Source organism: Meleagris gallopavo, chromosome 2 (genome assembly GCF_905368555.1).
Source record: "Meleagris gallopavo chromosome 2, MGAL_WU_HG_1.1, whole genome shotgun sequence".
NCBI lineage: Eukaryota > Metazoa > Chordata > Aves > Galliformes > Phasianidae > Meleagris > Meleagris gallopavo.
In genome coordinates this window covers 77524621-77668799 of record NC_139405.1, presented here as the reverse complement: position 1 = coordinate 77668799, position 144179 = coordinate 77524621, and the positions used below count along the sequence as shown (strand labels likewise).

The 144179-nt window shown below is 39.6% G+C and overlaps 2 protein-coding genes and 1 long non-coding RNA gene across 6 annotated transcripts; 1 reads left to right on the top strand and 2 right to left on the bottom strand.

Moving 5' to 3' along the window:
• Positions 1 to 34369: 34369 nt before the first annotated feature.
• TENT5A (terminal nucleotidyltransferase 5A) lies at positions 34370 to 41344 on the bottom strand. Of its 2 annotated transcripts, none has more exons than XM_085217737.1 (3): positions 41213 to 41344; positions 40084 to 40568; positions 34370 to 39227 (listed from the first exon to the last, which is right to left on the bottom strand). In XM_085217737.1, exons 2-3 carry the CDS (start codon positions 40504 to 40506, stop codon positions 38448 to 38450), a joined length of 1203 nt encoding a protein of 400 aa, XP_085073863.1. In that variant the 5' UTR covers positions 40507 to 40568; positions 41213 to 41344; the 3' UTR covers positions 34370 to 38447. The 2 variants fall into 2 exon arrangements, with proteins under 2 accessions (XP_085073863.1, XP_085073862.1); XM_085217736.1 differs by lacking the exon at positions 41213 to 41344 and adding an exon at positions 40726 to 40861.
• Positions 41345 to 82602: 41258 nt separating this feature from the next.
• LOC104909905 (uncharacterized) lies at positions 82603 to 92345 on the top strand. Its single transcript, XR_792673.4, has 3 exons — positions 82603 to 82736; positions 90178 to 90221; positions 90660 to 92345. It is a non-coding gene; the product is annotated as an uncharacterized LOC104909905 (long non-coding RNA).
• Positions 92346 to 93456: 1111 nt separating this feature from the next.
• LOC104909904 (uncharacterized) lies at positions 93457 to 143556 on the bottom strand. Of its 3 annotated transcripts, none has more exons than XR_014881503.1 (4): positions 142681 to 143556; positions 112538 to 112626; positions 95348 to 95541; positions 93457 to 94115 (listed from the first exon to the last, which is right to left on the bottom strand). XR_014881503.1 is itself a non-coding variant. In XM_085217733.1 (4 exons), the coding sequence occupies exons 1-4, from the start codon at positions 142911 to 142913 to the stop codon at positions 94084 to 94086; spliced, it is 387 nt and encodes a 128-aa protein (XP_085073859.1). In that variant the 5' UTR covers positions 142914 to 143430; the 3' UTR covers positions 93457 to 94083. The 3 variants fall into 3 exon arrangements, 2 of the variants coding, with proteins under 2 accessions (XP_085073859.1, XP_085073861.1); XM_085217733.1 differs by having other exon boundaries at positions 95348 to 95380; positions 142681 to 143430; XM_085217735.1 differs by lacking the exon at positions 95348 to 95541 and having other exon boundaries at positions 142681 to 143373.
• Positions 143557 to 144179: the final 623 nt, after the last annotated feature.

The following is a 144179-nucleotide window of genomic DNA, read 5'->3' as shown; positions in this document are numbered from 1 at the left end:
TACAGGTTGTGCACCAGCCAGACTATGTAGGAGCTCTACAAGTACCAGTGTTTATAATGCCTGAATCACAGGCTAAAATAAGCCTCAAGGAAGGAAGCTACAAATGCTTTATGGTAAATACCCCACATACACATTTGAAGGAGGAAAAAAAAAAAAAAAAAAAAAAAGAAAAAGGAAAAAAGAAAGCCTGCTCATCTAAGCTGAACAACAAGTTGGCACCAGTATGATCCTTGAAGTAGGGCCATTTGTTCCACAACAGGAAAATGCCTCAAGGACAAACCTTTCCTGACTTCAAAGTCAAAGGAGGTAGCTATACTCTGCTTTCTGATACTTATTCTTCAGCATGCAAGAGTTGCTGAAAATCAGTATTTTGTTCTGATCTTCACATCTGCTCTATGTGGATTATTTATTATTATTATGGTACTAAGGGACAGGGTTTAGTAGGAAATACTGGTGGTAGGTGTATGGTTGGACTAGATGATCTTGGAGGATTTTTCTAACTTGGTGTGTCAATAATTTTTTTCCGCATCTGCTGTATTGCATGATCTGAAAACATATAGGTCCACAGAGCAGCTTAGGCTCACCCAGCTACATCAACCCTGTTTTTAAGAAGTTGAATACTAAATTCTCAAAGGGAAAAAATAAATCACATCATAATCTACAAGAGCCCCCACGGTCTGCGGAAGTTGTTCCTACTGACAGTATGAATTCAGGAATTCAACTCTGCATGTCCTTAAGTCCACAGCTTTGTGATCCACAACTCACAGTTCTCCCCTCAGAGTTCCATGGGCTTCTCTGAGCTACTGTCCATTAAAAAAAAAGAAGGAAAAGAAGGAAAAGAAGGAAAAGAAGGAAAAGAAGGAAAAGAAGGAAAAGAAGGAAAAGAAGGAAAAGAAGGAAAAGAAGGAAAAGAAGGAAAAGAAGGAAAAGAAGGAAAAGAAGGAAAAGAAGGAAAAGAAGGAAAAGAAGGAAAAGAAGGAAAAGAAGGAAAAGAAGGAAAAGAAGGAAAAGAAGGAAAAGAAGGAAAAGAAGGAAAAGAAGGAAAAGAAGGAAAAGAAGGAAAAGAAGGAAAAGAAGGAAAAGAAGGAAAAGAAGGAAAAGAAGGAAAAGAAGGAAAAGAAGGAAAAGAAGGAAAAGAAGGAAAAGAAGGAAAAGAAGGAAAAGAAGGAAAAGAAGGAAAAGAAGGAAAAGAAGGAAAAGAAGGAAAAGAAGAAAGAAAAAAAGTATATGTTTCACAATTGTTCCTGTCACCATTACTCTAATAAATCAGCGCACGGAACCACATGTCCTCCTAAAACCTACGAAGCTATTTACAAATTACAAACTATTCATATCCTCCAATAGTAACAAAAATGAAAAGGGACAATAAAACAGATGATGGAAAGCAGAGAAGTGCAGAGCTCTTTTCTGCCACACATTACTCTTATACCCAGCTGAAGGCAAGGTATAGTGCTGTCTTAGGGCTGGAAATCCTCTGGGCAGGTTTTGTCTCTGTCATACTATATCCACTGGTAGAGATCATCTTCCCAGCAGAGAAGTCACATTGTTCATGCCCCAGCAGACTCTAAGAATAAATTAATAGTCCTTTAGCAAACACTACAAGGATAACATAGTTTCAGTGCAAAGGCAGGCAGACTAATGTGACAGACTGTAAGCATGATAATTATCCTCTTAAAAGGAGAATGCCCCATTATTTGATTGTCTTGGTGGGGAAATCCATCTCCAATTTCATGCTATGAAGCAAGCACACTCTGTGTATTCTCAAAGAAAGAGAAGGGAATACAGAAAAGTATATCTAAGAAACCTAGGGTTCAAAAACATTAGGAAAAAAAAAAAAAAGGAACATAAAGCATTCTCTTCTACTCTATGCAATATAATCCTTCACTAATACAATTTGTATGACTTGTAGGCACTTTTTAAAGTTTCATGAACTGACATACTGTTCTGACATTGACACATGTCAGGTCACATTGTTAGGCTCTCATATAGAGGGCTAAAATCTAGTCATATTTGTCAAGCTGCATACAAAACAATTCCATTGCCATGAAGTAATTCAGGCATGAATTGGAAAAGGCACAGAATTAGTCTGCACTTAAAAGCTTGTCTCAAGGATGTTCACAAAGACGTCACAGCTTCGCTGTATTTCCAATAGGTCACAGAGTTCTGTTCTTGCTAGAGGAACAGTCACTTTTGTTTGACAAGTGTTTTTTTTTTTTATAGTAAAGGAATATTTTTAAATTCCAACTACTGCTTCTAAAAATCTATTCCTTTTCCTAACTGAAGTGTGCAAAGGCAGAAGAACACTGCATTACATTTTAAAAATGAAAAATACATTGGCTGAAGATCCTGGAAAAGAGGAAAGTAAAAAGATAAGTGAAGAAACATAAGAGATTTTAAGAATGCATAATTTACCTAATTATAGCAAAAACTTTGTAAATAAAATAAAAAAAACTATTCACATAAATTTCTAAATGGTATCTTAACCCCTTTGTCTTTTTTTCCTCACTGTGATAGACTTTTTGTAGGTCCCACAATACCATAAGTATGTTCCATCCCAGACTGCCTACCATGCAAGCAGTATGCTCAGAAATTAATTCAATTTCTTTTCTTACCCATAGAACATCACTACTTGAGTCATATCCCTGGGCTCCTACCTACATTCTCCAAATGTAAAGATTGCTACAACATAGTCAGAAACTAAGTGATCCGTGCATGCTGCTGACAAGCTGGTGCAGACTGTAGGGAATACGCGACTCAGCCTGTATGTCTTGACTCAATGATTTTGTCTGTGCAGGCTTGCTAGCCTAGAGCTCTTACATAGATATTTTATTGTCTCAGTGAGCAAAAACAAACATGGAGAAAACTGCAGACTTCCTAAAGAACAAAAACAGTTTCATTACTTGCATCTTCCACCTTAGGAAGCCAGAAAAGCCTGTAAATTCCTTGAGCAAATCTTTTGCGTAAGAGAATGTGGAAGCTCATTTGTTTTTTTAGGTGGATAAAAATCCTTTCCTTAAAAAAAAAAAAAAAACAAATTTCTGTTGTAAAATCAAACTTTATTAAATCAAAATTCCACTGCAAACACAGACAGAATAAGATGTGCCTTAGACAGAATCTGCCTTCTACTGGGAACAGCGACTACCAGAATCATTGTACCATGTCTTCACATGGTCACTTCAATGAAAGCTAAACCAACAGCTTTATGGGGAATTTCAGAGAAGTAATATGCCTGTGATATCCCTGTGAGCACAGGGCTCTGAAAAACAGTTGTCAGAGTTAGCAAGAATTGGGCATCATAGATGGCTGTAGCACTATTGGTCCTCCTTTCCTGAGTACTACATACCTGATCCATCTGCCTCCAGCATATCAAATAGTTGGCCTGAACCCTCTTCAAAGACTTCTGCTGAGCACATTCAATGTGGGTTTTGCTTTGAGTTATTTTAAGTTTAACCTACAGTTTCAAGGTTAAAGATGTTGCAACCACTGAAAAAGAAACGTCATTTCTCAACTACTAGATCAAAACAGATATGAGAAGGAAAGATCTGTGGTTTGAAAAGGAACAGATGTCACCCTAGATGCAAGCCTTGAATAGCAAAAATGTATTGAACTCCAGCTTGTGCTAGCATCAACCAAAGAGAAGTTATAGAAGAACAGGAAACATGCATAGAAATTCAGGAGAATACTGTCAAATTGCATTTGCTATAACATCCCTTCCATTCCAGGGTAGCATGCAGCTCTATGAAGAAACATAAGTTCTTCTGCATACAGTGTAAAGTCGCACAAAGCCTCAGGACACCTAATCTCTGAAAATCAAACCAATTTTTAGGTATCAAAGTCTGAATATGTTGATTTCATCCAATCAGATATTTGGCATTACTTGAATGTGGCAGATAATAAGTATATATTTTTTCCACTGTTTCAAGATTAATTCTCTAGGAATTATATGCTCTTCATCTCCTCAATCCTGAAAGCATAGATAATATGCCATGGTACTGGCAGGATTCCTAAATGGGCTCCTTTACTCATTTCAGTCTTTACTAAAATTGACATTTACAGGCAAAACTCCTTTCCAAGGATTCATGACTTCAAGTTTGGTGAGTGAAGAGATCAAGAAATCCATGAATAAAACAAATCCCCTAAGATCTTGCCAAATATACTATGGGGTTCCCTTAAGGCTTACCTGTGAAAAAGAGAATCATTTATTTTTCCTCACCAAGAGCCAAAACAACAGAAAGAATAACTCTGGAAATTCTAAAAACAGATGACAAAGAAGCAGTCAAAAAAAAAAAAAAAAAAAAAAAAAAAACTTGTTTGAAGTTTGCATTACCAATGATAGTTCCAGCATATAAACCAAACTGATATTTAAATTGCTTCACTGAATTCATCTCAGTGCATGTTTCTTGATAAAATAAATAAATAAATAAATTGTGTCACAGAATTTAGGGTTAAGTAAAAAAATAACAAGTAACTGCATATCCAGACTCTAAGAAAAAGTTGGGATTAATAATAAAAATGAAGAAATAAAAGAGTGCCAAATATAGGAAGAATTAGTCCTTAGTATCAAAACACATTCTTGGTACATGTTATTATTAAATTTGTATCTCTGTAAATGAACATTAAGGAACACATTATGACATCTCTACCTACAAATTCTGACATGCAGAAAAGTAATTCTAAAGTACCATTTGTAGTATTTGTATAAATTTGGATGGATTATTACCATCTTTTTAAGCATACAATATATAAATTTTTTAATTTGCTTCAGTAATAATTAATAAAGTGACAATAGGGAAAGATCTCTGTAGGACCTTAAACCAACTTCAGTAGAATTTGCCCGAGGTTTTTAATAACGTTTGAAGTTCTGTCAAATTTAATAACGGAAATGGTTTAGTATTTAATTTTGTGGGTTCTCTTTACTTCAAAATAAGAAGTTTTATTGACTTATTAATAATACGCTCTTAGTTATGTTTTTGGAAAGGCAATTAAAATAGCATAAAAAATGGTGTTTATTACTCATTTGCCCCAACTGAACAAAGTCTCTCTTTACACCAAAACCTGCAAGCAGAATTGAGTTTGGCAGCATAGTTCCAGATATTAGGTTCAACATTTGATAAGAAAACACTCTATAAACATACATTTTATTTAGACTCATGCATGCAAGTATACAAAATGCCTGAAAGAAATTACAGGCAGGAATATTTAAAAAATAAAAAGACAAATAAGCACAAAGTATATATTTTTAATATGAATTATTTCAAACTTCCATGGGATTTTAAGTTTAATTCCTTCTTAGCAGCAGTCCCAGCCCTGGCTAACTGAATAAACACTGTCCTTTTACCACGATATGCCCCAGTGTGAACATTTCCTTGAAAAGCCCCAGCCTCAGATCTCACCTGCTGCAGGCTGATGTCTGCTCACATATGATGCCACTGGGGGTAGGGTTCTTACCTCCAGTACTAAAGTTTGGCTTCTGGATAATGCACAATGGGAAGTGGGAAGGATGAGAACTCCTGGTTTCTAAGTACACCAAGTGGAATTACTAATTGCATAGGGTCCCAATTTCTTTTCCAAATGGAATTAACTTTTCATTTTTCCTTTCTGCCTGTCTTTGACCAATTGTTACTAAGAGACTCTTCACAGCCTAATAGAGTACATTTTGCATTCACTGGTCTCAAAGGAATAAAACCCATCATGTTTTTTGGTTTGTTTGTTTTGTTTTTTCCCGTTCCTATTCCCCAGCTATATGAACAGATGATCCGAAAAGAGTGCTGAGAGTTTTGTACCCTCTACTAAAATCTGCCCTTGATCACATCAGTGGGATATGACCATAACTATCACTGTCTCCTCCGCCATTATAAATGAATAATAGCACTGCAGTCACAGTGACAGTGCTCAAACAAGCCACAGCATCACAGCAGTAGGACACAGACATATAGCCTGACACATCCCATAAATCAACCTGATCCACCTTCCACTTGCTATATTGCTTCCAGAAATAGATTTGAAATTAGCTTTACAATTTTAATTGGCCAAAATCCAGAAGTGATCAAGAAGAAGGAGCTTTCTTTCAGGCAAACCATGTATGAGAGCGAAGCATGATGACCAGCAGATCTTGTAGGAATCTAAATGTGGGCTCACTCATACGCCACATTTATCTTGCCTGCCATAGCATCAAAGTTCAAAAGAACAATAAACAGCTCAGATCTCCCACTGGATAGATGCCAACACTTGGCTTTCTCAACAGTCTGAAATATGTGGAGTCTCATTTCAGTATTGGAAGGTCTAATTAAGGTACCTACTATGCAACAGCACAGTATGATTGCAGTCAAAACAAAAAAAAGTATCACTCTATCAGGTTTTTACCAGATCTTCCCTGTCAAATATTTCTAAGTGAACAAAAGCAACATAAATAAATATTCCTCTGAAGGAAAGCACTCTAATCTAGTGAACAGGAGACACAGAAAAAGGCAAGGATTGCAGCACAACACAGTGATCCACAACCCATTCTGTGAACATCAAGAACTTCGCATTGCCAGCCTGCTCCACTGAAAATGCTTTTTTCCAGAACAGCTGTTTGTATCTTTACAAGAGGTCAAATAGAAAAGCTGTAGTATTATTTCAATATTATTATTATTTATTTTAAATAATAAAAGCACACTACAACTTTCAGGAGACTCGTTTATGTATTTGCCCATCCAGGATCAAGAAAAAAGTATGATCCTTGCAGAAACAGATACAATGCTTGATGCTACTCAGCACCTGTGTAAGAATTGCATTTCAAACTTTTCCTGTTTCATTTCTTCTCTGGTGCAGATTTTATTTTCTCATATGTTTAACAGACAGTTTAGGTGATTTTTGCAAGGTATTTAATCCTAATCATTGATGATGGAGGAAGGTAGCAAATGGCAAGCAAACCTTGCCATTTGTGAAATATATGGACAATGAGCTGGTCTCCACAATGCTGAGATATTAGATAGGGAAAAGATACAGGCAGTACTAAGGGGAATAAACAACATGTATTGTCTATTCCAGCATCTAAAACAGTCCCCCTTCTGTGGCACGAATGCAACCTTTCCAGTTTCTTTCACCCAACCCTCACAGAGTCACTACCAAGTCGAAACTTCTCATGCACTTTACATATCAGATTTTAGGACATTAATACTCCATCAAGATAGGGAATGAAAAAGTCAGCATAGGAATCAATGCATTATTACTCAGGGTGACTCAATTAAGACAACATGGTTATGTTAAGTGACTATTTTAAGATACTATGATTCAATTTGATTTGAATTGCTTCTTGTTGAACTTGTAACCCTTCCTTACTCCACCCTCTCCCTCTTGGGTCTTCTTCTACTGAAGTCATTTGGATTCCTGCCACAGTGTATACAGATACAGCATGCAAGAAACAGTGTAGAAAGCAACACAGGTTGTGTGATGGAAGAATCTGGCACTGTTTTCAAGAAGAAATATAATAATTATCGATTTGGCATTTGAGTTTCTAGTACACTTTTTCTCCGTCTTCTCAGATCTTGGATCAAATACAAAACAGCAAAGATAAGCTTGATTCAAATAGTATTGTTCATAGAACCATAACTTTTACTCGAAGGAGTGTCTCAGGTCCAGAATATTAGATATGCCAGACTCAGAAATGAAGTTCACTAGCATACGTGAAAAGCAGTTTATTTTTATCCATTCAGGGTTAATCATCTCTTAGCCTGTGTCATATTAGTAATCGTTTCTTTTCAAATACTCTCATAAATTTTATTTAAACATAACAGAAATCAGGGGCAGGAGCACCACAGGATCTCAGAATTGAATTATGTGGATTCAACTTCTGCATCTAATAATAATTAATTTTAAGGCAGACATCCCATTCCTTATCTTCCTAGTAATATTTTCTATTAATATTCAAGGAAAGCAGGGAAGGAAATAGAAAGACAATTGCATAAAGTTAAATCCTTACTCATATCTGTAGTTCATGGTTTTTCTCACCTTCGATTTCCAATAGCTTAAGAAATATCAAGGAATTAAAATGCACATAGATGTGACAATGATTCTTCCCAGGAGCAATATCCAGAATATCCAGAGGAGAATAAAAATCGTACATAAAATGATGCATGTGTGGACAAAGAAAAATGAGAATTTCCCAGCCTCATCACCAGCTCACATGTAAAATGTAGAGAGAGATATTCCATACGTAGGATTGTTTAACCATTAGAAGTTTAATACGGAGTAGAAAGGAAAGTGTGGTGCAAAGGTGTATTCTGCAGTTTCCCCAGTGAAATTATATTGATGTAAAATGAATACGAACATTTCTTTAGACACTTGCTACCCCACTCCTCAGAGAGGGAGGTCTGGCTTGAAATAGGCCATTTTACATACCAATTTCTTTTTATTTTTTAAGTGGACAAGACTGACTCAGGTTTTCCTGTCTCATTAGCCACACCTCACTTACTTGGCAAATATAAATAACATTATTTTTAGAAAGACAGAAAGAAATCAGGAAAAGCAATTATAAAGTCTGATAACTTTAAATGACAGCATACAATTCAAACAGCTAAACAGCACCGAGTCATACACCAAGTACAAACAGAGTAGCAAAGATCTTTGTCTTTAGTGCAACATGATTGATTTAGAGAAAGCCAGTGAGATCAAAGACACCCGCACGAGTAAAAATTACAGACTGAGAACATACATGAGTACCTACAGGAAGAAGGGATGTTGCAGAAGAACATGTTATGGAAAAGCGTGCACTATGGAGCACTTATAGCCTCACTTTGCCTAGCGTAGTTCCAGATCCCCTTGTAACTTGCCAGTTACATTAAAAGCTTGAAATGATATCTACTTGGACCTCTGCAAAGCTTCTAGACATCATAAACTTATCCCTGTCTCAAAATATGCATGAAGTGAAAACTTAATAGCAGATCATTCTTTTTTATACTCAGATGTCCCAGCAGGATCACTTCCTTTTAGCTCTTCAGCAATTCCATTTAGCTATAACTTTATGTCTTCCACATCCAAGAAGGATGGTTCGGGTCATTTGTTCTGATTTCCTGAATAACATAAGTCTATCATACCAGTTCACTTGGGAACTGAACTGCATGTGCTGAATTCTTCTCCAGGACAAATCTTCCAGACTCATAAGACCCCCATTAAGTAAGGCATCTCTGGATTGTGCATTCATGTTCTGCAAATACAATTCATCTAATATTGTTACTAAACTGTCTTAGAAAACCAGGCCTTAGTTTACAGACCTTTATCCCAGCACCCCTGCACTGTGAGAGGATTCAATCAGCACCTTGTACTATACAAAAAGTGAAAATCCTGTGTCCATAACCAGCACTCTGGTTTAAAAGAAGAACTATGTAAAAGAAAAACAAACACCCAAAGCCACTGATACAGCCTCCAGTATATCCTATCTGGACTCAATGTGTGCTTTTCACCACCAGAATCAGTGACTATAAGAATCCAAAGTTTTCATTTGGACATATTTCTTCTTCCTGTTGACACACAAAATGCCACATTTGGCTGCAGTTGCTATACACACATACTTGTAAAAAAAAAAAAAAAAAAAAAAAAAAAAAAAAGTAAGTCCTGAGACTTCATTTTTTTCAGTGCAGCAACTAAAAATTTGAATTGCAGAATTAGCACTAAGAATCAGGAAAAAACTTATCTCTCCCACTGGAAACTGCAAGAAACAGTACATCATTATCACAGATGTTATTACTACTTAGCAAGTAATGGATGGTAAACATTTTACTTAATAGAATCCGCTTTTTTTTTCCCTCAATATTTCAGATTATCTCCTTCACCTGCTTAGGCCTAAAGCTACTAGAATGATATTTTTCAGACCTAAAATCAATGGAACTGGGTTTTGACGTAATGGGTAGGGCTGGGATTGAGGAACACCTGTACATCTTTGAACTGTTCCAAGTCAGTCTGCAGGACTGCCTAGCTTATTTGATGTACCACGAAAGCTACAAATCTAGTTCATTCTTTCAGAGAGCTGCTGACTTCAAGGCCATAGATGTTCTCAGCTGTATTGCTTTTATTTTTCATCAAACAGGAACATTTTCCTATTATAGTTTTGTCTGCTTCAACACAATATAGGGCCTCATCCTTGGAAGTACTGATTAATCTCTGCAATGAGAGAGACTAATTGTAAAGGAATAATTAACTCTTTTGGCATAGTAGAACTAGAAATTTTGACTGCAGTCTCTCAGGTCTTTTACCAGGCAGATACTCCATATTGAAAATTGAGCTGCATAATCCTTTCTGGCACAACTGAGCATGGATACTCATTCAGCCACATACCCTGCTGCCAAAGTCTCATCAAGCATTCAGTCTAGCAAACAAGAGCTATCAATTACTTCATTGACAATCTGGCTCAGATACTAATTAAAGAAATTTAAGAACACTAACTGGAGTCTAAGAAAAACTTTTTTCTCATTTTTTAGCTTCTTGTCCATCAGAAGTGGATAGTTTTCCCACTATATTCACAGTTTTCTAATCACTTATCTATACATTTCAAAAAGATTTTCCAGCGGTTTTGTATTTCTTGAAATACCTTAGCTAAAAATCATAAAAATTCTGATTGCTTAAAAATCATTTTCCCCATAGCTTGGAATAGCAATCACAACAGAACATTACAGTTTGTCTTCCTTATTCACCTTGAACTACTATCTCCCATCAACCTGAAGGAAAATCAGAACTTCCCTCCACACCTACATAAACTTTTACAACAACTCTTCTTTAACTAACTTAAGAAACTCATTCTCCTCATTTCTGCCTATTTATCAGGAAGTATAATGACAGGACAGCAGGGTCTCATCCAACCTAAACCATTCTGTGATGTCACAAAACATTTGTAGTTCCTTTTACCTAGGTGAAAGACATGATCAGTTTATAGTGCCCAGCAGTTAACACACCTTTAGCACTACAGGCTAAAGAAAGCTTGTTAATACACGTTTTCAGAGATGAAGATAATTACATACTAAATTCTCTAAGTACACGTAGAGATATTAAGTTCTCTAAATCAACAGAAAACAGACAGAGGCACATATTATAGGACTCTATTGTAAAAAGACTCACAGAAGTAATCCACAAAGACCGAGGAAGTAGATGGAGAGGAAGATAAGAGCAGTGAGGGCAGCCAGCTGTCAGAGGTGGAGGTAAAAAACTACAATTAGCTATTTGAGGCTTCATCAGGTGATGCCACCAAATTTAAAGGGCTAGCACTAGAAAATCCATGCTCAAGAACTGTTTCTGTAAGATAATATTTTTACAGTCAAGCTAGTATGAACTAAAAGCAGTAAGGAAATTGTGAGAAGGCAGAACTGTATCTGCATGTCATTTAATACAGTATAAATGTTGGTGATAATTCACAGGAAGTACAAATGCAGAAAGGAGACACAGCAGCAGATTCCATATGTTGCTTTGGTTATGAATATTCCTTTTAAGATCTTATTGGTTTCCATTGGTTTTGTTATGTTTATGCTTAAGATACTTCCAAATGTAGGACAAGCACTTGATATCCCTCGCCATTTTTCTATTAATGAGAAGGATGGATTTGTCCCATCTGACATAGTTCTTATCATCAGAAATGACTGAAGATATGGTAAGTGGGCAGTTACAAAAGGCTTGACAGCACCCTGGAGTGCAGTTGCACCACTAGAAGGATTTCTAGCATTCTTCCTGGGTGTAATTCTCTCTGGCCCTCAATAATCTCTGTTCTACTCATGGATGGCAGAAACAAACTAGCAAACACTTTTACCAGCAGAGCCAGCCATGATGAAGCTTGGAGAGGTGCTACAGTCAGAAAAAACTTGATGCTGCCTTTAGTTACCACTACAATATCTTCCAGATCTATACTGGTAAAACAACTGTGCTGAACTGCTGGGTTCATGAGAGTTTTTGTAAAAGAGAGGCACATTTTCTGAAGTAGGCATAGGATGCTGATTGTTACAATTCTTTTGCCTTTGTTTGTGAGTGCAAAGACTGTAATTATTTGCAATTACAAGAATCCAGAAGAAAAAAATATATTTGGCCTGGACCTGTTCTGTCACTGAACATGTTCTAGGTATCCAGCTAAGGCAGCCTAATGCAGCAAAAAAGACTATTGGCCTTATGTTCTAATTTAAAGTTCTCACATATCTTCTATGCAGTCATTAAAGCACCTTTTTCATTTTTTAAATCAGGTAGAAAATCATGATCTTCACTCCAGTGTAAAGGATGAAATATCAGAAATATCAGCATCTGCCTAAGTAATTTTTAATGAATTGAATCCTTTGTCCAACAATAAATAAAGTTGTCCCTTTGGCACAGTAATACAATCTAATGTTTTATTTCTGGCTTCATTTCAAAAGCTGTCTCTGCATTTGAGATCATAACCCTTAATGTTCAATTCTCCTTTTTAAAAATAAACTTTACACATAATCTTAATTTCTTTCCTAATTTCCGCCTGGGGGAAGATTTCTTACTGTAAAAGACTTGGAGCTAAACTGAGAAATCCTTGCCAATCTGTAGTTTCATTTGCTTTTATCTTGCAGGAATGTAAATGGTGTATTTCTTGTCACGGTTTGTTGTACACACTCTCTGAGATGCTCTATCTACTGGTTCTACTCTCACACATTTATTTTTCATCATCTGGACCATGCCAGACTTACACTGTGTTAGGATTTCAGGAAAGTGCAAGAACAACACTGGTGTTGTAACCTTCCTCTAAAGAATACCTAGCATGCATCCTTGGTTTATACTGGTTTTAAATCTAGGAAGCTTGGGCTCCCTTTTTTGTTGCATAACAATTCAATAAGTACTTATGAATGTATATTTCATGCACTAAATTACACCAGTCATAAATAGCTTTACAAAATACAGTGTAATTTAAGCCCGTCCATTCTCATGAACCTTTTTAATTTGTCACATCACAGTCATTGACAAATGCCTTTGTCTTCTTGTCTTCTTTTCATGATATGCAGCTATTTCTGGTTTTGTTCACCCGCTGCCAGACTCTGATCTCAGTAACTTTGGTGCAATTCCAGTGTAACTCCAGAGTGGCCCCCAGTGTCTGGATGGAAGTCTGATAGTCTGGTTTGATCCAGATAAAACAGTAGGAATGCTTGCTGGCAGAAGGAAACATTTTTGGGGATTTGACAAGGACCACGAGCAGACTTCAGTCTGAGTACAAACATGCATATCCATCTGTTGTCAAGACAATGCATTGTCTCAGGGCCTGTTGGGTTTGGCTGCAATGGACCTACTGTCCATCCCTGGCCTGGGCTTGCAGGCTCCATTCTCAGCATCCTGCACTCCAGCTTCCATTCCCACTGCTGTCTGCTGGAGTGGGACTACTGCCAGCCCCAGAACTCTATGCAAGGACTCTCTAGACCAGCTTCTTCCTCTTTGGCACAGGCCTTGCCATGCCCTTGGGCTATCAGCCCTTTTGGACAGGGCTCTGCTGAGCTCCAAGAGGTGGACTGTGCTCGATAGAGGGACTTTTCCAGGATGCTGCAAAGCATCAGGATAGGTACATATCCTCCCATTTGAGCTGTTTAATTATTTCAGTTGCATCCATGATTCGTGCATTTAGTGTAATGAATCATAGCATGACAAACATTAAACCTGTACAGTAAACCTGTACGTTAACATCAAGCTGTATCTTTGTGAGCCATCTGACTCACTGATGGCAGCTTCCCATCAGAGGCTATTGAGGCCAAAAGATATAAAACCAGTTGCATCTGACAATGCACTTTGTTCTTTATAGAAGGAACTACTTCTGGAGAAGACTGTCTCAAGTACTTTTCTATGAAAAACTGGGATTTTTAACAAAAACTAGTGGATTGCGCCTTCATCTGAGACGATGTTTATTGAAAAAATAATGAAAATCTGTTATGTTCAGTCCTGTCTTTTCAACCTCATACAGTTCTTCTACAGCAAACTTTTATGGCACCTAAAATACCAGTGATGTTTTTCCTAGTTGACCCCTCCACAGGCATATTTGTCATGAATATTATGGCCTTTCCTCCTCTGACATTTTCCTTGCTAAATTGTTTGTGTTCCATAGAAGACTTTCAAAACTCCTCACTTACCTGCTGAGACTTACTCCTACTCAAACACTGAATCAGTCTAACAAAGAAGCATGCATAGCCTGCAATACTTGCTTGGGGCTGGGCTGTTACATTGTGAGCCTGACTGGGATAAGTTGATGGCCGTCCAATTCAACTTGAAGTGGATGTCACTAGTAATACTGGTGTTTATCATCTGCTTTGATTTCCCAGTGCCCAGTAACATGAATTTCATTTTTGTTCTCCACATACTGGATGGCTTGGATGCTGGTTATGTCTTCCACAGAAACTGAAGTCCTCACAGACTAAAATAAAATGACTTGCCATCATGATGCTGTGACAGCCCCTTAGCTTTGCGATTTACCCCACTTCTTTGAGCTGTAATACCTTGTATCTACTCACTTTCATGGCAAATATTGCTTACAGGAGAGGCAAAAGCAAGACACAGGCTGCTATTTATTCCTTACAAGTGAGATACTGTTTAGCTGATTTTACTTCAGTAGGAGATACATGTGAAGACTTCTGTTATACTTGTCCCTGAATTGTGCTTTCACAGCACTTGGGAAAAGAGATGGGTACTTTAAAAAATGCCTGTACTAGTCACAAATCCACAAAGTAAATGACACACAGATGGGCATACAGAGCAGTACACCCACCTTGCCCTGCATGGCTCCCCCGTGTCTTCTCCCACAGCTTGGACTGACAGAGCCAGCTTGTTTCCACAGGCATAAATACCCCTCAGACACCCATGAGAGTCTGACAAGGGCTGAGTCAAGCGTGTAGGGGGAAGACAGATAACATACCCACACAGCTAATCTGGCAGTCCAACTCCTGATCTACACTGTTCTGATTATTTCCTGCCAGGATCAAATGCTCTGCATTCATTAAAACTTCCTCTTTTTTTTCTGTCCCAGTTCAGGAAATCATCTCTAATTATACAAACATTAATACATGTACTCAGGTATCATTAGAGCTGCCTAAGTAGGGCTGAAGGTGGTTATGGTTGTACTCAAGCAGTTCTATGGAGGTGTTGTGATGATGTGTAATAGCTAGGTACATAAATTCAGCCTGAAGGTGGGGAGAGCAAGGTATCATAAGAATTGAAACTAGACTTTTATTCCAGCAAACAAAGAAGTTCAAATTCACTCAAAAAGGAAAGTAAAATGAAATTTAAAAATCTGCAGCATAGCAAAAGAGGAACCATCTGTGTGAAGCAGAAATTAAGATTCTGCACAACGTGAATCATCGCTCGTGTAAGCGAGTACTACTTACTTAAGGCTTATAGCATGTCAGGATAAACATTTGTAAAATTTCAGTGGCATATATTTATCTCAATCTATTTCAACTACCTCGAAGTCCAATACCCAGCCTCAGCATGCAGCACAGCTGCATGCTGCACAGCAAGGCAGAAACCTCCAGGAGAAGTCCTGAACTGGAACATGGATTTCTACCTGTGGTTACTGTACTTGTAGTTGGAACACATTTCCGGTTATAATACACTCTCCTGATACCTGCATACATTCAGAATGTCTTACCCAATGTGCAGTTTATTACTGATCATTTAATTCCCATAAAAGACAAGCAAACTCAATTCCTTTCCAGTATAACACCTGCACTATTTCAACCTAGCTCTACATTCATGTGGAATCAAGCAGAATCCTTTTCTCCTTTGCTTTCTGCCCTAAATTAGATAAATATTAGCATGAGAGAAGGCAGATTATTGTTAAATAGTCTGCTGCTTTGCCACTGAACTGAGTAATGAGGGTAGCCTTGCCTGAAGGCTGACTTTGTACACTTTAATCAAGAATAGAGGTCGATGGTGAAAAAATTGAAGTTCCTATTTTTTCCAAAGCATGTTATTTATCTTATAATTTAGTGAAGACTAACACAGTGCTTTATCTTTGCATGTAATTTGTCATAAAAAGGCCAAATTTCCCCTAGGATTTGGGTGACTGAAGACTGTCAGAGCCTCAGGTGATTTTTCAAACTATCTAACACTTTTGAAAACATTACCAAATATATTCAGGCTTGTAGATGTCCTTTCAAAATCAGGCCCAAGCTGTTAATGCCTAAAAACAAAGTCAGAGATGGTTAGTCACAGAATACCAAATCAGCAAAGAAGAAAATGTAGAATGAACAAATGAAAGGAAGGAACAGAAAAGCAGGGCTGAAGCCAAAATAGTAACCAACAAATGTGCATAAAGGAGAAAGGAAATCAAATTTATCCCTTTGTCAGACAAAATCACAAACTTGCTGTCATTCCCTGTAATTACCTCCATCGATCCAGCCCTTCCTGTTTGCTTCCAGCCAGAGAACCAGAGATCCTGTGCCATCTTCTAACACTGCTCTCAGGGGCAAAGTGACAAGAAACTGCTGTGTCTGACTATCCTGGGCTCTTATGTAGGTGTCTGCAAGGATGAGTCACATCTTCATCATCATTATTTAGTGTACATTTTTTGAGCCACTCTGGTCAGGATGGCCAGGGCCAAAATTGCAGCTTAACGCTCATTGTAGATATGTTGCAGCTAATTTGAAGAAGTAATGCAGACTTCAAGAAGATAACTGAAAATGTTAGGAGGTGGCACAGTGCATGCTAATGCTTGAAGGACTTGGTCTTTTCCTCCCGGACTCATCTTGCTGCAGTGACAGTGAGTTGTACAATGATGCGCTGTGGGTAAAAGCAAGGCATTAATAATCACAGTTTTCACTCTGAAATCCAACTTGCCCCTCTGAAGTCACCTAGGGAACCCCCATTAAATCTCACAGCTGGCAAGAGCAGACCTTCAGCAAAACAAGTAACATATGTCATCTGCTCATGTTCCTATTCTCTGTGGACATGTAGGACAAGAAACGAAGCATGAAGCACAGTGGAATCCATTGGGAAGGCAGCATAACTGGAAGGGAGGCTGCATGTCTACATTTTAATTCTTACTTCCAAACCAGGAGTAAACTTACTCTGGGATCCCTTGCAAAGACTATGTGATGCAGAAGAAGTCAAGAAAGTCTGCAAAAGCAATTTGGACATATTGACACAAAGAAGGAACAGTGTGCAAAAAGCTATGAAAAAAAAGTGTTTGCACATCACTGAGATGGATTTTGTCAAACAATTTTCCCTAGCAGAGCCATGCTTTCAAGATAGATAGTGACAAGAGTTCAGTTCCTGAGCAGGTCTGCATGAAAATTAAAACCAAAGGTTTGCTGGTATGTTACATACAACTCTCTATATCAGGTAGATGCATATTTGGATTCACTCACCCATATCTTTTTTTGACACCTAGACATTTCTTCCAGGTAGAGAGGACTGTGTTTTCCTAGATATTACTTTTAGTCTGCACAAACCACTGCAGTTATCATAAAGTGCTGTATACCCAGGATATCTTGAACCTACATCACTGTTGGTCTGCAAAAGATCTGAAAATCAACTTCATATCTGTATTCTTCCCACACCCGCTGAAACATTTCAAATTCACATTTCACACAAAGGCAGGTCTCTGAACTCCCTTCTTCCGACATGTCATTACACCAGAGTTCCAGGAATTTGATTCTATTTGTAATTCTCTAGTTATCGAGGAAGAAGGAATTGTATTCAGTTACATATGGAACACAGAAAATACTGAAATTTAGTGAAGAGAAGCTTTATTACTTTTTCTCTCTCACTCTTTTCTGATCTACTTAGCAGCACTTAGAAATACAGTGATCTAATATTTATTTGATATATGTTTTATAATTAAGCAGAATCATAAACTTCAAAAATCATGGAATTTCTATAGAAGATCTAGTTATCAATTCAGTTGAGTTGTATGTTTGCATGTAATGTATGGCTACATTAACCTCAGCCTGTTTGAGCTACCTCAGTTATCTAAACTGGCACATGTCCCTTTCATTAATAGACACAAAAAACGCTGTAAGTGAACACATGTTATCAAAGAAATCCAAATGCCTTTCTGCCTCTGTCACTCTAAAAATTTTATACCCAGCCAGGGACCTTGTAAACCCTGGGAATAACCAAATTCTTGTTTCAAAAAGATTAGTACTCAAAAATTAAAAAGAATAAAATAAAATGGTACTAGTAAGACTAAAAGTTAAAGCTTAAATTATTTGTGAAGATAGAAAATCTTTGTCAAGATAGTTTTTAGCCAAATAAATACTTGTACACGTCAAAAGACATTTTGATTGGTTAGCAATCTCTCTCATTCAGTATGAGGGCTTGGATGAAGTTTAAATGCCTGCTAGTGTCGTTGACTCCCATGAACACTGAGGGTGTTGAGGAGTGGCAATAAGCTGTCCAGAGAAACTGTGGATGCCCCATCCCTGGAAATGTGCAAGGACATGTTGGATGGGATTTTGAACGTAGCCAAGTGGGATGTGTCTCTGCCCATTGCAGGGGATTGGAAACAGATGATCTTTAACTTTCCTTTCAATTCAGGTCATTCTATGATTCTGTGATGATTCCGTGACTTATGCAATACTGTGATGCATGACTGAGAGATCCTCTCAGCTCTGCAGGACTAACTGTGGGAACCAAATAGGGCTTTATTGGAGACTTGGAACTTGAGATCATCCTGCAATCATTTTTTCTTAAAATAGAAACTAACCTATGTGACCTGGAAGAAAGCCCTTTTAACCAGTGTTTTTAAGAGGCCAAGCAGAAAAAAAACATCAGAAAAGGAGAGTCAGCAGCATTTTAATCTTGAGTATGAGAGAGCTCCAGGCACAGAATACGAATACAAAACACTTTGCAGTGAGGAATGAATGTGCAAACGTTTGTCCTCATCCACTACCTTCCTGGGGCAGACAATGCCAATAAAGTGGAGGCACAGTAATCTTTTAAATTTGAGCTTGCCATAGCTCCCAGCCTTTCCCTCATCTTATGCTGTTCAGCACCTATGAAGACCTGCTGCTTTCCAGACTCCACATTCCCTATGTAGGCCAAGAGGGCCAAGCCTGATCTTTGTACCACCAAGCTGTGAATAAAAGCCTCTGTCTTGAGTTTCATTGGATCCTCTACTTCCAACTCACAATTTCACCTCAAAAAGCTGTGGGTGGAAGGAAGTAAGACAACAAACGGTTTTTCCCCCATGAAACTTTGCTGTTGGTTAAGTGTATTATGAGCTTTTTTTTCCACACCTCACCAAAGCCAGTTCATAGGCTTTACAGCAAGCTAAGTGAGAAGCTATTAGAGAAGGTATCAGAAGCAGAGTCACTAACCATGATATTGCCAGAAATTTCAAGTGAGTTTATTGGATCATGGGTCTTGCTGTTTTGAAGGCTTCTGAAGGAAAAAGAATTAGTAATGTCGTATATGTCCAGATATGAGAGCACAATTAAATATTGCTTAAACAAAACCTTCTCCGGGCCTTAAGTTTCACACTCAGTGAACTTCTTAAGAGCTCACCTAAAGACATGATTTCTGAAATATCTGTAGAACATGTACCATTTTATATATGTATTTCTCAGTCAGACTCTCCAACATGTTGCCTGAGCTGGCTAATATGGGGGATACATTTTGCTAATCTTCCAGGGACAAATTTGATAGTTCTGGTGCTGTTTGGACTTCCACGTCACAACCACCGGTAAGGGCTTTGCTGCACAGAGCTGTACTGCTAACTTGGATTCATGGAAAACTCTTATGAAATGGAGCATCACCTGTATTGCATCTCCAGAAGTTCTGCATAAACAGAAACAGTCTCTCTCTTAGTCTTCTTCCAATACATTGATGACTTTTTTGTGCGTGTGTAACCAGATCTGTGTGAAATGATGGGTAGTAGCAGCCTGGAGAAATGGGGGGAAAAACAGCTTTTATTCTTTTGCATAAAATGTCAAAACATGGATCAGACTGGCTGAACATCCAGAAATTCTTTCCATCCCAACCGTGGATTTGCCAGCCGTTCTAGGATGTCTTTTTTAAAAAATGAAGACAACTTACGAAATTGTCTAGCTTGAGTAAAGACAGATATTGTTTCCAATAGGAGGGGTGAGTTTATTTTGGAGTTTTAAATTATCTGTTTTTAATGTCTTATATTCAGAGATTGCTTTTCATTCCAAAATAGTCAAAGATGCTTTATATCATACAAAAAAGTCCCTAAAAAATGTCTTCTTTGTTTGTTTAAATGAGACATTATCATATTCTTAACATTTAATATAATCCTTTTGGTGTTCAATAGATCTTGTCCAAGTTGCTGATCATGTAAAATTCCAAAATATTTTAAAAGAAACAAGAAACAGTGCAAGAATTAATAAACAAAATACGACTGCCCAGCTTTATGGGAAACCAAAGTGCCCATTTGGGTACTCTTTTTCTTGTGTAGAAAAAATGAAGGGGAAAAAATGAGGGGGAAAAAAGTTGATTATCCTTACCAAGAACAACTGGTAGAATTGCAGTGTTCATCATAAATGGTTCTTCAGTGACAAAACTGAGAGTGAGAAAAATAGTGTAGAATTTTATCAAAGATTTACCAAACCAACCTTCTTCAGGATTTCTTTTGTTGTTGCCGTAATCATTAAAAACTGGTAATTATGATTACTTACTTGATGTTGTGTGTAGCAGCTACAGAAAGTTACAACAGAATTCCATCAGGAGTTTTCTGTGATATTTTTGTACCTGTAGTCAGCAAAACTTCAGGAATAAACAGGAGAGCATTAGGATGCTGTGTATGCTTTGCAAATACGAAGCTTGAGCAGTTAGAAACATTGCCAACAAGAATAAAAACTGCTGTGTATACACACACACACACACACACACACACACGCTGCACATACATGCTATGCTGAATGCGCAAAAAATATTTGCCATCTGGAGAAGTCGTAGATGGAAAGTGTTTGTGTGCTGAAATGGCCATAAAATAGGAAATCTGACATTATTTTTCTTACCTTTGGCAGTAGAGTTTGTCAGTGCGTCTTTTGTTGAGAATGTTTTAGTGTCGAGAAGAAACCCTACCTTTGAGGCCCTCAACTTCATAAAGTTTTTTTGCCTTTCAGAGGCAGGCAGTGCACGTCCGAGAGCAGCCATTCTTTTGGATACAAACAAATAGACAGTTGTGACCCAGAGCAAAGCGCAGTCCTCCGGAGCAATCTACCAAAGCCCCATACTAATCCTCCTGGATAAATCAAGCCTGTCCTCTATCTTCAGCATACTGGTAAACAGGAGGAAACATCTTCCACTTCTTTGCCAGCCCAGCCAGGGCCTTTGGGCAAGGGCAGACAGTTCAGCTGGATTACTGCTATGGGACTGGAGTAGTTGGAGAATGAGCAATCCTCATGAAGGAAGTGCAGGAGACAACAAATGTCACAAATCTAGTGCTTTTAGAGTCTCCAGAGTAGGAAAATGCCTAATACAAATTTAGAGTACTTATTTTTGTTAGGTTACTTGTTGCAGGTCTATAACTACCTTCTTCCGTAACAGGAAAGGTAATGCATGTAGATGTAGATAGTATACAGTGTATCATATAGTGCATTATTTTATGTTATTCGCTGAATCCTCAGCTGCAATTTGGGGCCTGAGGATAGTAAGTCATCCATGTGAATGAAGCAGTAGGTGCTTTTATTCTATTCCTCCCAAGGAAACAAACAAGGTGACTTCTTCAACAAGACTCTTTTCTCTCAGAAGACAGATTTACAGAGGAAAGGTTTACCTCAAATGACCTTAGACTAAAGATGTAACCCACTACCTGCTGCCCATCAGCTTTGTAGCAGCAGATTTCTATGAGTAACCAAGCCCACATCCAGATGCTGACACCTATAGGGAATGATGCCAGGTCATTACAGGACCCATTTTGTGCATAGACTGTCTAACCTGAGTGCTTGAAATAAGCTCACATTTCTAAGATTTACTATTACCAGTTGTTCCATAGGAAAGATGATATTTCAACTAGCAATTTTCAATTGCAAATAATGTATTACAGCTGGAAAAATATACATACTGAAATTCACAAAATTCCCGTGAAAACAAGAGAGGAAGTCTTCTCCTAATTTGAAATTGTATGTGGAAAAGACATTAGATATTGTCATAATCTGAATTGAAGCCCGATATCTTTACCCTGTGATTAATGTGGAAAAAACAGTGACTAACGGGTAAAAATAATGTCTATACGAGCAGTCTTCAGCTTTTTATTTCAACTTTTCAGATTGTGGAACTTCAGGTACCTAAGTGGAGCACATCTGGAAAATGCAGCCTAGAAATGCTGTTGTTTAAAGAGAATATCCTAGGGAAACATATAAAGTCTGCTTTCTCTTCCCCCCCTCCCCCCCCCCATCTTTCTTCCTAGCAGGATTGCAAGGCTAGTGAGATTATAAAGAAACTGAGCATAGCGAGTATAAATCCTAGATAAAGATCCACATTTTGAGATGACAAGTCCAATCCAAACCTGCTCAACTCAGTCTAAGAGGCAGGTGATGGTCAAATGTCTCACTCAATGAAGAGAAGAAAGAAAGTCCACGGATTCATATACTGCTCTGACTGTACTTCCTAACAAGTCTCAGAAGAAATGCAAGACAGTCTGATCTCATGTAAGGGAGTACGTGCTCTGTACGGCATGAGCATCGCAAATAGGACCTGGAGTCCAGCTAGCAATCCATCACTCAAAACTAATTGACTTCAACAGGTTTGGGGCACATATTTGAATCCTGTGGACAACTCAATAGTGGTGAAATTAAATGCATGCTTCTCTGGGGTCTAGAAGAACACAAAAATATTTTGGCAACAAACAGAAACTGTGAAGAAAATACACTGAGATCTGGATTGCAAGGCTTCTTGCAAACCTTTTTTTTTTTCCTCCTCTCACAATAGAAACTGTGGGCATTTTGGAGAGACTAAAATTGCTGAGAGTCTGCAAATAATTGTGCCCTGGAACACTGGAGGCCAAACACTAATGGAGAAGAAGTGGAAGAAGCCAAAGGCACTGTGCTTTTGCCATAAATTTTTAATTGCTCCAACTACAAAACGAGAAACAAACCCAGGTCCTGATGAGACCAATGGTAAATCATTGGACTTGGCTCCACAGATCTACTTTTGTCACCATTAACTTCTCTCCGCTTTCCAGAAAAGGGCATTCCTTTTAGCAATATTCTAATTCCTCATCGACACACTACTGTTACTTATCATATCAAGACAATTCTACAGTCATGTATGGTTCAGTTTACAGCATCAAATATTGGCCTCAGTGTTATTTTCAGTTTTGCGTTTATCTTTTATTTCACTGCTTATACTTACACCTTAGTTTGTTTTTCACACTTTTCTTTGTGACATGACACACTGCCATTTTCAGATGTATCACACTTTCCACTAGGCTAACAGGATGAGACAGACTGGGAACATGACCATCTCAGGTAAAATACAAACCTACACTCATAAACACAAGCAATGGAAAGTGGATGCTAAAAGAGAGCCTCCATCAAGCCTTTTGGAAAAAGAACAAGACTATGGATGCCACACAGTCAAAAACAGCTCTCAAAATTAGATTCACATTAATAAAAACCTGGCTATTGCTTAAACCTGTTTTCTACTCCCACTGCTAAAGCCAATGTCATTTGCAGAATGCTTCCAGATCTTGCAAAGAGCTGGGGTGAGATGTTCTTGCTCTGTCAGGTCACAGAACTCTGCATTCTGTTGCTATGTTTGTTTTTTAAATAGATAATTGGTTATTAATTGTTGGAGTCAAAGGCTGTAAGGCTACAGATGAGATGTATATTGTACATGTCAGGAGAAGTGAACTACAGATGAGATGTATATTGTACATGTCAGGAGAAGTGAACTACTTCAATAGAGAAGTGAACTGCTCCAATAAACTTGAGCTTAAAACTCTGCTTGAACATCTAGGAGGAGGCAAACCAAATTCATTGAGTGACCAGGCTCTGTCAGCACTGCTAGGAGTTCAAGCAGAAGTCTTTCTCCTCCTATCAGATATCCTAATCCCTCACTTGCACCCATCCTCAGCACACATCATTTCCAATTAGATTTGGATACAAAAGGCTAATCTATCAGCTTTGGATAGCAGAGGGTCTCCTCTCATGTGGTCCAAGTGGATAGATGTGACACATTTGCTTTGCAGCTGCCTGACCAACCAGGGAGGGCAGAGGACTCTGGGGGCGATGAGCTAATGCAAACCAACTTTCTTCCACCCCACTCGAAGAGCTTGCTACAGGAAAATATGCTATATATTTGTTTGCTTTGGCTACAAGTGCACAATAAGGAACATTTTATGGACAGCTGATCCTGCCTTTGGGCAAAGGGATAATGCAGAGTATGCTCGTGGGCTCTTCCCACCCATTTCTTCTGATATAGGGATTGTGCTGACTGGTAGTATTAAAAGCAATGACACACATCTCTCATCCCCAGAAACAGCTTGAAAAGCCTTTCATCACTTCATCTACTCCCCATCCCAACATGCTACAGCAGGTTTGGATATTTACAGTAATAGGTTTGGGCTCTGTCTAAGGAGGATCTGAGCTGCCTGGATGCTGCACCAGCTACTCATAGAAGTACCAGGAGAGGATCTGGTTTTCATGGGCTTTGCTTGGTCAGCAGCACTGCACAAGAAGGGTCCATATTAACTTTCCTGACAACATTTCAGTTTTCTCAGGATACATTATGGAGGAAGAGAGGAGCTTAGGAAAGAGAAAGAGGAGGTGAACCTGGAGGAAGGCATCAGAGCAATGTTGTACAGCAGACAATACCTGTGAATAGAGGGCTCTGTGACATGATGGGCTTTTGCTGGGAAACTGAAGCTCTCCACGTGGTCTTCGTGACAGCAGGGCTCTGACGACAGTCACCGTTTTGAGGGTAATTGCCAAAAATCAGACATCTGAAAAGAAATTTGGGAAGTGCCCACTGGGGAAAGAAATCCGCATGCCTTTCATGAAAAGCTAATACATTTTGCAGGAAAACACTGAAAATGTAGGAATGGCTGTGTAAATCAACTTTCGCCTAAAGCATCGGTGCGAGATTATTCATGTGGTTTTCCTATTTGTGTGATTTTTTTTTTCCTTATAAATAGATACTAAAGTGCTTATTTATGAAAGGTAGACTGGAAAAAAAATCAATTTGATACATAAAATTAATTTTTGGTGCCAAAATGCTTGGACTTCATTTACAAGGAGAAAAGTACTTTTCAAGCAGCCGTCTTACTGAAAAAAAAAAAAAAAAAAAAAAAAAAAAAAAGCCACTAGAGATTAAGGAGGAAATAAATAGGATTAGTAATATGAAGAGTAAATAGTGAGACAGTTTGGGCCATAATAGATTAATAAGGAATATAAACTTGCTCTTGCTTTGCCCGAAACAAATGAGCCCAACTGTACTCAATGCGTATTAAGGTATATGGAAAGTAATAGAATAGTAAGGAAACTTTCCAAGAGTTTTCACTCATAGCCCTCCTCTTTGGACCTTCCCCCTCAGAGTCCTAGATGTCCAGATAACCTGCTGAATCTGCAGATTTTTGTGACGAGTGGGGGAAGTTTCTGCAGACAGCTTCGTCGGCACGTTTCCTTCCTTTGAGCATGAAACAATCAGTGAAGATTTGCCAACTGAATTGCCAGTGTATAGGCATTCACTAAACTGTCTTCAGAATCACAAAATTTAAAACAGTGAATTAAAGCTTAAAATGCATTATCCAGTTTTTATGTGCATACAGCCACAAGCACATGCACATACACAAACATGTACGCTCTCAAGCAAACCAGAAAAATTTGCTATTCAAAACAAATTTACCACACAGCTTCAGATAAATATTTGGACGTTGAAATGTCAAAATACTCAATAGAACTATCATTGTGGAAAACACATTTTTTATTTCTACATTTGCTACATATATGAAAAAAAAGTTGAAGTACATTTAAAATACTTAGCTCTACTTCAGATAGTTTATTCTATCTCAAACAAAACTTAAACAAAATCAGCAGTGTAATTATCATTAAATCCTCTGTTTCAGTACTGTATTTCCCCATCACTGACTCCCCCTTTTCATTTTCAAGTGTGTCCATTCAAACCAGTTCCTTTCCCCAGCAACTTTTACTAATTTTGTCCAGAACCTAAATAGGTTTTCCTGGCTGAGCTCTAGACTTACTCATCTCTACCACCCACACTGTTGGCACGGGCCAGCTTCAATCAGGGGAACTCAGGGGCATCTAAGAACCTAGGCTCTGCAGCATTGCAGACCACCTCTGCTTCCCTTGGTCACTGTCTTTTCCTGCATCCTAGGGGACATTCCAATTCCTTTGAAGACCCTAGGTGGGTGTCAAAGGAAGAGTTTAGGTGTTCAGGTTGCTCTAGTCACTTAATCTGAAAGCAGGTGGAGCTCCTGCCTGGACAATACAAGACCAGAAAAATGAGGCCAGCTACTGGAGTGTAGTGTGAGCCAGGCATGAAGGAGTGGAGTTTTGAAGGAGAAAAAGGGCCTACTTCAGAAATTGAGGGACTGCTGAAAAAATGAGCAGCCAGATGGATGCCTGCCCCTGGGACTATGCCTGACACAATCTAAGATATGGCTGCAGAACTGAAAACAAGAAGATAAAGCTACAGGGCATCCCATGTATCTGCAAGAACATAGACCAAAGAGGAGATGTGATGCAACCTTTGATTCTCTCTGTCTCTGACCTTCTTCTTAGAACACATCCTAGTTTCCCTTTAGTACAGGTTTTGGAACTTCAAAGACCATCACAAATTTCTGTTATGTTTGTTATAATAAAAGAGCCCAGGCAGGCTAACTAAAATCCCTGGCCATCTTAGGTCTCATCAACAGCAGCATACAAAATCCCATACTCCCATCAAGTAACAACCAGTTTCTTCCTAAAGATCCACTGAAATTCAGCTCCCCTTTGTAAGCAAAAGGTTGGCATAACCCAGCTCTATTGTAAATAAGGTTTCATAATTCATTTTCCCCAGTGCATGTCTAGCATGTTAGTTGTGCAACACAGCTACTGAACAGGTCAAGGCCAGCCACATGGTCTCCCTTTGCCTGGACATACTCACTCAAGGCACTGCTTGCCAGTGTCCTGCTAAGGCTGTTGCCACCAAGGATGGATTCTGGCCACACAGCATGGGGGTCTCAGGGGAAAATAACCAATCAAGCTGCACTCTGTACTACAGTCATTCTGCAGACCAAAAGGGACAGGATGGACAACATCCCCAAGCCTGCACATTTTTTACTCTCGTCTGTCCACACACACACACACAAACACACACACACACACACACACACACACACACACAGGGAGAAATGATGTTGATTCCATGCAATGAAGGAAAGAATGTGAACCAAACCCTATTTGTGTGCTTTGAGACAGTCAGTTCACACTCAGTGTGAGAAGGACACTGTGGTGAACTAGCCATGTCAGTGACTAACAAAGCAGTTGCTTCCCAGAAAATTAGTGGTTAAAAATTTTGGTTAGATTTGCCAGTTTTTGTTTTTACTATGTTTAGAAGAAATTTAGATCTAAAATCATTGGTGCAAACTAAATATATACAATCCCAGCCTTCATAAATGTGAATATTTCTGTCTACTGCATAATCGAAGTAAGCAACTTCTGAAATACTTTTCAAAAAGGTTATCATTCTTTCCTGGCATGTTATTTAAACTATACCTACCAAATGGACACATTTAGAAATACATACATCTTTCAGAAAGTAAAGTTCTTATTCGAATATGTTCCTATATATTTTGCCAAGCTCTCAAGGAAAAATATCCACTAATGTTTATCACATCAGAGACATAAGCAAAACTTTTGCCAGTGCTCTTACTACATTATACGTTATTTGGGATAGAGAAAGGGAATTTTATCTCACAGAAGTAACTCATATTAACTAGCAATCATACTGTGAAGACGTGCAGCTTGCATGAAGATTGCTGCAGGCCAGAGACCTTCCTGCTAGCAAGATGCCTCATGGGGGATGCAGAATGGGGTATTCCAACCCTAATTCTGACTTTCCTGCCCTTTGTGGGTCTGAATCACATATGGACTTACCCAGTTTCTGATGGGTGATTTACAGCAAAGTCGTAAACCCTGAGAATAGGCAAAGAAGATGGAAACATAGACTGCCCAGTAACCACAGCACATGGCTCTTGTGGGCACCACTACAGTCACAGGCCTACAGCTGAGTTTCAAATTATTCTATTGAATTACAGAGAGAGCTGTAATTAGGCTCCCCTCCCCTCAACCTCATTATATACAGTGGTTTGCTGCCATTAAACCCATTTTCTGACAACTTTTGTCTATAAACTGCTTAGTATATCAAGATTTTTTTTCAGAATGTTGCAATTTGATATATTAAGGAGGCAATACAATTTGAGTAAAACTGTGTGTCCCAGGATAATGATTTCCTGCTGTCAGTTCAGGGCTGAGGATCTCCAGATTTGTGTCAGTATACATTTTGGGGATTCACTTGCCAACTAGTGGAGGCAGCCCTGCAACACGGAGTTAATCTTTACTTGTTAAGAAAATCCCTGAGCTTGATGCATTTTTCTGGTAGATAGCCTAAAATAATAATAACAATTTGGTGATACCTTCATAGAAACAAAAAAGCATTAAATCCTGCCAGGAGACCCACTCACTTTTTGGAAGCTCAGCTTCAAGGGGTGCAATGTACCAGCTCCCTTTCTTCAACGTGTTTGTAACTCATGGCTCTGGAGTCATACAATACTGCTACACATTACTCAACAGTTGTTTCATTTTACTTCCTGAAGCAATTGCCATTCAATAGTTGGGAAAAAAATGTATCTGTTTCAGCACCGACCATATGGAAACAAGACTGATTTCAGATCTCAGTTATACAGATACACTGCATCAAGAACACAGCTTTTGAAGAGAGAAAATTATTTCAGCCATGAACAAAGGCAAGCTGAGACTTTAATACAATATTCTTAACAAGTGAACAAACATACAGAAATCAATATTCCATGAAAATTGATTCTTTTGAAAACATTTTTTGTTATGTCCCATTTTTTAGAGAATCAAGAGCTTACTTTAAGCAAACAAGTTGACTTACGGTGAGAAACGTAAAGAAAAAGACAGAGCACGTTGAAATCCCCATATGGAGAAGCTCTAAGGAAAGGGATTTGCACACGGCTGTTTGCACAGTGCCTCATACAATGGGTCCTAACCTGGTTATGCTCTTTAGCTACTATTGCAGTGCAAACATTCAACAACAAAGAAGTAGCAAGTAGTGCTAGGGTCAAGAGCAGCTACCGAATCTGCATTGTGTGCATGCCTCTACGAGTGCTGGGGCGGATGCTGCAAACTCATCCACAGCAAAACTCTCCTGCTGGTCCCAGCAGCTTTAGCTCAGGAGCCTGTTACACCAGCCAGAATTCCATCATATCATTCCCATCGTTCCTGGATGTTCTTATTGCTGTGGGAAGGCATTTCTGAGAGGACAGAGGATTGCCACCCAATAAGAAAGACTCAGAGCTTGAAAAGCAAGCTTTTGGCAGTACAGAATATATCTGCTGGACACCTTTCTACTTCTTACACAAAGTATCGTCTGATCACAGAGGATCTGTTTGAAACAACACATATGTATTGGTCAGTAATGTGTATCGTAACTAACTGAAATACAAGTATTACATCAGGAGACCTGCAGCAGTCATGACTACTCCAAAATCACTAGAAAATAAGTATGTCCTGATCAGTGTTAAGCCTCTCCAATACTGTGGGAGCACATGCCAGAAAGACTGTCAGTAGTTCCTCATCAGTACCCAAAGCCCTTTTTCCTCTCTTCATAGGAGAACAAGCCATTGCTGGAGTGGCCAACAGCCCAGTCCTGCTAAATCTCCACTGCATAATGAGTTGTCTTTATACAAATGACAGCAACAACACAATCCGAGGCAGATGCTGCATTCTTCATTCAGATATAAAATACAGATATTCTCCCTCAGCAAATGGGACAAGACAAGTGACATCTCTAAGACCCTGGAGACAAAAATGAGGCTGTCTCAATTTTGCATGAAATTTGACAAGTTTCAACTTCATGGGATTTCTATGATTTTTGAATAAATTTAAGCAGTGTGAAAGAAATGAAAACACATGTTGGCTGCAAGAAAGCAGATGCTACTCCCCAAGTTCCCGGTACACAGGACAAATGTCTCTGCAAATCCCCACAAGGGACTGCGACTTTGGCTCACACAGACACAGAATGAATCTGGCAGATGAGAAAACCCAGTCTTGAATAATTGACATCATTGGTGGCAGAGGGCTGGGAAGAAATGAAAAGCATGTTGGAAAGCTAAAAAAAAAAAAAAAAAATGTGCAATTCAATTTTACAGTTCCATAAAAAAGGCAAGAGAGCATTTCACAGCTGGCAAGAAGTAAGCCCAAGCTCTTAAGTTTCACTTCCACCACTGGCTGACATTTATAGTATTATTTATAAACAGCCTTTATGAAAATCAGTCAAGTCGTAGTTCACATCACTATCACAAAGCAGAGCATTATTATGTACTCACTGTTTTCTATATGAAAAAGCACAGGGTGAACAGGATGAAATGTATATGCTTCTCTAGTGTGTACTTCAACCCAAAGCCCAGTGTTTGCTTTGCAGAGTATGAACAACCTTCTACAACCCAGAGAGAATTTTAATGCTGAGTAAGGAATTTACTTTCTTCTAGTTTGGATATTGATATTTTTAATAAGTACCTTGCAGCATACTTTTTTCCTCATTAATCATAATTGTTGATCTGCTAAAGCTTTAATTCATCTGTTACCCTGCATTTCTTCAGATGACTGAGGAACTGCTTGTACAAGCCTGTATGCATAACTCCCTGCATTATGAGGAACTAAGTTGAAAACTTCATCTCAAATATATCTGAATATCATTTTGTAGGATACCCAGGAACTCTACTTATAGTGATACGTTACACACCTGTTACTGAATCTCAGCTAACAAACCATCTAGCATGGACATTATGTCAGTGGCTTTAATATTCCAGGCAGCAGCTGAACTATTGCTAGGTTGAAGAGCATGCACTGCTGGCCCCTCCACTTCTGGTGCAACAATCAGGATGAAAAGACAACATAGAAACGCAAAGAACAGCAACATAGAAGGGAGAACAAGAGAAAATACTCCAGAAAAAAAGGTTAAAAACAAACAAACAAACAAACCTGTGTTTCTACCTTTTTTTTTCCTCAGAATTTGAATTGAATTAAGAACAGTTGGAATTACAGAAAGATTACCTTGAAATTACTTTTCCACGTCAGAAAGCACAGGAACGCCATGGATGCCCTGGATTGAGGGAAAGACTCAGTCAAGAGAATTACAGTGAAAAAGAAGTGCCATGTGGTCACTGCAGATACAGGAGTGCTCTTAAAGTACTCCTTTGCTAATGAAGGTAAATGAGAAAAGAGTGTTGCAGAGCTATATACATCTCCATCAAGAACCTCTGACTTCCTGTTGCAGGCCCCTCCCATCATCTTTGTTCAAATGGCAGGAGGATAATTAGACGTACACACCAGAATCAATAAGCTAGATGTCTCCAAAACATAATTATATAAAGCAACTACCTTTGCTTTAATTTGACTTTGGAAAGGACTCAGTTCTACATCTTGTGTGGGAGAAGCTGAAGAGAGGTAGGCCTGTGTAGGTTTAGACATTGAGGCTTCTATTTTTTAAAGCTCTGGTCATTCTGTATTTTTCCATGCTTAGGAAGACAAACTTAATAGTCAGGAGAACAGTTCATCCAAAAGAGTTGTCAATCTCCAAATCCAAAAGAAGGGTGAGCATGTTTAGTCCTACTACCCTCTTGACAAGAAGAGATTTATGTCTGTCAAGCTGTTATGAGAATCTAAGGGAACTTCTAATCCTGAAGAATAACTGTTGTGTGCACAATATTTAAGTGTGTATTTGGGATGAAGTTTTTCAACCAAAACAACAAAAAAGGAAGATTTTCTGACGTGAACTTGCATTGCCTATCCTGATGGAATAGCCCAGCATGAAATGGTGGAACTGCACATCCACAAAACAATCATTCTGAGTAGCCAAAGGCTATACTGGAGATGAGTCTGTTCCTCATGTTTTAGTAGGCCATTGAAGAGTTAGCATTTCCTCTCTAAAAGTGCAGATTTTGATTTTGTCCTCCTGTTCCATATGTAAGGATTAAGGTCCCTCACACAGAGCTGCTTCTAACATGCTTCTATGGAAGTTTAAGGTTTTCCTACAAATTACACTAGCCATAATCACAGAAGGCAGAATGGATTGGGTTCAAATGGTCCTCTGGTCCACCTGCTCCAACCCCTGCTCAAAAGGGACACCTAGACCAGGCTGCCCAGGAATATGTTGAGTCAGTTTTTGAAGATCTCCAAGGAGGGATACTACTATCTCATTGCAACGGCTCACAGCTATAGACAGTCTCTATCTAAGAGCATGTAGCCATTTGCATTGAATTTTACTAAAAATAAATAATATAAAGGGAGGAAGTTGTGGTAGTTTCAGGAAGATATGACTGGATGTACACAAACACTTGAGAACAAAGTTTATGCGACTGTGCTACAACAATCTCAGCAGAGGTTTCATGGGGGTTTCCCAAGAGCAGGTTTATAGTACTGAACTCAGTATTATCTACTTATTGCCTTTCAGGGATTCCACATATATTTACTAGAGAATGCAGGGTTGATTTAGACTATGCTCATCTTCTTTCCTGGGCAAAGAGTTCCTGGGGATTTTTCTTTTTTAAAAGCAATAAAATAAAAATGTGCTGCTGCAGCCAAAAAAACCTTGCAGACTGCTGCTTATCTTTCAAAGTGACAGCTTCTCTGATTATGTTCATTTTAGCAGAGCACAAAGATTTGAGCCATTTCTCAGCTCCTAATTTAATCTATTAACGTGGTCTCCCTTTGATGTGGCATGTCAGGTGATTAAGGGTCTTACACTCTCATTCTGATTTCCCCCTTCTGCAGTTCCCAGTGCTCCTCCCTCCTTAAAAAAATCCAACTTACTAAAGCACAGCATTCAGCTGGCTCTGTCTCCATCATATATCATATTCCTCCTCTGTTTGGGAAAGGGGGAGTCTCCACATTCCCAATACTCAATTGGCATTCATGTCCACTCCCCCTCACAAAAAAAAAAAAAAAAAAAAAGCCATGGAGAAACTCCAAAGGTAAGAGCATCCATTCAGGCTTAGGTTTTGAGAGACAAATGTCAAAAGACATTTGAATTTAGATGGTTTCCAGTCCTCCAATTTCCATTTGTGTCTTCAGGCATTGCAGGTACCTCTGCCAGACTGCTTAAAATACTTCAGAACTGAGCAAGCTAGCATGAGGAAGCACTGGGCCACGTCCTCCTGCCTTTCCTGGCAGCATCATGGAAGGACAGGGTGGTAGGGATGCCGAGCGCGTCCTCCTCCGGCTGCATCGCTCAGCCTCAGCCGGCTGGTTTCTCAAAGGAGACACTGTGCAAGTGCCCAGTGCTGGGTGAGGGGGCTGCTCCTGTGCCCCGACAAACGAGCAGTCTAGCAGCTTGTTTATTTGTTTGTTTTTCTGGGGAATACAGGTTCACTCATCATTACAATAAGCACATTGATGCAAGCACTTAGCCGGTGCTAAGTCTTCCAAGCCCAGAGCCCTGAATGAATGAGGCCAGTAAAAACTGCATACTGCAGAGTCTTAGTTGATGTTTTTCAAATCAGTGCCAGACTGAGGCACCCTGGTTTAAAAAGTGTTGCCGTGAGCATTGTAAATTAATATTTTATATTCCCTTGAAGTGCCTTTGGAGGAAATTAGCCTTCATTACAGAAGCATCTCCCCTGTAAACACAGCAAATACCTCTGCTGACAAGGACAGCACTGTAGGGCAGGCAAGGAGAGCAAACATTAAGTCTGGGGAAGAATTGGACTGATTCAGCAGCTGTATCCAGCGGGTAGGCGAATCCCTGCTCCCAAGCTGCAGTGTTCAGCCTTCTGCTACAAAAGGGCCCATATTTCTATTCTGGGAGCAGCACCCCTAGCTCTACAGGGCTGCCGAAACACCAAGGACCTTTGTGTGGCTGCCAGCCGGGTGCTTCACCATCCTGAACTACCAGGCACCACTAGGAAATTTTGGTCACACTGTCTAAACCACGAAGACAGCAGGAGTATTGCATGGCTTCAGAGCTTTGACACAGCCTGACAAGCACTACACTGGTTTTGGCACTGGTGGGGAGGTTTCTCCACAGCTCACTAAGCCCATCGGAATTGAGCAAAGCTTCTCAAAATGGACTGTGCTCCAGTCAGAAAGCAGCCCAACGCTGCTCTTCCCAGCAAAGTGCTGTTCTCGTCCTTTTTTGATGGAAGCAAGTTGGTATTCACCAGGAGCAAGCCAGAGCTATTTCAGACACGGAAGACAGAAGACACAAATCAATAGAAAAAAATAACTTCTTTTTATTTACAAAAAAAAAAAATCCAAATATTGGATGCTGTAAACAAAATTCACAATCTGTTCCCTCTAGAGTCTGTTTCCCATCAGCTCTTTTTCTTTCTCTGACAACGCCTATAGTCAAAATGTTCCAAAAGAGCAATCCAAGGAGCAGTTTGCTGCAACAGGATGCCTTGCAGAAGGCAACAGTTGTATGGAAATCTGAGGGAAAGCAAATCTGCACAGACTCCTACAGACTGCAGGAGCCTGCAGTGCTTCAGCCAAGCTGTCTTGAAATTTGCAGGCTTTTTTTTTTTTTTTTTAAACTATTTATTTTGTTAGCAAACCATTATTACAACAGCAAAACAGTACACTGATTTTCTTTCTCGCAAGGGAAACTCTCTGCATAAAGAAAACTATACAAAAGAATATATTCAAATAGGAGCTGAATATGCAATTACAGTTTTTCCTTTTCTGTGCAGTTTTATCTAACACACTTCATTTTCTCAATTAAAAAAAAAAAAAAAAAAAGCTTTTTTTGAACTGGTAGGAGCTTCTGACACAATGCAAACCAAGCACTAAGTAAGAGGTGTTTCAAAGATTTGTATGAAGGCCTTTGTGCAAGACAAAGCAAAAATATTTTAAGTGCAATAAAACTATAAAAATATCATCTTTTTGGTCTTCTAACTGCCCTTCTATTTTTGGAAGAAGTGTTCTTGCACTGGGGAGACAGCTACATCTAAGAAAAAAAAAATCCAATTTCAAAGCTCTCGATTGTTTCGCGATAGCTCTACTGAACCAAGTTTAGCTCCCTCTTGGTTAGCAATAAATTCAGTTGCAGCACAAACAGTTTTACTGTAATCAGGTCAATGTTTTTAATCAGTTCAGCTCTTTAAAAGGGGCACTGTCTCTTGCAGCAAGTTGTAGCCTTGCAGCTGATTGGATGAGAGAAATGAAGTCTACAAAGCAAGAATGCGGTTGCTAACTTTAAAGGTATCAGTGTAACGAAGGGTGGGAGGGGGGGAAGCAGTTTTAAAGAGTCAGACTTTATGGAGAGGAAGGTGTGCAAACCGCAGGAATAAACCAGCTTTGAAAAGGGGTTCTTATTTAATTCTTGGCCTGAGCTCACGCCTTCTTCCCACCTCTAACACCAGGCACCTTTTAAACTCCCATCACAGTTACAACAAAGCTCCACCAGTTCCACCACTTGCTCACTAACATATGCAAAACAGATCCAGAATACCTATATAATATATATAAAAACATATTATATATGTATCAAAATGCAAACGCTGAAAGGTGCAGTTTAGCTCAGAGCCCTGCTGCATGCACTATAAGGTAACTAGCTGCTGTCAATCATAAAAATACAATAAAATTTGAGCGGAGAGGAAGTCAAAACTTTCTTCTAAGCAATGGAAAAAGGGTCCTTTGATGGAAAAATACATTGTGTCATGTACTATCAGCATTCTGTGGTTGTGGCACCGCTATAGATTCTCAGCCCCCTCAGAAGAGCGGATGACTCATTTATTTGCTGCAAATAGTTGCGGCGAGAGAAGACATACCACATTACCAGCTGATCCTATTTCCCCAGCCTTCCCCGTGCTTCCGCTAGGAACCTTCCCTGAGCTGCCGGCAGTGCAATGCTTTGGCCAGCACCTTCCAGCTCTGCCAGCCAAAACGGGCCCCGGCCTGTAACACGGGCCCTGCTCTGGCCTCAGAGAGGAGGAAGGCCTCAGGGGGGAGGAAGGGTTGGCGGGGACAAGGTCTCCGAGCAAACACAGCGAAGGGCAATGAAACAGATTGTACATTTCCTGAAGAATTCACAGGGAAGGTGCTTCTGTAAACAAATCAGGTTCCCGCTAGATTGCCTTCAGAGTTAAAAGTACAAAGCGCGACAAAAATAGATGTACCTTAGTAGCTCCGTAGGGAAAACACAGCCGGGACACGAGCTCTGTTCTCTTTAGCTCCTGCCTCCACAAACACAAGACCATGCAAAGATGCACGGTTTCCTCTCAAAACCCTGAATTCCCTTTTTCTTTTTTTTCTCCCCTCAGTAAAAAATAGCAAAATATCAGAGTCAAGTGACATTTAGTTATCGGGGTTTCAAAGCCCAACAAAAATCTAACACCTTCAAGGATGGCACTGAAGTGAAAACAACAGCAGAGGTTTCATTTTCCCCATGCTGGTCTTTTGGGAGAGGAAATGAAAGTGAATAGGTATTGTTCCAATGTAAAGTGATTCCATTTAAATAAAGTACAGTACTGAACTTGTAAATGCAGTGTGACAACCAGATCAAAGATGTTTAATATTTGCATAAAAATATATATATATAATATATATATATATATATAAAATATAATTTTAAGCAATCGTGCAACTCTTAAAAAGGGTTCATTTCACATTTACTAAATTCTAGTGGTCCTGGAATGCATCACGCATTCTATTAAAATACTCCTTTAAATATTAACAATTAGTGTTCAAATCTCCAACTAATACAATATCCTTTAGCTGTCAGGGGGTTTAAATAAACCTATCTTTGATCCACGTTCCACTGAATTACACATAATGGAGGTATGCAGTCACAACATTAGTGGGTTAAATGTCAAAATGGCATTACAGTACAAAATAGTTTAAAAAAAAAAAAACAGCTAGTCATATGTTTCTCTGTTTGTGGAATTATTATGGCTCACAAGCAATCCACTGAATTACTGTAATCCTTGTTCTTGCAACCAAAGACATTATCCGAATCCCACCTTAATCCTGACTGGTTCATTTACTCCAAATTTCTCAGGTGTGGGTTAAAAAATTCACTGCAAAGTGCCCACTGTCCTATGACATCCTGTTGCAAACTGGAAAACACATAGTACTTTATTTAAACATTCCTTAATTGCTACATTTTCCTAGACCACATTAATATATATTGTGTGTGTATATATATAGATATACACATATAACATGTACATATATACACACACAAACATATATACACACATACACACACGTACCTAGGATAATAGCACACCGACATAACATTTACTCTACACAAGTATTTGCCAAGAAAAAAAATAGGGCATTTCCTCCACCACTTATTCACAAGCTTATGGTTGTTTTGCTTTTTAATCCTTGTGTCCCTGATAAAACAAAATGCATGGTTAAATCACAAAACTAGATTTTTCTCACTTCAAATTTTATGAAGGCATCAGGCACTTTTGATTACTATTGGTGTGTACAAATATAGCAACTTCTTTTTTTTGTTTTATATATATATTTATATTTATATATATATACTCTACTGTGTCTTCTTTGCTCAGATAACTTATTTGTGAAATCTTTGGTCCTTGAGCATACTTAGTTTGCCATAGCTGTTCTCCCTGCATTCTCACATTTTAAAAATGGGAGGCACGCACACACAGCTGGAAATAATGGACTTTGCCATCATACGTGTTTCCGTTTTTCTAACTGTACCAATCTACTACTGTTCATTTGGAGCAAGCTGTTTCTGATAAAGCATTCTCTATTCAAGCAAGCTATACATTCTACACTGTCAATCCATAGACGGCACTTGCTGCAAGCCCCAAATGCAGTAATTCCAATATACATTTTAATTCAGCTTATCTCTGCTTTATGCCTCTACTTTTAATTCCTGAATATATATATAATTGTTTTTTGAGTTTTTTTTTTTGTTGGTTTTTTTGTTTCTTTCATATTCTCCCTTTTGCAGATCCCATTCTAGAGTAAGAATAAAAACAAAAGAAATAAGGCTTTCCCATCTTCTCTATGCCAAAGCTATGGGAGCAGATACTGCCAACCCATATTGTCATCAAGCATTCCTCCCTCACTTATCTCAGGGGAAGCTGGTTGCTTTTAATGACAGGCCTCTTGTGCTCTGGGTAGGATCCAATTATTTTGGGGTTCTTTCTAGATCATGCTCCCATTGTTTATTAGAAGAACCACAAGCTTTCACCAAGCTTGAAACCAGAGCAGATCATCATTGCACGAAATACCCCATTTCAAAGGGGCGCATTGCCCCTTTCTACGCATTAGAAAAGGTTCTCCCCACCAGGTCTATAATTTTGATCCTTAATTACAGGGCAGCCAGGTAGAGTACGTGTGCTGCTGGCATGGGAACACCGTCTGCACCTGGGCAATATAGTAATTGCTGAAGTTGGCATCTGCTACGTATGGGGCTGGCTGGTAATAACAGGTGACATTGGCCACATTGGGGATGATATTCTGCTCGGCTAGGACCCGGATGGCCAGCATGGTGATCAGATTCAGCGTCTGTCTCCTCTCATGTCCCATCAGGCACACTGTGCTCTCGTTCACCACACCATGAAGGGTCATGAGATAGTCATACTTGCGGTCCTCTAATCCCACAAAGTGGTTCTGCAAGTAGGACTCCAGCTTTCTCTGCTGTTCTCCAATGTCTGAGAAGTCAATGAAAAACCTCGAGCACATGTATCTCTGCAGGGACTTAATCTCGGATTCAGAGGCAGCCCTAAAGCCCCTTACCAAAAGGTTGCAGTACTTCAGCAAACCGCCTCCTCTGATCTCTTCGGGGTTTCTGGTAGCAATGATCTTGTTGCAGAGGTGATCAAAAGCTTCTTGGAAATCCCCATAGACGCTCTCACCGATGATGGTCGGGTGAAATGTCTCAGTCATTGGATTCTCTGAGCATTCATAAAAAAGCAGCAGGGAGTCCAGCTTGATTTGGAAGGAATCAACGCTGAATTCAAACTGCCGCCTCAGAGAGTCCACGAACTTCAGCTCCACATTCTTGCCGCTGTTGTTGGACAAGGAGATGAGACTCCACCGGTCAGAATCATTGCATACTTTGACCATTTTCTGCACGTAAGCTTCCTACAAATGGAAAGAGAATATGAGCAAACCCCCTTGCAGCAGCCACTTCCCATCTCTACCCAGCCCTAGCAGTGCATGAAAGGAGCCTGCGGGTAGGGACCGGAGGGGACATGCAGCATGGGAGCACTGTCACCGCACAGGGATGACACAGGGATGTCCTGTTGGGGCTGTTGTGCATGAGAAGTCCTTGGCACCTCTGCTTCTTTCAAGCACTTCTAAATACATATGCATACAAACCTGAGGGTATGCATGCCAAACAGCTGTGCACTCGTACACAAAAGGTCACTGCTATTATATCTTTTTTTAAAAAACAGTTTCCACTTCCCTTCCCACCCTCTCAGCTCCCCCGAAATAATAATTAAAAAAACACAGCAAATGTTCCCTCAGCAAATGTTCCCTCTCTTCAACCCTATTCCTCCAGCGCAGCTTCCGAACTGCCCCTCTGAAAATCTCAAAGGCATTTGGCATGCAGCCTTAATGAACCGGAGCGGGCTGTCTATGCGGAGAGGAAACACCGCCGGGGCACTGAGACAGACAGCGACGTGAGCAGAGCCAGCGGCAGCCTCCTGCTCGCCTCCCACCACCTCGGGTTTGGCACAGCGGGCAACCGCACCACCGGGGCAGCCGGGCACACCGAGTGGGTCAATGCTCCTGGTAAACAACATGGATCTGAGGAAGGAGAGCCGAGGAGCACCAGCCAGGGCACCTTCCTGCAAGTTCAGCTTCCAAAAGTGGGGGTAATGTTCAGCAGTGGGTGTCGGGTGGGCACGGACGGGGTGCTCCGCACGCCCTGCTCGCAGCGGGCGCTACACCTGCGCGCTTCGCACGCTCAACGAGCAGCTTTGTATAGGCTTACCTTGAGGGTGAGCGGCGTGATCTTCTCTTTATTCACCCCCTCGGGCAAGAAATCCAAGAGGCAGTCCAAGACCACGTCCTTCACAGTCTGAAACTCGGCTTCCCCTTTGAGGTCGGCGCAGAAGATGAGGTCCAAGTCCTTGTAGCCCAGGCCGCTGTCTTGGTGCAGGACGTGGCTGGCGGCCGAGCCGTTGAGCCGCACGTCCCGCAGCCCGATGCCCTTCTCCTCCAGCCGGCTCCGCACCACTTTGACGATCTGCCGGGGCTGCATGGCCAGCGTGGGGAAGTTGCCGCGGCCGTGGATGGGGATGGTCTCGCTGAGGATGCGATCCAGCCGCTGCACTTGCTCCCAGCTCAGCACGTTGCAGTGCGCGCTCTCGCAGCCTCCCGCGTAACCCCCGCCGGCCTTCTCATCGTCCGCCATGGTGCGCGGCCTCCGCGGGCTGCCCAGCCCTGCTGCGACTCCTCGCTGCCCTTCCTCCGCGCCTGGCAAGAGAGGAAAAGCGAGCGGTCAGCGCCGGCAGCCCCCCCGCCCCCGAGGCGCCGGGAGCACGCACCCGCGGCTCCGGTTAAAAAGGGGAAAGAAAAAACAAAAATGAAATGAACGCGAGAGAAGCGGTACGGGCAGGGGAAAGAGCCCGACCTGCGGAGCCGCTGCTGCCCTCGCCCCCCGCCGGGGCTGAGGCCGCCCCGCGCTGTCGGTGAGGCCGCCCCGCGCCGCCCCGCTCGCTGCCGCCGTCTCCGGAGCTTTCGTAGTTCTGCCCGGGGAAGGTCCCCAGTAGTTTTTATACGGGGTTTCTCCGCTCTTCCGGGGCTCCGAGTCACGGCGCCCGCGTCCCGCCCCCTCTATCTGCATGGCCGGCCTCGCCGGTGCCCCCGGCACGCCCACCCCGTGCGCACCCACGGGCCGCCCCGCGGCTCGGCACGGCTCGGGCACGGCGCGGTTTGGCACCGCGCGGCGCAGCGCTGCGCAGCCGCCCTCCCAGCCGGCTCTGGCTGCTGGCCGAGGGGGGAGGCAACAAGTGTACCCCCTCAGCGGGGCAAGGTGCGCGCGGCTGCCAGGCATTCCCTTCTTATTATTAGATTCCCGATTTTTAACCCCCTTCACCGCCCCCGCGGCGTTCCCTTACGCTCCAGGCGCAGCCGGCTCCGTAGCAAAGCGCCGGAATGCGGCTCGGATCTGCGCGCTGCCCGACGCGATTTTCGGAGCCTTTGCAAGGAGGAGATCCCCCGGAGCTCTGTGACGGGGCAGCGCCGTGCGGGGGGAGAAGCTGCCTGCAAAGTGCGGTGATTGCGGAGGGGAGGGGAAATATTTAACACATACGTGTAATTTTAGAATGTTTTTTTTTTTTCCTAATGCTCAAATGTTCAATTTGAATAATGTTATTTGCCTGGTTTTCACCTGCTCCGGGCGCCCAAAGCGCACACGTTACTCGATCCCGCTGCGCGCAGCCTCCGGCGCTGCAGGGCCGCGACGCGCCCCAACACCTCATGCGCCCGCCGCGCAGCGCACGCGCAGGTTGCGCGGAGAGAAAGCGGCTGCGGAGTGAGGCGGGGGAAAGGGGGGGGGGGGGGGGGGGAGGGCGTGCGGGCGTTGCGTCATCGTTCGGGGCTTCGTGACGCGCGGCGCATGGGGCCAATGGGGGCGCCCCGCGCTGTGACGCGCTGCCGCCCCGAGCGGGCGCTCCGCCAACGTGGGGGGGGGGCAGGAGGGGGGCGGTGAAGATGGAGGTACGGCGACCCCCCTCAGCTTTAGCTCCTCTTATTTTAGATCTCCCCATCACACCCCGTGGGGATAGGGTTGGTGTGCGGCTGCCGTGCCCGCCTGGCAATATGCGTGCACCGAACAGGGCGAGCAGCCTCGGTGCCTCCCGCCCAAAAAAGCCCCGAGGGTACGCCCGGTGCCGCTGACCCCTGGTACAACGGGGAAGGCCCCGCCGACCGTCCGCCGCCGCCGCTCGCAGCCGCGTGACAATGGCGCCCCCTCCCGGGCGGCGAGCGCTGCAGGGGGCACGGCCGCGCAGAATGGCCTCGCTTCACGGCAGGGTTTGGGATGTTCTGGAAGTAAGGACTCGAAAAGTGCGAGTCGCAGCCCGCGATCTCCTTCAATCTCTTTCTGTCCCCACCCGGGGAACTGCGCGGGGCCATTGCTGTACTGGGGAGCCCTGTGCCTGCTGGAAAGTGAGAGGCCAGGAGAACAGTGCAGAGTTCTGTGCCAAGGCGGTTATTAAAAGAAAAAAAAAAAAAAAAAAGCAGGAAGCTTTTAAAATCGGGATGTGTACACATGAATGCAGCTGAAAGCAGGAGCGCTGTATCTCATATCCGCTGGCGGGGCCTGGCAGCCATTAAAATAAACATGCTCAGAGGGGCAGCGGCAGCCTGCTGGAGGCTTCTGGCTTCCCAACACCCCAAAGCCCTGGAGCCGTGGCCACCCTGGGCCCAAGTGCCCAAGAACAGCCTCGTATGGAGGGAACCATGGGGGCCACAGCACCGCCAGGCTGGTCAGGGCTCTGTACTTCTCCCAGGAGAACCATAGCGCACAGTGGCACCTGTGTTCATCTGTCAGAGTGAGCGCTGCCCTTGGCCACAGGCCAGCTGGCAGCGGCCGGAGAACTGACCCAGAAGGGATCTGAGCTGCCCCCTTATTCCAATTTAAACTAGGCCATCCCTGAGAGTCCGAGCAAGGACTGGCTAGTGTGAGGCAGCATTTAATTTGACTTCCCAGCATGTGGCAGTGAAACTTTAGCAGTAATAATTATAGCAACGCCACAGAGCATTAGATAGGCTTTTAAGATTTGATGCTATTTTATATGCATCTTATTTCTTTCCTCTTCTGTTTCAAGTTGTTACCGCTTGCAAACTTCAGAAGGAAGGTAGGCAGAAGCTCATTCTGGAGAATACCACTCTGGGGAAGGAATTGTAGGAGTAACACTTTTCAGTTCAGAAAGGTACATAGGATATTCATCATCGTGCTCTTTTATTTATATATATATATAAACTATGAATTATTTGCATCAATGTCAGATTCTTTTTACATCTCCTTCCCTAATTAATGGACACTAGATCGAGGCTGTATTTTCTTTATTAAGCTGCCTACATACCATGGATAAAGTGGAAACATATCTTTACCGGTGCAGACTGTACTTTAGGGTAGAGGAGTATTCTGTATTTGTTACTCTTATGTTCTACTCGAATGTGGAATTTGTATTAAGTCATTGAAAACTAGAAAGAAATGTAATTAGGGTGCATTATGTTGTGAGAAATAAAGAAATATTTGTATGAGTTTCAGAAATCATTCTAATTATGATTGATCCTGGTTATTCTTCAGCTAATAAAAGCATTAATTCAGCTCATGAATGTGCACTGTGCTTTTAATGACAAGTAAGTATTTTTTGAAGGAAAAGGTTTTGTTACTTTTAATTGCCAATGTGAGAAGAAATTCCTTGACAGCATTTGGGTGGGATTACTCATGCAGGCAGTTTGCAATGCCCAAGTCGTTAATGGGAAGGTAAGATGTGCAGCATGAACTCTGCCTTTCTGTAAGTCCACACCAAATTGCTCAGTTAATCCCTTCAACCCAGCAGCGTTCTCCTTCTTGCTCCAGAACAAAGGAAGATTAACAATACTGTGTTTCTGTGTGTGTGTGTGCTTGGCTGAAAGTCTTCAGTATGAGCACTGCTGCGCAGAACCAAACAGATTTTCCAGGTAAATTCTGCTGAACTGAAGAATTCTTTGTGTTTTCCTGATTGAACTCCATGCCAGTTGCCCATAACATCATCCTGGTTCCCTTTTGCCCACTATATGCTATCTACAACAGGAACATGCATTCTTTTGATGGAAAAAAAAAGCAAAAAACTGTTGACGCTTCATCTGTGTCTATCAGAGCTTCAACTCAGAAGCAGTGGCAGCAGGGCAGGAGATGGAAGCAGCTGCTTGGGGGCTTTGGTTTGGCACATCCAAGTTTTGCCTGTGGCTGGGATTGAGCATACCTATCCTGCACATTCCCCCACTTGATGGGTTTAAGTGGAAGGAACAGGGTTTGCAGTCCATGGCTGCTCTGTCAATGCAGCCAAGGTACAAATGGATGGACAGACAGTCAGGAAATTCATCCCTGAACAGCAGTGCCACTTCAGGCACAGAACTAGTGTTAATTCAGCCAGAGGTGTTTGCTTTTGTTAAGAACATGATAAACATCAGTCTCATCACTCTGTATTAAAAGTGGCAGCCTTCTGTACAGGAATGATTTGGCAGAAAGACATCCAGAACGAGTCAGAGAAGTCTAAAAACCTCCTTCAGAAGTTTAGAAGGAAGATGCAAGAAAATGTTATCCCTACAGTGTCACAAAAACTTCTGTAATATCATTTCAGATAGACCCCAGGGGCACTTAAAACATTAAAAATTGCTTTCTGCTTCCCAAAGGTAGAAAGATGGAGCTGGGCAGCAGTCACCTGCAAACTTAATTGTGTTGGCACCCAATTTCCTTGCTGGAATCAAGATTGTCCCTAACTGTCCTCCATCCAGCCAACATATGGATTTCTCAGCTCACCTCCAGATTTCTGGAGAGTTCAAACCACAGTGTCCTCCTCTTCTCTCCACATCCCTAAGGGAGGCAGCTTCCATCCCAATGCCTGCATAGCACAGGTGGGCAGCCAGCAGCATGCAGAGCTGCAGGGAGATGCCAAGAGGACATCAGCCACCAGGATGAGGAGTTCAGAGCAATCCTGACTTGGCTGGGAAGAGACTTTCCTTAGCAAAATGACTATTCATACCTTTGACAATAGAACAAGACATCATACTTTCAAAGTAAAATCTAAGACCTGGGCATCTATAATAGACATACCTGCAAGCCTTTCCAAACCGTTACTCATTCATCTGTTTCCCCAAAATTAGTCTAGGTAAAGCTTGAGCATGTGTGGGGGCAGAATTCAAAGGCTGGTTTGTTTTGATTTTAAAATTCTTTTCAAACACTGTAAAAAAGAATTTTCTAATACCTTAAGGTCCATGTATTTTATTGCCAACATTTATTTCCGTATGTGATACCTGTAAAAATTATTGCATCTTATAACAGAATGGCCTATAGTAAGAATTAGTACTGGAGTTAGCACTGACTATTGTATGCTCAACACTAAAGAAATGAAAATTAGAGATCTCTAGGAAATAATCTTTTCAAAGATAAATAGAATAAATTTTGTGCTTTGAAAGTACTGTAGTCCTATTAGTTTTGTTTTCCTCCTGCCAGTTTTTACTGGAAAGATGTTTTACTCATCCTGGGAAAAATGTCAACGTTTGGACTGAATGCTGTGTTGTTTTGAAAAGGTGCAGTTCAGAGCAGGCCAAATTAGCAGATTTTTCTGATGAGCCTGCCAGAAGCTTTTTGCAACTCTGCTGAGAAAGTGCATGTTAAACGGAATAGCAGTGTTCAATACATGCATTGTTGCAGCAGCTACAGGCCAAGTCGGAGTTCGGGGCACCAAGCCACTTATCTAACAGAAGTCTCCTCCTAAGGAGCTCATGGACTAAACAGAGCAATATCTTCTATCATAGTACCACCAGAATTTGCTCCCAGAGGAAGAATCGTTTGGGTCAGCTGTTGCTTGGAAATACTGGCCGTGGGGATCTGAATGTAATTGAGATGAGTTATCCAGGTGCACCTGTTCAGCTGGGAGCCAAGGATAAGCCTTTCTTCTCTTCAAGTGGCCGCATTTTTCATTACTATGGAAGAGCCTTGAAGGCATCAGTTCTCTGCCCACATGGGAAAGGCAAAGCCCGATGTTTCGTGACTCATGCATTCATGCAATCCCAGTTGCATATGACTGATAGGATTGTATGCTGATTTTACTTTTCTAGGTTTTGTTTATCCTACAATGCATTAAGCTCTTGTGGGAATACTCCAGTGGATTTCACCATTCTGTATTTTCTTCAAGAGATATAGAGAAAAATGTCATTTTCTTTTTAAACAAACTGTTCTGCATTTGGAGCAGTGAGATGCAACATGAAAACACAAAACATGAAGTAACAAAGATGAGGTTAGCATTTATTTCAGAAAGAATTGGTTTTGCATACTCAAAGCTATAATTTAGTTTTACCTGCTACAAAATAAAAGCTTTCTTACCAGATAGTTTCACTGTTTCTTGATGGAGTTTTATCAAGACTGAAAGGTGCCCAAGGTTTATAAATGTAGGAAACTCCTCCAGAAAATGTCTTCCATTACCTAGTTACCGTCACTTTTACAAATGCATATGATGTTTCTAGCTAGGAGGCATGCTTATTAAATAGAATGGGTTTGCTCACACTGATTTTCTTGGTGCACATTGAAATTATATATATTTCCGAGGAGGCAATTCTTGGCAGCTATCAAAAGGTGAGATACACATATTCAGTGTTCTTCCTGTTTAAACCTGCCAAATTTTCCAGGCAATATTCCATACCTTGCCCAATCTGACTGCTGCAGGTAGTGGCCTGCTGTAGAAAGGAGGAGCCAAAAATGGGCTTTTTACAGCTGCGCACACACCAACAACTAACACAAAACTGTTGTCACCAGATTTCATAGAATCACAGACTGGCCAGGATTGGAATGGACCTCAAGGATCATGAATCTCCAACCCCCCTGCCACTTGCAGAGCCACCGACCTCCCCATTTAATACTAGACCAGTTTAGAGTAGCTTCTGGTCATCTGGAGTGCTATGAATGCTCCAGACCTTTGGGCTGGAAGCAAAGAATCAGAGCGTCTTGAAGACAGATGGATGAAGCCCAGTATTTTAGGGCTGTGCAAGTAGGGGCACATTCTAAACACTGATCAGTAATGGACCAAAAGGATGTGAGAGTCCTGATCCAAGGAAGAAAGCAACTGGAAGTTACCACAATCTATTTGTGCATCCTAGGAGAGACAAAGAGGCTTTATAGTGGTTCCCTGTGTGCTACCATTTGCAAACCACAGATTGTGTCAAACACCCTAGCCAGAAATAACCTTCCTGTCGCCCATGGGATGCCACTGTGCTGTACCAGTGTGCCCTGCTAACCTACCTACCCAGATCCTAATGATGTCTTAGAATTTCCAAAGTTCCCATCAAGGCTGATGTTGGCAGGGACTTCTGAGACCATCTGGCCCAATCCCTGTCCAAGTAGGGATACCCAAAGCAGGATGCTCAGGCCCACATCCAGGTGGCTTTTGAAGATCTCTTAGGATAGAGGTTCCAGCTGGGTGGCCCCCCAGCATAATTGCAGGTTAGTCAGCAGGGATATGTTCTTTATCTGTTTTGTGTATTTCTAAGTGTCCAACCAAACTGTCACCCAAAAGCAAGAGGACACCCCATTTCTGTTTTGTTTCCTTCATCCTTTCTTTCTCCACCTCCTGACACAGATCGTTTCCAGCTGTCCACGTGCTGATGATAGCAGCTGCAGCAAGAACCTGGTTCAGCGCTGCTCTGCTCTCATAAACAGGAATGCAATGACGTACTTTAGCAAAGCATCCACCCACAGCACTCCTTTTTCTTTCATGGATCTCCTTTTCCTGCATGGGAAACCATGCTCCTCCACACCCTGTGCTTCTTTGGTGTGCTAGATTCAAGAACTGCCTGAGAAGAACATTTAGTCAAGAGTACAGAGGAAAGAAAATAGTCAATTTATCAATTATATCTAAAAGCAAAAGTAAGGCATTTTGTAATTTTTTTTTTCCAAGTAGAAAGGGAAATATATCAGATATGCCAAAAAATGGTAAGGCGTTTTTCCCCATGCATGATTTTTTTCTCCAGAAACAAGAAAATACTACAGATAAGTACCTGAAGTGGATTATTATGCATCACCGTGCCCAGCTTCCACTTCACAGGAGGGTCAGGGAGGAAATGGCTCAAGGTTGTGTTACCACTGCTCTTCCTGAGATCCTGTGGAATCCCAAGTGGAGCCAGCTGCATCAAGAGCCTCCATCTCACACAGCTGCAGGCTGCCACCGATTTCAGTGCCAGGCAATGCAGGGTCCTCAGGACTCCAGCCCCTGCTGAGCATCACCTCAGCATTCTTATTACTACGCTCCCCATCATCAGTACCATTTACTGCTGGGAGAGATAGGCAGCTGCACAGCAGCAACTGCAGCCCACTTTTTGTTCAGAGGGGCTACAAACCCTTGATGCTGAGGATGGTAAAGATGTTTCTCTGCAGAGCTATGCTGTGGAAGAGCTCAGAAATCAGCCACGCCTAAGAGGTATGATCCTTCCCAACTGGAAGGCACCAGAGCAGCTCCTGCCCCTGCTCTGGCAAAATTTGGAGCCCAGCTGCTAACTGCCCTTTCTCAGAGCAGCCTCAGCCACTCAGCTCTGCTGAGCTCAGCAGTAGCACAGCTGAGCTCTGAGCCATAAGCTGGCTTCGTGCATGGATAAAAATAGTAAGGCACAAATAACTTTTACACTGAAATAAGGGTAATCCTCACGTATCCATTCTTTTTCTCTGGGAAGCTCTCAGATATATAAAGGGGTAGAGACTAATGCAAAAATACTCTTTCAGCTACAGCACTACATGGCCATTTTAGTTCTCATTTATTCCTAGCCGGGCTTCTTGGGCATGGAAAGTTTCAGGTGGCCTCAGGCAAGGAACTCCCCAGAGAGTATTCTCAGCCCACCGTGGGATTGTAGGAAGGAGCCAAAGCAGGATGGGAGCCTTTATTTCCAACTCTAATGTTTGAACATTCCCCACCACAGTGGAAATCTTTAAGACAGCTCATCTGACATGATGCTGAGCCAAAATATGGAGAACAGTTTGTGAAATTTCATCCTTTTGAAACAGAGCCCCAAGCCTGCCTCCTACTCATACCCAAACCTAATCTTATCCTGAGCACACTCCCCTCTCCTCCTCTTGTCCTTCCCAGGCATTAAGCAACTTTGTTGTGCACATGCCCTTAGCATGTGAGAATACAGAGGTGTCAGCAGGCCTATGAGGTGACCTGGTAAATGACAGCAGAGCAAATAGTACACCAATATTACTAGTCCATTTCTTGTTCCTCTGCTGAGGACCAGTCTCTTTTCCAGATTAACTCCCAGAGGTTCTTATTTATCAGCACAACATTTGCTTCATTTGCCACTGATTTCCAAAGAACACTTTGCCCAGGAGACCCGAGTTTCAAAGAAAGATTTATATTTCCCATTCTAAATGCTGCTCTTATTCAGACTAGAATAACAGAGCAGGGGTTTGGCTCTGAATACATGGAACTTTAGGAAGAGCCAATGTGTGCTTGTGAACAGAAGGCTGAACAAACAGCACTTGATTGTTGCTGGAGTGGTATGCAGAAGTCCCCTGTTCAGGAGGATATTCCCCACTGGTCTCTTCCCCATCCTGGGGTATCCTCTAGGTAGGAGCCTTGTATCTCTGGCCTGCACACTGTGTGGTCTTATTATTAGAAAGCTCCCCATGTGAGGCACTGCTCCACCAGCCATCAAACATGGCAGTTCATTGCAAGGAACCAGCAGAGCATGATTCCGTCTGCTGATCACGTCACACTGTGTGTCCGCTTGAGGCAGATAACACATTTCTGTAATTTTAGGATGGGAAGAATCTGCTCCCTAATTTAAAGCACTTTACTGCTCTGTAAAATGGCACCTTGATGGCTGTCAAGTAGTACATGCCTTTCATTAGGAATGTGCTTGTTTTATACATAATTCCAGGGTTTGCCTTAGATTATGTCATCTGGATAAGTAAACTGGTCAAACTTTAAAGCAGCTGACTCCTGGCAGACAAAGTGGTTCTATTTTCTTATTAATTGATGCATGCAGCTTTTCATCACTCACTGCCTTAATCATCCTTGCTTTACTCTCATGATACCTTAGCATTTTATCACAAACTGCACTGCCCCTGGATGCACTCATGGACCAAAGAAGCAGAGGCACAGGCAGCCCCAACGCATCTCCACAGCTTCTCTGCACAATGGAGCCAGCTGCTGATTGCTTCTGTGCTCGCACACCAAGACACAAGATTATCCAGTGCCTGAAAGCACCACACCCAGCCAATGTCCCGATCTGGGGGTGAGCAGAACTGCTCTCTCCTAACAGCAAAAAGGAAGCAATAGACTGAAAAATAGACGGGAAATGATTTTGCCATTCTGCCTCTAACAAAATGTAATCCTGAGCTGATTTGTTTTTAAGAAGTTCTGGCTGTGCTCCAAAGGGCTGCAAGTCCCAGAGATGAGCTATCCATTTCCTCTAGTCTTTTTAACATGGCTGCAGCTGAACTTTTAAGCCAGATCATCCCAATTTACCAGGCATGAGATTATTGCTAGTGTGCAAAATGAGGTAGAGAATTAAAAATAGCCCTACTGGTAGCTGTGAAGTCACTTGATCTAAGGCTTAGTTAGAGGTTTATGTGTCATTTGCAAGTACGTGAGTTCCAAAATAGGCTGCTTGGTAAGTCTGTGCTGCAGGGAGCTGTGAAGCACAGATTTGACTTATTTGCTTTTCACAAGTCAGCTTAGGATATAGAGACATGGGGAAAAAAAAAAAAGGCAAAAAAAAAAGCAGATTTTAGAATGAATTAGCTAGGTGACTGAACTGCACATGATAAAAGCAAGTACTTGTAGATGCTCAGCTCAGCTCAAAGCAGTTCTGTGCATGTGTTCAATGCTCTCATACAGCGCAGCACAGCAATTGTGTGGCCCAAGAAGGCAGAAGTGATTAAATTCAACTTTGTAGAAATCATGCAAGCGAAATTAAAAATACCTAATGTTCTCCAGGTTTGTTTTTTGTGTGTGTTGGGGGGGAGAAGGGAGGTTGTGGTTGTTGGGTTGTGATGTTTTTTTGTTTTGTTTTGTTTTGTTTTGTTTTTTGTAAAATGCCTCCAGTCTTAGCTATTTTAGCTAGGGAATTAGTTGAGTAAGGAGAGATTCTAATCAGGCATCCAAAAGGATGAAGCAAAGTTCCAGGGTAAGCTAATACACATTCTTCCTTCCAAAACATATCATTTTAAATTAAAAAAAAAATGATTCGTTTCTCAAATTATTTTTTTTACTTTTTCCAGGCTGGATGTAATTCTTCCTTTTATCACTGGGCAAACACCATACATCTAAGTGCAGCTCATAATTCTTCTGAACCTACAAATGAAGACCAGCTTTGCTGCCCTGGACTGCAGGCCAGACAGTCTGCAGTCACATGACTGCAGAAGCTGCTCATACCTCCTAATCCCCTCTTGTTTGTTATCTCTTTTTTTGCATGAATGTGTTTTCATTCCCACAGAAAGAAGTGGGACTTTCAAGGCAAACAGTGCAAAAGGAAATTTACTTCACGTATCTCTTGCGCTGCTGAAAAGAAACTAATTCTGTGCACTTTAGAATACATTAGCAATTTATCACAAGGCATGAGTAGCTTAGTCCTTCTGAACAGCTGACTCTTTCATTCTTCTTGCTAGCTAACAACATCTTGTTTTGGTTGCTGAGATGCCTGAGTTTTTAAAGTAGAACTTCCTATTAATCCCCAGTAGTACCATTGGGGATTAATAGATGCCACCATTAAACACCCAGCAGGTTTTCTGCCGCTACACCTGAAGCATCCAGCATGGTTTAACTGTTTTAATACCACAAAGAGACACAAATCACAAGGAGTTGTGCTGGTTGATGGTACCTGACAGACAAATATGGCACAATGTCCTGAAGAAGAGCTTGATATTACATGAACACTTAGCATAGGTGATTCCATTTCTCATTTTTTAGTTTTCAAGGGCTCCACTCAGCCCTCAAGCTCCCCTTCTCTGAGCATCTTCCCAAGCTTCAGATCAAAAATGCAGAACAGGAGTCCTGCTGTGGGGTGACACGGGAGCTTGGGGGATCATTTCAGGTAGCTCAGCTGAAAATGCCTCCATTGTTTAGCAGCTTGCAGAGCAGCCAATCTCCTTCCCCCATGCCAATGGTACTCTATGAAATGTGTGCTTTTCATAGACGTAGGTCTGCAAATTTCTTCTGATATGTAAATATCTAGAAAAATGAAGCCATTTATAAACACCTCCCCTCCTTCCTCTTCTCCTTCCCTGCCCTGCTACCAAGATATGCCTTTTGGCAGGGTGAACCCTGCATGTCATAGGCTTAGTCCACATGGCTCCAGGGGTGGTGGGCAGTGAGAGCCAAAAGGAAAAATAAATAAATAAATAAATAAATAAATAAAGAGAGAAGCAGTTTTAAACTTAATGGTATATCTGTTGTTTTACAACTTGTCCAACATGGACCAGAAACCCCTAAGTACATTTCTGTTATCTGACTTTTGGTTATTGAGTACCCTACCTTTTATGTATTCACAAGCATTTTCCACAGGTGCTCAATTTCCATTATATTTAAGCCAACCCATTGGTTTCAAAACTTGACACCAAAGGACCTCTCCAGGGCTTCATAATTTGAGCAAGCTGTGCAATCACAGCAGCAGCTCTTTTGATAGAGGTTTGCTGTCTCATGATGAGTTTCAGTTTGGTTTGGGCACTGCTCATCTGCAGCAAAACAAGATTTTGGATGTAAACGCTGCACTGGCTTTGCCTCCCCCATGTGTAGTCACACCAAGTGGGGACGTGGATTTCTGTCAGGACTCTTGCACACCAAACACATTGCAGATGCAGGGGCTGCATCACTTCGAAACCTGGGGCTCATCTAGTGGAGGGACACCGAGGAAGAAGAGGGTGTTTGTGTGCCAGCCTTGTGCTCTGCTCTTTCACCTTTCTGCTTGACTTTTGCTTGACAGAGTTGGATGCAGGGTTGCCATTCATAACTGTAATCTGGTGCCAATCCTGTAAAAGCTTCCTTTTAACAGAGATAAGATAATGCAGTCTAACAGTTCTTTAACAAAATAGGATTAATTAGCAGGAAGCTGGCTGCTTAATTCACCATTGACCTGTAAAACCTAGTAAGAATGAGGTCACCGGACATAATAGAGCTATTTAGGAGTTTAGGGCAAACTCTAATAACAGAAATCATCTTCTAAAGCTCACTCTGATAGAATAAAATTTGGAGGTAAGGAAATATTGCTTATTAAGGACAGATCTAATCTTCAGAACAGTGCACTCTGTATACTCAAAAGTTTATTCCTTCCAAAACAAACAATTGCAACATCTAAGCATTCAGTTGGTGGACACCAGACTTTGACATTCAAACCCATCAAGTTTTTGTATCCTTTTCCCCTAAGTCTGTTATATAAAGCTCACTTTTTCTATGACCTTAATATCTCACAAGGTCTTCACATTATGAGAATCTTATTTCATGTTTCAACACACAAGAATCAGTACTTCTCAGTGCATATTCTGAGCAATAGTCGTGATCAAATGAAGTTTGTTTAAGGATCAGAAAAAATAAATAGTGTACATGTATTTCCATAGCTCCCCAATTTCCCTCCAGCTTCTACCTACTTTTCCACTTGCTTTTTCTGACAGCAACTGTTTGCAAATTACAGTTTCTTTTACTAATACACATGTTGATCTATAACATTTTTGCCAAAGCAGTGTTCCTGTTTTCACCCAAGAACTTCTTATTTCTTTCCCCTAAATTATGTCCCGTCTGTTCCCCACAATGTTGAAAGTCAAGCAGGGTTTTAGTTGATTAAAGCACACATCATCTTCCAAAGTGATAGGTTCAGAGACATTTACAGATCAGAAATGTCACCTGAAGCCATTCTCAGCAGACAAATGCATCTATTTCTGAGCGCTGTGGTCATGAAAAAAACCATGCACAAAATCCAAGCTACAAAACAGTCAAAAAAAGTATTGATTTTGATGTACCAAATCTATTAGTGCTTCTGCTTGCAAAGCAGGGGGATGAACAGTTCCCCTTAGCTACCCATATAGAAACAAAAAGACTTTCCTCTTTAATTTTTTTTTTTTTTCATTTATTATTCCCTCCATCTTCAAAGCCTTCATGTAGTAACTGGCTACTGTCCCACCTATGCTTGCCAAGGAAGCTTGAACATATTCCTTAAGATGGCCAAAAAGGTCATTATAGTTTGAAAGAAAACATTTCTTCTACCCAGGAGCTCGGCACACCATGTCCCTATTTTTCCAGCCTGCTGCCAATAAGGGGAAGTGAGATCTCTTTTCAAGCTCAATAACGAATAGTTTTGTGTGTCTACTACAAAAGATCAGGAAGCCAGGCCCGTTTTTTTATTTAACACGTGGAGCCAGATTCTCAGCTGGTATATGCTGAAATTGCTCTACTGATGCAAAGAAAAATATACTGATTAACATCAGCCAAATTTCTGCTTTACATATTATGTTTGCAAAGTAAATGGCATAAATCATGGAAATTGTACTTACTTTTTCCATTTTGAGATATTCTTCCTCAATATTCCCTGAGAAAACATTGTTGCCTTGTTAAGGTGCTAAGGATTCAATTAAAAAAAAAAAGAAAAAAAAGAAAAAAAAGAAAAAAAAAAGGTAGGGTCAAAATACATCCACAAAACTTCAAAACTTTTCTAATACTATTCATCTCTGTTACCTCTACAGTCACAGTGCCAAAGGGATGAATAGTTCCTCATTTCTTCTCCTGTCTACTATTGCTTTAATATGTCAAAATTGTACATAAATGTGGAGGGAGGAATGCATGCACACACACAGTGCACTCTGCATTGTGATACACACCTCTCTTTTTCTCTGACTTCCAGAGCTCAGGCTGCTGGAATTTCCATCAGCTGAGTATATCCAAGTGGCAAGATGATTCATCAGCAGCAAAGGAAAATGTCTAAACTTTGTCCGTTAGGGAAACTTAGGAGAGAGAAAACTTCACATATAGGAGGGAAAAAAAAAAAAAAAACACACCAAGGAAAACATTTGCTAAGTTTTATTGAACCTTATTGAACCATCATCTTTCAGCATATCAGTTTAGAAACTACATATCTGCAACTCACATATTCAGGAAATCTGCTTTCATGCAGTATTTAGGGATGTGGATGTAGCTTTGCAAAAACTAGTGTTATTTGGTGGTAAATTATTAATGCTTTGATTCATTATTTTTTTTCAAGTACACATAAAATCACTGCAACATTTGCAGTGAGTAAACAAGTACTCCCACGCTGTGAGAGAAGATAGGGATATGTTCAAGGTGATAGCACAGCTAGTTTACTTTGAAACTCAGATTAAATAAGTGTTTTCCCTGTTTAACAGATATCTGAGCTGGCAAAATGAGGGGAAGGGAAGGGGAGGGAAGGGAGGAGGGAGGGAAGGGAGGAGGGGAAGGGAAGGGAAGGGAAGGGAAGGGAAGGGAAGGGAAGGGAAGGGAAGGGAAGGGAAGGGAAGGGAAGGGAAGGGAAGGGAAGGGAAGGGAAGGGAAGGGAAGGGAAGGGAAGGGAAGGGAAGGGAAGGGAAGGGAAGGGAAGGGAAGGGAAGGGAAGGGAAGAGTTATACAACTGCCACAACAGGGCTGTTAAACTGCATCACCTAGTGGGAGATCTCCTGCTGGCCTCACCCTTGAACACATTTATTTGTGCTCAAACAGCTACACAGGCTCTCAATTGCATGGATCCATGACTACATGCAGCATGGAACCCAGCTTCTGTGGTGGTTTAAGCCCAGAGAAACATGTTTGAAGGTCACTGATCCAGATCATTCCCTTCTTTTTCATTCCTCTATCCAGGAGATACTATGTTTGTGGGCTCCAAGAGTTTATTTTGCACGTTTGTTCTTCCCCCTCTTTGCCCCATTCGATTCTTGTCCTCCTGCTGCTTCCTTATATCCTGAGCTCAGCAGCCTGGAGCTCACACTTATTTCAGAAGTGGTGCTACAGCCATCAGTTGAAAGCATTTTTTTTTTTTTTTTGTCCTGAGCCTTGAACATCTGTCAACAAACACTGTGGGGGAGTGCTTGTTACCGTAACAGGTTGTGTGGAAAAACACAATACTGCTGTTCTCTCCTCCCTGCAATCTTCCCCTGGTTTGATAAACCTGAACTGTCCTTCATCTAAGGCCTATAAAATGGGTAAGCAGGAATCTTTATCAAATCAAAATGAGAGGGAACATTTTAGGGAATAGGCCACTCAACTGATGGGATTGCATGCCAAAAAAACCCCTCTGTGTTGGCTAGGTTGAAGGGCAGAAATCCTAGCAGCAGGCTGCTGCTATCAAATCAACCAAGACATAACCTCATTTATTAGTCACCATATTACCACCAATGAGAAAATGAATGGAAATAGTAAAGAAAATCAAGTTTCCAAAGAAGTGGTCTTGACATAGCTATGTGATGATCCCTTGGGTGTGTGCTGCCAGACTGTGGGGTCAGTTCTTGCCCAATACCTTGTACGTGAGAGACTGCAGTGAGGAAAAACTGCCTTAAAACATCAGCTAATATGCAACAAGCTTGCTTTATTCTTTCATTTACTGGCCGTCTTTAATTAGAGATATGACGGGCAACAAGACAAAAAGCTGCACAAGTTATGGTAACCAGGAAAAAAACATATATATCAGACCTCACGGGTATGGATTTTAACTGTATTTTAAAAAATGTATTTTAACTGTGAAGTATTTGACTAAGAATAGTTTATTTAACCTCTAGGACCTTTCATGAAGGTGTTTTGCTGCAGTGAAGGAAAAGTAAACATTGTTACTTTATTGAAACCATTTATTCTACTCTTTCCTTAGGGTATAAGTGACCAATACTCTCCAGGCATCACTTCTTCCGCATGTACTCAGAGTTTGCACTTGTGCAGTATGTGTTTAGATTTGAGAAATTTCCCCAAAATCCAGAACCACTACAGCAGGTCCACAGAGTACTCTGTGCTTGCTTCTCTCCACTTACTGACATGATTCAAAACACACTGAAATCAGTGTGTGACTTTTCACCCACTCCACTAAGCTTTAGATCAGGATACTCACACCTCTGCCTGTGGCTCCCCTGTGAACCCAGCTGTAACCATACCCAAAAGTGGAAATTGATACAGGCGCTTGGAGCTTGCCTGGTGCTGCCTTAAAGCACTCATCTTTGTCACATTGATATTCAGCTCGTTCCACATGCTCTGTTTAGTGTAGACCTTGCCACTGCTGGGGCTTTTACCGATAAGCCTTTTCTGTCAGGAACAGTATTAACCTCAGGAGCTGGCTTTCTGAACTATACAACAGCATGATCAGAGGAGCACAACAGAAATAAAGACTGCTTCTCCTCAAGGGTGCAACAAGACTGGGGGCTATGAGGAAGCAGCAATGGAGAAAGAAAGAAGGATGGATAAAGGAAAAGGCAAAAATATTAATTCCCCTTCTTTCTTATTGCTTTCTCGACATCCTTTTCATAACTGGAATTCTGTTGTAGCAGTGAGCCCACTCACACTGTTGTGTGTCCCAGTACCAGAAAAATGCAAGCATGAGTAGATGATGTATTTGTTTTGTGATATTTGTTGTGCCATAAATATGAAGACATGTTATTGTGTTCCGGGACCAAAGCTGTTCATTTGCTGTTGCTGCCATATGAGGAAGAAAATGAAAACACTGGGGAAAATCCAGAGGAAACACATGATTCTATCAGCCATGTGCTGTGCATAGGCACTGTTTCCTCTCTTTCCTGAACCAGAAAACAGGATTGTAATTTCAGGTACCAACTCAGACCCACAGCCCTGCTGAAGGTAATGTGTTCACGCTGTGCTGGTGCTTTCTGGCCTGTGCCCAACATTGGTAGGAGCTTCTTCCACTAAGGTTGCTCAGCCCTACACAGAGGTTAGAGCCCCTTAGCAGCCATCTTCTGGGGCATGATGATGTTCACGTCACTGAGCAGCACAGAACTGGCAGCTCTTGTGCTGTTCCTGGCAGAGTGAGCAGAGCCCTTCTTTACGCCTGCCTTCTCAGCATTGCCTCCTCAGGCAGAGAAGAAAATATGGCCTGAATTTTTATTATTTTTCCCACAAAGCCTTAAATGACGGAAGGAATTTTAGAAAAAGTTAAATTTGAATGACTCTGAAGGTTTGACTGCCATATCCCATCTTCTTCTCATCCTCAGAAAGATGAGACATGAATTTTTATTTTGTATGCCAGTGCTAGTTTTAATTCAGCAAAAGTTCTTTGGCTGAGTGAAAAATGCAAAATCAGACAGTTTTCTGCATGAGAAAAAGCGAATCATTGCTGCCTTGATAGCTCATTTCGTTTATTAAAACTGCTGGGCCAAGATTTATTTTTAATGAACTCTGATCAGTCACAGCCAGTGATTTCACAATTCATGTTAGTACTGTAGGCATTTGTTGCACTACAAACAGCTCATTTGCTTATTTTCTTGAAGATTTTTTTTTCATCTGCATTGAAATTGGTCACACAGGCTTTTATGGGATTTTTCAAGCTAAGTATTTTTGTTCCCATGGCTAGAGGCCATATGTCAGAACCTTTTATTGTCACTAAAGAAAAAAAAAAAACCAAAAAAACAAACTTGCTTTTATTCTGCTAAAGCCTTTCATTTTTTTCCTTTTTTTCTTTCTCTCTTTTTTTTTTTTTAATGTTTACAATGCCTTGACTTCCTGTCTCACTAAATCATACTTCATCCTTCTACTTTTTCTAATATGCATATGTGTTTAAGCAAAAAAACATACTTTACAGATGGGGAAAGGTAACTAATGAATTAAACTGCATGCCAACAGAGACAGTTATAATGAAGGTTGTAGAACCACATGTCTGAGTTATATCTTAATTATATATTTATTAAAAAGGAACTGTGAAGTAGAAATCAAAGTGGTCTGTCTTGAACCAAAAAAACTAAAATTCCTTCAAAGCTTTTCACTGGAATTGGAGCTCTTGAGCTGGCTGTTAGAATGGCAAACTGTTGTATTGAAGAGTGCCAGCACAAAAATGAATCCTACTGCTCCGGCTTTTTTTTCATGTTTTTGGGTTGTTGGGTTTTTTTGTTTTGTTTTGGTGTGTTTTGTTTTTTTTTTTCCTTCATAAGAATGTTATAGTTTGCAAAAGCAGTGGATGGTTCATCAGGAAATGCACTTCAGGGCAATTACTCCATGCTTCAGGTGGTATAAGCAAAGCAATAATCAGATGTAAATAGGTGGACTATTGTGTATTTTGCTTAATGGTATGAGTAATCCCTTCCAAAATAATAAATAAATAAATAATATAGAGAAGTAATTGGCTTGGAGGGAGATGTACTGCAGTCATATCTTCGGCAGACTAATAAATTCTTCATCCCTCTCAGACTATGGAGTCTGGCAGAGGATTTTGTCAGATCTCTTAATCACAAAGTGAGGCAGAAGAGTCACACACTGGGTCTCAGGGCTGACACAAGGTCCTTGTCTGGCCAGCAACACTACAACTTGAGTGTAGCAGCCAAGTCCCTCACTTTTACCCTGTGTTCCCCAGGATTCAAGAGAACGAAACCACTCACTCTAGAGAGTGTGTGCTTTGGTTGTCTGAAACAGTTCTAAAGCAGCTGCTTGGCGATGACTGAAGAAAGAATGGAGAGATGGCTCCAGTCCAAGGGAGAGTCAAGCCACGCAGTGTTGGCACTAGTGGCCCACTTGGGGCCTACCTCCAGTGACAGCCCGTATCCCAACAGGAGTGGGCAACTGCAGGGCCCACTTGGCCTCACCTCCTCCATCAGACACAGAGGGCTTCTCAAAGGGACACCACTGCTTAAAGACATTAGTTATAATACAATACCTGTACAAGTCACTATTTCAAGAGGATGTTCCAGCTAAACCTTCCCTGCTTATTTTGCCTTGCCTCCTTCTATAATGGTGTAGCCTCATCTTACCTGAGAAACCATAATAATCAGATCATGCAATATCAACAACTGCTGTACCTTAATCATTCTCCACATCTTTACCCCTTATTTACTGCCTCAGTGTCCATGCTGAGGAAGTGTTAATCTGCCTGCAGGCAGTAAATATCAAGAGCAGCAATGGTATCTAACCATAGAAAAAAAAGGAACTGGACTGACACATGGGTTGTCCATCTGTTTGTCTGCTTGGAAGCTGGGTCTCTGCCACAGAATTTTAGCCAAGATGTGAATTTGGAGGATGCAGAAAGTTTAATCTCCTCTACCCGGAGTTCAATCAAGAACGTTTGCTTCCCTGTAGACTTCAGTAATAATAATGTTAAGTGGTTCTGTGAGATAATAAGTAATCAGCAATAATTTGAGTAAACTCTCAGGGAATGTAGCTGCAGCCCTGGCCTCTCTGTGAGGAGCCTGGCTTTAATGTAGCCTCAAGTAGAGATGTGTCCCCTCTGCATCTGAGAAGAACTAGAGAGACATTCAAAGTGGAGCAAAGTGATGCCACTGAGCTGTTCTTGAGATACATTCACCTTGTTGGTGGCCTTTGACAAAAGACAGTCTCCTATAAATGTGCTCAAATGGCTGTCCGGACCTCACCCATGTATCTGGCAGTTTTAGGCTGTGATGCAGGCTTTGAACTAGTTTACATTTATATAACACTACCTGAGCAGTTGTTTCCTACTACATTGTATTAGAAAGAAAATAAAATGTACAAAAAAAATTGAAATACTTAAAATCCCATGAAACACAAATATTTTCACAGCAGAAACTTATTAAATAACTAGATCCATCTATTTAAAACACTAATATTTGCTTTTACATATTAGAACCTAACACTTTATGGATCTGGGAAAAAAAAAGAAACAGTTCACAGCAAAATGTATGGCAATGCTTGTACCATGGAAAATAATGACAGAATTCTCAGAAAACAAATCAGACACTCCTCTGTTTTGCTTTCTTACACACTGGTGCATGAGGAGATCCTTTTATATGGGAATACCTGGATAAAACTCTGATTCATTCTTATTCTTCTCTTACATGAAACATAATTATCTGTCAGATATAGATTTTTTTTTTTTTCGCCTTTCATTTTCAAGCTGTTTCCTATTGACTCTTGAGGAAAAAATCCATTATTCTCTTAATTTCTGGAGTCTTTCAGAGACAAAGAGTTGTTTTTTAAAATATTAAAATAAACACTATAAATTTCAGCCTGAGGATTTTCTGTGGATGCCAAATCTACAGCTGTAGCCAGTGTGACCAGGGGTAAAAAAGATGACAACTGCTTCTGCTTAGTAGGATTCCAACACTGTCACTACATAAGCATTCCAACACAGCCAAGGGATATATGGCTAGAGTAAAAGTCACTGCTTTTTTAGGCACTTCTTTGCTCCAAGAATAGCCTGTTTAGTCTAACAGCGTAGAACAGTTGAGAAGGAGAAATAAAAGTTGCTTCATTTGAGACGCACATGCAGAACGTCATTGCCGAGTTAAGGGATAGCCCTCCTAAACCTCCTCTCACATGGGTAAGCTTCTTGTCATTTAAGTAATCTCATTAACCTCCAGTAAGATACAAATTCCAAGGCAGACAGAGAGCTTCCAGTGAGTTCCAGACTGTTTGTACCCATTCTCATTTTTGGGAAACAGAAGGAAATTATATGGTTTGTTCAGGGGAAGACAAGCCATCAGGTAGACAATAGCCTCTGCACTGGAAATTTGGACTTTGTTCTTGCTTCTCTTGAAGTTAATCATGACTGTGTTTGACCTGAACTAAGCCCTGCTTGGCTCATACATCTGACTCATGAGAAAGAGGTCAGAAATGAGGAAGCACCCTGTACTATGAGAACCTCATCAGTTTTGTGTTCCAGGGTTCATAGCTCTGCACTGACTGAACTAAATCTTCAGGATACAGACCGAGACTAAGTTGAAAACCCTAGTTCTCTCTCAAATGCTCAGCTTTAGTTGAGAACAGAAGAAGAGCTCATAAACTTTTCAACAAAACTCAGATGAATTTCAAATATATAACAAAACAATTTTGGATGGTTTGGAAAAGATTGATCTCAAATGTGAAAGTATTTTGTGTGAAACATGCAGATCTTTTTAAAATAGCGTAATAAATTCAGTACTAAAGTTGTTGAACAACTTAATACACCTCACTTCTTCCCCTCTTCAGATGAACTGTTTACATGGGACAATTAGCCCATGACTCGGCAAAGAAAATAAAACAAGAGTTCAAAACTCTTTTCGCCTTCCCCAATTTTTCAAAGCATTGCCTGTGAGTCTCATTAAAATCCATAGGAACTGACACAACTGTTTTAGTGCTCCCCATTGCTTTTTTGTCTTCACTTTTGCAGTTTGACTTGTTGCTCTATTATTTGCCTCTTACTATCACAAGTGACATTAATTAAGGCTGTAGGCTCTCCTTGCCAATTTTAACAAAAAAGAACATGTAGGCATTGAGTTCTCTTGCCTGATGGGGCAGACTTTCTCATTCAGAGCCAAGTTTCAGGCCACTGTGAAAATCCTAGCCAAAGAAGAGCAGTTTTGTAATGGAAATCTGAACACTTGGTGGTTTTTTTTTTACATATAGGATTATGATTATTTATTGTCCTACTCAGTTTTATTCTTAACTTTTATTTTTACAATGATCAGATAATTTGTGTAGGACTATAGGGCAACATACACTATTTATTTTTGGCTTAACATTAGAAACCACATAGTCAAAACTCCTACTGTTTCTTGGGACATTTTGTCAAGCAAGGACTCAGAAAAGAGTGTGAGGATCATCTTGAGGCACAGGGCTGAGCATTTTTCATAGTGTAAGTTGTATTCACTAACAGCTGGTTGAGAATGAGCTCACAAAGGGTTATCTTGTCAGAAGCTGCATACGCCAGTTTCCAAGGGAAAGGAAGTTCCAAGGTGGCATTTTTTGGTCAGAAAATGGAGAAAAAAACACCTGGACCAAGGCAATAGTTGGGTACCAGGAGCCCTGAATTTCAGTACTGGAGACATATGTTTCTGCTCCCCGCTGGGCAGAGAAGAGGTTTTGGTATGGAAGCAGCATGCCTTCAGTCCAAGCCTTAGGTGCTTCTTTGCAAAGCAGCAAAGAAAAAAATTAAATATATTAGGGAGCACCTGCTTTCCTCTTGCAATGACCTTTTTGATGCTCTTGAGGCATCACCTCTCCAGCATTTTCCCCTTGGCATAGCCTTGCGGTTTGTGACTGGGATCAGAGGGGCTGAATGTCTCACATCATTTTGTTTCCAAAAGTAGAAAACAGAACTATGACATAATTCAGCCTTAATGAAAGTTCACACACTTCAGTAAATGTACAAATATTTTGACTGTAATTGATATAATTTCTTTTGGAACTGATAGACAATTTCAGTATGCAGAACAGAAGAGCCCCTTCTCAAGTGATTTTTGCTGCCATTAATTAAACTCCCCTTTTTCCACTGTAAATATTAGACTAAACAATTCTAAAATGACAAATAGATTTTTCTGCCTGACAAATAATTTTAAAACAGCCGGAAAAATCTATGCAATGTAGTTGGTTGAGCAACATGGTAGTTTAGCTGCAAGGCTTCTGCATCGGTATTTAAGTATTTCGGGCAGGAGCAGTGCAATAGCTAGCCAAAGAGAGCCAGTTTCAGCAGAGCATGTATTGCTATAGCTGTATGTGTGGTATGTTAGCTAGACAGCAGGCCCAAGAGGCCTTTCTGAATATTTTTCTGACACTGATAGATAACAAATGCTGGGAACGTAAGGGACTGGCTCATCTCTGAAATAACACAACAGCCTCAAGCTGAAAAGTATTTCACCATTCCCAAATGAATTTCTACATTTCGTCACGCTATCTCCTAAGCTTGGTAGCACTCTGTCTGACCAAACAGTAATACAATAAAGCAATCTGCAGGAACAGCCTGTATCCGAACATACCTATCTCCCTTCCGCATGCACACATCCAGTGACACTGGGTGCAAACCTTGGGAATCGAAAGTGAGACCCGGCAGCCTCCTCCCCCCAAAACAGGGCAGCTCTGAGCAGTTTCACTTCTCACTTCCACTGGCCTGTGGAGCTGTCAGGAGTAGCTGCTCAACCTGGCCTCGCCTCGCCCTGCACGGAGACACTGACAGAGGACCTGTTCAGTGCAGCTGCTGGCATGTGCAAACACATAGCTGGCCATAAAATGCTGTTCTTTACTTAGGCTCCCTTTCAGCCACACAGAACTGTCCTTATCCTGGCCACACGCTGAACACAGATGCTGACATCCAAGCACAGAATTGCAATGTTACTTAGCTTTCAAAAATTCAGTGCAGGGCCTTCTCTGTAAGTCCTAATCCCTATTTTGAAACAACTCATCCTCTCTTTGTTCCTTTTCTTGTCCCACCTAAGCTAATTCTGCTTAAATATTTGTTTTATTGGTTTACATTGCACAACATCGATGATACATGGAAAGACTACTGTGTGAAATAAAACCAACAAAAATATTTTTGAAGCACAAATAAGAGCCTTCTCTATCTGCTAGGCTCTAGCAATCTAATTAGTGCAATTCACTGCATCTGCATACAGACACTTCAAAGCAACTTGTGAAGAAGTAGATTCCTCTCTCTTCAAAATATAATGACACAAGAAATTGAATTTAATGGAAATTACTGTGTAAAAAGAAAAGATTATACTCCATGAAGTGTACTCAGCAGTATTGTCACCACCACGTCATACTAGTTTAACTTTGTGGTTGGGTTGTGCTCCATCCCTAGCTGGAAACAGTGACAAACACAAAGATAAAGAACATTGGGGTGCTTCATCTTTTATTTACTTGCATTTTAATATAGACATAAATGTATAGTACCTGGACAGGCAAAATCCTGCAGCAGTCAAAGAATACTCAGAAAAGATCCAATTATATTGTATTGTCTTTGTGAGTGTGCAAAGCCCACTTGAAACAAAGGAATCTGAAAGCCAGGCAGCTTTGGGAGAAGCTGCATGCTCCTGGTTGTATGCAAGTCTGTTCAGGAACTAACAAGCTGCAGCTTCAAACCAGTGAAAAGATAATTGGGAAGTAGGAGTTCTACAGAAATTCAGCAGAAATTGCCACATCCCATTCTTATGGAGGAAAGGAAGAATCTTCTCAAAATTCTACAGGAAATTAAGGCCAGTAGTCTTAATTGTAATACTATAGATTAAGAAAGCAAATATAAATGCATTTTTCCACTTTCTGTTGGCAAAATATATAATCTATATATATATATAAATTATAAAATAACTTTCCTGTCTTCTGAGACCTGTAATTCCACAATAACTAATAAATGCTAACCAATGAACATCCATCCAGTAGGAAGAGAAAAGCCAAGACACCCCAGCTGCTGAAGGTCCCAGTTCAATCCCATTTCCCATGAGAAAGCACAGAAGGACATCTGGATATAAGGAAATCTGCCCTAGATTTCTAGAAATGACTAATGAAGATCTGGATGCAAAATTCCTTGTAGAGGGCCTTGAGGGCAACCTGTCCTTTCTGAAAGTAAACTTTTGCATGCCCCAAGCTGAATTTCAAACACCAGGCTGGTTCTTAATTGTAATGTAAACGTGGAACAACCACATGCACAGATGACTGCATATACATGCATGTGTTTGGAGACCCATCCTTAGAGGGAATTTGTAACTTGCTCATATGGATAAAAGTCATTTGGCCATATCGGATACTCATAAGAAGAAAACAGGGATTAAAATTTTGTGAACTACACAAATACCATCTGCTAATTCTGAAAAGCTACAGTATTGGCTAAAACAATTATTTGAGGATTAGAAGGATTAGCTGTTGAGATTTGGAGTAAACAGATTCCAAAAGCGATGTAACCACTTAGACCACTCTACTTCAACACACACTCATGTTGTGACTGCAAAATGTACACAGGGCACAAGAGATGGAAAATACATGCAGAGGCAGTAGGAGTTGATGTCTGGATGCTGAATTTCTTCTCTGTCAGGAAGCTGGTAACATGAGTAGGGGATATTCACCCTGTCATGCTTGATACATGCTTTTTTAGGTTCATATGGCAACTCTGGAAGACAACATGTCTGTGAATCTATGCTAGATATATAATCAGCCACAGCTACTTCAGCTAAACCTCAGTATCTATGGAACTTCAGGCTGGGCAGTAAGCAGGAGATGGCCCTGTCCTTTTGGGAAAAATAGCAGTTGGCTCATATGCAACAAGGAAGGACTGCCTCAGAGGTGACCATGTGTTTCATCTGGCCTTTGTGTCTGATCACATACTTGTGCCTTTTTGAAAAACAAATGCTAAATCCTGGGAATGAAAGTGCCTGCACACAGAAAGGGTCTCTTTCTTTGATATTACAAGATACTTGTTACAGAGAACAAATGCAGACAACTCTCAAAATATTTAGTGTATTTTTTTTGTTGTCGTTAGCTTTAGTCTTTCTGAAATTAGTAGTCTCATTGTTTTTGGCACAGGCCTGTTCTGCAGTATTGCATAGGCGAAAAATCTATCCAAGACCAAGTGGTCTTACAGGAGAAGATTTCCACTACAAAGAGCACGTACAACAAAGTACAGATTGCAGCTGCTCACATGCAAACATCTGAGCTCTGACAGGCATCCATTTTGAATAAAACACTTGCAAGCTGGCAGAAAGTAATTTAGTTTCTTTTCAGTGCTTTGTAGTAATTATGGAGAAGTTTCTTGGCTTTGGATTTGCTTTTAAAAGCCAGTTGGTCTCTGGTCTTTGCTACTGTCCAGTTAGATTATCTTCTATTGCATAAGAGTACATAAATATTAAAAAAAAAACCATGGTAATTCTTCTATTAACACGGGAGGGGAAAAAAAAAGCAACAGAAACCCTGGATGTATTAAGCACCTCTTTCATCAATCCACCCTCTTGACTTGGACCATGACCAATGAAATAATAAAATACATCAATCTTTTTCAAAAAACAATGTAACTCTTGCGATGTCTAGATGACTTCTGGGTTTTGAGGCTATTTATTACAGTTTCTGAAATATTAAAACAATGTTTATGTAAATGAAAATATTTACCTAGGTTACTGCTGTCAAGTACTCAGTGAGAAAAATTTTGCATTAATAGAGGACCTTGAGGAACAACAGCAACAGAAACAACTAGCAGCCATAGCAGTTGGGACAGGCATAAAGCACTACATAACTCTAAAAAAACAATAGTTTGGATTCTTCTGTAAGGGACCACATGTTGTTCCTAGTTACACAGCATTAATTCCTTGGATTATAATTTTCAACTACAGAAATTAAACTGTTTAAGTTTTATAGATGAGTAGCAGTACCATTTCACACCATCCATAATGAGTTTTAGAGAAAGTTGCTATTTGTCCTTTAAGACAGAGGTTAGGAACTTCTTTTAGCATTTCAGTGTATCAGAATTATCCAACACCACAAAAAATAATAGGTATCAGTTTACCTTCCATGGGCTACTATGACATTATAGGTCTGCAGGTCATATGAAATAAACTTGCTATTGTGCTCAAACCAAGGGATGAAGTTCTATTAGCCTTATAAAAGAATCTACCTAGATTGAAAGAATAAAGACAGTTAATTTAAGTTTTGCAAATAGATCAGCAAAAGCTTTTGAAAAGCAGTGTTGTTCAGAATTAAAACAGTCCTTATTCAATTTAATTTATTCCACTTCCAAGTGATCTATCAAGTGATAACAAAACAGAATTTGTTTCTATTTTGCAAAGCTTGAAGAGGACAACGTTTGCGATCATATTATAGGTAGATAGGGTTTTAACACTAGTGTCCACTTCTGGCACATAATCTGGCTGAAACAGCTGAAAGCTATGAAGAGAAAAAATGCACACTTATTTGTTTATCAGATTGAGCTAATAGAATTGGCATAAATCTTCTTGGAAAACGGTGATGTTCTAATTTATTCTTGACTGATTAACAGTGATAATTCAAAATAGTGGTGAAAGAGCTTCAGTAGCTCACATACAAGCAAGAGGAGAAAAGAAAGTATAGAGGCAACACAGTCACGCTCCCTCCTTCCAGCACAGAACTGCTCTCTGTGCGGCACTGGGCAAGGTTCTCTCCTTGTTTCCTGAAGGCAGGCTCCCACCTCTGTCAGGCAGCTGCCAACCCAAAGGCTGCATGTCCCCATTTGTGTGTATGGCTGCAGCAGTGGCCTGTACAGTCTTTGCCCTGACTACTCCATCCTCCTCAGCAACTTCTGCTGACACCATCATTTGTGTGGTTACCTAGTTGGGCCAGGTGGACTAAAAAATTCCGTATCCAAAAATAAATAAGTGTTTTGTTGATATCTTCAGTGTCTGCCCATGGTGCCTGGACTACTCTGCCTAAACAGACACAGAATTGCTGGGCCCAAAGCTGCAACAGGCCTGTCGAGACATGTATCATTACAAGGTGTTAGATCGTGGATGGTATCACTGCATCTAGTCAGATTATTAGATTGTAGGGAAAATAATGCTAAAGATCAGAAAATAGAATTTCCCTTTGCAGCCAGATGCAAAATGCACTTTTTTTTCCCTCCAAAAAGGTAACATTTTATATAATACATATGTATATGCAACTGTGTTTCCACACATATTGTAGAATCACCAGGGATGGAAAAGATCTCTAAAATAATCCAGTCCAACCATCCACCTATCACCAATATTTTCCCACTAAACAACATCCCTCAGTACAACACGTAAACGTTTCTTGAACATCTCCAGGGACAGCAACTTCACCACCTCCCTGGGCAGCCCATCTCAGTGCCTGATCATTCTGTGGGAGAAATATTTCCTAATGTCCAACCTGTCGCATGTTGAGGCCATTCCCTCTAGTACTACTGCTAGTTATATGGGTAGAAGAGGTAAACCCCCACCTCACCACAACCTCCCTATGCATGTACATTTGCCAATCTGTGCCTATGAATCCATTCATATGTGCCTGTGTATGCATACATAGAACGTGTGGATTAACACTCTTTCAGATATAGGCTAACATAGTAACCAAATTCAAAGTGGTGCCAGAATTTCATATGAGCATTGTTAGGAGAGTTTTTGCATTTCCATTTCTACTTATGATCAGGTTCTTCAACATCATAAACCATTTTCTCCCCTACAACAAGGGAGAATATACACAGTAAGAATTTCATAAGGGTGATGTAGCATGATGAGAAAGATGCCTAGAAGAAAATGAAAGTGTAAAGCTATTAAACATTCACTGCCAGGAGATGGACACTTGATTAAAATAGAGTTATGTTCAACTCTTTATATAAATTCCACTTTTCTGAGAAAATGCCAAATTTTGAAATAAAGCATTGAAACATAAAAGTTATTCAAATGAGAAATACAGGAAATTCAGCTACTTCAACATCTCATTGAGGAACAGACAGAAGGACATACGTCACTTGGTCCCTGTCCTGCTCCCTCACAAAGCTCTGGGCATAGCCTGAGAAAACTGATCAACCACCCAACCTTCTTCAGCCATAGTAGTATTATCACAATGATCAAATCATCAAAACCTTTCTGAAGTTTGGAACATTACAAGGAGTGTGGTGTGGAGCAGGAAGACCTTAAGGTCTGCAACAAAGGCTGAGGAGCTGCTCTGTCCATACCATTCTCAGCTCAGGATTCCATATCTGTCTTTCCATCCTCTCAGGAAGACATACCTTGACCCACATACTCTGTGCGTATTTCATGTATCGTTTGCATGAAAGCTATGCAGCAAGCAGGGCAACCTTAAAAGATACAACAAAGTGACTACACGATCTCAATGGGTCCATCGAGGGAGAGATTTTTGAGAGCCACCTTGCTGATGAATGGCTGAAACGTGTGGCCATACTTCAGCCACTCTTCACGTTTTTCTTGTCACTATTCTGTTTTGTTTTTTTTTTTTATCTCCTGCATTTATTTCACTTCAGTATTTCCTATCTTTCATGTTCCACTTGTGCAAACAAACAAGACATCATATTAACACTAAGTTATTTAGCAAAATTGTGGCCGTGGCAAAAAGGACCATTTTCAAAGAGTGCTGGCAGAAAAATAAACATGGAAGAAAACAAAGGAGGAACACTACCTTTTTTCTCTGAACTGCTGAACTTGTCTTTGATCTCACTGGAGATCATTTTCATCCCTAAGAGGCAATTAAACCTCAAATGCAGAATGAAGGGAATGACATCACAAGGTTTAACTAGAAACTGTGTATTTCACAAGAAAAAAGAATCATACAGTTCAAAGTAGGAAAAGTCTGATATTCTTCTCACACCATGGTAGTAAAGAGAAAATAATTTGTAAGGGAAGCAGTGCAAAGGAATGAGCAGGCCATCTCCAGCTCGTAACCGCTATTCGTTCTGTGCTTCTCCAACACGAGATCAAATGATTTGGTAACTGCCAAGAAAATTCTGGCTTGTGCATCACCAAGCAGGAAATTTCGGTAATGAAAACATAATCCTGCAATAAAAAATAATTACAAAAAAATCAGAAAAAAAATAAGAAAAAATGCCGCTCTCAGAAGGAATAAGGAATATATGGAACTGCAACACTTTCCTAGCACCTGTTAAACACTGCAGCAAAACCATGTAGCATATGATTTTTTCTCCTTAAGGCACCAATATATTTCAGGCCTTTTTTTTTTTTTTTTATAGACAGTGACTGTTATAATAATCCTTTTTTTTTTTTTTTTTTTTTTTTCTTTTCTTTTTTGATATAACTTTCTGGAAAAACAATTCACTTTGGGGACTAAAATTTTTTAAATCTGGTTCCAGCCCAGAGACATTTCTGGAAATTTGAGCAAGATGCTGTCAAGTCTTTCTGAATTATATGTAGATGTCTGTCAAAACATACATTTAAGTTTTTCTTATTTTCTTTTTTTCTCATTCACAACTTAAAAATAATTTTTTAACATAGTTCTCTTCTATGCCTATAGACTTTTTATGGAGAAACAAATCAGCTCTTCATAAGTGATCTGAAAACAGTTTTTTTATGTATAGCATTTTAGAAATATTCAAAGTTAACGATAGTCATGACTGCCATGTGCAGTTAGTAATTTTAGAAGATTTCTATGTCAGAAAATCCATTTTTCCAGAGGTTCATCAGTGCTGAGAGGCCACAGTGAAATATTTTTGTTCATGTATAAAACAAAGGGAGGTAAAATAAGCAGAAAAACCAGCATGTCACACCTCATTTTTAAAGTAAAAAATGCAAGACTATCACAAAGTCACTTTTCAAAAACAATGTCATGTTCAAATATTGAGGTTTTCAGGCTGTGTCAATACTGAAAAAATATTTTGCTGGTAACCTAGTCACAAAATAACATACAATTCATTGAAAGCAGGCTCTTGTCAATGTTAATAAAATTAAAGTTTTTTTAAGGGTTGTAAGATCTGGAGATCCTTTCCTTCTTCCTGCTGAACTGGAAATGTAAGTGGTTACGAGCACAGGATGTACACAGGCACAGAGACAGCCTTTTGTCAATAACTGCATCTGTGAGGTCGTAGAAAGCGGCAGAGGTGGCCTGGACAGCCCTCAGAGGTGTCCCATGGGGCCCCCAAACACCACTATTCACAGCAAAACGTGTCCCTGCTCTTAGTACAAATGCCTTGTGATTTTCAGCAACCACAAATAGTCAAGTCCTTAACTTTAAATTTTGTATCCGAGCAGGGACAGGTTCACCAAGATCAAAATGAAATACCAGAGGGGAGGAGAGGGCCATAGACATCTGAGAAAACTAGTCCTTACAGAAAGAAAGAGCTCAAATTCCCCATGGACAGTCTGGCTTTCTGTTTTGAATGCGATGCACTTAAATTGGTTGCCTGGTGTAGTCATATCTGCTATAATTGCAGTAGATTGCAATTGCAGAAACATCTTCTGCATATAAACCCTTTTATTATGGCATATAAACACAACATTTCCAGTAATTTAGGGGCAGCTAAAATCTCCCATTCCTTGGAAGCTGCCTCCCCTGTAGTAGTTCATGCAACATCAATGGAGCAATACAAGACAGTGAAGTACAGAAGTTAGGTTGATGTCACTATCTAAGAGCTCCTACTTCCATTTAAAAAACCCAGCTTGTTAAAATCCAAAAGAGAAATACATAGGAATGTGCTTAAAGTTCAATTAAAAAACACCCATAGTGTTTGTTTTCATCTTTCTTGTTGAACTGCAGCGTCATTCTGACAAACAGATTCTGTCTAGCCTGCTAAAGATTTGCAATATATAAAATTTTTCTTAGCATCCTTTGAAGCAATAACTTGTTTTTAAGAAAGAGTAGGTTCCTTTCCATGATACTCTTTCGTAACAACTTTAAAGGCACTGTGATTTATGGGAAAAGAGGCCCAGGGTGAGCAGCTTGAAGCCACCAAATCACAGTGATCTCACTGTCACTAACTTTTGCAATAATGAGTGTTTTTCAGGAAGAACCCTCTACTGGAATCATCTTTCATTATAAAGAGGTAAACTGCCAACTTTCATGGTTTTGGAAGGACCCTTGAGAGTCTGAAGTGAGTGCAGAAACCTCGAGGCAATTAAAAAGGGAAAAATTATGTTGATTCTCATGAAATCTTAAAGCTTAATGATTTCTTAGGATATGCTTCATGAGTTTTGGTCTCACACAGCTGGCAGGACCATACTCTTTCCCTAACTACAATGCGGCAGCTATTTCTCATTATTTAATTGCAATATTTTATGCTTCAATAAAGATTCAGCCCTTGAAGTTATACAATTATAAGAAGGATTTTTGGCTCCCCCTTCCCTCTCCTTAACACTGCAGACAAAATCTTGAAAACATAAAGCCTAGAAATTAGAATGTGAAGATAAAAAAGAGATAACGTACTATGTTTATTTAAAGAATCTCTCAATACTTATACCATATAGTCTTGTGGAGAGCCAGCTCATGGTTTTTTGACTCATGAGGTGAGTGCTGTTGCTAGTTAGCACTTAAAGGAGGAACTGAGTTGTTTTTCCTCTCACAGTGCCTTGAAAATGAAGGCACTGCTTGCCAAAAGTGCCACATATTGTTTATATTTTTATATCCCTTTATTATGTGTACTGCTATATTGCCAGGAAGCCTGCAGTAATCACAAGCCTATCCCACCAGCTACTGCACACAGCACAAGAGATCCTCTTCCCTAATGACCTTTTATGGCCTAACTGATAGACTGGGTGAATTTATTCAATTAACAGCATTTTTCTCCAATCGTTGTTGGTTGTGTGGAGACACTAACTACATTTCATCCAAGGACAGCCCAGGATGCTCATCTAGGAGCATGATTTCAGCCAGAAGGAAGTGGACACCTCATCCACCCCTAGAAGAAGCCCTAGGGGTGGCTGAGCACCAGTACGTGAGGAAGGCAGAGGGCCCAGCTGACTCCTGGGGCATGGCAGAACAACATTTACAGACACTCTATGTACTTCTTGGACACAATTACCATCCTCCAAGGGTTATGTACACACACAAACAGGGTAATCCAGAATGCAACCAAGATATGATGACGTCTGCTAGCTATTAATGTCATGCCTTAGCCTTTCTATAGCCAATAAGACACACCCACTAATTTTGATAGGGCAATTCATGACAGTACAAAGGTAGCATACATGTGGGTCCCAAGCGGAAAAGCCGTGCTTTTTCTTCTTCCCTCCCCATTTGGAATAAATAGCACTCCAGAAGTATAGATAACAAAAAATAAAAAATACGCCCATAAAATAGAAGACAAGAACCAGTGGTATAATACACTGTTTCCAGTCCTGCCCCAATCAGGTTTAGCAGCTGCCAGCCATTCACAGGTTTTTCAAAGCAGCTCCAGCCATGCAAAGATGAAGCACTGAAACCTGGAGAGCTGATAACACAGGAGCTGGTGGTAGGGGTTGTCATCTGCCCAGCCACGAGGTTATTTATTTATAGAAAAGCCTTTGAACCAGACCATTACAATTCAGTGTAGTAATAACAAGTTATAGTGAATTCAAAGAGTGGTAGGGTGTAGCACAGCCATGCATTATATACCCTGTTGTAAATGGTCTCTGAGGGAAAAGGCCTGTAATTTAGAGAGATTTCAATGGCAAAACCTGGGTCGTTGTAACAGATACTTTTTCTTAGTTATTTTTATGGAAAAGAGAAACTGGCCTGAAAATGTCAGGCAGTGCGTGTTTTCATTCAACCTTAATTAGCTATGAAACCTCCTGGAGCTCAATCTCCCTACACCAAATATTAGTTTTAAGATTAATTGTTCACACAGGAACTAAACTGCAAATTGCTGAATGTGAAGCTTCTTTCAGAGGACATTTCTGTTCCTTCTCAGGATTGTTTTCTCATGTGTTGTTGGCTCTTTCGAATGTCCTGTAATCTTTGGGAAGCAGAATTCAAGTAGAATCAAGGAAATTGCTTTTCTGGTGTGTTTGTTTGTTTTTAAATGTTATCCATGTATGTATCATTTTTAGGACTAATATTACAGCAGAACCTCAGAATTCTGTTCAGAGGTCCCTGCTGCAGCAGACTGCCTCAGTGTGAGCACTCAGCAGACATCATGACTCAGGACACAGACTATGGAGTACAGCACCCACCCCAGGTAGGTGCCCTGGTCAGGTTGAGAGCTACAGATAAACCAAACAGCTTCCTTCCTAACAACAACAACAAAACAATATGAGTAGGGAAGCAGAAGCTTAAACAGTGAAACCCAGGCTGCCTGGGAGTCAGTGGTCCAGCCCAGCTTTCTCAAGGTAGAGCATTTTCCCCATGGTATCTTCACCCAATCAAAGTGACATAGCATGTCCTCTCACTCAGCTAGAGCACAAGAAGGAAAGCCTGCTCTCATCTAGCCTCCTGTTTTGTCAGGCTGCTCCTTCAGAGCCAACCAACCACTATCTAAGCTCTTGGGTCCATGCATTCAGTGTAGACCAGTATGTTCTGCTTGGTCTTGGCAAGCTAAACTGCACTTCAGACTTCCGTCCAAATCAAACGTAGATATTCTCAATCTCAGTCCCTGTGCCTTCAGTTTACATTTCTCTTCAGCAGTTCATTTTCACTTCCTCTCTTCTCTGCACAGAAGCTTATTATCACAGGTAGTTTCCCTTCTTTAGTTTGGGGCTGTAAGTACAGATGTCTCCTCTTGTGTAGTCATCAAGTGGTACTGATGGCTGTTCACAATCTCTATTATGGGTAGGAGTCAGCGTATGGCTCCTAACAGCACCAGAAACACTAAAACAAAAAGCACTAAAACATTCTTTTACCAATATTAGAGTTAAAATGTGACAGAAACAACTAACCGAAGCCAAATCCAAATATCAGAAACCAAAATGTGCGAAAGTAAGATTTCATAAGATAATTGCGTGCTTCTAGGTTATAATTGCAAATAGGAAATTAAATATGAACATATGTAATCCAAAATTGTTTCCCTGTCACTAAATGAATTCTTTTCAAAAGAATTTAAGATCTCATTTCCATCTGCCTACTATTTATTGAAATTCTATCCAGAAATAAGGCCAAATTTTATCTCTGTGATCATTCTCAGTTCTCTTATCCAAATTTCCTGTTGATATAGAATACTCAGAACAGTGAATTGGAACCAGTTTGAGAAAAGCAGGATTGCTTTTTGCAGTTCATGGATTATGTTGATAGACTGAATAAATTAATAAAATAAAGGGAAGTATTGACAAAACCATCACTTTTATTTACACTTTTCTTTTTTACAAGAACTCTTTGTAGCCCTTATTCTCCAGCTTTCAACAGTCCTTTGACTCCCAAAACTAACATTCAAAATCAGAGTTTAGCATAACTTCGAGATTTTACCACCCAAACACCAAACTAATGAAAAAAAAATTCTGCCTTTAAAAAGTACAGAATAACCTGCTGGCATCTTTTGAAGATCTGTCAAGTCAAGCATTTCTCATGGAGTACTGATTACTTTAAAGATACAAATTTATTTAAAATAGTAGAACAACATTAAATATGTTACCTACCCATAACACCAGATAAAAGGAAAAGCATCACCAGTAAATATTAGATGTTTAGAGGAAATATGAGTGTAAGGCACATCCTATGGTAAGCCTGACACTCATTTACTGTAAATCACTTTTTCATTACTTTGTGAAGAAATCTAACCAAAATTGAATACAAACATTAAATGAGAATTCAACTTTCTATTATTGAAACCAAAAGCAAAACCAACAAAATAAACAGAATATAGGCAGCATTCAACAGCGCATTGTTTCAGATAATAAGCAGTAAGTGACAATTAACCACTCCTCTTACGATGCTTAGTTAAACCCCTGTGGTGTAGCATATTGGTTCTAGCATTCTCTTTTATAGCAAAAAGACTATTTAGATGTATTAACTGTATCAAAGCGATGAACCACTGATCCAATTTCACATTCACTAGCACCAATTAAATGAAAAACATGACAAAGCACTATGACAACTTACACTGCAGCATTAGGAGGTAAGAGAAAATGAGAGCTCAAAAATCACTGCCTATATGGGCTCCAATAGCAGAGCATGAGTTATAATGTGAATATGTGCTGTGAAATAAAGGCCAGAGTAGCTAGGTTTACTATGTTCCAGTGCTTAATTTGGTTTAGAGCATGCTTAAATTTTTTCAAGTTCTAAATTAATAACCTTACCATCATGCAGCAATGTCTGGGGTTTTTCTAACATTCACTTTAAAATCACAGGCCAGTCAATGCTCAGCATGAGTTAAAGATCTTTGCAAATGCACCCTCTGGCTGAATTTCACACACAGATCTCTGCTAAAGTCTCCAGAAGCTCAACAGTATGATTTAACACTACACCAAATATACTTTGCATATAGTTCTAGTAAAAATAACTCCATTTGCACAAACAACACATTTTTCCACCTAATCTCATGTTAATGTTGTTATTAAATAAGTGTATGAGGTGGATAGAAATAAATTGCTAGCAACCAGTACTCTTCACATCGTAATGCAAGTTATTAACAAGAAAACCTTAAAATACATTTATTTTCCTCCACGGCTTTCTGCAATAAAATCCAGAGGAAAAACACATGCAAAGTGACTTGATTTTGGCATAGCTAGATGTGGAGATTCTCTGTATGGAATTTTACTTAAAATTAAGTGATTAGCACAGTTGTTGTGTTTAAATAAATTTAATTGCTGCAGGTGCCACCTTGCTCAGAGATCCGCATCCTAGAGATAAACACTATTTAAAGTATTCATTTTACACTCTAGAAACTCAAAAACCTGTCAAAATAAGGCATGGTTCCTGGCCAAGATCATGACTGGAATCGACCCAAATATAAAAACAAGTGCAACTAAAACCATATAGCTATTTCCTGGATTTGTGGGTGAACGTGCCAGCCTTTGCCTTTTTTATGTTCCTAACAGTTAAGGGATTTTCCGTACTTCCTTGCCTATTCTCCCTTTTGCAGATGAAGCATACAAGGAGCACAAAGTGTCAACAGAAACAGCAGCCTCAGCCCTAGCATCAGGGCAAGATTGGCCTGTGTATGGGAGAACACTTTGAGCAGGATGATAAGGAAGCTTAATCATACCTAATCAGCTGCACTCACCTACCCCACCGCAGCACAGAAATCCCAGAGAACCAGGTGCTCCAAGGCAACCCAGAGCACGGAAGCTTGTGTCTGTGATTGAATCAGGAATTGAAACCTGCTGTGGCTCATTCCTCTTCATTATCTGCACGACTGGGTAGGTTGTAGACAGTTAATCTTTAACTTCTGAAGTTAGGTGTGATGAATCCAATCTGAAGTCATTACGAAACACCAAACAGACAGGCTGTACCTTCCAGTACTGGGCTGGTAAGAGTATAGCACGCTGGCAGCAACACTCACCAGGACAATCTAAGTTGGCCATTCAATTTAACATGAGGCCTCAACACAATCATCTTACTTTTTTCAGGATTTACAGTTTTTCTAAAGTTTTGACCCCATTCCGTAGATTTCTACAGGTCTCAGACTGTAGTGCTACATTGTTCTAGGTAGCATGCTCCCAACCATCACACCCACTCCATCTGTGCTTTCAATTCTGTATACGCTCAGTGAGTATATGAAAAATCACCCTTTTACTTTTCCTTAGGTCTAAAGACCAAAATTCACCAAAATCAAACACATAGCCTTCTAAGAATTCACTAGAGGCAATTCAATTTCCTTCAACCACTACAGTACCTGTTGCAATGACTTGTGCCTGAAAGTGAAAATATATTTTAAAAGATTAAATGTAATGTAGGCTTTACGTTATTCACAGATTGTAACAGGTAACAGCTGTTAATGGCCCTCACTTAAAATACCACGACTTACACAATGATTGACTTCATCCAGATTCAGATTCCAGATCTCGTTATGCCTGTGCCTGCAAGGCTGAAGAACATTTTCCTACTGAACATCTTTTGTAATGAGAGCATAAACACATATGTACCCACTAAGGTCAGATTTAATCTTATCATTTTACCCAGTTCTATAGACAGAAGTGGGAACCAAACACCATTATTGTCAATGCCTTTGACTTAAAATACTAAAACCACTAGTATTAAAAATATATATATCCAGTTTTGAGTATTTTTGAAAATACATTACTGTGGATACTTCACAAAAAATCCTGAGACGGCTTTAGAGGAAAGCAGAGAAAACACCTACCAGTTTGGGAAATCCAAACATCTTCTTGCCCAGAGCCACAGTGTTTTTAGATTATTCATTGCAGCTAATCTGATCTACAGTCAGCTAGATGTACATTACACCCGAGCACTCTGAATTTCCACTGTGCAAAGCCCAGCATTCACTGCTTCAACATACCTCTTCACTAATGCTCCCATTCCCACTAACACACATAGGCATAAAAAGGCACATAGTACAGAACACAACATTCTCTAAGTAGTGGTCTTTAACCCCGAAGTAACATTACAAGACTTAAATGCTGAGAGAGTTAGGGGACAGGGGAATGTTTTGTATTGTTATTTTTTTTAGAGCACACTTCTAAATCATATTCAAGTAGCAATGGAAAATCTTAAACTGATCTGTTAGCTAAGAAAATTCCAGACACTTCATTGAGAGGAGACTATAAAGACACTGTTAATTCTCCAGTGAGACCTGTTATTCTGCAACAAGTTGATTAGTCATCTGGCAGCTGCTCAGTTTAGTCTAATCATCCACAGAATGCAATGGGCAGAAGAGCCAAAACATATCTCCTGTGCATGGCAGTCTTTCAGGTCTGAAAGTTGTTTCCAGAAATAACAAGAAAAGAAAATAAAATTAGACTTTGTACCAACACTATGATGGAAATTTTGGGAAAAAAAAAAAAAGGAAAGAAAATAATATGGCTGAAGATTCACTGCCCACAATTTTTATTTCACCAAGTTTGGTCAATGTTCAACTTCCATGGGGCCCAGTGGGAAAATGGCTGCCACTGAGAAGTCAGTGCCTGAGTGTTTACCATCAGGACAGTTCTCTGCCAAGGCAATCCTGCCAAGAAAGTGGAAGTTAAACCCTACAACTGGAAGCTACAATAGAACAGTACAGCACAGTAGCTATATATGGAGAATCAGGCATGGGAATAGGGCATCCCAGTGCACTGCACATGCTTCACTGCTCTACTGAGAGTTAGAAATAGACTCTTATGCATGGGCATCTGTGAAGCAAGATTAAGTAGGAGAAAAATAATATTTTTGTCATGTTATCTTTCTCTCGAATGCATTAAAGCCTCTATTTCCAATTCAGGGACTAATTTAAAAATATATCTTTTTTTCCTATTATGCTTCATGAAGTCCATCCATAAATTTTCTGTAAGCATACTTGATGATTTTTATGTTATTTTATTATATCCAACTTGATTTCAGTATTTCAATTTCTTATATCTTAAAAAAATATATTGTAAAATGCCAAGTTGCATTAACAGGAAGAAATCCAATTAAATCTTATGTCTAACTTCCGGATTCAAAATATACTTGACACAGAAAATCATTTATTGGAAAAGAAAATATTTGGTCTATATCTTATTTAGTGGGAACCACTCAGAAACAGAACAACTTCAAAAATGAGACAATCCCTATAATTAAACAAAATACATCCAGGAAATTGTCTGATAAAATTTCCATTAAGATGATTATACCTGCTTAGTGCAATTTAGTCAAACAAAATTGCTGGTTCTTTGACACTTTTACAGCAAGATATGTGTGACCTTATTACTTTAGACTTTGAAAGAAATATATATAATACATGAACACATTATTGCATGTGCATGAAATAACTAATTGCATTGGTTTACCTGTCTAGCTACCTTATTTTACCGTCAGCATAGGTACAGATAGCCAAACATCACTTCTTTCACAGATCCTTGGAAGAATTAACATAATTTGTTCTGATGCTGACCCAAGATGATAAAAAGCAATTTGCTAACAAGTGAGTCTCATGACTGGCCAGGCCGAAGTGCAGTATGAGCAAGCACCATATGTCTGAAAATTCAGAGATGAAATTCCAAAGGGCAATAGACTGGTTTGCCAGAAAAGAGATGCAATTTGCTCATCAAACCAAGTTGGGCAAACCAAGCCTAATTCAGCAGGCTCCCCTCAGTAAACACAGTGACTTGGACACTCAAACCAGATCCTTTTCTGTGTTTGCATATCCTAAATCATTTACATAAACTTCAAAGGTAACCACATGGCAGCAAGTGACCCTATTGATGTTAGTGGCACTATATTCTGTAATAAAGTTACAACTTATGGAAATACGCATAATCTCTAGCTCCAGGAAAGGGAATGTAGTTTTGTTACATGTTAATAATGCATGTAGTACAAAGATGCCCTGACCATCCATTAGGGCTACGGGACTTCTTCCAATTCATCACACGAATGATTGTTCTTAGGGTAGTAGTACAGAACCTGTTTATGCCCAAAGACACAGTGAAAGAGTCATGGAATCATAGAATGGCCTGCATTGAAAAGGATCTTAAAGATGATCTAGTTTCAACACCCCTGCTATGTGCAGGGTCGCCAACCACTAGACCAGCCTACCCAGAGCCACATCCAGCCTGGCCTTGAATGTCTCCAGGGATCTGGCATCCACCACTTCCTTGGGTAACCTGTTCCAATGTGAGCAAAATATGTTTTAATCTGACCAAAAAATAGAATAAGACCAAAAGACTGAAGGACTGTCTCTAATACTCTGAATTATTTAGGATTTCTCACCCTCCATTTATTAACAATTTCTTTTTGAAAATTGGAATGAGGTGAAAAAAGAAGAAAACCAACCCAAAACAGTGACTGTAGAAAACATTTACTGCGGAAAAAAATCACTAAAGTTAGATATACTTATCTAAATGTATGGATATGATTCTGATAAACTAATATTTCCTCTATTACTACTCCCTCATAACTGTGAGAGGAATTTTAAATTACTATTAAAAAAATCTGTAAAAAGCCTTTTCACATGGAAAAATGCTGATAATGAATTGAATGTGCTCTCTCTGAGCACCTAAAGCATACTTCAAAATGCTGAAACTAGGATGTTCTCTGTAAGCAGCTGGTTGTTAGCTTATTGGTCTGGTTTTTCAAGCTAATGATCTGCAGGATTTTCTCACAGTTGGTTCAGTGTTTTTTTGTACTATTCAGTGTTGGGCATCAGGCATCGAGTTAAAAATAAATGCCAGATGTAATTATGTGTTCCTTGTTTCTCATGTACTCTTTGCCATCAAAGTGTATATTGCCATCATTCAAAGTGTGAGGAAGAGGTGCTGCTTACCCCTTATAGCCAACTCACAAACCCAGCCTCTAGATTTCAGGAACTTCAGGCCTCTCAGCTAAATGTTTTTAAATTCCTTTCCTTCTCTCCAGTATGGAGCTTCACTGACACTGAAACCTCTATAAAGATTTCAGCTTATTTCACTAGGCTTCCAGTCATACCCAAATTATTTTTACTATCAAAAAAGAAGAAATGTATAAGGAGGGTCTTAGCTACATAAGACAGCTCTGAAAACCAGCATGCTCCCACATTAACATCCTTGATTAATCCTAGCTATTCACTGTGCTGCAGTTCCATGCTTAGTACGTATTAGGGACCAGTACTGCAACCAGTAGTTCCTGTGCGAGAGCTGAAACATCAGGAGCAGACACGTATCCACCTTAGGAGCCCAGAAAGCCTCAGCAGCCTCTGAAACAAAACAAGGTCACAGCAGGAGCATAGCTGCACTGGAAGTAGCCTTATTCCATTGGCTGTTCCAGCTGAGCGCATGAATAAACTACAAATACCCTAGTATGACCCTACTTCTTGTAAGAACACTGAAGTGCAGTATATCATCACCATGTCTATGATTGAATCCTGCAGCTGCAGAGTGGGACAAGGCTGGGAAGTTTCTTTTAGCTTTTTTTTGGCTCTTCAGATTTGTGCTGAATGATAGGTATGAACCTACAGCCAACCCTGTCCCTTTGTGTCCCCAAGATATGCTTTTTGGGGGCAGGCACGTGCACATCCACAAGCCCAAACACAGCTGTCAAACATCTCCAGTCCCAATCTCACAGGAGACAGCTTGTAGGAACACCGTGGGGCTTACAAAGGATTTTCAGACCCAGAAACCAGTGTTATAAATATATATTTATGAAACACCAGAGCTATAATCAAATGTATACAAGTACTAGAAAGTACAACCTAAGAACTCAGTGAACTGAGACAACCGAGAGCTTAAAGCATCAGTAGAAAATTTCACTAGATGTTTACCAGTCAGAGATATTGATGAAATACTTGAATGACTCCTACAGCTAGCTTACGGAGTATATGAAGCTGCAGCAAGGCTTAATATTGTGCAGGAATGCCAACCCAATTCTTTCTACCAACCCTCTCTATGAAGAGGAGTGATAGGGCAGACCTCTTGAGAAAAGGAGACCTAACAAGTCCTTACCCATATTGCCATGGAGACACCCACACAAACAGAAGAACACCTCCTTCTTCCACAGTCTCCAGTCACTCCCGGCTCCAGGGCCATACAGTGAGAGACAGAGCACACCAGATGTTCAGGTAATACCCAAATTCAATCGCTACCCCTGTCCCGAAACTTCTTCTGAAGTTTAAATCACATCTGTGTGATCCAGCGTGCTCTTGTTATAACGCTCTCGTAAATTTTTATTTGTGCATGACCCTGCTCTTCTCCTTTCCAGCTGAGAATAACAGCAGGAATACTGAAATGCCATATGAAGAGTTCTTGGCTTTTTTCTTTTTTCATGTGAAATAGAAAATTCCAGACATCTCCTGAGTGAGCCTGTTTTTATAAGATTCTTAGCCCATTTTTGGAGAAGCAAGTAATAATTTTCTCAAGTAAACCATCAAGTATTTTGAGGGGCAGCCAGTTGTCCTTAACACCTAACATTCAAGTTCTCTTCCCCCTGTTTTTCCCTCTGAAATATTTTTGGGGTGGAACTATTCCAGCCTGCCTCAGCAGACGCCCTAACGCCTCCTCCATTTCTGTGTGCTATGGAAGAGCATCTGAACCAAGCACTGCGTTTCACTCTGATGGAAAAGTTATCAGGGAGATCAAAGAGTCAAGTAGGAGAAAGTCATAATCCTACATACTTGCTGGAGGGGGATGTGTAAGAAGTTATGCAAATAAATGAGAATTGTAGGAAAGCAGTGCTTTGTTAAATACCTTCAGTAAAATGACTTAATGTGTTTTATCGAGGATTAATGTTGTAAACAGGCTATAGATACTTCTCGTTATCTACAGCTCTGTTCTTGCAAAAGTGCAAGAATCTGCAGCATTACTTATCTGAAGATTCAGATGTGTCAGATGCCTCACGTTGGTTGGACTCTCACCCAGAAAAGAAGCACAGGTGTTCACTGCGACAATATTAAAATATTTTATGCACAAAATCTCTCCCTAGCAAGCTGCTATCAGCACTCTATGGTCTTTAAGAGGCTTTCTCGGGCTTGGCAACTCCTTTTTTAAACAGGCAGTTTATCTTCTGATAAGAAGCAGAAAGACTTCATTTATAGTTGTTTAATGCTATTAGAGCCTGTAGTTTCCATAACAAGATAGGAAAAACAAGCCAAGTCTTCTGCGTAGGGCTTTTCTGATCTCCAGGATATAAGAACACATTGTTGGTATCTCGGTGCATGACTCACTGGGCTGCTGATGTCACATGGAATGTGCTGTTAGGCTTGGATAAGCGATAGACTTCACTTGTACACTGACGTATCAGTTACCCATTATAAGATGGTAACCAGGAAGAAACTTACTGTAAGACATATAAAAAATTACTGCTGGAGATGGAAAAGAAACACTCTATTTTCCATTCATAATGAGATACTGTTAAGCTTCCAGGAAGCATGTGACCATAGCACTGATCATGGCAAAACCAAAAGCAGGTCTGTCTTTGTCCTTCAGCCCATTTGGTCACCACTGGGCTCCCGGAGTGGCTGCACCAGCAGACATAAAACTCAGTTCAGCTGGTCACTGCAGAAGCGAGGAATCTGTTGCCTACAGAAGCAAAGAACAACCTTGAACACTCACCAGCCTGTGCCCTGTGGACCACTCATACAAGAGATAGCAAATAGAATGAGTTTGATTATACATGTGATCATTTTCCTGACCTGTACGTAGACATGCAAATGGTATCAATAGATTAAAATATATATCAATCCTGTTAAGTAGGTAAAAAATCTAATTCCTCTTTCATTTGAGAAGGAAACTAGATATTGTCCAATCTTTGTTGATTGGAACTCTGTGTATAACTTGATACATTTAATTTTTTTCTGCGGAGAAAGAGTAGACAGTGTTTAAAATTAAAAGTCTTCTCATCATTTTCTCCTAAGTATGCTTCTACTCTTTCTCTGAATAGAACTATTCATATCATTAACAACTAAGGCATTGCCCAGGTCTGAGTTCAGCACTTAATGAAGGTAATAAATAGTGTAGGAAAGTATATGAAATAAAGGATGTGAAATCATTTCTCAGAGTTTATCCCAATCTTCAACATTTCCCAAGAGACAGAGAAACTCCCATCTATTTGATGAGGTTCTTGCATTTTTTATTATTCATATTTTGTTTAGCCACCTGGTCCTACCCATCTAGCCATCTTCAGAAAGTACATGAAAAACTGTCCTCTTATATTGGTAATTCTAACATTAAAACTTACACAGGGAGTGGGAGGAGGCTTTAGGAAAATATATTAGCATAAGAGAAGATGAATAGCAATTTTAAAGCTTATTAATTCTTCTTGCTCCACTGAAGGCAAGAAAATCCTTACTATGTGCTCTGCACTGTACTGAGAAATATTCCCAAGCCTTTGCTATGTTACAGCATTATGGATTAATGAGGATATGACATAGTTAGCTAAGAGCATCGCCCTATTAACCTTACAGGTTAACCAAGACAGTTAATACATCAGCCTTGATGGCATTACATGATGATTGTAGGTCAAGCTTTTTGCCATCTCTTACCCTCCAAGTGCTCTTAAAAAGTGCAATAAGAACAAGAGTTAGTCAGGTAAAATGGATACAAATTGAAGGGAAAAGTGGATTTAATTAAAAAATCTGTGCAAGAGCTGTCCACAGAAATGGTCCAGAAGACATTTCATTTCTCCTCTCCAGTTTCAAAGGGCTATAAAGTAGGCAGGGCTGGAACTCTAACTGGCCATAGCTGTTTAATGCCCTTTGGGCTGTAAATATAATAGAGAACCCATGGTATGGAAGGTAGACACCCTTCTGCAAGGGCAGCCAAAGGCTGATCAGACTACTTGAGGACATCTCAGATGGCACCAGATATATGTTAAAAACAGAATCTTGCCCCCAGGTCATACAACATCATTGATTTCAGCAGAACATTAATTCACAATGCCTGAGAATGTAGCTGAAACAATTATTCAGAAATATAGCACAGCATAATTAAAACTTGCCTTTTACACAAACTTCATAATTAAAAACAGGGTGGGAAGAGCAAAGAGCAGTCCCTTGTTTTATTGATTGTCTTCAGGGATGAGACTTTAAAACTTTAGTCTTGGCTCTAAATGAATATCATATGCAGTTTATCAGCAATTAGGATACTTTCAGCTCTCTGAATACTTAAGAGGAAAAGAAGAAAGGAAAAAAGAGTGAAAATAATTTAGGATCATGTTATTACTCTCACGAAACCTGTATAAAGAAACCTGCGTGGATTTTATAAGCATTGTATAATTCTGAAAATCCTGAGTAAAACCAAAAGACACTGTCGCAATATTTGCCAAAATAAAAGGTAACAGCCAAATCTATCATGTTCATAAGAGCTTATTTTCTTCTATGTGTTTTTAGTAGTCATCCCAATAATCACTGCATTTATGACTGTTGTCTGGAGATGTACACTAGTTTGAAACTACACCAAAATACATCCTGCAATACACTGAATTTAGTCTAGAAAAATGTCATAACCTTACAGTGAGAAGATCTTTCATCCTCTTCTCCAATAACAAGAGTTGAAATCACATTTTGTCAAAGTCAGACAAATACAAATTTTTACCTAACTCTAATTTAAATGAGAGTTGAACAATTCATGCACGATACTTCTCCCTGAATAGTTCTTGCTAGTGTTAGTGTTTTTATAGTTACAGTTCCATCTCTCCATTATGCAAGATTTCTTTCCTGTTGCTATGTGAAAAAACAGCACAGAAAAATTTGGCTATCCAGGGTCAGTCTTTTGATGTCATGAAGTAAAAACTAAAGAGAAAAAATGGTGAAAATTCATAAGTGCATATGGGCAATTCTAATAAATGTAATCACAATTTTCTGATAATTTAAAATTATTTTTAGAATAGGAAATCAGCAAAGAATCATGGAATCATAGAATCATAGAATTGACTGGGTTGGAAGAGAAAATCACATAAAATCACTTAAAAATCACAAATATCCAACCTGCTGTGGGCAGGACAGCCCACCTACCCCCCAGCTCAGGCTGCCCAGGGCCCCATCCAACTTGGCCTTGAGAACCTCCAGGGATAGGGCATCCACAGCTTCTCTGGGCAGCTGTGCCAGCACCTCACCACCTCTGAGTAAAGAGTTTCTTCCTAATATCTAATCTAAATTTCTTCTCTTTTAGTTCAAATACATTCCCTATTGTCCTATCACTATGTGCCTGTGCAAAAACTTGGTCCCCCTCCTGCTTTAAGCTCCACTCAAGTACCATAAGGCTGCAATGAGGTATCCCCAGCTAAACAAGCCCAGCTTCCTCAATCTTTCCTCATAGCAGAGGTGCTCCAGCACTCTGATCATCTCTGTGTACACTCTTCTTTGCCTGCCTCTCCTGAACAGCATATCGCTAGAAACCTTTCCTATTATTTTTCACATCCCTCAACAAGTTTAGTTCTGGACAGATGATGAGGTGAGGAATTTTGATGGCACAGAACCAGAAAGGTCCTTGACATGCACTTCTTCTTGTAAAGTGTGATTTTTTATTAGAATGAGAAATCATGTCACGATTCCTCCCAAGTGTCAGTAACATGAAAAAAACTGTTCTGTAATGATAGATAACTAGATAGACAGGCATATTTTGTGCATGGGTGTGCATGCATGTTGACAACTCTGAAGTAATCATGAAGACTCCTGATGACAGAATCGAATAAAAGATTATATAACTAGTAACAAATGTTGTGTCCTGTGAGCATCATGATAGTTTACCGTTTTCTTCACTTGACATTATAATTTGCAAAAGCAGAGCACAAAGATTCTACAAATTCTAAACAGATGCATCCAAGAAGCAGAACCAGCCAAGAATTGAGTCCCTATCAATAAGTAAACTGAGCAGAAAAGTAAACTTCTACCTGTTTTCAACCTTTCAACATGCTTATCTGGAAATGGACTTTTCCCCTCCCTGTTTTCTCTCCTCCCCTCCTCCCACCCCCCACCCCCCTTCCCGCCCTTTCCCCTAATCCAGGAGCTGGAGCTCCTTTCTTGTTCAGTGCCTGTGTAGCATAATTGTTCTCCTATCCTCAAAGAAGTCAGCTGTACTGCAGAGAATTAAAAAGGCCCCATTAATCCAAATGCATAATGAAGTGCCTTTAACAGATCATAGTGTGGCTCTCTGTCGTTTTTGCTCCAAGTATGGGTGGATTTGATTGCTTTCGCTAGTTCACTAGCCAGCATATAGCTGCCCTGCTGTCCTGGGGGCAGATGAAGGATTTTTGCCAAGGGTATGCTGGCTCTACATCAACCAGCATAAAACCTTCCTTATCTTACTTTTGTCACTCCTAGTAACACTGATCAGAATATTTTTTTTTCCTTGTCTTTATTTATCCCCAGGAAATTTTGCCAAAGTGTGAGGATACAGATCAAGGTGGAGATAGTGAGGGATAACTCTGCTTGCAGCACTGAGCCTACATCTGCCTTATAGAACAATGCTGCAGGAGCTCAAATCTTGCTGAACAGCCACAGCCTAGCTCTAAATCTGCTGACACTACCTCAGTAGCAGCACGCTTATCATTCTCTTGAGAGAGCTAGACAATACAAACATAAATAAATCCACCTGGGGATTTCAGAAGCATCAGGAGAAACTTTGGGATTGGGCTTGTTATTCTTCTCAGAGTAGTCAGATTTGCCAGTGGTGTCATTATCAAAAAGCTAGACCACTCCACACCCAGTTTACTAGCACTTTGAACTAGAAGAATGAAGCTCAATTATATACAGTGAAGCTAGATGTCATTTTGCCATTGTCAAAAGAGCACATGTTTACAAAACTCAAATTCTAATCATTTAAATACTAGTAACTAAAAGTATGATAGGAATGGCAAGCACTTGGCAAGGTTAAGCATGCCTACAACATCCAACAAGAAAACTTCCCTTGCCAAACATGCACAGGCTGTGTGGATCAAAGACTAAAGGTTTCCAGCCCCACCTTTGCACTGGTCTCTATGCCTCATTTTGGACAAGTCCTGTGTTCCCTTGTTTGCTTCCACTGCATGAAGTGGGCAAACACTACTGCCATCTTCAAAGTGTTTTAAGGAGATTTACTTACCTGCAGCAGTTCTGATATAACACATTCACCCAGGAGAAAAAGGATGGGAGAAACAAAGTCTTCCTCTCTCAAAGTAAAGCAGGACCTCATTGCCTCATCACATCTGGATAGTAAAAGTGCTGAACTCCTCCAACCCAGCACAGTTATGTAGCATAGCTGTTCTTCAGTCCACACAGTTTTAGATTACCCTCTCTAGCAAGCAATACTATTACTTTTATCTTCCCACTTATCAACTGAATTTCTAAAATTTAAACAGCCTATCATTTCTAGTTGGGTAACAAAATAAACAGCATAATTTTTACCACAGTAATTAAGCAAACATTGTGCAACATTGCCATCTGAGTTTGTTAGTTACCAGATACCTTGTATTGTTTCAGTTACCCTAACTGAAAGTTGAAACAATTAGGAAATGGAACAATAGGGTCTCCTGAGCTGTAGATAGGAGCAGGCTGAAAGAAGCACCAAGTGGGGACAAAATTTGGATGCTGGCTCTTGCTACTGAGGGTCCATGATAGATGGAAGAGGTTGGGTAGGGATGAACATGTAGGCAAGGAGTAGATGCCGTTGGTGCCAGGTCTTCCATGATTCTTATTTGGGCTCGTTTTGGGTTAGGTTTTCTGTATTACAAGGTTGCTGGGAGGAAAGGGAGAGCAACATCCATTTGTCTTTTGACCTTCCTATGTTCTGCTCTCATGAAGGGAACATTTTCAGCCTTAACTAAAAAAGAATAAAATTGTATGTTATTGTATTTTTTGAAACAAAAATGTTTAGGAAGATTGTCAAGGAAACTAACTTATATTTTTATATCAACTGGAGTTAAGCTGTCACAAAACACTGAGAAATAGCTGAAGTACTTGAGTCATGAAATTATAGAAAGGGTAGGGTAAAAGACCAAGAACATTGTCATAAATGAAAAGACAGTAGAAAATAGTAGTTATTGATCGAGAAATATATATATATTTTTTTGTTTTGTTTTGTTTTTCTAAAGAGAACTGAGGTCCTGTATGGATAGATGAGGGAAATTACTATCCTGAATGAATGCTATACACATCTGAGAGTCAAGAAACACCTTAGGCTGAACTTCAACCTATGTAATGGGAGAGAGATTTAAAATTTACCTCAATGAACTCACTGAAACTTAGGTGATTCTTTAATGAAATATGTTTATCAACCACCTTTAGATTACTTTGATTCATTTATTGTTCTTTGTCTACCTCTATATTCTATTTTTCAATATTTCTAATTCTCACTTTGAACGCAATACAGTGAGGGGTTTGCTATTCATTCCTACTTAATACCTTATGGCATTAAATCAGTTGGAACAGATATTCTCTACATCAGCCAGACTAAATATTCATGTTTCTTATTTCTATCATTGCAATAGAATGGGTCAAAACAAAATGATTTTTCCTCTCTTTGTTCCCCCATATTGATGAAAATGTACAGGCAATTCCAGTGCTTGATTATCTCCTTTTATCTCCTTAGATTATTCATCTCAGACTCCTTGCAATCCATTTCCTGAAAATGCCGTAAGTAATTATATCTCCTAACAGAGTTATCATTTACCTTCATTTTTTATCATTTTTACTGAGCCATCCCTTTACAACTGCATTGCCTTCTCTTAGTTGCCTCCAGTTTTTCTTGCCAAGGAAATGCCCAGAAGTAACATTCCAGGAGCTGGAATTGTAAGGTGAAACAGTATTGCCTCACTTCTCTGCAGCCCACTCAGCTCTTTCAGTATGAAAGATGCATGCATCCTATCTCTCAGGGATGCACCTCTTTATTGCACTTCCTCTGCTGGTGCCCATCAGCTCTGAAACAGTAAAAATTTAGAGCAGAATAATTTGCTCAAGGTAACTTAAGACAAGTGTAAACAAAGCTTTTTCAGCCAGCTTCATGTCAACGTGTCAAAACAGGATTGTTTTACATTTGTTGCAGCAACTCTCAGCATGTTGTTTCTTCCCCAGAAATCTGGCCTCTATGAGTGCCAAGTCCCAGTCTCCAAGATGGATGAATGCTGCTCTTCCTTCCCAGCTGCCTCCAGCTCCACACAGCAGGAGTTCCCCCCACGCTCCCAGGTGTACACAGGGTGTGACAGCACAGCTGCCTCCCCATTAAATCCAAATGATGACCTTCAGCCATCCTCCCAGGCTCCCTGGCACCCTCTCGTCAGGCCCAGATCCATGCTGCACTGTCTGCAACTACCCATCGAGGAACTCATTTTAAGTCATATCTTTTAATCAATCTGGATAAATGTTGTCAGTGGAAAGTTGCTACTGCTCACAACCTCTACGACTTTTAACATATACCACATGTTCCTGCATTAAGGCTGGCTCACTCTGCATTAGCATAGAAAAGACGGACTGCAAATCCAGCCAACTGGTCTTAAAATCAAAAGGAATCTTTCCACTGAGTTTAACAAGAGCTGAGTTGAGGTCTTGTGACCTTGCTGCGGCAAAATATTTAGACACAAGCCAAACTCTAAGCATGTGAAGAAGCCCCATGAATTCAATAGGCTTATCAGATGTTTAAGAACTTCAGTCAAGACTTTGTATTTTTTAAGTTGCTGTTAAGTAACAGTGCCTCTGTTGTACAAAATAAAATCCATGAGAAAATTTGCCTTGCTTCAATGAAAGGAGGAATAGAGCTTGAATATATGTATTATGCTTATTTATATTTGTACATATGTAATGTTTATGTTTACATACAAGTACACACACATATATACACATTTTAGCCTCTCTTCTTCCTTTCTTGTTCCTGGAAGAAAAGCTTTCATCTGGTTTATATCATAATCTGCAAAATCCACTGCTTGTGTCTACATACTTTTCACTAGAAAAAAAAAACTTCTTTTCAAATGCCATTGTCCCAGTGTCGATGGATGCTCTCCAAGCTGGGGCATTCTTACACAGTGGACGAATAAAAAGCCGAAGAGCCTGAGACGTGGAAACATTGTCCTTACAAAGGTAAAATAAGAAATAAAGACACTTAGAAAATATATAAAAATTTACCTGAAATACCATCAAAAGGAAAAATAATTTCCTTCCTGCCTTAGGGCAATATTTACTTAGATTGAAGTATAAAAAGTACAATGGAAATAAATGTCCTCTTTGTTGTCTATGGAACCTTCAAGTAAATCTACTTCCTATAATGGTGTTTAGGGGAAGTTTTAAGCCTTTTCCCTCCATTTTGTTTCCATTCTTTCTCTCTTTTTCCTGTTCCATCAAAAACTGCAATGTGCAGGCTTCAATCTAAAAATTCCCTATTGAAATAGAATGAATTCATGCATATATATGCTGATCAGCTGCAATTACGTGTGATTCAGAAACAGGCAAGGCAGCATTTCATCCATACAGGCTCCAAAAATGAAATGAAAATAACAAAAATTTACCTTGCGGTGAGGGCCAGTAGGTAGCACCTTCAGAAGGACTGAAGCAATATGTCCCCAGTTCGTCACCTTCTCAAGTAAAAGCCTAAATTGCTTCCTTGCCTCACTAAATAACAGATTCCTCCAGACAACTGCAACTCATTTATAGCAGTACAGAAACAGATGGTTTAGTAGATATAATTTTCTGTTTAACTAGCAAGTTCTTTTTGCTCTACTTTTATTTGATTCTCCACAATATATAAATAAAATGCTATAAAACAAATAACATCTGTGAATATCACTGCCTTTCCTCACTTCTGAAATAACCTTCCATAACCTTATTTATTGCTATTTAGCCTCATGTCAGGTTATCTTAAAACTTCTAGCTCAACAGGAAATAATGTCATGATAACAAATGCCTATTTTTGTTATTGTTGTTGTTGTGTTGCTGTTGCTTTTTCAGCGGCAGGAAGGCAGACAAAGAAGCAAACACTACAGTTCAGGAGTATTAAATGATTATGACAACTCTTGGGCTTTGAAGAGTGTTTTGGAGGTCCCTCCCTACTTCAAGTGCAAAACATGAGAAGGCATCCACCCAGCACAAACAGGTTCTGGAATATTAAAATCAGCAGAGAAGAACATTATTTCATCCCAGCAGCTCTTCTGCTATAAACTCCCCAGGGTCCTACTCCCCAGGAAGGAGGTCTGTGGATAATACAGCTGTCATGAACAGCAAATGTGACTTGTTTAAGGACATTGGTTTCATCAATGACAAATCTACTTCTGTACCATTAGCAGCTGAAAGGTACTTCCCACAGTAGTCCAAGAGCTAGCTCAGTGTTTTCTCTGTGTTGTACAATCTCTCCTCAGGGACTAAAGAAGCACAAGTCTGCTTCCAGCAGGCATCTGTGGCTGATGAAGTCTGGTAGTAAGGCCCAACAGTCATGATGCACTACAGCACACTACTCATAGCTCTGCTAGGACTATGAAGTACAGAGCTAGAGTCTATGGCTATGACTTCTTAAGAGAGATTTACCGTTCTCCCTCGCCTCCTTTCAAAGCATCTGAGATGGAAGTGCCATGGTTATCATTATGCATGGCCTGCAAGAGTGTTTGATGGTGACAGGCTTTTAGGATAGAGGTGGAGAACTGTATGGGAAAAGATATTTACTGGTATATTGTCACCTCAACCATGTTTAGACAATCTAGGAGAGGTAGCTGGAGGAAAACCAGAAAGCAAGTTAACAGCTAGTGCTCTGAGACCAATGTAGTACTTGTGCTCATTCCCTAGCTCTTTCTGGATATCATCCTCTAGCCTAGATTAACCCTCTCTTCCCCTCTCCTCCCCCTTCCCCCCCAAAAAAAAACAAACCCAAAACCAAAAAAAACCCGAACAATTATATTTAATGTTGTTTTATTTCTAGGTCTATACATACTTTTTTACAGAGCAGATATGGAGGTAGTCTGGATCTCTAGCCTGCATTCTGGATGAGGTCAAGATTTATAATGTTAATGGTCTCATTTCTTTCTCCATGAGAGATCACAAGGAGCATCATAGAAACCCATTTACAGACATAAGCTCTCTTTCCTATGTCAATGCTTTCTCAGTTTTTTATTATGTACAGGAGAATCAGTAGCCACAAATCAATGCCATCCTACACACTAGCATACATCTACATCTGAATCTTCACACGGGACTAAACAACTCAAAATCTCATGTAGGACAATTTAGCTGCAAGCTTAATGAAAGCTAGGTTATATCTGAACTTCATGTAGTTGTTATACATTGAAGGCAAGTGTGTATGGGACAAAAAAAAAGCAGAAAGTTATCACTGAGAGATCACTTGACCATGCCCTCCATTGTAAATATCAAGCAAAGTGATATAAAATTATATACATAGACAGGGTAAGCTCAGCACTGAAACCAGTTTAGGCTAATGTGCATCTTTGTTCTTAACTCACTCCAAGTATAGGCATCTTCAGTTACTGCTGATGGGAGTCTGATGAAGTATATCTCCAGGGGCTTAGTCCTCATCTCCCAAATGAAAAGCAATACCTGTGAATGTTAAAATACCAAAGGTGGTTACATTCCAATCCTTTCTCTTTTTTTTTTAATAACTTCAGGATCCAATGTTCTGTCATAATCCTGCAGCCATATCCCTATTTTTAGCAGCTTTTGTCTACATTATCAAAACCCACTAGGTTCTTACATGGCTCTCCAAAAAACATTCAAGCGTGTGTGTAGTAGGCACCTCATGCACTGTGTCTGATAAGTTTGAATATTTGTTTCCAACCATCTGATCTGGTTAACTAGCTCTTGTATATGCTGTCATTTCCTAGTATGTATACAGTTTCTCCTTATCTAATGAGTTTCAGGAGGAAACACTAATCTTGTACAGTCAGGATCTGTAAAACATGATGCAGAAAAGTTAGCCTATCTTCAGCAACCTTAAAGCAGTTATACAGAGACCCACTATGGGGAGATTTCTAGCAAATTAAAGAATTGAAAGAAGTTATTTTCTGACCACAACCTACTCATTTCAAATGACAGCTATCATGGACTGATGCTATATATGACTATCCATATTCAGTACCAGGTTTACCCTTATTTTTCTAGCATTTTTATACCAAGAACTTACATGTTCTTTTGTCATCAGCCTGCAAAAAAAAGAGCTCACGTCTCTAAAGCATCCTGTTTTTCATGGCAAATTTGATAAATAGATCAAAAATCTGAAACCATGGAAGCCATGGAGCAAAATTTATTACAGAATGATGAGATTAATGTTTATGTCCCTCTTCTTTCTAATCTGCCTACTACCTCCTTCACCCATCTCCTGGCAAGTCAACATGCTGTGTGAGCAGTCAGCCTGCTTCTGTGACTCAGAATCTCAGAGTATTAAAGCCTACAGTTTGGCAGATGCCCAGGAAAAAGAAATTTTCACAAATCTCCCACAAGGAACACTCTAATCATAGTAAGCTCTGAAGCCTTGAACACAATGCTTCTTCCATATATAAAATTCCCAATTTGCTTAATGGACTCTTCTGAAACTTTGCAGTATAATATTGCAAATGTTCTTTTAAAAATCCTAAGTCCTTCCCCAGCACATGACCAGCATATACATCTCATAAAGGAAAAAATATAATTTTACTATTCAATTCTGGCTTTTGCTGATAATTCTTCCAACACATAGTTCATTGGAAAATAAAGAAAAAATACTATGTTCAAGTTGTCTTTCAAGGATAACTCATCTTGTAATTCCCATTCCAATAACGCAGGAACATACTTACAAGAAAAGTTGTTGTTGATCTCCATATGGGTGACTTCATTGAAGGTTATTTGGAAGAAAATAGAAAAGCAAACTATTTATTAATGGTTGGACTCTGTGAATTTCACACAGAAATTCAAATTATGTTTTCTGTAACTGTAGGTAAGAGCCTCCATTCTTATAAGTTGTCATTCCCATGAGCACATGTTCAGTTGTCTGCAACACAACATGCACTCAATTATCCTGGTTTCTCATATGATATGTGACAATACTGCTTCCTAGCAGCTACATTCAGTACAAGGAAATTTACAAATAAATGCAATTCACCTATTTTTGTAAAGAGTGTGAAAAACACCTTCTTAAATCCAGTTTTACTGCATGTACATGTATGTATTTATTTATGCTATGTTGGAACTGTAGAAAAGAGTCTTGATTTTGTTTATCTAAGATCTATAAATTTACATTTATATTCAATATTTACAGTTTAGATTTCCAGGAGAAGACATCGTATAGAAATTATTCTCCTTATTCATCCCCATAGTTATACCTGATACTTTACAGAAAATATATCTAAGTGTACAGCTACAAAATGTGAGTTCAGAGGACTTTTAAGCTGATATAAGTGATCCTTTTTTTTTCTTTAATATCCAGGGTACTACACCTCAAAAATTGTTTTCTAATTATTTTGGGCTTTATTTGTTCTTTGAATATTGTTCTTTGAGCAGAACTCTATCTTAGTCTTAAAATAAGGAGTGTTCTATGACAGTGTTATAAGTCTTATGGAAAAGAAAAGCCATTGAAGGCAGAAATGTCAGAAGAAATGCAAAGGCCCACAAAGAAGGGCAAGGCATTACAAACTCAACAAGTTATGCAGTTTAGTCATACAATACAAATTACTGCAAATGAATACAGGTTTTTTTGTCTCATAAGGCTGCATGTTAATCACAAAGCACACAGCAACTGTATGTATTTGGGTTGGTTGTTTTTTGTTTTTTTTTTTAAAGAAACGTGGCCTGTAGGCTAGCTCTGGAAGAGGATAAGGGGATTCAAACCCCATAAAGACTGAAGAGTTCCCCATCTAAAGCACATGAAATAGGGAGCACCTACTGCCAAACAGTATTAACAGAGCATAAAAACTCTATTGCTCAAAATACTTACTTGCTTCGAATATAATAGCTGTAATTATTTCAGCTGCTTATTTACATTAATAAAAAGTCTTTTGCACATTCTCTAGCTTACACATCTGCCCCACAGCAATCCCTTACTTCACCATATATGCTGCAGTCCAAGGCAGGACTTAAGCTACCACAGTTCACCTTTCAGGCATATAAACTTTCCAACTTTTTGGACGGGTGAAACTCAAATCAGTACAGCTCCCTCTCTCATTTCTTCTTTGCATTTCTATGGTTTGCTCATGCTAAATAACTGATTTTCTTTGTAATGGTATTTTTACATCAGTGGACAAGAATGCCTTTTAAATTTTATTTTTACTTTTTTTGAAGCATGGAAAAATTTGCGTCTAGAACACTCCATGCAGACATCTCCCTGAAATCTGGCACAGTCATTAAAAAAGCACACAATGCACAATTCAGTAAATGTGGGAAATGCAAGTTTTGGTGAGTCTTGAGTCATCACTTGCAACATTAATGAACGAGATGTCCAAAACCCACCACATCCAAATTCAAGACATATGAGCAAATCTTTCCCCTTAAATTGTTCTGAATGGTTGCCAGTGGCCGTTCTCCATGTCCTAGACAACAGACAAAACTTCAAGATACACTAAACTCTCTTGGTAGGAGTGGCATGCATACTTCTTGTGGGGTAGTAAAATTACCACTCAGAAATTAATTTGTTCCCTTCATAAAAATGAATAGTTTTGTTTTTGAAAACAAAATCTTTGCTATCTAAACTCCACCTGCCCTCCAATTTTGATCCATTATTTTTGACAAACACATGCTGTTAAGAAGTAAGAGAAGATAAAGGAACAATTCAAGAGCTAATGAAAGTTAAGCCCTTTGGTTATACTTGTAGAAGAACAATAGTGATCTTCTCCCCTACCCAGCCTTAATAGTAGTCTTTCATAAACTTTTCATTAAAATCAAATGAAATATTGAGCATTGCTACGTTAATGAAATTCTTCACAGCTCTATGTCTCTCAGCCCAGTGTTAGTATTAAGCATCTAGAAAGTTTATTTTAAAAGTAAATTCAATGGTACTTGCCATTATGTATCTACTATCTCATTTTCATTTAACTACTAAGGCATAATGATTGTCTAAAATGAGCCTGTTTCAGAAGCTATAAAGATATTTTGCTAAAGTTTGATAATACTCACATGGCCATGAGCATTAATTTCAATGAATATTCAATACTATCTATCCTGTCATTAAATAGCCAGCTATTCATTTGCAAGACACCATAATCTTTTTATTAAGCATCTTTTGCTATCTTATGTTCCCCTTTGAAACTAACATAATTTTTGAGCATCTAAGTATGATCTATTCATAGCATTTAAAATAGAACATATTTCAAAAATGGTCAGATCATTCTTGAATTACCTCTCTTTATATCCTGAATATGTACATAGATTTTGAGATATTTTTTCTGTATCAAATAAGTTAACGGTATATACAAAAATATTAGTTGTAAAAATATTTTTGTTGTAACACTTTTCTGTAAACCAATTTCACTGCTCCCTCAATATCATATTAGACTGTCATTTGGACAAATGCAGGCCTCACAGAGCAAATAAATCACATCGCAGTGATGTGACATGGTTCTTGCCCTTATTTCATATCCTCTCTATGCTGGGAGCCTGATTGCTGAAATGGAAGAGAATCCTAGATTAGTGCATGATTGCATGGGCCTCTGGAGGTTATCTGGTCATACTTCCAGACTGCAAAGGTCCTGCTACATGTTAGCATTGACTTGCAGCCTTTAAATCTCAGTTCAGTGCCATCTGTAAACTTTGTAAACTTTAAGTGCCATTGTCCAAGTCATTTATGAGGATTCTAAATATTATCTGTCCCACATACAACCCTTAGGAAAGTTATTAGTACTCAGTAACCAGCTGGGTTTAGAATAACTAATCACAACAATTCAAGAGCAAAAACAAGCCAGTTTTCACCCACCTTGTACTCTACACACAGTCCATATTTCCATATTTTTGGTTTATTTTGACTCCATTTTCAGTCAAAATACATTAGTTGCAAATTTTCAAAGGGTATGTATAGAGTTCCAATGCAAAATTTGATCATGACTCTTTACTGGATTTTTATATTTCCCAGAGAGAAATATCTCTCGCTTCACAATCTGCCTTATTCATGTCATTGTTTTTGGCAGTACACAAATTTGTGAACAACTATTTTCAAGTATGAAGCACAGGAAGCATCAAATTTCACCAAAAATCTCTGATGAGCTCCTTGACAGCTCACTAGACTTGCAGCTACTCCCATCAAATGAGCCTGATACATTAGTTTCACAAAGGCAAGGTCAAATATCCCACTAGTTTTATGGTTTTGTCACTCTCTTTTTTATATGTTTTAATTTTAAAAATAATAATTTGTTTTGTTACTTATGTACATTCACTATATTATACATTTTCTGAGGGCTGATCTGAAAGTAATGCCTCCTATTTTATTACTGCTGGCCCACAAAGTCTAGGGTGGATGTTGGTGGTATGGCAGTAGAAGTTGATCCTTCCCATCAATATTCCATTACATTTTGTTGCCATGCAACAGATGGCAGCAGAAGGGCAGTCTGACAAAATGGCATCTGACGTGGAAGTGTGAATGCAGAAAAGGTGTGGAGTTGAATTCTTCCACGCAGGAAAAATTACACCCACTGAAATTCATCAAAGCTTGCTGAACATTTATGGAGACCAAACAGAGGACATGAGGTAGAGGAAAATGCATTTCAGCAGTGCTGACGGTGACTGCAAGTAGCTGTGAGTGCAGCATGCAGTTCATTACTGGTGAAAATGCAGAGCTAATGATGATGACTGTGTTGAAAAAGTGTTTTGTAGCTGAGAATTTGTCCTACTAGATAGTGTTTTTATGCTCTTTGTATTGATTGTATTTTCCATGGAAATAATTAGGAGCATTACTTTTGGGACAACCTTCATAGATGCAGCCCTCAATTCATCTTCACTCAGTGCAGCCCAGACAAGCCATAAGCTTGGACAGTTATATTTTGCTCTTCAGGACAGTGCCTCACATAATCTTACCAAGCCCAAGCGCATTCCTTTTTCCACCACACAGTTCCACATGCTTGAGCTGCTCCTTTGCACAAAGTACATCCTCACGCTTATCATCCTGCACATGCCTCCCAGCTAGCCTGCATTCACCCACTGCAGCTCTGCCATCCTGCAATCTCTGCAAACTATCCCAGTGTAACTCTGTAATACCAGAAATATCACTGATCAGCAACTGTGCACAATCTTCCACCTCCTCCTCTTTGTTTTCCAAGCTGAGTGCACTTATGTTCAGGTGCATGCAAAAGGCCCTCAGCAGCCTTTGTTTGAGCCTTTTTACAAAGAGGAAGCACAATTATCCCTTACTGTTAAATCATGACAGGACAGCCTTGGGGGGGTTATTTATTTATTTTTTTTTTTTGCTTATATTTTTTTTTAACTCTCAGATCCGTGCTTTTTTCTAACCAACATCTCCATGACTAGTGCACTCACACAAGACTTGGGAACCCTGGGTCCTATGGTCTGCTCAGCCCTCCTCCCTCACTGTCTGGGAGAACGCTCTAGCGGGCAGATGTACAGACTATGTGAGGCAGAAGAAATTGTGGTGCTTTTAGTACTTTCTACTGGAGCTGTTCCACCTTCAGAAAGGAATTCAAGATTTAGTAGGCCAAGAATGTTATTTTCCAGCCAAACCATGAAGGGCACTCTCTGGGAAATAGGAAAACCTGGGTTCCAAACCCTGCTCCAAGAGACTGTGTTTTGCTGGTTTTCTTTTTCAAATTAAGCAGTCATTTGATAAAACTCATGAAGACTCCAAGGGAAAGCACAAAGTATGTGTCTCCGCTGGAAAACGCACCGCACTCAAACTGAAAACATCAGCCTTCAGGCACAACGGCCCCAGAGAAAGTCACCCCAGTGCTTTCTTCAGCAGATTTTGCTATTCTTTAATCTAATTTGAATTGCAAACTCCTAGCCAAAAAGTCAGATTCCCCTGCACAGCCAACCACGCATTCACTTACTGAGTTGTGTTGTTCAGCCTGTGCCTTCCAACAGTGACACTAACTAGGTAATCAATAGATTTTCTGTCTGGAGATGTGGAATATACCTGTTCCCTTCAAATCACAGTATGTCCAGACTCATGTCCAAACAAACTCATTGCTGCCAAAACAGGAAGCAAAGCATTTTTGGAAAAATATTTATAAAAAAAAAAAGAGAGAGAGAGAAAGAGAAGGCTAAATTTCTTTTTAGAGTTGTGAATTACATAGGATGTGGTAAATTGTCTAGTCAGTGTTTGTCTACATGTGGTCTGAACATTTTTTATGAAGATCCTGTGTTTAAATACATATATTTTTTGAATAAAGATTAAATGCCCAAGAGTTGTGATGCCAGTAGCAAATTACAGGGCGTTTTCTTCATCTACAAGATCACTAGCTTTTGCCATTGATCTTGGGTACTGATTTACCCAGAAATGTGAAATGGAATAGTTGCCCTACCAGAAGCATATGTTGTGCTTTCAGTACAGTTGAGGGCATAGTTCAAAGAAAAATACATATAGGAACCTTTCTCTGTTCCCACTGCAGTGAGTGTACTTAACTTTAAAAGTATAGGGTACTTTTTCCAAGGGTGTTTCAGGAATTAAACACTTTTCCATAGTACAGAAACTTCAGAACCATTCAGCATTTTTTCAGTCTTATTTTGAATTTTATACTTCAATATATTTTGGGGATTTTGTTGTTGTTGTTGTTTTTGTTGTCGTTTTTTGAAATGACATCTGAACTTTACCATCTCACTCTTTGAAACAAACAAACAAACAAACAAACAAACAAAACCAAACCCAAAACTATTTGTAGGCAAGATGTCTTTCTTAATCTCCTAAAAACAGACACCTCTTAAGTTGCATAGGTACTCTTGATGCCCATTATCTTAAGCTGAGAAAAGTCATTTTGTCTGCTTACAGAAGTACAGTCTTTGCAATGTACTGTGGAAAACCTGGAGTGTCTTCCTAGCACGTGTGAGACTGTTTGGGTAGTTTTTGGCAGATGCACACAATTCACAACAATCTTAAAGAATTCCTACACTATGAGACTTTACTCTTAGAACTGAATCTATATTAAAATTAGTCTTAGTATGACATCTTGCTTTACTGATTTTTACAGATATAGAGGTAGTACAGGATAGGAATATCAAGATCAAAACAAGTCAAATCAGTAATATTATATAGAAGCAGCAGAGCCATTTTCATGAGCAGACAAATTTTCCCTGACTTCAAAAAATTGGAATTAACCATAATAAGCTGATACCTCATGCCTTTTCCAACTGTACTCGTCAAATCTCTTAGAAAAAAAAATTATTCAAACCTGGAAGTGGGAATAACACAGCTGTAGTAGATGTTGAAACTGTAAACACCATGTAGTACACTAGCTAACATACCTTTTTTCCCCTGAATTTGGTTTCTATTAATCTGCTTTAGAACAGATTAACCTGACTGACTCGATTAGTCAAACTTCAACCTGCTGCCACCTCTGCTGCTCTCAGTTCCATGCATTGATTTACGTATGTAGTGAGTTCAGTTTCTAAGCATGATTTCTCTCTGGAATCAAAACAATTGAGTGAAGAAAATGCTCTATGATTTCTGAACAGTAGGCACCTCAGGGATACAAACTCCCACTAATCCTAGCATTAATGGACTCCCACATTTCCCAGCAAGGTATTTCTGTGCATGGCCCAGACAGTTTTCCATGCTGTAAATACTTTTCACAGATAAACAACAAAAGAGAAGCATCTTCTTACTTCACCCCAAACTTGTCAAGGACTGTTCTCACCAAAGCTTCTTTTGTAAAAGCTTTAGGATGTTCTTTTGGATTGTTTTATGGCACGGATAAGAGAAGGTACGTTCCGCAGCCAGAGTGAATCAGAGGATCGAGCACTTCCACTACATGCAATATTCGACACCACCTAAACTGAGAATAGCCCACCACTATCAATCTAATTCTCTGCTGTACACATGCACCATTCTGTGCTTAGGAACAGTATGACCATAGGAGAACTGAATACACTCAGGTGCAAAAAGCAGCCACTCCAAACTCAGGCAAAAACACTGATCATAGGCAGTTTCTCAGAAGACACGTTAAAAGTACTCACAATTTCCAGGCATTTGGAAGTGCTGTTTCAAATGAAGGAGTTGTGGAGAGCCCAGTCCCACTTCATAGGATCAGAGGCAAGTAGAGTCAAACAGGATATCCACAGTACCAGAAGAATTGAGAGGCAAACAGAAAGCCTTTCACTAAGAGAAGTGTAGTTCTGTGTTCTGAATGAAGAGTTCCAAAATGGAGCTCTTTTACAATCACTGTATCCCCTCCTCCTTGTTCCATCTCTTTTGTAGGTTTACTTCTGTGTCCCAAATGTCTTCACACATTAGAACATAAATAATGGAAGTGAATGGATTATGAAATCATGTGATACACTCAGAGCAGATGTAGAAGTGAAGTGAAAGAAGAGTCCAAAGAATCACAGTAGATCATGAGAACTTATTTTCTGACTCCTACAAGACATGAATAAGGCTGCAGAGTAAATTCTTGAAGATTGTCTACAAGAATCTTTGAATATCTTGAATAACACTAGGCTATGTGACTAAGCATCATTATCCTCAAGATCAGTTGCATAATGTGGGAGAAAAACTATTGAACTAATGGTAGGTTAGGGAAACTTTATCCTTGATAAACATATTAACAGATTTCACAGTCGATTAACCTGCAGCAAATACCTACCAGGCTCACCGCTATCAGCTGTGAGAAGGGTGTTATCACTTTGTGATGTCAAGTATTTGTTCCTATTTACTCAGATTCGTTCCTCTAAAAAATTGTTATTATTGACTATAGTGTCATGAAAGATGTGATGCATGGAGGCAGAGCTCAACCCACTTAAGGGAGCCTTGCAGTAAGACCTGGTGATTTTCTTCAATCTGTTCAAGTTTGTCTCTTTCTACTGTTATAATTCAGTTTCTACTTTTTCAAAGAAAAACAACCATGACAAAAATATAACTAGCAAATGGAAATGAATCGATAGAGATACTTGGAATTTGTAAACTGCAAATATGAAGTAGAACAAGCAAGAGCATTCCAACCATTAGTGAATATACACTTATTTAAGTGGTGGAAGGAAAAAAGACAGGTGAGGGGAAGATGCTAATTAAATATACAAAGCAGAGAAAATTCAGTTTCATGTTACTGCTTCTGCTGCATTGCTACCATGACTCACCCTGCAGTGTTCTTGTTCTGCAAGGACCAGAGCTGAGAATGAGTTGTTATGTTCCACATTCTTGTGCTAAGCCCATGCAAAGCGAAACTGAGACATGGAGGAGAAAACTAATTATCTTAGTTTTTAGTATCTTAGACTTAATTGTGATGAGTTGTTGTTTTGTCCCAGTTGTTTTCTGTTGCTGAGTCATTTCATTGTGACTTTAATTATTTTCAAATGAAAATAAAAATATTGTTTTATTGTGCAAGGAGGACACTACACATTATGGTTGTTGCAAGATATCAGACTTTTGCTGACAATTTTTGAGTTTTGCTGGACTTAAGATAGATATGAAATCAGCTCTTCTTTTTGTAGCCAACTGGACAGATAAGTACTTTTACAGATATTTGATATAGGAATTGCTTAGGTCTGGACCAGAATAGATTCTTCTGAATCATCAGCATGTAAAACTTACCTACACTTTGCTTATCTGGTTGCTAAAAGTGTTAACTACCCCCTTGCTGCTATTAGATCCAGGTATACGTACTTTACTATTTAACCATTGTACTGAGTACATAAGGCAAAATATATGTGGCAACTAGATGTCTGTGATCTGGTTGGTTTAAAAGAATGACATCATACTCATTGCCATGAATCTAGGAAAAAAACTGCAGTTGACAACTGCAGTGCCTCACACTACCCTACACTGCAGGTCATGCCAGCTCCACTTCTAGTTATGCTACTGCACCAAAGTAACAGGCAGTGGTGGAAAGCTCTTGAGGAATATTTTCTGAAACACAGTAAGGTCACAGAGCAGCAAAGTTGAACAAAGTGCTCCAGAGCTTGATGAGCTATTTGTGGATTTGGGTAGAAAATGTTGCCCCAGCACAAACTGTCATATAAGAGGGTGAAATAACAGCTTTGCCTTGTGGTTAGAAAATCATGATTGGGATTTGCTGGAAAGAATTACAGAAACAAAGAGGCATATCTTCATTAATTTCCTCTTGGCAGGAGTTATCGCTGGAGGAATAACAAGAGTAAGAAATGATAGAATGCATCTGTATCTTCCTTCCTGAACAGATTCAAAAGCCACTGAGAATGAATGGGAAAGGCAGGATTTTAGAGCCATTTTCCTACAAATCTGTTAAGACTGACATTTTGCAAAATCACTTTCCACAGAAGTTGAAAGGTTACAAAAGTATCTCAGTACATTATTGCCTGTCCTTCATTCTCTAGACCTGACTGTCATCATGCTGACAGTGTGACTAACAAAATCAGATGCAGGGTGAAAGCAAGGTTTACTTCATTGAGAGCTGAAAGGTTGTATGTCAAGTCTGAAATTCCAGGTGACAGTAAAGTTCATTCCTAGTGGATATATGGATGTAACAGTTGCAAGGAAAAACAAAAAATCACCATTAATTATAGGTATTAATGGAACCATGACCATAGTACTAAAACCTGGCACTTTTGGACACATTAATTTAGGATGTGGCTCAGAATTGATCATCAGATAAAAAGATTTCTGCATAGGAGAGAATGCTGAATATTAGTAGCAAGGCAAGAGGCTCAGCTTTCTACATAATACACCCTTTCACATGCTTATGCAAAAATATCCGAGAGTGACTGAAGAAAACACAGACTTTAGCTACTTATTCTAATCCTGCCCAAACATAGGTACACGATCAATTGCACCTGGAACAGGTGAATATCAGTATCAGGGATATTCACTCAATCTGATCCTCAGAAACCCTCTGAAATAACAGTCCATCTGCATAACAGTTAAAAAGATGTAATTCCTACTATCCAGCTTAAACTTTTGCTGCAGATTAAATTATACATCTTCTCCAGCAGCTATGGAAAACAATCCATCATATTAATTTGCAACATAAATAGCTCCTTCCACAAACAGAAAGCCCATACCAATACCTCACTTCTAAAACTGATTCATTCATTTTTCGTCATGTGTCATTCTTCAAATTATGTTTTTCATTCTTTAAGTTATCCAAATTGTTCTTCCAATTCAAAGAGTACAGCCAAAAGTCTTCCAAATGAGGTTTTGGCAGTTACAAGCAGAAGAGAATAATACTCTCCTTGGGCTGACAGTTGACATCCCATCTAAAATTAATCCAGCCTAAAGTAAGGGTTGCCATAACTGAGTATCAGTTACTCAGCTCCAGACTTTTTATGAACAATTTTTTTGTTTTGTGGCCAGACTGTATTTTTGCATCAAATTTCTTTATGCAGAGCTTAGTACAATACATCTCACATTTGAACTTCATCTTACCTATTTCCCATAATAATCTCTGTAGGCAGCATCTTCCAGATGTGTGGCGTAACTTATGTGCTATCACTTATGACTGTAGAACTGTAGCAATACTACTTTTTTGTCTTTTTTTGGACATCAGTTTTAAAAACTACACCTTGCCTACCATTAAAATAGGGAGGCCAGACAGATAGCAAAAAAAAGAGCTAAGCAAAGGATTAAATATTAGATACCAAAGCCAGTAAAAAAGTCTTGCCTAATGTAGAGCATAATTTTCTACACCTTTTCCTTATTTTTTTTACCCTTTTTCCTTAATTTTCTACTCCAGGCCTCACCTGGAGTGCTGTGTACAGATGTGGACTCCTCAGTACAGGAGAGACACAGACCCCTGTTGGAGCGGGTCCAGAGGAGGGCCACAAAAATTACTTGTGGAATGGAACACATTTCCTACATGAACAGGCTGAGAGAGCTGGGGCTGTTCAGCCTGGAGAAGAAAAGGCTGTGAGGTGACCTGATAGCAGTAGTATGTAAAGGGGAGCTACAGGAAAGAAGAAAACAGACTCTTTAGAGAATACTGAGAAACAGCTTCAAGCTCAAAGAGGGTAAAATATAAGGAAAAAATTTTTTACAGTGAGGGTGGTGAGGTACTGGAACAGATTGCCCAGAGATATGGTGGATGCCCCATCCCTGGTATTTTCAAAGCAAGCCTAGATCAGGCCCTGGCAATCTGATCTAGCTGTGGTGTCCCTGTTCATTGCAGGGGAATTGGACTAAATGGCCTTCAGTGGTCCCTTCCAACTCTAAGGATTCTACAATTATTACAGAACTATACCACTCAAGTAATTTGACAAGGAATAATTAATTCGTGGCACGTTTAAGAGATAAGTACATTAAATTTAGCATTTCATTAGAGAAATCAAATTTAAATATTAAATAATATTTTTCCTGTGGATGCTAAGTAGCTTCACGGCTAGACAGAGAACAAAGTGCAGTCCACAATATAAAGAACTTACGTCACTTCTTGGCAGTAATGTTTGCCATTAATAAGAGTCTACCAAGTATTCCTTTTTTAGTATCAAGCATGAGTGGTAAGAACTGTCTCTTAGATGAGAACTCTTCAAGAAGTTTGCCACAGCCACAACATCCTTTCTTTGTTATGTTGAGGTAAGAGCAACTAAAGGTTGAGAAGTAAGGAACGAACCTGACAACATAAGCAGGAACAGATATTGAGTTAACAGTAAGTAGTATAGCTTTACTGGTAGTAGTCAAACTGCCCTAAGTTGCTCTAGTTAAAAAGGTTTGGCCACAAAAGAGGCAGTAAATCAAACAGTAAAGCTTTATCAGATTTGTTCCATTCTAATCATTGAGAAAGAAACAGCAAAACAAACAAACAAACAAAAAAACCCGCACAAGTAAGACCATTAAAAGAAAAAGGAGAGGAGCTATTAGTACATGCCAATTTATAAATGGCAAGTGATTCATGCATTAAGAAATAGGGGTAGAGGAACACTACAGTGTTAATATGAGAGCCTGCATGTTTACAAGCCCCAGAAAGTTCATTTCGGTATAGTAGAACTACTACCTTTGATTCCTTCTCACTGCCTAGAATGGGAAACTGTTAGCAGATATGGTTACTGTTGTCTCTCAGGAAAGTTCAAATCACTGTAATCTGCTTAATTTTATAATATATCAGTGTTCAAAGTTCACAGCAGTACAAAACAAATTGTTTCAGATCGAAGAGAGAAACTTCAGGGAGAGAAGGGAGCAGTTCTTTATCGTTAGCCTGGGGAGTTAAAGGAAATAATGTAATGCTGATTGAGACTTGTGTCAGAATTAAAAAACAAAACAAAACAAAACAAAACACACACACACAAAAAAAAAAAAAAAACACACCAAAAAACACCAATTATTTTCTAATGCTTTTAACAAATATTTTCTGTTTTTCCCACTGAAAGACCACAAGGCAAAATCTGAAGTGAGAAAGAAGGAAAAAGCTTTCAGAGTTTTGGTTAAATCATATTAAAACAATGTATAAATGTACCATCAGGAAAAATGTTAGATTTATCTGTGCATTTCAGGGAAATCAAACCCCCAGAGGTCAAAGAGTTTGCTAAGTGGGTGGGGGAGTGAGAGAACATTTTAAAAAATCATCCTCTAATTTGGAGCCAAGGTCAGTGATTTAAACTTTAATGCTCATCTTGAAACCGAACACACAATGAGCATAGGTGGAACCATCCCAACTAGCAATTACCCAGAGCCAGGCAAACAACGGCAGAAGTAACTATTGCTGTCAGTGAATTAATGTTTTCAAAACACAATATCAACCCTGCCAGTTTGCTAGCCTCTGTTCACTTCTGATGGTGATAACTCGCTAAGCCACAATACTCAGCCGCATGTCTAGCATCTAGCTATATCAGGAAACTGCAACTGTTATACATTGTGATGCCACCAGGCAGTTTCATCTGCAGCCAAGACATTAACATTTAGTTCCCCTTCATTTTAGGATTCAGTCTTGCAGTCCATTATAAAAAAAATGCCAGAAGGGCAGGCTACCACTTATATTGGAAGTTCAGTACCCCTTTACCAGCAAACACTCGAACACTCATGACTTCAACCTTACAAATATGTGGCAAATATCTTTCTTTGCAGAGTTAAGCAGTCTTGTAGGAAAGGGGAAGGGAGGAGGGGAAAGAAGCAGAGCATTCTAAATGATTGCATTTCAGGAGATCTGACTAAACCTTCCCCAACATGCAGTGGACCTCGTTTCTATGCAATTATATGGTTCACTACTCATTTTTTAACCCAAATTTAGCTCTGCCCACACAAACTAGTGCCGTCTTAATGCTTATTACTGTAAAATATTGACCTCAACATGATGAGTCATAAGAAAGAGTTTCTAGAAAAGTTTACTATGTACACTATATTAAAGAATCCTATACCCTATCAAGGTACCACAACAGAAAACTATTCTGGGGTCTCTTTGTTTGCTTCATTTTTGTCTCCCATTTTGTATTTAAAATTGCAGTACTAGCCTATAACCTTCCACCCTGGTAACCTAGGCACTCTTTGTATGGCACTCGCAATTCTTAGGAATAGAGGAAAGTATCAGATAGACAATTGCAGTGTTGTGAGAATAACGTCAGTGCTGTTGTGAGAGCAACAGCAGCAGAAGGCTAATTTCCTTGAACATCTAGGAAAAAATCAAAACCATTTATGGAAAGGAAGAAACAATACATTTCATTTGTAGCTGTCAGCAAGTGAAAATACTATGAGAATTTTACCACCCTTCTTTTAAATAGGCTGCTTTAAAATAATGTCAATATAAATTATATATTTTAGTGAACCCAATCCAACACTCAAGGAGTTGAGGCATGGGAGGTGAGCTATAACATCTATCTGAAAGGAAGATTCATCTTGTGGTATACTTCTCCAACACAAGCTCAAAGGCATTGCTTCTCTGATTGTTCAGCAGAGTGTGATTCAAGGAGGAACGAATGCTCAGTGAGAAATAAGCAAGCAAGGAACTGGGGCATCTCTCAATACAGTCAGATCATAAAAATGGATCTGAGGACTTAACAGTCCAATATATTATTTGAGAAAATAAGTTTGTGCTTGAGCAATTAAAGTCATTAACATTCCAAAAACAGCAGAGAGGGAACCTATACTCATTTTTCAAAAACACTTCCTAAAATACAGAGAAAAAGCCTATTACCTTTTACACTTAACTCCCATTAACTACACTGGAGTTCCTTTTCTGATATGCAATGTTATCAGAAGGTAGCAAAGATTTCTCTAGTGCCTAAATGTGAATATTTTTATCAAATAAATTGACAGTTTACAATACAAAACTTGGTTTATCTAAATCAAGTGAAGACTCTTTTCTCACTAATTGGAATGTATTAAACAGCTGATACTCCTCTAAAAAATCATATCAGACTGTAACCCTTATCACTGATCAAGGAAGAGTGTTTTGTTGGCTTTTTTCTTTAAATTATCTAGATTATTCATTAATTCAGAGTTAATATATCCAAAGGACTATGAGCACCTGCTAAACCTCTGAGTTCCACTAACTTCCAATTTTGAGTTCATCTCTTTTTGAAGGCTACTGATGTCTTAAATGTTGATACAGAAAAATCAAAGTACAGATACAGTACTTACAAAGATACAGTAACTATTATGGAAGATTTGTTGCTTTTGTATTTATGAATATAACAATTGTAACAATGTTCCATGGATAAAAAGTATAGCCTTCTGTCCACTGGAAGGTATAGAGATACTGAACTGAAAGATATTAAGGATTTTAGCAGGTATTGCACATTGACCCAGGCCACCTTGATTGCAACAAGGAAATCAATAGGGAATGGAGGAGGCCAAAGTTGAAGGTTTCTTGGTTATCAGTAAAGCAAATAAATGGCAGTCATCACATACAGAAGGGCAGCAGATATTCAAATCTCAATGCAGGTGTACTGAAGTATATTACTTTCTTAGCAGTAAATTCTTTTCTCTGGTTGAGGGTCATGCAACTGATTGAGAAAGTACTGTCACTTGCTTCAAAAGGCCAGTGAAAGTAGAATAAAATGAGAGTAGTTGTGACAAATTTGGAACACCAGTGGAATCAGTAGGTGTCCATTCCCCAAGGTTTTGGCTTTGTAGCAGGGACCCACCATATCTCCTTTCCAAAGGATGACCCAGCTGTTAGAGGAACTGAAAATGCTAAAATTGTGTGATGGTGTAAGAGGGAACCATCAACCATTTTCTGGTGGCACCCGCATCACAAAGATTATTTAATATTGGGTGTGTTGTATTAATTAGAACAGGATGGTGAAAATGGTCTTTGCTACATCTCCTTTGAACTACAATAGCTGCATTCTCCTGGAAACCACAGCCACTGAAGTTGGTAAAGGGCTTTGGGAAAAAGGCAGAAGGCCTCATACAGTGTTCAAAATTGTTGAGCTTGTACCCAAAGGTTAACATGCACCCACTCCTCTCTCAGGACCTGGAGAGCACCATCAGCCCTGCCTGTCCCTTACCAACCCTTCCATGACTCCAAAGCCCAGTACCTCACATCACCCCTAGGGCCACCAGCCCTTACCCAGCAATGCTGTAGCAGGGCCAAGCTCTAGCTCCCATGAGAATCCATGCTCTTAAGACTGTTAGCATAAACCCTAGCACAATTTCGGCATGCCTCTAGACAATATCTGGCATTGCTCAGAACAAGAACAGGTAAGAGTTCTTTCCCAGACAGCATTTGGGGTGCAACCATCCAGCCTGGGGGAGATGAAAGGAGCAGTTAAGCAGCTTGGTGTCTCATATACTACACTGCCTCAGGGTCATAAAATAACTCCAGACTCATTTTATCTATTTTCATAGGCTGCTTTTGAGTCTATGGTTGGATGCTAAGGTTACCTTTGTGCTACGAAACAAAACAGATCACAAATCATTCTTTGAACCTGAAGATCACAACCTACAACACAGATGTTGTCCATATAACTGAATGTTCTTTCTGTATAAAACATGGTGGTGACATTCATATGCCACCCAGCTAGGAACAGACTCAAGCACTGTTTCAGAGAGCAATATGTCAAAAAACTGCCTGAGTTTGGTAGCTTTAAACAACTTGGATGATCAGAATCAACTGCTTAAATGCTGGCCCTCTTTAATTTACTAGGTTAGGCAGAGCCTCAGAGTTCAACTATAGTCTGATTTTTTAATTGTTTCTAAACACTGGTGTTTGAAATCGTGCATACATTACTAGGATTTTCTTGCTTTTGCTTCTTGTTGCTCACTGTGACTCAATACAGATTGCTGTAATCCTTGTCTATAAATTGATTAATAATGGGATGCCCAGGCAACCACTAACAAACATGCCAGTGAAGTGTGGATTTATAAGGTGATGTTATAAAATTTTATATTTTGATCTGTAACTCCCATTTTGAGGAAGCAAAACTTGTGCTTTGCTTTTTCTTTTTGACGGCTCCCAAGCAGAGAGCTGATATTTTCGTGGAACTATTTATCACAGTACCAAAATCTTACTTCTGAGTATTCATGGTCATCCCAGAGCCCATCATTCTACATAAGAAATTAGGATAATTTCTTCTGTAGATGTGCAGCATTTTCAATTTATCTACATTGACTTTTATGTCATTTTGCTGCCTAGCTTCGCAGGGCTTATTTTCAATTTTTCACAGTCAACTGTCCTCCATGCTACGATTAATATTGTATTCTATTACAAAAAACAAAACAAAACAAACAAAACATTTTCATCTGAGTGTTCACATCTTTTCTAGAACACTTAAATATATATATATATTACTGTTCAGATCCCAGGAGACACCCTCCCAGACGCCATGGGTAATCCTCCAAGGCCAGGGATGTATACCAGCTTCACCCTCTCCCCTTAAGCCTCAAGATTCAGCTAAGTTCAGGATCTGGCCCACAGTCCTATCCTGAAGTATAGTGTGAGTAATCCTGTAGGCAGCCCTGTCCCCTGCTACTCCTGACTGTCCCTCTGTCATTGTCTTACCTTGTCTGACTGTGACCAGAGTGTTGATGAAAGATGTCACCCCCAACAGCTCCAGGTCATGGACCAGCATTGCACTTGCAACTATCTGACTGAAATAAGAAAGGAATGTAAGTTAGTTTTGCTAACAAAAGTGATATCATAATGCTGTATGAATGAGAGAATGGAAGAAAATAAATGAGAAAGCTAGGGTATAAATGTTAAATGAGGGGAACACAGTAAACAGTTTAACTGCATCCAGAAAGAATATAGGAATTTGTGTATTTCTAATTGTCTTGCTTAAGTAGGAAATTTAGTACTGCTACTCAGAAAGAAAACAGTGGGGTTTTAATCTGCTTTAGAAAGACATCAAAGTTGTCAGAATAGAACAGAAAATAAGAATGAGAAAATTCAATTATAACCATGTAGCCGGAAGAAATGTCATAGTGAGGAATGATATAGTTTTAAATATCATGAATGACTACTTGTTAAACTTCCTAGTCAGAAAACCCACAAGCGAAGGAGTAATTTGGCTCAAGCTTGAGTGGATGAGATGTGGTTTTCAAGGTTACTTTTGAAGACTTGCTCTGTAATTATGACTACTATATATTCAAATTTAGCATTCTTTGCAAGAATGAAGCAGATTTAATTTCAAAAAAGAGAACATAAAAATGAAGAAGCTTGTTAAAAACAAATTAAAAGGAACACACAAGAATAAAATACTTGCAGACAATCTTGAGATTATTTAAAGACAACTAAACTTGAGCTTCACTGTAAATAATAGCTACCAAAAAAAAAAAAGATGCAAAAAAGTCAGAACCAATAAAATAACAGAATAAAGAAAGGTGGTAAAAGTTAAAGAGTCTTCCTTAAAAAAGTAGAAGTCTTATCTGAAAAGGGAAACAAAATAAAGAGCATACATTCAGATAAATCAAATGTAAAACCGTAAATGGCAGATGGAAAAAAAAAAGAAATGAGGATTAACTTGGGCAAATAAAACTTTTCTTGCTCCCTTGTGGAAAATGTATAGAGTCTGAGCACAGAAAAGTTAAAACTCATGACAAACAAACAAATAAATAAATAATAATAAAAATCTGAATTATTTTTATCCATTTTCACTCAAGAAGAATCTACATTTACAGCCACTTTCTTGACAAAAGGTAAGTTTTTTGCAACCATCAAATAGAACAAACTGATACAATAAATGCAAAGGAATCACTTGAGCTCCACTACATTTAACATCAAGTGGTATGGTAGTCAAAGTGTGAAACTACCTTATCATTACTGTAGTTGTAATCTACTTGTAGTTGTAGTTGTAATCTACCCTGTCTCAGTGCCAAAGAAATAAAGTAACAAGTGAAAAGACTCTTCTTAAAAGGGAAAAGAGAGAGGCTGCAAGTAACTTACTGCAAAAAATGTGAGTGCTATGCAGGTAATATTGATAGAAACTACAGAAAATAATAAATCTGCTCAACACATGATGTCCTAGTTATACTGGAGCAGCTTTTGTAGTACAAAGTAAAGGCTCAAATGTGTAACTATTTGGATTCATTGAAAGTTCAACAGGTGTACTGACAAAGCTTCTTGAATTTTCCTGAAATCTTTTGTCAAGTCATCTCTCCATCAAAGCATAAGAAACTAACAAGTCCTGATATAAGGAAGAAAGGTTTCTTTTTTATTTATAATCAATTAATATAAAATAAAATACAAAATGTATTTAAAAAATTACTCAGAAGTCCATCAGTTTTTTGGAAGTAAACTGTTAAATACATTCATATTAGAACTACTAGATGGCATAAATAGCGAATTTGGAGATGATATAAAATTATCCAGGATAGTGAAAATGAAAACTTTCTTTTCATAAGAGTTATGGTGTATTTTATGACTGTGCAAGAAAATGGCAGAAGAAAGTCAATATAAATAAGAGCAAAGTAATAAATATTTAATGACTAGGTCTAAATTAATTATTGCCACTGAAAGAGATTATAGAATCATAGAATTATTTGGGTTGGAAAAGACATTTAAGACCACCTAGCCCAACCACCAACTTAATGCTATCAAATTCACTATTAAACCATGTCCTTTAGTACCACTTCTTCATGTCTTTAAAAGACTCCAGGTATGGGGACTCTGCCACTGCCCTGGGCAGCCTCTTTCAATGCTCAGCCATCCTATATCCAAGCTAAACCTCCTCTGTCAGAGCTTGAAGTCACTTCCTCTTGTCCTTTCGTTTCTCACCTGAAGAAACAGACTGACATCCTGCTCGCTACAACATCTTTTCAGATAGTTGTAGAGAGCAGTGAGGTCTTCCCTCAACCTTCCCTTCTCCAAATTTAGCAACTCCAGTTCCCTCAGACTATCTTCATATGTGTTGACCCTCCACCAGCTTCGTGGTTCTTCTCTGAAAGTGTTTCAGCATCTCAATATATTTATCGCAGTGCTGAGTACTGAGGGATAATCACTTCCTTAGTTCTGCTAGCCAAACAATTTCTGATGTGGGCCAGGACCTTTGTCTTCTTGGCCACCTGGGCACATTGCTGGCTTACATTCAGACAGCTATTGACCAGCACCCAGGGCCTTTTCTGCCATGCAGCCTTCCAGTTACTCTTCACCAAGCCCACACTCCTGCACAGGGTTTCAATTTAGGTATCAACTCAGTGTTCAGGGATGAAAAAGATAAATGGAATGTTGGGCACTCTTGCAGAGGGAACAGAGAATACAGCAGAAATCCTCCATCTTACTACTGTGAAAATACAAATGCCACATGCAGATCTGGTCTTCCACCTTCTCCAGCCTGACAACACAATATTGGAAAAGACATGATAGAGTGACAAGGCTGGCCATCCCACAGATTCTGTGTGAGAAGACATGAAACATCTAGGAAAGTTATTGCATCTTCTCTACAAAAAGATGAACAGGAAATTATGATTGCATATTTCTTACGATGAAAGAACACAGTGCTGAGTGAGATGAGTAGGTAGCAATTTCAAATCAACAAAAGGAATTTAACAGAGAGCTACAGTCTGCTGAGCATTTTTTTGCCACATAAATTTGTGAATATCAAAGGCCTAAGTGGGCAAAAAAAAAAAAGTGACTAAACCAACTAATGGAAAAAGAAAGAAAACGTCAAAGGTTATACACCTGTGCTCTGACATCCAGTATAAAATGTTCTCTTTTTTACTGGACAGAATGAATGTGTACCCTGGGGAATGTACTGATATCTTCTTATTGTACGCTTTCTAATCATCTATTCCTATCCACCAAAACAGAAATCTGGAATAAACATACCTTTGTTCTTCTTGTATAACGACTGCACTGCTGCCCCCAAAATGCTGGCACAAAGACATTTAAGAAAAGGAAGACAGGTGAGTTAAAGTGTACTACAGCACTTCTTTTAAGATTGCTATACTGAACCTGATGTGATTGCTGTAGAACATTTCTACAGTTTGACCTTTTGTGACTAATCTCAGCTTATAAATATTGTTAAATTGCAGAAATGTAATACATTCAATTTCTATTTTCCAGCCTTCAGATTACTAACAATTACCAAGCTTAGCCACAAGGACAAGATTTTGAGATACTCAGCCTTCCCAAACCCTTCACCCCAAAGGAGCTCTGAAAGCCCCTTCTGAAATAATGATTTTATGATTAAAAGATCAGGTTGTATTATCTCAAAAACTGTTAGCTTAATTCTACTGAAGATACAGAATTTCCCTGGATGGTCTAACAGACAAAAGAAGATACAAAATGTTTGCTTATTGGAAAGACACTTGCTTCTTTTTTTTTTTTTTTGGGGGGGGGGGGGGAAGGGGGAGGGGGGAAGGTTTTGAGGCTGTGAACTTAGTGGAAAGTGACAGATGCTCACGATTTCTCACTAAAAGGGTGAACAAGATTCAGGAGTTAAGTCAGTGTTCTATAAATACTTCAGAAAATGACATTTCCATTTTTATGGTATGCAAATCAAAAGGTCAAGGCTGAATGCTTGTTTTCATTTCTCTGAAGTGTTTGTTCTATCTATGCTATTTCACAGCAGCTGTGTTTCCGTCCATAATGTGTATTGCTGTAAAACAATAGTTACGTGGTGGGACGTAGGTGGAACCCTGCTTTGAGGCTTTGCAGGGTGATTGTGTTTCAAATCAGCCTTGCTGTCACATCATGGAAAAAAACTTTAGAAGGAAGACAAAGGAAATGTGAAAAAAGTGCAGATGCAGAGTTGTAGTTGAAAACATTTATATAAATGCTAAATAGAATAACCTAATGGAGATGTGCCACTGCTAGTGCTAACGGCATCTTCAGTCCATTATATTTAGAAGGATCACAACCAAGTGGTCCTCAGTTTCAGCAGGGACTTGTCAGTGCTTTCTCTTGTCCTCACAGAGGGAGAAAGAAGCAAGGTAGCAAAATAATTTTGCAGAGGGAAAAGAGCAAAGTGCTGAAAATGTGTGTGACTGCCTAAGGATGTTGTCTTTGCAATATTTATTGCATTACAGTCTTCAAAACTGCGGTGAGAGCAGCATCATTCAGGTTATGAGCACAGTAAATGGAAATATTTAGTGGTATGATCGATTCTGGTAAGAGCAACCACTTTATGAAGAAATAACCATGATCAAATCTCTTGAGTAGACAAAGCGTCCTGAAAACACTTTTAGGCCCATCTTTCACTTCTGATTAAACACAGTAGGGCTGTCACTGATACCAAAAAAGAGTTGCTGCTGTCTTAAATTTACTTCCACTCAAATTAAAGAAGATATCTTTATCCTGTGGCCTGCATCCAAATACTCAGTATTAAATCCCCTGGTGTCACTTTTAACTGATAGCCTGCAATTAGTGTTTGATGGCCCATTGATGCATTATGCAGTTCCTCCTTCTGAGAGTTTTCTCTTTCTTTAATTTGCCAAGATCGGAAGAATTATGTTCTAATTCCCTGACTTCATCCAATTCATTTTGAAACATAATGATTTTCAATTAAATCTCCCACTGGGAACCCATTCAGTGCCATCACACCAGCAAAGCCAGGTTGCTTTGATTAATTACTAACACTCTCCCTTCTTCAGAAATGGTCAGTAAGAGTTCAAATAGCTGGAAAGCTTTAGTAAAGTTACTTGGTAAATCAATGTTTTATGTCATTCCAAACCTGAAGCCTCAAAGAAATCTACAAAATTGAAGAAAGAAAGCAGAAGGTTACAGAAGACCAGGATTTAAAAATGAAAGTATGCAAGGTTTAGAGCTAATTCAATTCCCATGCTAATAAAGCCAGTTCACTCAGGTAATAGAATTCATCAGAGGATGAGTTTAGGAATCAAATTACACTTCCAGTGCTGGAGATGCAAAATAGCTGCCAGATTTGCAGTTCCTAGAATAAAGGAGCTGTACCTTAAATAGTCATAAGTTATTACAGAAGAAGAAACTCACACTCATGATAGAGATTAAACTCAGTGTTTTTCAGTCTCATGAGACTGGAGGTAGAACAGCACCTATTCTAATTCCAGATTTGGAAACAGAACTTCACACATGGACCAAAGTTTGCAAATTTTTTGTTTTTTTCCCAACTGAAATTCAGATTGATTATCATTTATCTACAGCATTATCAGTGTGAAAATCTTAGGATTAATGATTAATGAAAGGAAATAATCTTAAAACCACAATTCTCGTGAGAAAAAAAGAAGGTAATTGAGGGTAATTTTTCCCAAACTTTATCTCTCTCTTTTTTTTTTTTTTTTTTTGTATGCAATTTGCAACCAAACTGGTTATGACTTGGAATAATTCTTTTCATTTATCTTAAAATATAAACTAAGATATAAACATAAGCACTGATATGTTTATTCTTAATAATTCTTTAATTATTTAAATATATTCCCACCATGACCATTAGCTTAGGAAGACTGCAGTGCCTTAAGACTGATTCCTGCTCAGTAGATTACAGAAGCAACAGACATTTTACTGCTCAGAGATAGTAATCAAGATGTTAAGAATGTTAACTTGCTTCAATAAATATTGCTTTTATTACTACATCTATTGTACCTATTTTAAATTAATTCTTAACTTGGCCTATTTTCCAAACCATTTAACTTTAACAGAGTAGTCAAAGGCCTCTTGCCAGGAATTAGTTGAAATCTTCTTTCCAACCAGCGGTAGGCATGGAGAAGGGCAGAGTGAATTCTCACAGCCCTTGGAACATTATTTCTGTTCTTATCAGTTAAGGCAGTGAATATTTATTAAGATATGAATATATCTTTCAGTGTACAGTCCAAGAATGAGCCATATTTTATAAGTCTGACCTTCAGTAGCTTCTGAAGATGAACTGACACACCAAACGAACTTTTACCTCCAGCCATCTCACTGTTGACACATCTTTGTTAGCTGCCCTATCTCAAACATAAATCTTTTCTTTGACAGGATATGAGCAGAAATACAATCAGGAATAAAAAATAGCCATTAACTGGGAATCACTGGAAGATTCAAAAAAGAGAACAAGTACGTTTGAAGCGGCCCATTCACAGGCAGTTTTACTTTCCAGTTCAGTCTCTCTTACAGCACACTGGAGCTCAGACAAATGACTGTAATGCAGTTTACCTCAACTAAGCCAGTAATCAATGGCTACTTAAGCATACACATTTTACCAGCAGCAACACAAGTTAATTAAAATTCTTAGGGCTTCAGTGAAATCAGATAAACCCAAATGAAATTACATTCCATTTAACACAATTGTATGCATCACATTTTGCCATCACTAAACCCACGAGCATAAAACCATAGAATATTGACTCCTCAGAAGACAGCTGTAGAACCTTGCTGAAAGTTTGGGTCTTCAGAGACTTCAGACAAACCCAAGTCTCCTCCATCTATCCTGCAAACCCCATCAGCATTCTTTCTCTTCTTCCTAGATGCTCCACATCCATCTTTTAACCAACTGTCCACCCCCCATGCTCACCATTTATTCATCCCTATATACTAACTCACATCTTCCTGGCTTGTTGGGACTGAGAAACAGTGTATCATAGAATCACAGAATTATAGAATATTTTGAATTGGAAGGAACCTTCAAAGGTCACCTAGTTCCACCTCTCTACAATGAACCAGGACATATACAGCTAGATCAGGTTGCTCAGAGCCCTGTCCAGCCTGGTCTTGAATGTCTCCAGGAACAGGACATCTATCACATCTCTGGGCAATTTGTTCCGAGCAATGGCCCTTGATCATTAGGAGTAAACGGTAGAGATGCAAGGAATGCGAAGGTCTGTCTTAGCAGAGCATAACAAGACTCCTGGACAGCCATAGAGCACCTTTTGTTTGTGCAGCAGGCAGCAAGCAAATCTCTGACATTGCCTCCAAAATTCTTAGCAATGGGAGCAAGCACTCTGCACTGTCTCTGGGCTCCAGCAGATCACCCAGTCAGTTCAAATACAGGCTTGCACTAATTTATCTCCTGTTGAGGTGTAAAGTATACAAGTAATTACAATCAGACTTTGATAAAAAGTTTTGTGTATGTCCATTATTGTTATAGCGAACTGACCCAAAACTCTAGGCTCAGATACTCAGATACAGATACTCAGATACAGAAGAAATGAACTCTTCTTTGATGGCAGAGATGAAATTTGCAGTCTAATTTGGTAAATGCTTATTTAAATTTGTGCAGTTACGGAGATGTACCAAGTACAATAAAATTAAATACTTAAAAAAAAAAACAACTAATCCATTTGTTTTTCTTAAGTGTCCTTGCTATTTAGACATGATGGTATATTTCACTAAAAACAACCTTTTCAAAAAAGCTGTAATTATCTTGAAATACTTTTTCTAATGCATGATAAGGAGTGGATTATTTTGAAAATGGGATATTGGCTTCATTTATGTCACAGATCCAACTCACTATTAAACTATCTTTGGTTTTGCTTCCTGGATGCTTAATAAAAGAGAGCATTGCCCTCTTTAGAAGGACTTGATTTTATGATTTATCAGGAACCTTTAACTCCCACTGAGGTCAAAACTATCACACAAGATCAGACCCCAGAAATATCTTAAAGGGTAATGGAACAGTTCTGTGAAGGCCTTGCTGCAATAGTGGCTTGCAAAATGGGAAAACTTTCATCAAATTACATGTCTCTTTGATCAGCTTTTTCAGCTGCATTCTGCCATTCTATCTTTGGGGAGCTAGGTTCATCTCTATCATAGGAAAAGTACAGATGGATTTATTCTGCTGATTTTTTCTGCTAGCCTGAACAGCAAAGAAAGGTTTTCACCTTTCTTAGAAGCTACAGCAGAGCTGGTGGTGATTCTAATACAGCAAAATCACATGCAGATATGCCATCACAAAAGCCTGGTAGATCAGTGGTTGTGAACTACATAAGCATAAGGAGCAGAGGAGTGATAATGCAAACTGCCCAGATACTCCTTGTTCCATATTATTCATCACTTACACTGCTTTCAGAAGATGTAATTCTTCTGTTCTTCTCTGACAGACTGATAACCAGGCTTGGTTTTGTACAGCCTAGGAATGAGGTGGTAGTGTTGGATCACCAAACTGAGCTCCCACAGAGCTCATGAAAAGTGTTGAGCCATGATTTTTCATGTAGGAAAAGAACAAACAAAACCCACTGACATTAGTTCCAGCATTTGCTAATTTGATATCTCTGCTTTCTGCCATAACAAATCCAGGCCCTGTGGGTTTCTGCTGCACTTTCCTCATCCCAGTTACAGTTCTCATATACTGCCAGGCAACTATTCACAGCATCTTTATTGTTTCTGCTCCAAGGGCAAGTTGCAGTGGGGTCAATGTTGAACCTGTATCCTCATTCCCAATTTCAATACAGCAGATTGTTTCCAACAAGCTAGCTCAGCTTTATTAACAGAAATTTATTTTCATTAGTATCTTTCTAATTCTGATCTTCAAACTGGCAGCCAAGTAAACGACGAGTACTTATGGACTGTGGAATTGGTTACAAGCACTGTGTCACATCTCTTGTGTAGAAACATATATAAAAAGAACACAAATTACCTGGGATTAAATATCTGCCACTGAAAAAGCATCTCACACTGATAAAGGATAATGCTGTAATAGACACAGTCCCAGAAAGGTGAGGAAGGTGAACTTAATAGATGTGAGCTCAGCAGAGTGACATATTTTATGTCCACTGCTGAGGTGTAAGGACATTCCGAAGCACTCCTTCCTCCCACGCCTGCAGCTCTGTGCTGTGTCAGTGCTCATGCAACTAAGGGTGACATTTTTCTCCTGTATAATTCAGCTGTTATGTTTCAAATCCTACCATTTGAAAAGAAAGGGGAAAAACAACAACAACAACAACAAAAAGATATAAATGTCAAATAATTTGGGATAAAGAACTTAGAATGGAGATAGGAAACAAGCACCACAGAGGCTGCTCAAGCTATCTCATCACTGTGATCAGATCATTTTCAGGTCTGAGGATTCTCTCCTTTGCTGTGGAAAGGCTTGCACATGCCAACGCACATGAGAGAGGCAGAACCCTTCTGAAGGAAACTGAGCTAGTTCTGTACCTTGTGCTAATGTGACAGGCAGAGGGACCTGGGTTGCTTCACAGCAACGTATGATGAAAATACCATAACCCTTAAAGCTCAGAGGTTAGCCACAGGTTGTGCAGGGCTGTAAGAAAAATGTTACAGGGATCTATCGTGCTTTGCTTGCTTGATGGGAGGCCCTTTATCTGCACATGAAGGGTAAGTCTCACATAGCTCTCTCTCCAGATGCGAATGAAAGAAGACCAGTTGTGTCTAACTCTCTGCCTCTCACCTTTCTGTACTGCTCTGGAGATCAACATGGATGTCAGATGCTGCCATCCCATTTTAAACCTGTCTAAAAAGGTTCAAGCAACTGGAAATCAAGCACTCGTTCAAGGCGAGGCATTGCCATAACATCAACATCCTTTCTGCTTGCGAAGCCCCACACACCCATCTTGGTGGGGTTTTTAACTGTAGAAAAATCCCTCCTGTCTGAATGGGAAAATGTGAATAATAGCTCATGCAGGCATTGCACTTCCACATTCCCCTTCTCCATCACACAGTGACAGAAAACAACACAGGTGCCAGTTGTACAGAGCTATACAAGTCTTAAAGCATAAGCACCAAATAATGAGGCAGAAGTGCAGTCCTCTTAAATTTTCTTTTCAAGGACCTTTTTCTCAAATGTTTTATTATTAGTCAGAAGTTTGGTGATGCATATTATACTCATTACAACACCTGTCTTTTGACAGGTGTAGCTCCTAATTTGTCCTTCAAGACAAGAGGGGAAGGAAGCTGTAGCAGACGTATATATATATATTTACACACATATACAATTTAGGTAGCAGTCTAGAGAATGTAGTGTAATGGCTGGAGCTAGCCGTAGCTTGAGGAGGAGGAAGATAAGTGCCTCTCATTAGAGATGCCAGTCAAACAAACAGAAAAAGATAGGATACAGACCTAGGCACTAAGAGAATACAGTATATCAAAATAGCCTGCAGAAGTGATAGGCCAAGCTCACAACCATCTGATACTGACAGTTTATGAAAATATACCTGTCTGAAATACATTTATCTTTCTCCCTTTATTTTTCTACTCCTCCATTTTAGTCATCTACTTAAGCTTCCTTCAGACTTTATACCTAGACTTTTGTAGTAAAAGTTTTATGATTACCAATCTTTTGATTACCCTAGCACCTAACAAATAGGAACCCTTAAGAGCACTGTGATGTTCACCTCTCTATCAACAGCTTTTCCCCACTTGCTTATGGAGAAGTCAAGCTCTTTACCCGGTTTTCTGGACAAAAAAAAAAAAAAAAAAAAAAAAAAAAAAAAAAAAAAGCGTTAATTTTAACTCTTCAGGAGAAGAGGGGAAACAAGGACAGAGAATAGCAGTGTCTATTTAGTGGCTGAAATGTCTTGTCTTACCGTTATGTATACCTGGTTGTATATTACCAAATAGCTTTCACCTGCATCAATGGAGCACTGGATACTGCCTTAGCCATGGCTGGCATTTTAAAGTGGAATTGTCAAATATCAGGATTTCATACAAACACTTTTTTTTTTCCTTATTTTTATTCACAAAAATACCTAAGCTGACAGCCCTGCTGACTATAACATTTCACACTGGTTGTCATGGTTAGTGGTTTTACAGGTTTTACAGGTTTTCCAGGAAGAGGGGCTTAGTGTCCATGACTGTCAAACAGCTAAAAACAATAGGGTGCATGAACCTCAACATAGTCATCATAACCAGGCATAACAAGTTTATGGAAAGAGGCTGCAGTCAGAAATGTTATCTTTCACACTTTCTGTTAATATCTTCAGAATCAGAGAGGAGAGCTTCTTTTTATCATTTTTTTCCTGCTCGTAACTCTAATGAATGAAGAGAGGTTACATTAGAAATACCTTCTCTTTTTTTTCCCCATTATTTACCATTTTATAGTCTCATCATCCAAATTTATTTTATTTTACAGAGAAAAAAAAAAAAAAAAAGAGGGTTATCTTGGAAAAACAAAGAAAATAGCTTTTTTTTTTTTAAGGAGGTAGCAAAGCTTCAGAAGTTGAATGCAAAAAATAAATTCAAATTTGAAGTAGAAATGTAATCATACCACTTAAAATATACATCTCATCGTTTGGTTGAAACATTGCAAATATAAGCTGTAGTAAGTGTAACAGTTAGGCTGTTCTTTCACAAGAGTACTGCAGTATGCCCCAACATAAAAACTGAGACAGTCCGCAAAGCTTAACCACTTGATTTCCTAAGTAACTGCCTTTTCTTTTAAAGACTTCAATTTGTTGGACCAGAAGGAAGTGGTAAGCCATAGGGCGATTGAAACCCACGAGCTGTCACCACAGTGGGAGCTGATGTATGGCCAATACAAAAATCATACAGAGTAAAACAGAAAATGGGATAAACCGGGCAGATTGAGTACAATCTTGCTCTTATTTGCCTGAGAATCATGTGAAAGAGGTAATTTCATTGCATGTGAAAAGAAGAAAAATAATGCTTAGGTGTAGCTTTTCACACATCCAAGGGACTGTGCAGGCTGTGCACACGTAATTACCTCTTCATGTTCTTGGGTAATAATGTGATTACATCTCAACTGCCCAGATGGGGCAGTTATTTCTGGTGACCATGGATTGCAGGCATTTAGAGGGTAAAAAAGGCATCTGAAATGATACCCATACCATGCTCACTGGGGAACGTTGGTGCCTTCTCTTCCTACAGCAGTGCTTAATGCCACTTCTTATCCAACGAGTTACCACAGAGCACACAAGCAAATTCTTCTGTGTGCCTGCAGTGTACCAATATCCACTATAAATTTATTCTGTGAAAACAGCAATAAGCCCTCTGGAGTGGATGGCAAAGTCTACTTTTCTCTTTGTCTGATACAGTAAAAGAAAAATTCATTTGTAAGGAGGAGACTTGACAGGTTGGATATATTAGGTCATAAAGCTAATTCCTCTGCCTAGTAGCTCTAGAAATGACTGCACTTTTATGAACGCCTGTAACTATGAAAAAACAGTGAAAGATAATAAATGCTCTGTTAGTCCTGATCAGTGACAGAAACTTATAACAGGCATTTCCAGGGCATTTACAAGCACAGCTAACACTTCTGCTGTAGAAGTGATGGAAATTTGGCAAATGCTGTGTATGACATGGAAAAGCTGTGCAGTTTTTCCTGTGCTAAATAGTTGTCTTGAAATTATGTAAACTTTCTTCAGTTAATAAATATGGATGAGGACAGCAATTTTTTCATTTCTAGTGTGTCCAGGACTGTAGAACTGCCTCTGAACTGAATATCCATTTTTTCAAAGGTAGCCAGCAGTTTTCTGCTTTATTTAAAAAAAAAAAAAAACACCACATTTCTTTGAACTTCTGGCTTTACTCTTCACAATCTCTGTCTATGAAGCAAGATTAAAATGCATAGCACAGAGAAGCCAAACTGAAAAGCTTGATAATAATACCACTTTGTTATCAGGGGAGCTATCAATTTTATTTTTTTGCTGACAGCAAAAGACCCTCAAACAAGCCCGGGGCATTTGTATCAATATATCTCTTTCTGTCATAACCAAGAATGATGTTTCTCCCCTTGGCCAGGTCCAACCTGAGAACATCCTGAGGCTTCACCATCTGTTTCATCAGCCTTGCAGCACTGAATAAAACCCAGATGCCCGAAGAAGTTACTGTTCCAGCCACTTCTTTTTCCCCAGGCACAGGGATCTACCTTAGAAAGCAGCTCCTGCACTAGTGCTAAATTGGCATGTTAAGACAAACCAAGATCATCAGACTGAAAATTATCACAGCAAAGGATTTTCCCATTTCCAATGACATCTCTGGTATGGAAATGGTGCTTAATGCTTAATGTGCAGTACTGTAATGCATGCCAGCAGCTTCTTTATAATTAACAGGCTTCTCTCATTTACACATGCTCTTTGCTCAGTCAGTGTTTCATGTCCATCCCATGAAAATTTTATATTCTGCACAATGACTGTTTAAAATTAAAGAGGAAGGTAAAGGAGAAAGTGGAGAGGTAAAAGGAAAAAGGGGAAGAAGAGAAGAAAAATAATTCATTTTGGATCTACAGCCTGGTAACAGCAACCCCATAGACACTGCATCTTCAAACACACACTACATCCTAAAGCAAACAACTTTTACACAGCCCCTGTATAATTTCATGCACTCTAATCTGTTAAGAAACGTAACTATGTCTTCAAATCAGAGGAGTCCCACAAAATTTTAAAGCCAATTTCTACTTAATGTTCATCTGAGCCAGTGCCTTTGATCCAAGGACTAGGGTTTGATCCATGGCTCTGATTTATTCAGCAACATAGGCACTGTATAATATCTACCTTGATTTTCTGGATGCCATGAAGTCCCATTTGGAGGCTGCCCTTTATAAAATCTCCAGTCCTTCAGATTAAAGCTTGTTAAACATGAAGACACTCACGTACACATACTGCTAAGATATCATTTTACAGCACAGAAGATCATCTACTCTAGCACATGGCATTGGCACTCAGGCTATGTTTATTCCCTCTTGTTTTGATGCCACCTGGCACTAGTGAGGTCTATTATCATCCAAAAAAGGTTGCCCACATCCAAATGACATGTTGGGCATGGTGCCTGGCCCATGCTAATTCTCAAAGCACGTTCAAGAATTGTTTGGAAGAGGCCTGGGCAGACTGCCCAGGCAAAAACCATTCCAGGGACAGCTCGAGCAATTTAACAGTGTAGGCAATGAAACTAGTGCTTGGGCCTGTCTTCTGGCACTGGTTAATTTCTAGTACAAGCAGAGCCTGCAATTGGAAGAAAGGCTGTTCCTTTCATGAAGCATATTTATCTGTCAAAGTGACACAAAGTATTTCATGTATTTCTTCACACTAAGAACGTCTTCAGAGAAGTAAAAGCTTCTGGAAGTCAAATCACAAACAATTTACTATATTCCAGGAACAATGCGCACAATGTGCTAATGAATCAACAAAGGAAAGATCTATAATACTGTTCACTAATAGTTGAAATGCATTCTTATATGAGTGTGTAAAATCTCTCATTGTATATCCAGTACACAGTGGGCAAAGTTCTAGAGGGTCTCAGACAAGCCCAGGTATGAGGGGTGTGCGGAGGATCAGGCATGCACCAAACACACCATGGAAAGCAATCTGAGTAATCTAAAACCAAATAGCTTTCAGGATGCTGGGCCAACCCATCCATGGTGGTGAGCACAGTTTTCACTCCCTGGTTTTCTCTTATTTTTAATGAGATCACTTACAAAGAGAAAAAAAACAGCAAACAAACTAAATATGGATGTTTGAAGGCTCCTGTTGCAAACTCTACACTCTGTGGCCATTTTAAGCAAAGTAAAGAGAGCAAAAAAAAATCATTTTCTCCCATTTATTCAAGCTTAAATGCTAAGAAATTAGAATAAGAATTTCTATAAACAAAAACTGTTTTTTCAGATTCCCACAGGCATCACAACACAAGATGCATTTTAAACTCTATTTCTTTCAATTCTCTTAAAAAAAAAAAAAAACCTGTGCAAGGAAACTGTTAGGTGCATTTCTTCTGTATAGCCACAGGCTATTGTTCCAGTGCTTCACCATCTTCACTGTAAAAGACATTTTTCTTATATCCAACTTTAATCTACCCTCACTTATCTTGAAACCATTTCCCCTTGTCCAATCCGAGTCTGTCCCCTTCTTTCTTATCTTCAAAAATGAAAATCATGAAAGTCCTTCATCATCTATCCTTTCTTGTCTTATTTTCAGGTATTTGTTTTAATGCATATTGTATTACATTAATATATTAATATGTATATAAATATTATACATATTAATGTATAATATGTATATATTATAATATATACTATTATATGCATAAGTGAAAGTCAGCAAAGAAGCTAGTCCAATATTGAAGAAAAATACAGAAAAATTGTATTTTATACTTCAGTTTTGCACTAAGTTAAATTATAGAATAAAAAGTTTTTAATTATAAGAACATTCTGTGTCACTGAAGTTTCTGTAAGGAAAAACACACAAAATCCAATATATTCTTTTTAATTGATAAGCTTAGTAACACAGAAGAATTTCAATGAATATTATGTTACAACCCCATATCTGTATGCAAGTAGGCAGCAGTAAATAGTACTGAATGAAAATCTACAGGTCACAGAATACTACATCAGTACAGGCATTTGTCAACAGCTTAAATGAATTGACTTTCTAAGGTTCCATTCATCTGCAAGTCTTAATGGGTATATGTTCCTCTGCCCCTAAAGCGGAAGTGGTCTTAGCAGATCATAAAAGAAAAGGCATTTTTTCCTGTAATTGAAAACAATGTATGTAGACCCATGGATTTAATTTAAAGGACCTAACAAAACAAATATTCAGTAGAGAAAGCTTCAGCTGAAAACTGTCTACTTGACAATGCTGTAAACAATAAAAAAGAAAAATAGAAAGAAAAAAACCAGACAGCAAGTTAGACTCTAAACAATTTAGCAGCCATGCATCTGCCCAGACTGACTTGGAAATTTGCAAAGTAGCACAGCAAGTACGCCTGGTATGGGTCAGCCCACTGTTACGTTGCACATCACGTGTGTGCATCGCATGAAATGCATCACGGGTCAGTCGTCTGAGCCCATGACTGCAAATGCTGCTTTCTAGTAAAACCGCAGGCAGAAATGCTGTTATAATTATGCCAGCTTTAAAAGAACTTTTTTTTTTATAGTTCTTTTAGATTTATGTTTTGCTGTCTTTGAAGAACTGTGCATCTATTAAGGCAGCTTCTGTGTTTGGGCTGTTGCAGCGTTCTTTCTGAATTTGCATAAATCACAAGCCATGGTTGCCTGGCGTTCGAGTTCACTTTTTCTCATAAGTAGCCCTCATCAATCCCATCAAAAGAAGGCCCGTTCTTACTTCCACCACATCTCTGCAAATGATTCCTCCTTTTGATACATGAACTCTTCTGATTTTCACAGAATTCTCATTAACATGTATGTCTTTGTACCATTTGCCTTCCTGCAAGCATCTACTTTTTGAGACTGCCAGAAACAGTCCTCACACTTTCCTTTCTTCAGATCTCTCCTCTTAGTGTTGCAATCTTTTATTATAAAAATATAATTTAAAAAAAAGACAAAACCACCAAGCTGTACACAACCCTAGGTGTTTGCACTGATTGACAGTGTAACAACATTACCTGTCTTTACCATCTTTTTGGCAATTTCTTGCTTACAGTTAGTTCCCTTTAGTTCTCTGCCCCCTACCTCTTTAGTGAGAGCTCAGATTTATGCACAAATCTGTTCGACAGCCTGTGAAACTTAAACAGTAAACACTTCCGGCTATGAACTATTTGCTTCTCTCACATTTGTCTACATTTGTTTTTGTAGAGTGCTAGGCAAGTCTAAGTTTGAAATACTAAGTACAAGGGCCGATGCCATTAACTCCTTAGACTCCAAAGTTACATGCAAGTTTAATGTTCAAGCTTCATATTTTCTACATTGTCTGGATTCATATATCTCAATATAGGCATAATAACGTTTTAAATGTCTGAGGGAAATATGGCATATTGTAGGCATAAATGCTTACTGTTTAAGCTACTTGAGAGATGCCAAAAAAGAGCAATGTTTTGAACTGTTTTCAGATTCATTGCTGTGGATACACAGCGTCCAAGCTCACATTCTCCACACGCCCAGAACTTTCACTGAATGCTTGTGTTGCTGCATGGACACGAGGAGAGTCTGCAGAGAAAACTGCTATAGGAAAGCTAACTTGGGAACTGAATTTGTCCCTAGCAAAATCACAGACGTTTTGTTGAATATTCATAGTAATTCCTTAATTGTTCACCACACATAAAAAATATTTACGCTACCAATACTATAATAATGCTTGGCAATTTAAAAGTAAAAATATGTCACAACAGCAGAAAATCTACAGTTGCATATGTTATATGCATTATTAATCCCTCATCCTGTGAGTTAATGTGAGGCACAGTACTCATTTAGGAAGAGCTCTCAGTAGAAGCCTCTGAAGTCTGCAGCATGCCAGGATTTCCCAGCCAAACCTGGCTTTGTAGAAGCACTGGCATCTCTTGATCTCATTAGCTGTGGGCTGAGACACCTTTCTCTGCACTGCATGCCAGAACTTTCCATCGCTCCAGTATTTCTCTTCTCCTTGGATCTACTTTGCACAAAGCTTTACCCACTCATCACTGACAAAATTATGTATCAACTGCTCCTTTCTTTCCCTGTTCCTCTCTCCCAAGCCCCTTATTCATTTGCACATCATCTCTTTCTCCTTTCATTGTTACTCTTTTTCACTTATAAATAGACGACTTTCTATATCTAACCTTTGGTTTGCACAGTTTTCTCCACCCTATGGCTCAGGGGAGAACATTTTGGTCTTTCTGGTTTTGCAGTTCTCCCAAGAATGTAATTTCCTTGGGGAAAGGAAAAAGAAACAGGAAAAGAAAAGAAACAAAATCTTCCCCTTTCATATCAAAATTCATTCACCCACTTCTAAGTTTAGTTTCCCTTAGCAAAAGCTATCCTGTAATTAAAACATTGGCAGATGAGAATATTACAGAGCTTTCCGGGTCAAGTGAACATTATTGTTTAACATGATAATCTTGTGTCTGACAGTCTAGTAAACTGACTGGTTGAAAAACACATAGTACCTTCCAGACTGAAGCTCACAGGGAGTACTTTACACCCTTTCACAGGTAGTACTTGCAACTCAACCAGAACAACTGATAGATTACAATAGACCCATGTTGATGAGGACCGATGCTGATTTCTACCAGCAGATTATTTAATTTTCACGGCACAGAGCTATCCTCCAATAGTGGTTCTGTACACTTTCTTGGAAATTCTTCATTCACACTTACACTGAATGTCAAGCAACAGCATCTTTGCAGAACCAAGACATCAGAACTTCCTAACTACACTTACTACACAAACCTCTCAGTTTTCCTAATCTGGGAAAAAGGGTTCATAGTGTTATATAGTATGTTCAATATAACCAGTCCCAGCATCAGCAGACATAATGATACATGCATTTTTCTTGTAGTTCCACTTGTGTGAGACATCTTATGACCAATCTTATCCCAGCCCTTACTCACTTCCATTTTATGAGCACAGCCTTAAAGCCCCAACTCCAGCCTTAAATACAGCACCAGCAAAACTGAGGGAGCCATGAACAGCACTAAGACTTGGGGAAAAATAGCACCTTTTAGACAGGCTTTATGCCATCTCAAATGCAAAAAGGAACTATCCTCGGATGTAGAAAAAATCCACATTTTTTGCCTATGATATATATCTCTGACAGAACTAAAGAGGCTTTTTTGCTTTTTTTTGCTTTTTTTCACATACAATACGCAAGGGAATAAGCTATGTTTAGTTTTCAGCTACCTATCCTAGAGATTTTATGATTCTAAGATTCTATTTTAGCCTGACAATTGAAATCAAACAACTGATCTTTCTGCCAAATAGAATGAAGAGAACAACTTCATGGACATGAACTAACTTCACAGAGCCCAAGCAGCTATTAACAGGTTTATCAGCACATGCAAACTCCTTATTTTTCATCTTTCTTACAATGCATTGTCTGTTTTAGCTGGGTGCCTCATCTCCCACCTCTAAGTTTTCTCTTTCTTCAGCATGAGTTTGGCTCTCTCATCCTTGGGCTGAACATTGAGTCTTAGAGGTGGTGGGAGAAGTAGTTCATATATCTTCATATACGGCTTCTGGATATAGGAGTGTAGGGGTGTGCATTCCTCTAGCAGAGGGAGGGCAATTGTAAGACACTGGCTGCTTTTTGTTTGGATTTGTGCCAATCAATTTTGTGCTTTGCTTTCTGTGCAGGTGAAACATTTTTAGCTAATCAGAGTCATGACTGACAGTCACCCAGTATTGCATGAGTTTGTCTGATGCACAGAGCAGAACTTCAGTGGGAGCTCCCAAAAAGTAAGCTAGCTCTTTTCCCTAAGAGAGCTTCTCCCTTGCTCCTTCTCAGGAAGCATGCTCTCCCATTCACTCCTGTATGTATGCATAGCCTGCCCTGAGAGCCATCAATCTTCTACAAATTCTTGTCACAGGGATAAAGGACTGGCCTCCTAGATTCAAAAAGCAATAACACACTGCTCGGATTTTGAAATCCAGCATCTTCTGTATGTTCTTTTTCTCCCAAAGATAAGTTAATTATCAGACTCCAAAAAAATACTATGCATAAATAGCATATCAGAAGAGGATATTAATGCTCAGCCAACATGCACAGAAATCATGCACAGTGAATGCACCAACTGGTATGCTCCCACTTCACATAAACTTGCTGCTGCTTGTCATTATAGGATTATTTTCAGTGAAGGTATCCAAGGTCAGTTTGCACAGAAAAGATGTATTACACATTCTTGCACAATTACTCCTTGAACCACAGCTAACTCTAAGGAAAGTTGAGCTAAATACTGGCTAACACCTCCAGGTCCTCTTCCTCTGCGTGCCATGAATGGCTGCAGCCAGTGAGAAGGGACTGGCTCAACAAAACTTTTTACCTGTTTTCCAGGGAGCTGCATGCACACTGTGAAATCACGTCAGTCTACAACCCAGCATAAAATGAGGGCAGCTCCTGGGTAGTTGCCTGTGAAGACTACAGAGGAGCCAATCAGTTTGCTGGGTATGCAAGGAAAATTTCAGGTGGAGCCAGTGAGAATAAGAGAATGTACCTGGAGATGCAGGGTGATCAGGCTGTATTGTTCTGGGCGCATTCAGTGACTCAAAGTATACACTCAAATGCAGTTTTATCACCAAACAGAAGAAACAAACCTCTGTGCTTTTTTTATATTAATATAAATTGTAGTCTCTTTCAGCACAGCAGCACCTCAGCACAGTAATGGTATTCTGTAAGTTCAGGCTTACTTGCCTGCAGTTCGTCTTCCCTATATTTTCTCCATATTAGCCTTCTGGTATTGACTCCAGTCTCTCCCCACACACAAGTACTATACAACTCAGTTATTCACAAAATAGCATGACAGCTGTTTTTCCTCACAAAATAGCATGATATAGCTGTTTTTCCTCACACATGGTGTTAATGGTAAGTCTTTGGGGGGAGGAGGAAAGGGGAGCAGTGAATTATGCAAGCTAAGAACAGCAGCTTTGAATCAGAAAATCAATTCCATGCATCGTAGGGCAACATGAGAGAGATTTTTGTGTAGCACCTTGGTCTGTCACCCACTTATTAGCTCAGGAAAACTCAGATCAAAAGCAAACAGCAGAAGCAAAGCAAAGAAGAAACTTCTGGAAACTGCAAAAACTAACTCTGCAGAGGCTCTAGAAACAGTTAACATAGTCTTGCCTGCAAGCTTGAAGATCCTTACTCCCTCTAAAGAGACAAATAATATAAAAAAAAAGAGAACATGAAGACTCTATAGTGTCATATGAGGTAAGTATGATCTGGAGTATTCTTGATTAAAAGGTAAGTACTGTTAAAGGCTTGTGGTCTGCATGGATGTACCACAGTTTTCTTAAACTGTAGAGTTTGTAATTATGAGTTTAAACTCTTGAGCAAAGAATTCAGATTTATCCGAATGCTGAAAAGCACTGTAGAAACCATTATAGCTTTTCACTTGCTGTACACTGGATTCTGAAATGTAGTCAATTCAAGACCAGGCTGGATGAGGCCCTAGGCAGCCTAGGACAGTGCATTTGAACCAGGTGGTTCTTTGAGGTCCCTTCCAACCCAAGCCATTCTACAGGATTATTTGCACAGGTGAGTGGATTCCAGGCATTCCTTTTCCTAGCTCTGAAGTGCAGAAAGAAGGCTATTGGGGAGTGATCAGTGCTTGGTGTGACAGTGCTCAAAGACAAAATATGAGCTATTCTGCAAAACTGTCTATGTAGACAACTGAACTATGCAAAATTAACATATTGCACTCCCATAAGATTTAAAATTACTGTAAATTGCATATGTTTCACTGTAAAGTATTTCAGATGATTCTTTTTTTTTTTTTTTTTTTTTTTTTTTTAAGGCTTCCTAAAGCTAGAACTGCTTCCTAGAGAGGAACAACAGAAGAACCACTGCACAAAGCAATTAAGATAAGACAGGACATTTCCTGTCAAAGATAGCAAAGCTGTTGCAGTTGGGAGCAGACATACAAGATCTTTCTGTAGCTAGTTTCTGTACTTTATCACAAAGAGATTTCCTTTGGTTTCACTACTTTCTTTTTTAAGTTTGGGCTCCTTTGTTTGCATGTCTGATGTAAATTCAGAGATTCCTACGTGTCTCTACACATACGATTCTATTCTTTATAGTCCTTTTTCACAGTGTTAGTTTTTAAAGCTTTTTAAAGGATTACAGGCTCAGCTGAATCCATCAGATGATATCTCATAGGTACAGACAAAGAAAAGAGAGCAGAACTTCCTATCTGAAGTACAATTCTTCTCCATGCAAACTGTACCATCTCAGTTTCAGCAACATCCAGTTCTATTAAAAAAATCCCATTCATTTTCAGGCACAGTTATTCTTTTTGTTGCAAACAAATAGAGAAAAATGTATTAGTACCTGTTTCACGTTGTCTCTGTTCTGACAACAGATCATTAAACAGCCCACTAGACTGGATGAGTGCCTTACTGTGGTTGATAGAATATTTGCTTTCTTCTCTGTCAGTTTCTACTTTGAAATGTATTTTTCTCAATAACAGTTTATACATGAGTTTTGTGTACTCATGTATGGGTCTGTCCTCTTGTTTTTCATTTTTGCTTTTCACTTGTCTGTATTGCAACAAAATTTGGCAGATGCCCTGTCCTTGGAGACACTCAAGGCCAGGCTGGACAGGGCTCTGGGCAACCTGTTCCAGCTGTAGGTGTCCCTGTTCATTGCAGAGGACTAGACTAGATCATCTGTAAAGGTCCATTCCAGCTCAAATAATTCTCTAATTTTACAAAATTTCCTCACAGCAGTTTTTGGAAAAGAGCAGGGAAAAAATTTCATGATCTAATTCAAAGCATTTCTGGGGCATGAAGTGCTGCATGCCCAGGAGAGGCCACACTTGAAGGAAAGAGGGAAGATGTATTCCTCCCAGACCTAACCAGGTTGCCACAGACAACCTGAAGATGGCCCAGGAATGGATGTAAGCAGGAGCAAAAATCCCACAGCCAGCCACAGGTCTCTCAGAAAATCAGCTGGAGTCCTTCTGGGTGAGTCTCCATCCCAGATAGAACAGCAGTCACAATACAAACCATTAAAATGCATCACCTGAGGACCTACAGTCTGAATCCAGTTTGCAGGATGATTCACTCAGACCTTTTTGCCTTTTCTTCATGTCTCAACATTTCTTAGCAGGTCTTCTTCCATGAAGGAATTCAGTCCTTGCCTTGCTGGGAGGAAATGGCAAATGGTGCATGACTCAACACATGAAATGAAGAAGGATCCAAAACTTGGATCCAGTCTGCTGGTTCTTGGACCCAAATATGTGGACAGCTCCATTTTCACACAGCAGTCTCCCCAGCTGCATGTTCACCTTCCCCAGGAGGTGACAAAAATGAAGATGAATAATATGAATTCCAAAATGATTCACAATTAAGTGTTTCATTCATTCTGAAAAAAGAAGTTTTCAGAGCTTCTCTTCTCATGGCAAGAGGGAGAAGAGGTATTTCAATTTTCTCTTCCAATTCAGGGAGGAATTAAGCACTGGAACATTTCCCCAGAAACAGAATGTGTGGGATTTTTATTTTCAACTCTGTTTCTCTATTTGCAAGTGAGAAAGAAGGTAAGAATGGGGCAGAAGGCAAAGATGGTGATGGAAACTGGAAAATAACTGAAAAGGATGGGGTTAGCACGGGGCATCCAGTCTGATCTATGGAAATTGACATGAACTCTTAGAGAGTAAAATGTTACAGATGTGTAAAACACATGCAATTACAGAAGAAGAAAAGACCTTATCCTAGATTTTTCCCTTTTTTTCCTATCAGCATCAAAAAATGTGAGTTTTTCCCCTTGTCAGAGGCCTGAACTCCTGTTGTGAGGAGCGTTCTGCAGAGCAGTTCTGAAAATGTTCCTTTTTTGTCACTGGCCCCATTACGTAATATTTTGCAGCCCTGCCCAATAAAGATTTATTCATCTCATATGTTCCTGGTTGTGACCTTATGTTCAGCGGTTGTTGGACCGCTTTGAGCTCCACGGCTCTCGTCTTGGCCTTCCCAATCCGGGAAGCACTGTGCCTGGGAAGACCAGCCTGGGAGCTGGGCTGGGCAGTAAATCCAGCCTCAAAGGCCCAACCTTCCTAAATAAAACACTCAGCCTCATATGTTTTGTTACTGCACTAATACTGCCCTTAGGAAAACCATGAATAAGCATCCAATATATTTCCAATATGTCACTGAGCTGACGCATGTTTTGCTTAGGGTCAGTTTGAATATTGCTTAACTTCCTTTTGAATCCCCTTTCCCAGTGTTTAGGATGAACGTCTCCGAGTTAACTTTCGTACTGCAAATAGGAGCCCACCATGAGGGCTTGCATGACTGAAGTCAGTGCTGCGTTCACCTCACCAGCCCCCTGGAAATAAGTCCAGACTTATTTCACACATCAGTTTTCCACAGTTAAATCCTATCCTTCCATAAGCAGCTGTGTAATTCAGAAAAGCAAGTACAAAGTTTTCTTTCAGACTATTACCCTCCTTTGCTACCGCTTGCTGGACAGAAGTTGATGGTTTCTAGAACAGACCAAGAAAAAGTGAGAATCCCCACTCCCAAAACACACTTCTCCGACTGCTTTCAGTATTCACTCCCTTACTTCTACTCCTCGGACTCAGTAATACACTTCCCCTCCGATGAAGCTTCATGTTACTGTGCTGAGAAATAATAGCAGTGTCACATTCTCTGCTCAAAGGAACTCTGAATGACAGAGGAGGGGAACCTGTAAATAGTGGGGAAAAAAGTTAAAAAAAAATCACAGCTGCTAAGGTAATGTTTCAGAGCTATGCACCTTCTGATAGTTATATAATGATGATTAGGAGAAGTCTGACCTTAATTACAGCTAAATTCTCCCACTCATCCTTTGAAAGAGAAGCTCAAATTCTGCCAGAATAACAGTTCTTTGCTACTCCTGTAGTTACTTATGTCTAATTTATCACTATCTATCAAGCTTTGTTCATGCGCTTAGTCAACAAAATGATCTGGGTTTTAACCAGGAAAGGTGAGATATTTAGTTGATAAAAAATAATGAAGGATATTTTTGAGGCATTCTGGTGAACTCAGCTCTGGAACATTTTATCTTGTATATGTTAAGAAAGCATTTGATGGGATCTACTCATCTTCATTAATCAGCTTGATCACAGTGTTATTTCTTCATATATTTCCATATATATCATCCACATTGAGAACTAAGATATCAGTTACTAACACAGTGGTTTTGATGGTGATAATAAGTAAGTTGTTTTGTTTTGTTTTGTTTTTATCAGAACTTTGTTTGTTCTGAACTTTTCAAGGGATCTTTTTCTTGCTCTCGGCTTAAATAACAGAAAGTTGTGGCAGATGTGCTGCTGGTAGGTGAAAAATACTTTTCATTGCTTTGAGGATAGCATGTGAAAATAGAATCACTGTGTGTTTCTTCAAAAAGGGAAAGTTCACTATAACACTGATCTTCTCCTTTAGTTTTTCCCAGTGAGAGAGAAATCAGCTTTTTCTGACCTAGAAGCCTCAGGCCTCCTTTTGAAAAACTGCAGAAAAATAGTTTTTAACAGGATTGCATTTCCCTGTTCCAGACAAATGTGAATTCCTTTCTCTTTGCATGGATTTCTCTAAACAGGGAAATCCAGTTCCCTTTGGATTCTTCCCCTCTGAGTAAAAGATGAGACTGAGTCATCCATTTGTTTGTCTTTGATGATGAATATTACTCTCCACTTCCAAACAATGTCGGCAACTAAAACAGGGCATCTGCGGCTCAGATCAGTTATGCTTACACCCTTCCAAAACATTACATAGAAAGTATGCCTATGCCTAACTTTAAACAATTGAATAACTCCACTGGCCTTAGCTTGAATATTTCTAACATGAACATTTTCTGGATTAAGATTATCACACTTCTTAAAGCTGTGCCCCATTTGCAATAGTAATTTGGCACTCACTAGTGCAGCTCTGCCACTTCTGCCAGCGAAACAAGCTTAATAATTTGTTACTTTGGACATTCTCTTCTGGGAGCACTGTGGCACTACTGATCTAAATCAACCATCCAGGTTTCAGGTGCTACTTGCATGCAGGTGGGTGTCTTTGGCCGAGCCATGTGTTACAATCCCTCTGCAGAGAGCACTGCTATACTTCTTCCCTGTCAGACTTGCCTTTGGCAGCTGATTTGTTCGTCTGCGAGTGCAAAAGGCACCATTTGATAGAAACTGAAAGCAAAGGCCACACTGCAGCAAGCGACAACCTAGCCTGGAATCCTATGTCTTCTTTATTCAGTGCTAAATGTATTGTCTGGTCTGAAGCAGTGATATAAGCACAATGCTGCAACTCCTATTCACCTGTCCAAACTAAAGGCAAACAATTCTGCAGCAGCCTGCAAAAATCTGCATGCAGAAAATATGAATATTCATGTACTGCAGTTACGGTTATCGAGTTCTCCTTGCCATCTTTTGTTCTGCTGTGCAGTGATATAGGAGTTCTTTTGAGCCAGGCTTCTCTTACAATAGGCAGGATGAAATTGTTTCCTTGGTTAGACAGCTCACCCTTGAGGTATGCTCAAAAATATCCTTTTTTTGCACATCTATACTGCAGTTTCCAATTAGAGAGGCAATATAAGCAGCAAGAAGCAGCAGGGGAGATAATAAGATGTTCTTTCTCTTCAGACAGAAAATCCTACGCTGACAAAAAAAGAGTTAGGATTTGGCAACTCATAAAGTTTCTTCGCTTTTATTATGCATTCATGTGAGAATTCACATATATGTGCACTTTTCCTGGAGGGCTGGAACTGCTGCCCTCAGAACTTGAACTATTCAGAGAGCTGGAAACATTTGTCTGGTTCTCTGCAGTAACACTTTTATGGGGAAAAGCTCTTTTTTCCCAAGAATATTCTCATTTGGAAATGCAAGGCAGCCTCCTCTCCATCTGATAGTGGTTTTCCATTAAATTCTGTCTGGGCAAAATAACTAAGCAAATCCCACTGCTATTTCTACTTGTTGCTGAATGTTTATTTTTTGAAGTCATTGCTAATGCAATGTGAGATGAGATAAAAAATATTTTTATAATAGGGAACAACGTAAATGTAAGAAATTATTTCCAAGGGGCAGCAAAGTCTGTGGTAATCTGACAGCAATGAGGCATCACCAAGAAATGCACAACTCAGGTTAGACAATCTAGAAAAGCTCCATCTCAGCTGGGATCCTGAACAAAGATTTGGGGCAAACCTTTGGGAAAGTCCCCAGAAATATTCCCTTCCACATGGCTTTTTTTTTTTTTTTTTTTTTTGAGAATACAGCTGACTTGATTATTTTCAGGTGTGATATTATTCTATCACATGTGCTTATGTTTGTTATTGATTGCAACACTTCAATAAAATAGTGTTGTTTACCTGTCTACCTTGAGAGGCTGGGCATTATCTGGTTCAGTCCATAATGAAGGCTGAAGCAGGCTGCGCTCTTCGTGCCACCTCTGAGTTTTTCTTTCATTCTTGGCTTTGTAGCCTCAAAATAACTTCAGTCAAAATAACTGAGCCTTGCCAGGTTTCAGGTCAAAAGTATGTCAAAGTACAGTTTTACATGATTTCCACTCAACAATAAATCCCTCCCTGCATCTGATACTCAGCCTAAGCTCACTTGAAAAGCATTGGGTTCTTCAGTGAATATTTCTCCCAACTGCGCTGAAGAAAGTTGAAATATCGTGGTCCTCTCAGAGGGCTTTATCCAAATCCCTGCTAATTTGAGTACCAGGAGCAGTGGATCAAGGAAAAGATTTGTTGATCTGCAGAATCAGATTCTGAAACAGTACACACAGGATGGGCCAGACAGAAAATAAAACAAGATAGTGATTTCTTTTTTCACTTAGTTATTGAGGGCAAAGTTCCTGGCAGACCTCTCATGAATCACATTTCTTCTTTTACATTCATTACTACAATGGACACCATTTTAGAGTCACAGCAACAAACACTGTATTGAGACTGTTTAAAATAGTAATTCTGCACTCTCAAAGTGCAAAGCCAATCCCAAAAGAGAGTTGACACTGCTAGGTGCTATCTGCTCATCTGCAACTGTGCATTTTGGCAGTATCTAGACAGATAGCAGTGTATAGCTTACCTCATCATTATATATATGCAATTCTCAAAACTGAAGCTACCGATTCTGCCCTAGCTATGAGGGATACAAGCAAGGGTATTTCTGAACTGTCTTGATTTACTCACAACAGATACCTTAGAGTCTCAGCACCACAGCTCAGCTGCCACCTACCTTCAGATACGTCCAAAGCCCCTTCTTTTACATCACGTTTCATGAAGAGAGGAAGAAATTAGATTATTTCTTTTCATTTTCCCTTCATTTCCTTACCTTTTTCCTTCATATTTATTATTCAAAGGCTGTGAAAAATAGCTCAATACTAGCAGCTATGATTTTCCCTCTATTTGATAAGATACCCATACAACACTGTTTTTATATATCATGCACAACAGATTTAAAAATCTGAAGAAATTGAAAACATTGCAAAACAGAAAACAAACTTTGCAATAGTCCATGTAAAATAACACCTCATGCTGCAAGCTCTTTTGAAACCGATCTGTGTGCTTAATCACTGGAGACAAGAACGTCCTTCAAGGAAGAGGAAATTCAAAGTTTCCTATCACCCATTGTGTCCTACAGGAAGAAGGACACACCTGATGGCAACCAGGGAATTTCTGGGTAGGCACGTGTTCTGTTCAGCTGCAAAGGACAATTTCCTGATCCTTACAGGCTTAACAAACAAGAAAGCCTGTTACACCGGTTGAGAATGAGGTCCTGTGGGTCAATTCTGCAAAACCACAAACATGCCACCAAGCAGAAAGTGTTATTAACTTCCATTAGGACTGGGCTATCCTGGCAGGTTTTGTTACTCAATTTTTCCAAAAGTATGTTAGAAATGGGCAGACTCTGAGAAATACCATCCAACTCCTTTTTTCTCTCTTTTTCTTTTTCTTTAATAGTTAGTCAGTTTGGTATCCTGGAGAGTGAAAAAAAAAAAAAAGTTCCATGAAGAAATCACTTTGAAGCTGAATTTTTCACTGCTGAAGTACTTGGGACACTCATTTTTTTCCAGCCTTTCTCTAACTCTTGTTATCACTGCTGCTGACTCATCTCCTGATGCTGAAGGAAAAACAGTTTTATGGGAACATGAAGAGGTCACCACTGAATTATCTTTGGCTGTTATAAATGGCTCTGCAAAACATTCTCCACACTGCTATGAGACAGATTTTCATAATTTCTAGGTCAAAGCTCATGCTACAGGGCAAGAGGATGCTCGGAGTAATGGAGAAGAGTGCAGGCTTACTTCTTGGGTGCAAAGACCATCTCTCACACAGCTGCAGCTGATTCCACAGCAGTCTCATTCAGCTTTCCCCAGGGAGAAAAAAATGTCTCTCTAACATCCCCTATAAATGCTTATGAGGTGCCATAAATCAGGACTGATTCCTCAAAAAGCTTCTGGAGAATATAAAAGCTCTACTCTTTCATTTCCCTACCTCTGAGATTTACACTGGGGTTCTTGGCGGTAGTCGTTTTTTGTAAAGAAACAAATAAAACATCGAAATATTTTTTCCTCCTTCATAAAATCCTTTGTGCTTTTCACACACCAATGTTCACCGGTATATCTGAGAGCAAGTAAAGCAACCCAAACAAATCACAATTTCAATAAATTTCGCCTTCATTTGATGACAGCAAATCTTTCATGTGGAGGATAGGAAATGAACAGTTTTAGGAGAAGGTATTTGTAAATACCTCTTAAAAAAAAAAAAAAAGGCACCTTAGATACTAATGCTGTCTACAAGTACTTCACTCTACATATTTATAATGGCATTGTGTGCAAATACATCCCAGTAATCAATCAGGTTTTTGCCTGTTCCATTTTCAGAGGCAGAACATTGCGTGATGAGAATTTAAGGAGCCTACGCAGCTGAACGTAGCACTGACCAATGACAAATCTTTAAGAGTTTCTGCTTTACTTGAGAATTCTCAAGATTATTAAAATGTGCATCTGTGTTAAGATGGAAGAGATAGGTCAGCAAAAGACATAAAACTGAAAAATCACTTCTGGCTTTTAGGAACTACTCCCAAATATTTTTCTCACTAAAATCTACACCGTACAAGCCACAAGGCATGTGTGAGCTAACAGACTGCTTAGTTATTGTTTTTCCAGTGAAAGTCAGGAGCATCTCATTGCCTGCTTGTTAAAATGAGTCTTAAATTATTTCCAGGCAAAATGACAGTCTCAGTAAAACAATGTATGCTTGCTCCTGTCCTGAAATAAGTTTTCCTTGCAGTTCTCTCACACATCAGGCAAGATACCTGTCTTGCTCCGATTTATAGGAGGGAGATGAGGTTCTTTTAATATTATGTACCCGGCGTAAGATTAAGAAACAACGGTTCAAATGTTGGTCCGACCAGTTTATTATAATCCTAATCAGGGAGACGGGGAAGGGAAGGAGGGCGATAGAAAAGAGAGGAAAGAAGCAAGAATTGCATAAAGCGGGGATAGTCACCACCAGGATCCAGCAGCGGTCCCGTTGCACGACGTTTCGATGGTCCGAGGTAGATGCAGGAGGGGGGGAGAGAGAAGCAGCGTGGCCGGCCTTGGGCAGCAAGCGGGTGGCAGAAGGAAGTCGCGGAGCCGATCCAGGAGGAGGCAGCAGGACTCAGGCAGCAGGCCCAGGGGAGTCCGCCAGCACGCAGGAATTCCGTGGTGAGGGATCTGATGGCAGACACCTACCCTCATGGTTTTCGGTTCCTCCTTTTATCCTCCTTTTTCTCCTGCCTAGGTGACATCCCTGGGAGCTTGAGCAAGAGTCATGTGAGTATCCCCGGAGATGGCCATCATCCTGAGATAAGTCCACACAAAAGACCGCTTCACAGCTATTTAGCTGCAGCTTATCTTCCTCTCCTTGTCCCTGGCCTTGTCCATCAAAGTTCTCCAGACAAAGGATTTCACAACCTTTGCCCAGGTCTTGCCTGACTTGTTCATCTGTGTCCTTCAGACAAAGGATCTCACAACCTTTGCCCAGGACTTGCCTGGACTTGTATAAGTCCATCTGTGTCCCCAGCAAGCTTTGAGACACTGATGTTAGCAGAATAATATCTTACAATACCCAATAACCAGACTGAGAAATGCGTTCACTGTACTGTTGCACCAAAAGGGCGCGGCGCCAACGTGAGGACAAAGGCCACGGTTGCTGCACATTGTACATGAGATCATCTTGTGGCAAATGTACCAATTTCACATCACCCATACATTAATACCTTCAAGCAAGTCAGGCTGAGGCAGGCTGCTCATGTTTGTTCTCCTCATGAACACCAGGCTTACAAGTTTCAGGCAGGAGATGGTTGCTAACCACTTACCATTACCACAAAGAAGGTTGTCACAGACAGAGAAGCAGCCAAGTTTGGTTGCTAATAGAGCGGTGATAAAATACAGCTGATATCCAATAATCCCTATGTCAACAGCAGATTTCACAGTTGAATAAACACACTTTTAAGTACTGCAGTTTGATTTGATTTGCTTTGTAAGCACGTATCTTCTTTATCCCTCCACATGGAAATGGCTTTCATAGGAAATTTAAGATAAACAGAAGAGAAAGTTCAGTATAGACATGTGGTGTTCATCAAGGAGAACTTTCAAACCAGCAGTTTTCCTTCACAGAATTGGGAAACATCGCCATTATTATATTATCTACTCATTTGGATCACTCCAGCACCCATAGCTGAAAGCCAGCAACTCCCTTGCCTGACAGTTAGACCAACAAAACTTTTAGGACTTGAGTTTCCAGAGAATGATAAAATCAAGGGACAAAATAGTCAAATGATGAGTGCTTGCTTATTTGTATTACCAGGCCTGAGTCATGAGCTTGTTACTTATTGCTATTAATGTGAAAAATCATCTTAGCAATCACAGTCAAAAAGTTTCCTTGTAATGACAGTAAGAGTTGTTGTTGGCCACTCATTGCACAGAAGCATAGTTTACACTCACCCTCTTCCATGAGCTGGG

Bases quoted from the DNA above. Each gene is read 5' to 3' on its own strand.
- TENT5A (XM_085217737.1), bottom strand. From the start codon at position 40,506: ATGGCGGACGATGAGAAGGCCGGCGGGGGTTACGCGGGAGGCTGCGAG. The intron at 39,228-40,083 runs GTAAGCCTATAC...TTCCATTTGTAG, and splicing joins TCACGCCGCTCACCCTCAAG to GAAGCTTACGTGCAGAAAAT.
- LOC104909904 (XM_085217733.1), bottom strand. From the start codon at position 142,913: ATGAGGGTAGGTGTCTGCCATCAGATCCCTCACCACGGAATTCCTGCG. The intron at 112,627-142,680 runs GTGACTATCCCC...TTCTTATTTCAG, and splicing joins ACCGCTGCTGGATCCTGGTG to TCAGATAGTTGCAAGTGCAA. The intron at 95,381-112,537 runs GTAAGACAATGA...CCTTCAATGAAG, and splicing joins TCTGGTCACAGTCAGACAAG to TCACCCATATGGAGATCAAC.